The sequence below is a fragment of the Amblyraja radiata genome, chromosome 33, assembly GCF_010909765.2.
Source record: "Amblyraja radiata isolate CabotCenter1 chromosome 33, sAmbRad1.1.pri, whole genome shotgun sequence".
Lineage (NCBI taxonomy): Eukaryota > Metazoa > Chordata > Chondrichthyes > Rajiformes > Rajidae > Amblyraja > Amblyraja radiata.
The window spans coordinates 15,300,549-15,444,727 of record NC_045988.1 but is presented as its reverse complement, the minus strand read 5'-3'; the positions used below and the strand labels follow the sequence as shown (position 1 = coordinate 15,444,727).

General features: G+C 40.7%; 4 protein-coding genes across 5 annotated transcripts in view; 3 read left to right on the top strand and 1 right to left on the bottom strand.

The window, feature by feature from the left end:
- LOC116991291 (lens fiber membrane intrinsic protein-like) overlaps positions 1-1,511 on the top strand; it is an 8,985-nt gene extending 7,474 nt beyond the window's left edge. Inside the window, exon 5 of the mRNA XM_033049804.1 lies at positions 61-1,511. Coding sequence (XP_032905695.1) covers positions 61-122 — 62 coding nt within the window. The 3' untranslated portion in view covers positions 123-1,511. The remainder of the gene's footprint in view (positions 1-60) is intronic.
- A 14,642-nt stretch (positions 1,512-16,153) lies between these two features.
- On the top strand, positions 16,154-22,307 carry bsx (brain specific homeobox). Its single transcript, XM_033049809.1, has 3 exons — positions 16,154-16,522; positions 19,878-20,071; positions 21,915-22,307. Exons 1-3 carry the CDS (start codon positions 16,261-16,263, stop codon positions 22,170-22,172), a joined length of 714 nt encoding a protein of 237 aa, XP_032905700.1. The 5' UTR covers positions 16,154-16,260; the 3' UTR covers positions 22,173-22,307.
- Positions 22,308-33,929: 11,622 nt separating this feature from the next.
- On the bottom strand, positions 33,930-78,947 carry jhy (junctional cadherin complex regulator). Of its 2 annotated transcripts, none has more exons than XM_033050018.1 (10): positions 78,863-78,947; positions 76,783-77,042; positions 74,636-75,179; positions 64,497-65,565; positions 49,755-49,874; positions 46,820-47,613; positions 42,962-43,253; positions 38,917-39,003; positions 38,102-38,242; positions 33,930-37,198 (listed from the first exon to the last, which is right to left on the bottom strand). In XM_033050018.1, the coding sequence occupies exons 3-10, from the start codon at positions 74,998-75,000 to the stop codon at positions 36,989-36,991; spliced, it is 3,078 nt and encodes a 1,025-aa protein (XP_032905909.1). In that variant the 5' UTR covers positions 75,001-75,179; positions 76,783-77,042; positions 78,863-78,947; the 3' UTR covers positions 33,930-36,988. The 2 variants fall into 2 exon arrangements, with proteins under 2 accessions (XP_032905909.1, XP_032905908.1); XM_033050017.1 differs by having other exon boundaries at positions 38,917-39,007; positions 42,963-43,253.
- A 9,910-nt stretch (positions 78,948-88,857) lies between these two features.
- glb1l2 (galactosidase beta 1 like 2) lies at positions 88,858-134,552 on the top strand. The gene is made up of 19 exons (XM_033049988.1): positions 88,858-89,088; positions 108,595-108,792; positions 109,609-109,677; positions 111,549-111,644; positions 113,295-113,403; positions 115,282-115,374; positions 116,928-117,009; positions 117,701-117,762; positions 118,889-118,970; positions 120,663-120,800; positions 121,440-121,520; positions 122,968-123,074; positions 125,741-125,887; positions 126,799-126,870; positions 128,458-128,536; positions 129,682-129,769; positions 131,487-131,598; positions 132,144-132,260; positions 133,864-134,552. The coding sequence occupies exons 1-19, from the start codon at positions 88,964-88,966 to the stop codon at positions 133,945-133,947; spliced, it is 1,941 nt and encodes a 646-aa protein (XP_032905879.1). The 5' UTR covers positions 88,858-88,963; the 3' UTR covers positions 133,948-134,552.
- Positions 134,553-144,179: the final 9,627 nt, after the last annotated feature.

The window sequence follows — 144,179 nt, the reverse complement described above, 5'->3', positions numbered from 1 at the left end:
TCCTTCAGTCATGCTGCGATGATTTGATAATACAGATATAACATTTAATTTCTTTCTTAGGTATCTTCTACATGTGTGCCCATCGTTTGCATGAAAGCCCACAAAATTCAAACCCACGCTAGCATCCGACACCACGCCTTAAGAAATGGAATAACATACAGGACCATCACTTTGCGTCAACTTGCATGTTATGAAGTGGCATTTTCTTTTGATCTCTTTAGAAAACAAGTTAGTGAAATGTAGGTAGAAATTGAAACAAATTACAGCTGTACTTTCAAGGCTTGGCTGCAGGGTTTTTTTTTTAATCACTTCATTCGTGAAATAGAGTTATAAATAAGACAAAATACTGTTTTCAAGAACTTTCATTAATGTTGCATGCGTTTTCCACAAGCTAGTAAAATAATGGAACAATGGTAGTATTATATACAAGCTTACTTTAATATATGGAAAATGATAAAACTGAAACTAAATTGAACTCAGTGCATCCACCTTATTTTATCTAATAAAGTTTCCTTGAACATCGACTGACATTAAGCAAACCCAAACTTTGACTGCTTTGTTATTCATTAATGTTTGGTAAGGGAATTATTTTCATATTAATTGCAGTTTGTTCAAAGTTGGTAGTTCATTGTGAAGCCTGACATTTATTGTACATTCCTAGTTGCCCTGAAAGTTTGTGTCAAAATGCTTTGATACAAATGAGTGGCTTGCAAGATCACTTCAGACCTAAATAGTGTCTGTTGAACTGGAGTCACATAAAGATCTAACCAGGTAAGGAAAGCAAGTTTAATTCCCTGAACAACATAGATAAACTAGTAAGATTTCAACTAGTTCAATGTCACTTTTAAAGAGCTTGTTTAAAACATAATTTGAATTCTCAGACACCCATGATGATGTGTTGTGTATTCATGTCAACTGGATTACTCCTCCAGGTTCTTGATTTACAACATATCTCTTTCTGCAATACACACACAAATTAATTTTTACACACATGAGATAGAGTAATGCTTCAAAATTATTTCAAAATACAGGGTTTAATTTCAATTTTTAGCTGGGCACATTTATTAAGGGAAAAAGCACAATGCTCAAACTTATTTTTCATTAGTTTGCATAATTTAGATTTCAAATGAATCCACCTATTGTCCTTTGATTCCAGTTGCACAGTCCCAATTGTGCAGACCAAACTACTTTCCACCACACTGAATTCCAACCATCCACAGTTAATTGAATTTTGATGATCCCAACTGCTTACAATCCATCCCCATTATAATGATACCCATGGAGACTAAAGCTCTCGCTATTCTCTCCTAACGTTAAAGCATTGCATTGGCCTAAACCATTCACAGTGAATAGTATCCAAATCTAAGCACAACATTTTCTATGATCATCACAAAGTTAGTACTCAGCATATTCATCGCCACACTGTTTTGTAAAACCCAAGAGTTCGTGTGAACCAGTTTTTATAAAGGCTGAACAAATGACTGAGTTGTTATTAAAATAAAATCACCAAAGAAAGCTAGCCTGTTTCTTAAATATGTTAGGTTCTACAGGCTGGCTGCAGAAAATGCTTTCAGAAATCCTTCCAGTATTGTGCCAGAGTAAGTTTCTAAAAACATGAGGATCAATACTCTGAAATACCCATTAGGGAACAAAAATAGCTCATCAAAGAGCAAAGGGTAACCAAATCTAACCAGCTCCCCAGGGACAACTTTAATATACTTCTCTACAATGCTATCACTGAAAGGTTATCAGTGTCTCAATATAAACTGTGAAGTTATTTGTATATTGGACACTGAAAATTCTTATGTTGTTCACTGGAACCCTCTGATGCTAACATATTATTATTATTATTATTCACAACTACATTTATCAATGTCCCTTATATTGATTTAGATTGTGCTGATTCCTCGAAGTTTCAGTTAACATCAGCATGCTCACTAACAACCTGATGATGGAGCTCACTTTCTCTTGCTCGGTGAAGATTACAAGGGGCAAGTTCAAGTCATGATGTCGTTGCCACATTCCAGGTTTCTTGAATTAGCCAGTATTATATGGTAGTACCAATTTCAAATGACATCATTACACTTAATCAGGCTGGTTTAGATGATGAAATAGAAACAGAAATAGGTAGCCACTATTTATACACCTCTGGGCACAGATTAAAACAAACAATACACTTGTTCTGTAGATTAGTGAAATATGGATTAATATGTCACCAAAAAGAATTGCAGATGGGTTTTTTTTACACACACAGTGGTTATCATTTGGGGGTACACAAAATTGCTGGGGAAACTCAGCGGGTGCAGCAGCATCTATGGAGCGAAGGAAATAGGCGACGTTTCGGGCCGAAACCCTTCTTTTGGGATTTGTTTTCAACTCACACTAGTTCTGCAACTCATTACTTTGTCATGAAGAAAACTCGGATGTTATAACAAAAGATTTTGAAAAAAACTAAAACAATTGTACATTCTCTGAGTTTTTGCAATAGATAACTGACTGATAATATGATTATCCAAAACTTAGTGTAAAAATACATCAAATAGATTTTGCGCCTTTATAGCAAAGTGTTATTTCTTGCTTGCAAAATACTCAAATGCTATTCAAACTTATGAAGTTGATTTATGGCTGCATGGTAACTCAAATATCACTGTACCTTAATTGGTGCATGTGACAATAAATGCGAATCTGAATCTGAAATGATTCTTTTTAAATAGGTGATAGCGCCCTCAAGCATAATCAATGTGACATTACAACACTGGCCATTGTTATAGAAACATTTCTTCACTTTTTTTTAAATATGGCTACATGGCATTGAAGAAAGTGATAGCAAAGTCAGATGTTCTAAATAACTGGCCCAATATTTCCCAAATGTGAAGAAAAATTAGGAGTGATTTTTTTTTTCTGGCATTACATTATACAGCATATGAAATTTCGAATTAATCCTTTGAAAAATACATACGAGGAAATATTGGAATAGTTATGGTGCCAAAATTATGAATGTTTTTTTGCAAAATGTATCCTTTAAAAATAGTTCTCATAAAAATAAGATCTGAAATTAAAAGATCACCATTCGACAACTGGTCAATAAATATATTGATGGTGAAATTTGCTTGTGTATATTTTGTTTAATTAATGAGGAATATTTTGTATAAGTATAAGGCAAACACTTGACACGTAATTCTTCCAAAGCTACAACAGAAGACATTGTAAGTGAAGGATGCAAAAGGTAACAAGCATGACAATACAGCCTTGTGACACCCAGGAGATCGTGGAGAATCCCCTCGGCTCCGACTGTTAATCTGATCAATGCAATTCCTCAACAAGACTATTGTCTTCAACAGGCTTCCTTGCTGGCAACATGTCTAAGGATTGAACTTCCTCAATGAGTTTTCTAGCAAGAAGTTGAGACAAAGAAAATGAAAACAATGAGGCAAATGAGGGCTTGGATTTGCATCACAACTATCATGCGTTTGCCTGGATGAATCCAAGTAGTTTACAGCCAATTATGCATATTATGAAGTATAGAAACATAGGCACTAGATTTACATAGCACGCTTCCACCTTCTGCAACATTACAAGTACTAGAAGGTCTGTTATTGACTGATACTTGTTGAAGGATAATGCTGTGGGTATTTTATGTTCAGCTGAAAATGTAAATGAGGTTTGGGTTTTAAACTTCATCTCAGGGGCTGTTTCCCTGACGTGTATCATGTCCCCAATACTGCACTAAAAAGCTAGCCTAGGTGTGTGTATATACAGTATGATTTGAATCCAATTAACAAGTGGCAATTCAAAGACTAAAAGGATTCTAACTGATCCAGAGCTGGAACAAATACATTAGGAGTGTCGGAAGGGGGTGAGTGAGATATAGGGAGAGAAGTTGGGGTTGGGCTGGAGGGAGGTTGAGTAATGGGTAGGGAAGGAAGTCAGGGCTGCATAGGGGAGTCGGGGGAGGAAGAGTGGTGAGTAAGGGAGAGGCATTGGGTTTGGGGAGGAGAAAGGTGATGGAGACTGCCTTTGGAAATAGGTGTCAAAAAGCAGGAAAGGGAAAGTGGATAAAGGACCAATTCAAAACAGGACATAAATATAGTGTAGGAATGAACTGCAGATGCTGGTTTAAATCAAAGGTAAGACACAAAATGCTGGAGTAACTCAGCAGGACAGGCAGCATCGCTGGAGAGAAGGAATGGGTAACGTTTCGGGTCGAGACCCTTCTTCAGTCTGAAGGATCCCATTTGTTTTCATAGTGTCAATGGATCAGAGCATAAAACTGTAAATAATATAATCACGGGTACCACAATGTGAGACAGATTTGGAAATGTTATACAGATTTAGTCATGGCTGCCTCGCCTAGGCTAAACTATGTTGATAGTTCATTTTAATTACCTAGTCAAAGATATCCCACAAATGGTGAAAGGATCTACACTGCTACTGTCATTGAATATTAAAGGGAAATAATTGGGTTGTCAACTGATGGAAATGGTCATTCTCAGGTACTATGTGAACTTGGTCTAGACCATCACGAAAAACAGCTTCCCTTCCATTTACCATCTACACTTCACACTGCCTGGATAAGGCCACCAGCATAATCAGGGATGGGTCTGACCCCAGTCACTCCATCTTTTCCCTTCTCCCATCAGGCAAGAGTTACAAAAGTTTGAAAATGCATACAGGGACATTTTCTTCCCAGCTGTTATCAGGCAACTGAAACATCCTATCACCAACTAGAGAGTGGTCCTGACCCAACATCTACCGCATTGGAGACCCTCAGACTATCTCTAATCGAGAGCACATTAACCTACGGCATCACTTCCTGGTTCGGGAGCTGCAAGGCGTACGAACGGCACCAACTAGACAGGATTGTGAAGACCGCCAGCAGGATTATTGGTGCTCCACTCCCTTTCCTGCTGGACATATACAGGAAGAGATGTATCAGCAGAGCCATCTCCATCATCAAAGACCCCTACCACCCATCGCATCACATATTCTCCATCCTGCCATCTGGGAAGAGGTACAGGAGCATTAGCTGCAAAACCAGCAGGATGCTCCTCAGCTTCTTCCCGCAGGCTATAAGACTGATAAACGGACTTTGCCCCCTGCCAAAGTATCGCGCACCAACCACCAACCACCAACCTGGACACACTGCAGCAGAGCCACTGTCGTGCTGCTGCCGATCGGAGCGCCTGTTGATGTTTAGTAGAGAGTAGAGTGTTTAATTTGTTCATGATATATTTATTTCTATTTATTTTTTACTGCACACTGAATGGACACTGGTTGAGCAACGTTTTTTTGTTTCCTCTGGGTATGCGAGTACTCAGGAAAATGACAATAAAGATATACTATACTATACTATACTATCAGACTTTACCGAACTTTATCTTGCACTAAACGTTGTTCCCTTTAACCTGTATTAGTACACTATGGACGGCTTGATTGTAATCATGTATAATCTTTTTGCTGACTGGATAGCACACAAACAAAACCTTTCACTGTACCTCGGTGCACATGACATTGACAAGCTGAACTAAAACTATGTGGTGTGAACATTATGCTGATTACCAAAGCATACCCGAGTGCAAACCAGGTGTTCCTATATGCTGACAGAACTACTTGGATATCAGAGTTCCACTGGTGGGAAAGTCTAGCACCAGAGGTCATAGCCTCAGAATTGAAGGGCGCTCTTTTAGAAAGGAGGTGAGGAGGAACTTCTTTAGTCAGAGGGTAGATAATCTGTGGACTCATTGCCACAGAGGGCTGTGGAGGCCAAGTCAGTGGATATTCTCAAGTCAAGTCAACTTTATTTGTCACATACACATACAAAATGTGCAGTGAAATGGAAGTGGCAATGCCTGCGGATTATGCAAACACTACAGAACAGAATAGAACAAAATCAGTATTTACATGTTAGATAATATATAGATTTTTTTTAAAGACACAACACAACAGTAAATTAGTCCCTGGTGAGATAAGAGTTTACAGTCCTGATGGCCTGTGGGAAGAAACTCCGTCTCATCCTCTCTGTTTTCACAGCATGACAGCGGAGGTGTTTGTCTGACCGTAGCAGCTGGAACAGTCCGCTGCTGGGGTGGTAGGGGTCCCCCATAATGTTGCTGGCTCTGGATCTGCACCTCCTGGTGTATAGGTCCTGCAGGGGGGGCAAGTGTAGTTCCCATGGTGCGTTCGGCCGAAGGCACTACTCTCTGCAGAGCCTTCCTGTCCTGGGCAGAGCAGTTCCCAAACCAGATTGTGATGTTGCCGGACAAGATGCTTTCTACAGCCCCAGAGTAGAAGCACTGAAGGATCCTCAGAGAGACTCTGAATTTCCTCAGCTGCCTGAGGTGGTAAAGGCGCTGCCTTGCCTTACTCACCAGTGTGGCAGTATGTGTTGTCCATGTCAGATCCTCTGTGATGTGGACTCCCAGGTATTTAAAGCAGCTCACCCTATCCATAGTAGTCCCATTTATCTCCAGTGGCGTGTACGTCCTTGGATGTTGTGCCCTTCTAAAGTCCACAATCAGCTCCTTAGTTTTTGTGACATTCAGAGGAGGCTGTTGTCCTGACACCAGAGTGCCAGATCAGCCACCTCTTCCCGGTAGGCCTTCTCATCGTTATCGGAGATCAGGCCCACCACCACAGTGTCATCAGCAAACTTGATGATGGAGTTGGAGCTGAACCTAGCCACACAGTCATGTGTGTACAGTGAGTACAGTAGGGGGCTAAGGACACAACTCTGGGGGGATCCTGTGTTCAGGGTGAGGGGCTTGGATGTATGTCTCCCCATCTTGACTACCTGGGGCCTGGCGGTGAGAAAGTCCAGGACCCAGGCACACAGGGGAGTGTTAAGCCCCATTTTCAGCAGCTTCTCAGCATGTCTGGTGGGAACTATCGTATTGAAAACTGAACTGATGTCAATGAACAGCATTCTCACACAGCCCCCCCTTCTGGCTGTCAAGGTGAGAGAGAGCGGTGTCCAGAACCTGGGAGACCGCTTCATCCGTGGATCTGTTCGGACGGTATGCGAACTGCAGCGGGTCCATATTGTGAGGGAGGAAGGCGCAGATAATAATAATAATAATGGATGGGATTTATATAGCGCCTTTCTAATACTCAAGGCGCTTTACATCGCATTATTCATTCACTCCTCAGCCACACTCGGTGGTGGTGAGCTACTTCTGTAGCCACAGCTGCCCTGGGGCAGACTGACGGAAGCGTGGCTGCCATTCTGCGCCTACGGCCCCTCCGACCACCACCAACCACCACCAATCACTCACACACATTCACACACAGGCAAAGGTGGGTGAAGTGACTTGCCCAAGGACACAACGACAGTATGCACTCCAAGCTGGATCCGAACCGGCTACCTTCCGGCTGCCAGCCGAACACTTAGCCCATTGTGCCATCTGTCGAAATGTGGTTCTTGATCAGCCTCTCGAAGTATTTCATGACCACCGAGGTGAGGGCCACCGGTCGGTAGTCATTCAAACAAGCTGGAGAGGCATTCTTTGGCACTGGTACAATGGTGGATCTTTTGAAGCAGGCACGGACCACGGACTTGGCCAGGGAGAGGTTGAATATTGTGGCGAGCACTGGAGCACGCTGAGTAGCACAAAACTTTAGTACTTGCCCAGATATACCATCTGGGCCTACAACTTTCCTCATGTTCACACACGTCAGAGCCCTCCTCACGTCGTGCTCAGATACCGAGAATGTGTGCACATCCCCAGCGGTGGACCTCCCTCCAGTCTCGCTAGCCAGCGCGCTGGCGATGTTATTTTTAGACTGCGAGCTAGGGGTGATGTTGCCCGTCTCAAATCGTGCGTACAAAGAGTTCAGGTCATCAGCTAGGGAGGTGCCGGCACTTCCGGTTGAAGGGGGGGGGGGGGGGGCTGCTCCGGTAGTTAGTTATAGTCCGTAGCCCTTGCCAAAGGCATCTGGTGTCCTGCTGCTCCATCTGCGACTCCATCCTGTCCCTGTACCTCCTTTTTGCATCCTTCACCGCCCTTCGCAGTCGGTAGGACTCTACCTTGTAATCATCCATGTTGCCAGGCTGGAGTTGTAAGCAGCGGTGCGAGCATTCAAGGCAACGTGAATGGACCTGTCCACCCAGGGTTTTTGATTAGGAAAGATGCTAACCGTAACCGTAGGGACGATGTTATCGGCTATTGTTGCAATGAAGTACGTGACCGCTTCATGCAAACTCACTGACGTCTCTGGAACTTGCTTGGAACATATTCCAGTCGACATCGCCAAGTGCATCTTGCAGCCTGGCCTTTGAATGGTCAGACCACCGCTTTACGTCCCTCGTCATTGCCGCTTCCCGTACTATCCGTTGTTTATACTCCGGCAGCAGGAAAATGGCAGCTTGGTCAGATTTTCCAAAAGGAGAGAGAAAATTCATGATTAGAACGGGGGTCAAGGGTTATGAGGAGAAGGCAGGAAAATGGGAGTAGAAGGCCGAGATCAGTCATGATTGAATGGCGGAGTAGACTCGATGGCCTAAGTCTACTCCTATAACTTGTGAACTTGTGAGTTGCGAATGGAATTGGATACTCTGACCACTTCTCATGCTATGGTGGATAGAACGTCATTGATGACAAGCTGAAAATGATTGAATCTTGGTTACTGTCCTAAGTAATTCCTGCTGCAGTGCCTTGAAGCTGAAATAATTGCGCTCCAGCAACCATAAACAGCTTTCTTTGGGTAAATAAATGGTATCGACCAACAATCCAAAAATGCTGAAAAACAGAACTAAAAACATCCCTTGTAAATGCACGGAGAACAAATCATATCCTGCAGTCAGACAGTAGCTTTGTATGTCCACAAGATTGTTGAAGATATTTAAATACTGAATCAATCTGTCAATAGGTAAACCAATATAATCTCATGGATAGAATGTATTGGAAAATTAATTGGAATTCAGATGATTTATATTGGATTACTTTGACAATAGATTGGCAATCGGGTTCGATTTCTACTGAGAGTAGATTTAAAATTTAATTGGGAGTCATGTAATGAGTAAATGTTGAAACAAATGACAAATGGGCAATTTATGAATCAATCTTCTCAAAGAAAGAAAATAAGCTTTGTTACCAATAAGAATCACTTATGTTCTGGAAAAGTGGATTTAAACAGAGGACCGTGTAATAAACCTGTATTGTCTGGATTCGGCAGTCAGAAGTAGTGAAGGCATTTAACATAACAATGATACAAGGTACAGATATTTAAAGCAACAAAGATGACATTTAAAAGAATATAGGTGAAGGTATTTGAAGGGAAAAATATTCAGTTGTTTAATCTGAATCTTCAAGGTTGTACTGTAACCCTCAGAGCCACATTGGGAGCACAGACACAAAAACACTGAAACCCTTTCGCTAATCTGTGTCAAATGATTTGTTTGTAGTGTTGGTGATGAGAAATTCTGATAACAATTTTACAACAGCAACAGTGAATAATTTTGGTCAAGATATTTTCATGTGTTTCTGATTGAGAAGTGTGGTCATGGATTTGCTTAGTTAATGTATATCTGCATTTCTTTGTTGGTCATCTGATCAATAAATGTCACTGCTCTACAATAAATGCTTGATTTTTTTTTAAATTTTCCTTATCATTTTCATCCTTCCTCTTGTGTTCTTGCAGATGTTGAGTAGTCTACCCGAAATCCCCAAGAGCTTCATTTGCCACTTGATTCAACCTGAAAACCCCTGTACTTGGAGTAAAGTGTAATGACACAAAACCCCTCGGCACACATCTTGGTTGTGGATGTGGTCTTGGTGTGCTTTGCACTGCCGTCTGATTTGTAGCAGAGTCACAACAGGGAACATTAGGCCAGCTTTGTTTCTTCCTTAATCCAATACTTGGTAACTCTGCTTTTCTATTCATTAATGGAGAACAGCTCCGAGCGCCTGTCCCGCTGAGTTACTCCAGCATTTTGTGTCTATCTTCACACACACAGTCTTGTAAACTAGCCTTCACTGCAGATGTTATGTTGGTAGTAGCCCTTTCATAGCCTGTGCTTGTCTTATTGCCAGTAGACCACGCCATTGCTTCGAAACAATGGAGAATACCTGTGATATCTCCAGAAATATATTTAATTTTGGCTGCACCAATGTGTGAGTTTTTCACAACCTCGGCTGGTGCCAAAGCTTAAGTCAGCCAAATTCTTCTCTAATACAGTCATCGTTGTAATATAGGAAATAATTAGTTTAGTTTAGAGACACAACGCGGACCACCCCGACCAGCGATCCCCGCACATCAACACGGGACAATTTCTACATTTATATAATTATACCAAGCCAATTAACCGACAAACCTGTACGTCTCTGAAGTACGGGAGGAAATCGAAGGAAATTTCGGGAAGACCGTACAAACTCCGTACAGACAGCACCCTTAGTCGGGATCGAACCAGGGTCTCTGGCGCTGTAGGCGGTAGCTCTGCCGCTATGACACCGCGCCGCCCTCGTCTATACTTTCCAATTGTATTTAACATGATACGAACATTACATAAAAATCAAGTGTTATGAAGGCATAGATAGTTCATTTAGCAGGTAGTTAGTGCGGGAACAACATCATTTACGTTTGAACAAATAACCTTGCAATTTTAAATACGGAATTTATTAGCAAATCAATTTACATTTCAGAGGATGACAAGAAAAGTGCGCATTTTTTTCAAGATTGTAATTGCTTAGATACAATATGCCTGTTCTGGGATAATGAATGGCAGTATTCAGAGTTGTAGCCGAATAGGTTTTAAACAAAACAAGATACTAAAATATTTTGCTCTCGGGGTTCACAGATCAAGGAAGAGGTGCACGTTAAGTACAAGAGCAGAGGCCGGGGGAATATGTCCCCCTTTATTGAATCCATGCTGTTCTTTCTCTCTAACAAGACATCACACGTTGCGTTGACTGTGTAAAGCACTCAGCAAGCCTGACAAAGGCAAGTCTCCAGGTCTGTCTCTGACAACCCGCTTCAAATGTCAGAAAGCCATGGGAGTGTATACAAGTCGCAGAAGTATTATTGAGAAACATTATCGGGTTTTCGGACCGTTTACATTCTGACAAGTGTCTGGTCTTTCTGGTCTTTCGATAATGACGGAGCTTTTCTTGCCCCAAGTGACAAATTTCGCTTTCACTGTGAAATAAAGCAATTAGAGGCTAAGGGGATCTCTTCAAATTCAATGTATAAATGTCATTCGGTTAGTGCCTTTTACCCAAAACATAATCATGTTTTTAGTCCTTCCAGATGGAGTCGCGACCTCTTGTATTGTTGCCTTTAAGCGCGTTTGCTCCGATTGTGTGGAGATATTTTGTCCACCAAATCCGCTGCAATTAGTATCAGTGTATAATGTGTGGATCGTGAACAGCTGCGAGTCTTGAAGTGCCTTCTCTCGTGAGTCAAATGGCTAACTAGAATATTTAGACTTCAGATAGAAGCGTGGACCTCCAGTAAACCAACCACTCATCAATTCCAGTGTAACATGTAGCAGAGACCTTAAATCAACACGTAATCGGCAGACTATACAACAACTATTAGCGCTAGGTTTACTTGGACAACGGAACGAAATATGTGGAAAAGTGTGTCTGATTATTTCATACAAGTTACTGTCATCGATTTGGAGTAATTTTGCCGCACAGCTCTGCTCTCCAGATTGAGAAATACCTTGCAATAATAGGGCTGTGGCGGTTTCACAATATCACGTTATAGCATTTTAAATCTGGACGGGAAAGTGGATTTCCACATGGAAGGATGGAGCAAGCAGTTCTGACCAGGTCTGTGTTACTGAAGTGGAAGAATGGGCAGCTTAATCCTAGAAGCTTCTTAGAAGCTTGTGGCGCTTCTGAGAACAGGAGCTGTACTGTGAAAGCCTTGCAGCAGACGTTTCACTTGATGAGATGGACAGAAAAGCAGCTTACCTCTTCTTGTCCGCTCTGACGACATCGACAAGCTGTGTATTAGGACCATTTCATCGTCATTAATTCATTTACGTTCCCATTTGCCCCCTAACAACCACTAGTTACCGTGTTGTGCGTTTTAATGAGCCCGGGTCGTGCCCAATTCAACGTCAGCACAGCCTGTGCACTCAACAGCCTAGAAGGGCGACATGAATAATCCTACAGAAAACATTATAGGGTGTGATATGATGAGACCAAAGATGATTTTCAGATTCAGACTCCTAAAGTTCGTCCTACATTTAACATTCAAAAGTTGCCCGCAGAGTGCTTTGCAGGCATCTTGTTATATACTTAATTAACGCGTCTTGTTTACTAGCACGATGGCCTCTTAGATCTCCATTCGACGCCTCATTCATATGGAACTCGCGACTCGCACTTGGCGAAGTAATGTTCTTTTAACGCTAATTGATTCCAGAAATTAATTTCTTCTACCTGCCTGATCGGATGGAAAGTCTGTCCTCGTGCTGAAGGATTAGCTCTTCCCTCTCTAACACCCCCTCTAATTATCTAATAGCATGGGCTGCGAGACTTCGGTCCCTGCTCAACCACTTTCCGCATTAATATAAAAAGATTGAAACTGTGATGGCAACTCGATTTCAACAAATTAGCGCGGGCACCGGGAGAGGGACCAGGAGTGCCTTCTTGTAAATTTCCCGAGCTTAATGTCAATAATTACGGCAATTTGATGGGAAATGAGTCGAAATTATCTGCCGCTCTCTTCAGCGCAAAGGAGGGCGGAATTAAAAAAAAAAAAAATACGAGTAAAAGAGAGAAGAGCAAATAAAGGGAGGATCTGGCAGAGGAAGGTGCAATTAATCAATGCGGTTCAGGGTTAAGCTTTTGATGAAAAAAGTAATTTATGATTTTCTCATCGCTGCGATCGGTGTGGTTCCGTGGAAAGGATTAAAGGAAGTAGACACATAGATTCAATGAAATTAAACTGCGCGATTCCTAGAATAGGCTAGGAAAACAAATCGTATATTGAAACAAAATATGTCCCTTTAGGTTAAGTGTAGGAGTGTCTCAATTACGCGTTGGAGGTTTAGAAGAACCTAGATTGATTGGTGCATTGATCGGTGCACCTGGGTAGAGGCGGGACGAGGCGTAATTAAAGGAACCACAATAATCAGTTTAAAAAAAATAATTAGAGAATTAGAACAGTTCGAATGAAATGGCTTTATGGAAAAATAACAGTATTTTACTTCAAATGCATTTGCAGTTGAATAAATGTGTATAAAGAAACTGCCATCTAGTTCCAACGAGGTTAATGTCTTTAAGGTGATCAAAGATAGTGGCCCTGAATCTTCTAACGATAAATTTGAAAGCATCTATTGAGATGTTTCCTGTAAGGTGGTGTTCGAAGAGGCATTATCGGATTGTACAGTGCACTTACCGACTCTTCTGTGTGGATGTAGCTAACACACAGCCCGAGCCAAGAAATAAAGAGGTCAGGCTGATGATGTGATGGGTTGCCTCGCTCCCACCTCCCGCCCCGAAGGAGGAGGATAGTTCATCCTCTTATATAACGTACCCTTTTGGATGTTATTTCGATCGCTATATTTTCACTCGTGGTGACAAAGGGATATCCCTTAGATTTTCTTTCTGTCGATATCATTATCGTTAATATAATTCGAGTGCAAATTTAAAGTATGCAGTTGTTCCCATGCGCCATCACTGCACACCCAGGCCTGGCGCCGCAATAAATAGTAGATTTCACGCGACGGGAATACAGTGTGAAACCCTGCTACAACGGAATAGCATTACACCCTTTCATTGGACTCAGATTTTGATCATTCACCTGGTACCTGTCAACTTGTCATTTCATGGTGTAAAATGAATACAAGAGTTGAGGTGACGGGGTCCATTTAGTGTAGCCTTGGCGAGATCTGTGTAGAGTTAAAGTCTAAAGCGAAGATAGACACAAAAAGCTGGAGTAACTCAGCGGGTCAGGCAACATCTCTGGAGAAAAGGAATAGGTGACGTTTCGGGTCGCGAGTAAAAGTCTGATCCTTTCTCAAAATACAGAGGAATACCCCAATGCCCTCAAAATACACCAGGGAGCAAAAATAGTTCAAAATAATAGTTTAAAATGTCCTCTCCGCACCAGTCAATCAATCGAAATCGATGAGAAATCAATCGAAATCGATTCAGTCTGAAGAAGGCTCTCGACCCGAAACATCACCCATTCCTTCTCTCCAGAGATGCTGCCTGTCCCGCTGAGTTACTCCAGCATTTTGTGTCTATCTTCACACACACACAGTCTTGTAAACTAGCCTTCACTGCAGATGTTGTGTTGGTAGTAGCCCTTTCATAGCCTGTGCTTGTCTTATTGCCAGTAGACCACGCCATTGCTTCGAAACAATGGAGAATACCTGTGATATCTCCAGAAATATATTTAATTTTGGCTGCACCAATGTGTGAGTTTTTCACAACCTCGGCTGGTGCCAAAGCTTAAGTCAGCCAAATTCTTCTCTAATACAGTCATCGTTGTAATATAGGAAATAATTAGTTTAGTTTAGAGACACAACGCGGACCACCCCGACCAGCGATCCCCGCACATCAACACGGGACAATTTCTACATTTATATAATTATACCAAGCCAATTAACCAACAAACCTGTACGTCTCTGCAGTACGGGAGGAAATCGAAGGAAATTTCGGGAAGACCGTACAAACTCCGTACAGACAGCACCCTTAGTCGGGATCGAACCAGGGTCTCTGGCGCTGGGGGGGGGGGGGGGGGGGAGGGGGAAAAATTTTCTTTGGGGAAAATATTTTTCTTTACAATGTGTGGATTGGGATCTGGAGTGCACTGTCTACAGATATAATGGGAATGGGTTACCTTGTAGTTGTCAAGAGCCATTTGGAAAATAGGAGGCGAGGAAAACGCTGTAAATGATGTTGGATTGCGGAAAACATTATTTTCATAATTGTTAAAGAAGGAACTGCAGATATTGGTTTAAACCGAAGATAGACACAAAAAGCTGGAGTAATTCAGTGGGACAGGCAGCATCTATGGAGAGAAGGAACGGGTGACGTTTCGTGTTAATTCGATCAGTGGTGCGGATTTTTTAATCCAATTTTGTGGGGGTATTGTGAATGGCTAGGTCAAGATATGTCCTCCATCCATGAATGGCCTTGATGATCAACTGCTGCCTTAAAACACACCGGTCTTCCTGGTGAAGGTGGTCTCGTAATACTAGTGGGTAGAAGTTTCTGGGATATGGACCCAGTGATGGTGAAGAAATGGTGACATATATCCACGCGTGAGTCTTTGGGGAGTCTTTGGGGAGTCTTTGGGGGTTGCGGGGGGGGGGGGGGGGGTGGCTGCAGCAGCTATTTAACCCCTGTCCTTGTTTGACTTCTGGCCCTTGAGTTTGTCGAAGGTGCCCAGGTGAGTAACCACTTCTAGTGGATGGTCTTTGATCATAGATAGGGAAATCAAACCTGTAACACAAGTGAAGAAGAGTTGAACACAGGCTCTGTAATCGTTACTGGCATCAATACGTAGGTAGAAGAAAACAAATGAGCGAAAAAAGTGCTGAATCTGTAGGATACAAAACACGGCAGTTGGTGGGAATATAAAATAGAGCCGAATGCTGGAAATGCCCAGCATGTTATGTGCATTAGTGGGCTGAGAAAAACTGGAAAGGCTGGTTATCTGAAATGACTGGATTCCCTGTTGTATTTCGATTTTAGATGCTGGGAAACGGACACAAACGTAAATGGTCAGCATTTGTCCAGAGAACGGAAAAGTTGATATGGCGCCACTTCTAAACGAATGCTGCCCAGCTTGTTGAGAATATAAAAACTGATCCCTCGTACACTACACTTGCTTTGAATGTTGAAACAAAAATAAAACTAAGCAAGTAAAATCCATGCTGTAATTTATAAGTTAATAAGAGACATTATTTTGTTCTGGAACACCATTTTTTTTTTCAAAAGAGACGCGAAGCGCTTGCAGTAATTATTGTTAATTGACGTGTTTCATGACCCGCTTGGTTCAGTACCTGGGCCAGCTCCCGATGACCAACGCTACCTGCGCCAATATGCCCAGCAAGCTTAGTGATTGCTTCCTATCCTCCGCCCAGAGCTTCCCCATTGGCTAATCGCGGTCGTATTCCCTGGCGAAGTACAAATCTTTCACTTCAGTAAATAGTCTCTCAACCTCCTGCAAACCTGTTACATCCAAAAATAAGACTTTCGGCTGAGTCTCGCTAATAAAAGACCAGTCAGTGGAGTTTCCGCTCATAAACACACAAAAAATAAAGTAAACCTCTTTTGGACTGGCAGCCGGAGACGCGGAGCGATGAACCTGAATTTCACGTCCCCGTTACACCAGGTTTCTGCCCAGCGACCGACCTCTTTCTTCATCGAAGATATTTTACTGCATAAACCCAAGCCCGTAAGAGAAGCCCCTCCCGTGTCCTATGCCAGTTCCTTGGCATCCCGCGTCCCGTTGCTGGAGTATGGATACCCTCTCATGCCAACTCCGACCATCCTGGCACCTCATCCTCATCACCCACTCCACAAGCCGGAGCACCATCACCCTTATTTTCTAACGTCACCTGGTAAGTCTATCTGTTAATGATTAAGTTGGAGTAAACGGTTAGAGGGAGTGTTTATCAGTACAAGAAATGCAGGGGCGAATTTAAACTTTAAAGTGCATTTCTCAATAATTGCAAGCATCGGTTGGCGGTCTGCGCTGAATATATGAAGCCGACACAAAGTGTGAAAAAGTCACACTTGTCTTTTTGTTTCGTTACCTGTTTTCCCAAGATTTAATCGAGCGAATTGTATATATATTGTTTGCAGCATACAACTCTTCTGACATGTATTCCAGGCAACAGGAGTCAGGTGCCAAATGCTCAGATTGTGGGAATCTATATGAAACCGCGTTGGAATATAAAGCAGTGAAAGTTTAAAACGACTGCGCTAGGCTCAATGTGATAAGAAAATAAGCGATTTCAAGCCAAAAACCAGTCAAACGTTGATCGTTTGCTGTACTGATTTTGCGAATGCAATTGCTTTAAATAAATTAAGCACATGGAGCCTGTCTCTCATATTATAAAGTGGGACTTGACGACTTAAGTTTTAAACTTTTATTTAAAATTGAATGCCAGTATTAAAATTCTTTCGACCATGTTTCAAAGTGGAATTGTTGCTAAAGTCGTTGCAAGCTCGTGTGATTCAAGGGAAACACAACTGACACCGACTTTAGCAATTTTATTTTGAGCATGAGTTATCAAACTATCGCTTGTTTCATACAAACCCGTAAAATAAATACTAATTTTAAACGAGTATGTCGCCTTATCAAAATCTTTTAAAGAAATTTGATTTCATCGAGCTCTTGAATGTTTAAGGATTTGTTTTAAAAAGTATCATTCAAATGAATAAGATTCACTTACAGTAATTTTTAACCGATCACATTGATCAAACTCTTAGTTATGTCTTTTTAATCATCAGCTTCAAGTGAGAATTTGCCACCGCACAGCCTTCTTGGTTTAGTCTGCAATTTATTTTGAGGGTTTAAGTACCTATTAGTACCACGCCCTTTCCCCCCACTCGGCCCAAAGGTGCACTCTTTTCCTGACACATAAAACACCTAACACGGGCTTGAAGTAACATAAGCACCTACAGCAGGTAAACGGCATTTTCTCCCCAGATTGAAACATAAAACAAAACTTAACGCTGAATCAAAACTGTGCCTTGATTCTATTCGGCATGAATATCGAAAAGTTCATTAAATAAATTGAGATAATTCAGGGCAAAACATGTAACATATTAGAAGATAGACACAAAATGTTGGAGTGGCTCAGCGAGACAGGCAGCATCGCAGTCCTGAAGTAGGGTCTCGACCCGAAATCTCACCCATTCCATCTATCCAGAGATGCTGCTTGTCCCGCTGAGTTACTCCAGCATCTTCTGTCTATCTTCGGTGTAAGCCAGCATCTGCAATTCCTTCCTACACATTTAACATATTGATACATGTTCTGCATTAAATGTGTATATGGAATGGCTCTCCCAATAACTGTGGTTATATCGTGTAAATGTCAGACTAGTACCAATATTAGGTACTTTCGTGAAGTTATTAAGAGACATTTAGATAGACACATAATTTGACATAGGACTGAAGAGTGCGTCCTAATGCCGGCATATAGAACCAGTATAGACGAACAGAAAGGTCGACAATGACGTGGTGGACCGAAGGGCATGTTTCTGTGCTGAATGGCTATAATTCCATGACTCTACCGCTTATTAATCGGGACAATTCGGCAACCTTAGTTTATTTAGCACATTTAAAGTAGAATATAATGGTTCGCGAGCGCTATAAAACAATAACAAGACCCGTGACTAAAGAATGTGTGAGGATAAATGGACAGACGCATGTTCAAACCGGTACGTTTAAAGCTAACGTTCATCACACACATGGTACATCATGTTAATGCAGAAACAAAGAACTGCAGATGCTGGTTTATACCAAAGATGTTTATACCAAAGATAGACATAAAGTGCTCGAGTAACTCAGCGAGTCAGACTACATCTCTAGAGGAAAAAGATAGGTGACATTTTGGGCTTTGAAATCGATATTTAGTAAAGCGCAGAATAAGCGTAGACCTGTTCAGCTGACGAGAACAAGTTTGTTCATAAACACATCATGAAGGGTATATTAACGGACCATCTTTGAACCGAAGTACAATGAATACTGGTGTACATTCGGGAGTTAGTAAATATAAATATCTATAGACACGAGAAACTGCAAATGCTGGAATCTTGAGCAAAACACAACGTACTGGAGTAACAGCCGAACAGGCAGTATCTGGGGAGGAAATGGAAATTCCACATTTCGTGACGGAACCCTTCTTCAGACTAAATATCTGTATGCCGATTCTTGCCCTAAACTATTCTTGCCAACCATTAAGGTAGAAAGTGCGAACTGCAACGTGTCTTTCAGCCTTTATCCTATTCTAACATTTCAGAATAATTCGTAATCTCTTTCGTGTCTTCGCAGTAAACTTTGCAAAACACATGGTGTTTTAAACCATCAAATAGTCAATTGCCGTTACTGTCAGATGTGGTCGCTCATAATATATTTGATTACCTGCTGGTCCGAAGTAAAACCAGCGTTTGAAAAATAAACATATAAACTTTTCTAAACTTCAAAATGGATCTTTGCAGGGGACTAGATATGTTCTCACCAAAGTCACTGTTGTTCATTTCAGTGTGTCCATATGGTGTTTCATTTCGTTAAAAAGACACGAAATGGCATAAACTAATCAGGTATATTCAGCAATGGCCGACATGGTAGCTACTCCTTAAAGTGTCAACTACATTAAGTCGAACTGATGCAAGAAGCTTCACATACAAATAACCACCTTATATTACAAGGTATCAGATGCCAAATCTCAGTGGAATCGAAAATGAATAGGAAGCTTTTGACCGGCAACGAACTGGTAATTCTTTGAACAGATAACCCAAAGTCGAGTGTTAACCTGTTAATAGAAATCGCATCAAAGGACAGCTCTCATTTGAAACGAGAAGGCATTTTAGCAGAAACAATCGTTTAACGAATAAATGACCAAATATTGTTAGATGTACATTGCCAGCCGTGTGTTGTTATTTTCGTATGTTCTTAAAGCCTAGTTAGACAATCACAGATTTTCATTCGACCAACACGCGGAACATTTCAATGGGTTGTAACATTTGTTGAGCCGCTGTTTGAGCGGTTAAACGGGGCAATTCAGAACATCTTCCTTTGGTTGGCCTCCAGAATTCTTGGACAAATAGTGACGAAGGAGGACAAAACTCTTGTCATCGGGAGATCCAGCGAACAGGGGATATTTTGTCGCACAAATAATCTTTTACAGGGATGAATGCTGATTTTGAGAAGAAAATTGATATTGAACATTGTGTTCTTGTTATCAGTAGGGATGCACATGCCGGCTCTCTTCCAACACCCCCCTGAGCTTCCAGGTAAACACTGCAGGCGGCGGAAAGCCCGGACCGTCTTCTCCGACTCACAGCTCTCGGGGCTGGAGAAACGATTCGAGATCCAGCGCTATCTGTCAACCCCAGAGAGAGTGGAACTGGCGTCCGCACTGAGTCTCTCGGAGACCCAGGTACAACCGGGAGGGCGGTTGCAGAATAAAACTATGTTGATTGAATTGCAGTTTGGTAGATATAATTTGTTCTTTAGACAGTTTTTCAAAATAATCTCATTGCACAACACCAACCCAAATAATGCATATATCAAATAATATACAATATATATATACATATATTTGTATCCTCCTTCAATTCCAATATCCTTCAGTTAATTGTGTTTTCATTGCTGCTATATGTGTATGATATATATATATATATATATATATATATATATATATATATATATATATATATATATATATATATATATATATATATATATATATATATATATATATATATATATATATATATATGAGGTTTTCAAATCAAAATCAACTGATATAAAAATTTGACAAGAAATTATAATGAATATTCCGAGAGAATGTGACCTCTCTACAAAGAAGTGAGTTACGGGCGAGCAACTGGTTATTGGTTCATAGTTACGGTTTGTGTTACTAACTGTTGACAGCAATTATCAGCTCCGTCACTTCCACTGAACTGGGTCGGCGCACCTCCCGGTGACCTTGAAGGCGAGTTAATAGTAAACCTGTGAAGCCGCGAATGAAATTTAATTCACAATTTCTGCTTCCACTCATTACGCTATTTACATCCCTACGGCACCTGGTTGTATTTGGCTCCAGCCCTTTATATATTAAAAAAAAAACAGCACTGAAACTTCACATTCCCCAACCACACTACCACCACCGCACCAGCTACTCACGCTCCCCACCTCCAAGCGCGCACGCACAACGGGTCACCATAATAGAAACTTTAAACCATGTTTAACTTCGTCATCTAAATGTCCGGGACCAGAGAGGAGAATTACTTCTCAAACTAATATACCGTCGAAATCAGTAAGCAGACTCCACAGTGAGCATCCATTGTAATAGTAACGGCATGTTATCCAACAAGTGAAAATGATGCAGTGCGTGAAATGAGTGAAATAAATCCTTGATCAAACGATTTTGAAACTTGGTCAAAAATGTCTACTCGCTTATTAAACCTGGTCCAATACCAAGTCACCTGTAGAAATATAAGTCCCCTTTGGAATATTGAACTTGGCAATCTTTCACCGATGCCTGTTTTAATGTTGAGAATTGTGATCGCATTTTTTTTTCAAATTCGAAGTGAAAGGAAGCGCATCATGAAATATGTAAGAAGGAACTGCAGATGCCGGTTTAAACTGAAGATGGAGACACAATCTTCACATCATGAAATACTTCTGCTAGCTTTTTAAACCATCATATTGCTTCGATTGTGATTTAAGACGCAGAATCCAATACATTATTTAAACGTGATTATATATTACTTCTCAGTTTTAAGGAATTATTACATTTATGTGATAATTTCTATGTTTCTATTGGATTTAAGAGAGTGAGATAGAGCTCTAGGGGCTAGTGGAGTCAATGGATATGGGGAGAAGGCAGGCACGGGTTATTGATAGGGGACGATCAGCCATGATCACAATGAATGGCGGTGCTGGCTCGAAGGGCCGAATGGCCTCCTCCTGCACCTATTTTCTATGTTTCTATGTTATGTTTCTACAAAAAAATAAAATGATTGACAACATATTTTTTATAAATTCTGTGGAAATACATTGGATTTTGGGTTAGGAAATTGTAGTTGGGAATTAGTCCTTTGATTTGAAAACGAATTTCCTTCGATTTCTAAAAGACTTTAAAAAAATGATCAACAGCAGCTAATTTCACCCCTCGCCCGCTATCGTATGCTGGGGCTTTATCACTAAACTCGTTGGGTCAAAAGTGCTCTTCCTGTCAAATTCTTAGTTTTTTTTCTGGTTGATGTGTTATCCAGGTGAAAACGTGGTTCCAGAATCGAAGAATGAAACATAAAAAGCAGTTAAGAAAGTCTCGAGATGATCACGGTCAGAAAAACTCACCCACCGAGGAGCAGCGCCTCGACTCTAGCGTCAGCGAGACAGAAATAGCCCCGGCAAATTCCATGGAGATAAAGTCTTTAGGCAGCCAGAACACCTTTCTGATAGAGGGTCACGAAGATGATGTGGATATTATTGAAGACGATGATATTTGCTCTACTGAGCATATAGCGTAAAATAAGATTAAAAACTTAAGATCCCGAAATACACCAGAACGAGCTACTGATCACACGGGAAATACTTTGAGACTGTTGGATTTGTCAGGCTGCCGGGCGGAAGATTTCAGTAACCCCGCCGACCTGACACGCCAATCCCGGACCGTATCTTCCGATAGTCTATACAACGGACGATCTTTCCTGTACATAGTTAACTAAGGAAATTTTAATATTTATGTCAAATGCTCTCTGTACAATGACAACTGTTCGTGACGCTGACACTTCGATAGCACTTGTAGAATTCACCTCGTTAACCACTTAAGTTATATAAATATTAATAAACATAATTGACAACAAAATAGTATTTGTACCATGGACTCCTACAGTAAAGTACAGAAAAATACGAATTAAACTTTATTGCTCCGTCTGTCTGAATTAGTATAAACGATCTGCCGATTTCCCTTCAATGTTATGTAACCATAACCTTAAAACGCAATGATGCGGCTTTAAGCGGAACCCTATACAAATAAACACTACGTCGGATTTGTGTGTAAAGCGTGTACTTATTAATTACACACTCATTGCATTTTGTTAAAGACAGAAACAAATGTATACAATATTGCAAAGTATTTGCAGTGATTACTGCATCAGTAGTGTTCATAGAAAGTTTGAATACTTCACTAACTAGAATTTCAAACATGAAGAAAATTTAGATTGTGTTATTCTCTTTATAGTTTATATTGCATATGATATTTTCTATATAATATATGGTAAATGTAATCTTAATTATATAGTGTATGACTTTTAATTATACTGAATGCGTTATCCTATGTATAATATATACTATGAAACATTCTCTACATAACATATACAATGTGTTGTACTGAACCATACATATTGTGTCCGTGTGTTATTTGCCACAAAGCTAAAGAATATGGAACTGTATTTTCATATTTATTTATTGCTTGCAAACTTTTTCAACACAATCAACCCTTCGTATCTCCTCTACCTGCATAATATCTCCCTGCAGTCAGTCCATTAATAATATCAGTAAATGTATTCTAATCACAAAATTCAAAATATGACAGAACATAGACAGTCATTTATAGAGCATATCTATGTTATAGAGTATAACATAGAACAGGCTATAGAACTTGTTTTAAAATTCATCCAGTTGATTGATATCAATAGAGAATCAAGTGGGATTTCATTCCTGACTTTCAATGTAATTGCTTGAAATTTATCATATCCTCTTACACTACATTGCACATGAAGCACCTAGGGCCAGGAAACATGCAATAACAGGGCCTAGGGCCAGGAAACATTCTATAACAGCGGTAACAATAATCATAACACGGCATCAATGTATACAAACCATATTACACTAGTTAAAACTTAAAAGTTCTAACTTTCAATTTCAAAATAAATTGTACATCATTTCAGCAGGCCTATAAACTGAAAGTATCTTGACAAAGTATGTCAGCCTGAAAAAGTGACTGATTTTACAAATATCAAATTAAGTAATCACCATTCTTTTAAGTTCACAAGTGATACTCAATAGTCTTCCAAACTAAAATAGATCACTACATGTTGACAGCACTTTCATCAGGACTCACTCAAAGCACATTGGTTTGGTACATTGAAATTCCATACTGCAATGAGATATACTTGTATTAGTCTTCTATATATTTAGAACAATGATGATATGATTATTAGTGAAGATACCCAATAAACTATTTATTTAGTCCACAGCAGTAAGTAAGCCTTAGACTTGCTTCTTAGCTAACCGACCATACATGTCACACTTAGCAATTCACAACAGATAATCAAGTTATATTCCAGCTATTTGTAGATTTAGTACAGAAATTCTGCCACATTATTTAGTTTCATAAAGATCCGTCTCTACAACCACAAGTCTGTATCCATGGATTTAAAGTCATTTATTGAAGTCAGGAAGCCATACTGAGTTCATTTTAATCACCAATGGTTACACAAACCAATCACTGCACATTCTCTCTGCTAATCTCACACATACAGGCAGACATTTTCCCCTCATAATTTGAAAATTAAAAAGACCTGATAACACAGGTCGTATCTGGACCTTGTAGACCTCTGCATCTCCAGACCTGAATGCCCGGGATCTGGACTTCAGAAGAGTGCAGATCTCATAGTTCATCCAAGGCTTCTGGTTAGGAAACACTCGGGGGCGCGGGGGGGGGGGGGGGCTGATCGTCCCCTATCAATAACCAGTGCCCGCCTTCTCCCCATATCCCATGACTCCACTAGCCCCTAGAGCTCTATCTAACTCTCTCTTAAATCCATCCAGTGATTTGGCCTCCACTGCCCTCTGTGGCAGGGAATTCCATAAATTCACAACTCTCTGGTGAAAAAGTTTTTTTCTCACCTCAGTCTTAAATGACCTCCCCTTTATTCTAAGACTGTGGCCCCTGGTTTTGGACTCGCCCGACATTGGGGACATTTTTCCTGCATCTAGCTTGTCCACGCCTTTTATAATTGTATACGTTTCTATAAGATCCCCCTCATCCTTCTAAACTCCAGTGAATACAAGCCTAGTCTTTTCAATCTTTCCTCATATGACAGTCCTGCCATCTCAGGGATCAATCTCGTGAACCTACGCTGCACTGCCTCAATCACAAGGATGTCCCTCCTCTAATTAGGAGACCAAAACTGTACACAATACTCCAGATGTGGTCTCACCAGAGCCCTATACAACTGCAGAAGAACCTCTTTACTCCTATACTGAAATCCTCTTGTTAAAAAGGCCAACATTCCATTAGCTTTTTTCACTGCCTGCTGTACCTGTAAGCCAACTTTCAGTGACCGGTGTACAAGGACGCCCAGGTCTCGCTGCACCTCCCCTTACCTAACCTAACCCCATTGAGATAATAATCTGCCCCCTTGTTTTTGCCTCCAAAGTGGATAACCTCACATTTATCTATATTATACTGCATCTGCCACGCATCTGCCCACTCACTCAACCTGTCCAGATCACCCTGCAACCTCCTAACATCATCTTCACAGTTCACACTGCCACACAGCTTTGTGTCATCCGCAAACTTGCTAGTGTTGCTCCTAATTCCCTCTTCCAAATCATTAATATATATGGTAAACAGTTGCGGCCCCAACACCGAGCCTTGCGGCACTCCACTCGCCACTGCCTGCCATTCTGAAAAGGACCCGTTCACTCCTACTCTTCGCCTCTGGTCTGCCAACCAATTTTCTATCTATGTCAACACCCTACCCCCAATACCATGTGCTCTAATTTTAGTCACCACTCTCCCGTACGGGACCTTACAGGTAATGTAATTCCCTGGGTGTTCTCAAAATTAATTTTGAACCCCATAACCATAGAGAGTAGTAGTGGTTGGAGATCATGCATATCTTATGGGATAGCAAGCTTAAGGGGCTGAGTGGCCTACTTTTCCAATTTCTTATATTCTGTCTCTTCATAAATATTTTTCTGTCATGTTGTAATATTACTGTTATATAAAACTGATTAAACAATCAATATTAAAGCATCTTGAAAGTTCCAAAATAAAATTATTTGCTTGAACTCACTTGCAATACATATTTGTTATTAATGGCTTTACTTAAAGCTTGAATCGTTCACCATTTTTTTTAACTAACAATGAACACCTGATGGTAAATTGATGGCTTTCTACACTCCTGTAATAAAGACAGGACCAGGAGTTGTCAGTGCTGTTTACTAGAGAAACACAAAGATAACCGTTGAGTCCGAAAAAGCCTTTCACAATTAAAGATCAGTTCTTGACCATATTTATCCCTACCATCTGTATGGGGAGAAAATAACTGTAAATTATCCATGTGAATTCAAAGGATAAAAAGGACAGCATCTGAACCTTCAATAAATTGCTGTTACGATAATTATCATAGAGCAAAAAGACAAGAAAATGGTCATTTATATGATTTACGGCTTTTAGTGATATGTTTTCAAAATCAGCAAATGGACTTTTGGCATTGGGGATCTATTTTACTCTCTAACCTCTGGTCTGGAGTTGCATTATCTAATTTTGTATCTGGAATCTCAGAACTATAAAACCCAAATTTTGCATTGAATTGTTAAAATCATAATGGAAACAAAGTATTACAGGTTGAACTTTATGCCTATGGGGAAATCCAAAGTATTCCTCCATACTCCCCACACCACTATTCTCCAGTGTACTGAAGATAGACACAAAATGCTGGAGTAACTCAGCGGAGCACGCATCTCTGGATATCACTATTCACTACATTCACTATTAATAAGACGTTCACATTGAAGATCCAGTTGCTGATAACTGCATTCATATTTACATTCTGGTTTAAACTTAAATTTAGCAATCTTCTTACCTCTCTAGTTAGCTACCTATATTTTTAATGCACTTTGTTGAAACCACAACATGACAGTGTAGCCCTTAAATTCAAATCACACCATGGTCTTTCTATACCTGTTGGACATTTGAAAACTTCATCAGGAGAAAGAAAACGAGGAAGAACATATGTTGTAGGAAGGAACTGCAGATGCTGGTTTAAACTGAAGATAGACACAAAATGCTGGAGTAACTCAGGCAGCATCTCTGGATAGAAGAAATGGGTGACGTTTCGGGTCGAGACCCTTCTTCAGATTGAACCAGGGAAGAGGGAGATATGGAAATGTAAGGTGTGAAAACAAGACAAAGGTGATGGAGATCAAGGAAAATGTAGAATAGATCATTGTTAGCTCGGAGAAAGTAACAACAAAGCAGAGATAAAATGTAAATGAGGAGAGTCAGACCAGTTGGAGAACTGGGAAGGGGGAAGGGATGGAGAGGGAAGGCAAAGGTTACTTGAAGTTAAAGAAGTCAATATGCAAATATATCTCCTATATACCGGCGAGACCAACCGCTGGCTCGGCGATCGTTTCGCTGAACACCGCTCTGTCCGCCCAAACCTAACTGATCTCCCGGTTTCTAAACACTTTAAATCTCCCTCCCATTCCTACACTGACCTACAGTGGCTTGCAAAAGTTTTCATACCCCTTGAACTTTTCCACATTTTGTCACGTTACAACCACAAACGTAAATGTATTTTATTGGGATTTTATGTGATAGACCAACACAAAGTGGCGCATAATTGTGAAGTAGAAGGAAAATGATACATGGTTTTCAAATGTTTTTACAAATGAAAAACTGAAAAGTGTGGCGTGCAAAAGTATTCAGCCCCCTTTACTCTGATACCCCTAAATAAAATCCAGTGCAACCAATTGCCTTCAGAAGTCACCTAATTAGTAAATAGAGTCCACTTGTGTGTAATCTAATCTCAGTATAAATACAGCTGTTCTGTGAAGGCCTCAGAGGTTTGTTAGAGAACATTAGTGAACAAACAGCATCATGAAGCCCAAGGAACACACCAGACAGGTCAGGGATAAAGTTGTGGAGAAGTTTAAAGCAGGGTTAGGTTATTAAAAAAATCCCAAGCTTTGAACATCTCACGGAGCACTGTTCAATCCATCATCCGAAAATGGAAAGAGTATGGCACAACTGCAAACCTACCAAGACATGGCCGTCCACATAAACTGACAGGCCGGGCAAGGAGAGCATTGATCAGAGAAGCAGCCAAGAGGCCCATGGTACCTCTGGAGGAGCTGCAGACATCCACAGCTCAGGTGGGAGAATCTGTCCACAGGACAACTATTAGTCGTGAACTCCACAAATCGGGCCTTTATGGAAGAGTGGCAAGAAGAAAGCCATTGTTGAAAAAAAGCCATAAGAAGTCCCGTTTGCAGTTTGCCACAAGCCATGTGGGGGACACAGCAAACATGTGGAGGAAGGTGCTCTGGTCAGATGAGACCAAAATTGAAGTTTTTGGCCTAAATGCAAAACGCTATGTGTGGCAGAAAACTAACACTGCACATCACCCTGAACACACCACCCCCACTGTGAAACATGGTGGTGGCAGCATCATGCTGTGGGGATGCTTTTCTTCAGCAGGGACATGTAAGCTGGTCAGAGTTGATGGGAAGATGGATGGAGCCAAATACAGGGCAATCTTGGAAGAAAACCTGTTAAGAGTCTGCAAAATACTTGAGACTGGGGTGGAGGTTCACCTTTCAGCAGGACAACGACCCTAAACATACAGCCAGAGCTACAATGGAATGGTTTAGATCAAAGCATATTCATGTGTTAGAATGGTCCAGTCAAAGTCCAGACTTAAATCCAAATGAGAATCTCTGGCAAGACTTGAAAATTGCTGTTCACAGACGCTCTCCATCCAATCTGACTGAGCTTGAGCTATTTTGCAAAGAAGAATGGGCAAAAATTTCAGTCTCTAGATGTGCAAAGCTGGTAGAGACATACCCCAAAAGACTTGCAGCTGTAACTGCAGCGAAAGGTGGTTCTACAAAGTATTGACTCGGGGGGGCTGAATACTTTTACATGCCACACTTTTCAATTTTTTATTTGTAAAAAAATTTGAAAACCATGTATCATTTTCCTTCCACTTCACAATTATGCACCACTTTGTGTTGGTCTATCACATAAAATCCCAATAAAATACATTTACGTTTGTGGTTGTAACGTGACAAAATGTGGAATAGTTCAAGGGGTATGAAAACTTTTGCAAGCCACTGTATCTGTCCTGGGCCTCCTCCATTATCAGAGTGAGGCCCACTGCAAATTGGAACAACACCTCATATTTTGCTTGGGCAGCTTGCACCCCAGCAGTATGAATATTGACTTCTCTAGCTTCAAGTAACAGCCTACGCTCTCTTTCCATCCCTCCCACCTTCCCAATTCTCTGACTAGTCTGTCTGTCCTCGTTTACTTTTTATCTCTGTTAGCTTTGTTGTTACCTTCTCCCTGTTAACAATGACTGGAACTCGAAAGAGGGAGCACATTACGCCAATTTTGGCCTCCCTACACTGGCTCCCAGTGCACTTTCGAGTTCATTTCAAAATTATTTTATTTGTTTTTAAATCGTTGAATGGGCTCGCCCCGCCTTACCTCTCTGAGCTGCTCCACCTATATGCTCCTGCCCGGTGCCTCAGGTCAGCTGATCAGCTGCTCCTTGAGGTACCAAGGTCTAAGCGGAAGCTCAGAGGGGATAGAGCCTTTTCTGTTGCTGCTCCGGCACTCTGGAACACCTTGCCGCTGCACATCAGACAGGCCCCCTCACTGTCCATCTTCAAATCCTCCCTAAAAACACATTTTTATTCTTTGGCTTTCGACACTGGCTGAGGCATTGCTCCTGTTTTTAGTGCTTTTAATGTCTTTTAATTTTTAGTGTGTTTTTTATAGTCCTTCGTTTTACGGTTTTTAATGGTTTTTAATTGTTTGTAATAGCTTTTTGTTCATCAGTTCTCATGTACAGCACTTTGTGGCAACTGTAGTTGTTTAAAGTGCTTGATAAATAAAGTTATTATTATTATCTACTTTTGGGGAACTTCATCCCCTTTGCCTCATCTTCACACCTTATATTTCCTTAACTCCATATCTCCCTCTCCCCTGATTCAGTCTGAAGAAGGGTCTCGACCCGAAACATCACCCATTCCTTCTACCCAGAGATGCTGCCTGAGAAGCTGAGTCACTCCAGCATTTTGTGTCTACCTTCAGGAAGAACATATGATTGCCGAGACAGAACAGGGAGAGAGGAAAATTAAAGGGTGATAATTATTACTTTTTAATGTCCAAAATAATATCAAATAGTTCTTACATTTTAAATAAAAAAACATATTTTTCTGCAATTTAGTTGGTAGTTATCTTCCAAATACAGAAACAACAAACTATCCAATCCTATTTATTGACAGAAAAGATGTAGAAATTTAGTTTTGTAAAGTTAGCTCCTCAAGTCAAACTGCAAATTTTGGATAATGGCATTTAAATTCTCTACACTTGATGGTATGTCTTTGCCAGATAAATATGGCCACTATTAATATAAATCTTACCTTTTGAGCAAAGTGTGGCCTATACACACCTTAATTACCAGGTTGAGATTGTGTTTCTTCATGCGTATAAAGTGGCAAAAAATATCTAATTTCATTTCAAAGCATTTCTTTATTAGAACATACATTTCTTTGCAATGTAAATTGTTATTATGGTTGTTTGCTATTTGGTATCTTTTCATTATAGTACTAAATTTCAACATTATATTTGGATTCACTTTTTTTTTTAGCCAGAATCACATTATACTTCTGAATGCCGTTCAAATGTATTGAATTTTTGGTTACTTTGTTGATAACACACGAGTGCAAATTGCTATTGACTGCAATTTTGTTACAACTGTCACCAGTAATTTAATGATTTTTGTAATTTAACTGCTTGCAAATTAGTCATGAATAATGATAATTAATGTGTTCACTATTATGATAAGGATATGACAAAGAGGTTTGTATGAAAATCAGAAAATTGTAAATTTGGTAAAACTGAAAGAGAAGTCGGAAATGACAGAAACTCTCATCAGATTACACAGTATTACATAGTATTAGTGGAGACCAGAAAAATAGTTCATGTTTCAGGTCGAAGACATTGACAAAATGAGGATAGAAAAATAAATTAGTTTTAAATTCCAGTTCCCCTAAATATTGTAATTGTCAATAAATTACACATGCAGACCTCAGGACGTTCAAAGTTCAGAGTTCTTCACCTATCCTGGAAGATGTCTATTAGTTTTTTTTACTTTTCTTACATGTTAGTCATTTCCCACAATAGTTTTATCTGTGCAATTTACACATATTGAATCATGAAAAGCATTTGCATTATTATTTATCAGTAAAATATGAAAAGAACCCCTTTCACTGTCAAATACTAATAGCGTATAGAGCAGCATTTTTTTAAATACCATTGATTGTGCAAAATGGCTAACATTACTGGTCCAAATTTAAAAATGATTGCCCTGGCAAGCCAATTATTTAAAGCAAACATTATACATAAAACAAAAGAATGGAGCGCATTGGAGATCTTATAAGCTAAACCAGTTCATTTTCCGAAAATGTGACTTTGATATGCTGACAATTTAAAAGAAAAGCGTTGGTGTACGGATAGTGCGGAAGGTGATCAATTAAGAGATTAAGCATTTTGCAGCACATGGGGCGCATCTGCATTTTCTCCTAATAACAAGGCCATCAGCTCATTTTCAGAACATGGCTGTCTACTTCAGTTCAGGCTTCACTTCAAAGACCCAATGTCTGCCTGTGCTATTTAATCAGAGAAGGGATGCTAATTTGAGCCCCTTAATGTGTGGTGGTAAGAGACTCCTTCAATTAACTGAATTCTATAGTAAGAGAATAAAGGGATGCAAACAGTCGAACTGGAAAGGCAGATTTCTCATTAAATCAAAAGGTCCGGCTTTCATTACCTCTCGCATCTGAGGCTAAACACTAAATACACACAGGATATCAAAGGGTCTGTGATAGGTTAAATAGGGAATGCAATCTAATTAAAATATTACATATGGGTAAATAGCTCTTTGATATTCATCTAAAGGTTCCATTAAAGAAATAGGTGCTTCAGATTTGTATTATGGGGGGGATTATCACTTTTAAGTATGGACAACAAGTTTGTGCCTAATCAGAACTGCTTCAAAGTGTCATCATTTTTGTGACCCATTTGCAGAACCAGCCGAGAATGGGGAAATATGCTGATATTTGGGCTAAGAAAGACCATTTGAAATGATGCAATCTAGCGGCAGGTGCACACATCATGGAAGGTTGAGGGAGGTAACTATGGGAGACAGGGCAGATCAAGGGAAGACAGCATCATTCAACAGTTGGAAAGGGCAAGATGAATTTGATACACAAATGGATAAATATGTATATAGTTATGTACGTATACATCGCAATTCCACTCATTCATATAGTGAAGCCATTGGTTGATCCTACAAGCTTGCTCTTTTCATCATTTTATTAATTGTTCTGGACCTCTGCCCACTTCTGATTCATTTTGTCATCTCTCAATTTTATTTGTCCATATTATTTGACACTGGGTTCAGAATGGGATGATCCGATAAGGTCTCAATCTGATTTTGTCATTTGTTCATTTTAACAGACTTCAAATTAAGATTATATGTATTTAGGTTGTCTGCCAATCAACATCAACACTGAACAAAAATAATTCTGCTCAGGAACAAGGATGCCTTCCCTCAAAACGTTTGGACGAGCTTGCATGGACAATTCAAAGCATTCAGTTTACAAACCTCAGAACAATATTAAAGCATTAAAGAAAACCATCATATTAACAACCAACCTACATTCCCTTTATGTAATTATAAAACAATATCGATGCAGAAATGGGAAGATAACAGGTTGGTTTCCGTTTGTGATGTGCCAGCTGTTGTTCAGTAACTGATTGCACATTGGAACAAAAGGAGAAAATTAGCTTGGGTCCTTGCACAAAAGGTATCTTGCAGATTCATAAAGCATTGTCTATTTTTAAGCCATCACAATGCTCTCTCAGGATTGGCCACCACCCCTCCTTTCTCGTACAAAATATTTTAAGAACAAAGTATCAGAAAGGTGGATCATTTCATGTTACTGTACGGCCTTGATCTGTGTTTTTCATTTGTTTAGTGGTATGTGTGCACGCACAATTAAAAAAAGATGTAGGATGTAATGTATAAAAAGTGCTGTATGCGAACATCTTCAAAGAGGAATCCTGCAAAATTAAACACAATAGTCTCCAGATGACAGAAAGATACAAAGAGTGTAATCCATTATAGTTTCTTTATTTACTAATTAGGTTTTTATTAGGCCTTTTCAACATATTATGACCTTTTCAACTATATAATTAAGTGACAAAATAATCAAGAAATTCCATGCTTATAACTTTTCCAATAATTGTTGCCACTTCTGGGTTGGATTTTAACTCTTTATTTTTAGTTTTTAGTTTTAGAGATACAGCACGGAAACAGGCCCTTCGGCACACCGGGTCCGCGCCGACCAGCGATCCCTGCACATTAACACTATCCAACACCCACTTGGGAACATTTTTTGTTACATTTTACCAAGCCAATTAACCTACAAAACTGTACGACTTTGGAATATGGAAGGAAACCGAAGATCTCGGAGAAAACCCATGCAGGTCACGGGGAGAACATACAAACTCCGTACAGACAGCACCCGTAATCGGGATCGAACCTGGGTCTCCCCCACTACATTCGCTATAAGGCAGCAACACTACCACTGCGCCACCGTGACTGCCCTTATATTGAAGAATACTAAACATTTTTTCTTTACTATGTGTCTATAACTGCAAGAAAAACATCCAAGAAAGAGTTTTACTTGAGATTAGGATTTATAATTTATGCCCTCAGTTCTATATTCATATCTGAAATAGTTTTTGTGACCATGAATCTACGATTGTTATAATAAAAAATTAAAAAATCTCTACACAGTTTCTTCCTGGTAAAATAACCAGGTTAAGTTTTTCAGCATATCTCTTTGGTTTAGGTGAGCTCTCTTTTCATTGAGCATGACATTCCTGATATACGTACCTGACTTCTCTGACTTACCATTTTATTCACTACTTTGAAATATGAGCACAAATGTGGTTTAAGCCATATATGTTTCAATATGTGTTGAAATATATGTGATTGCTCTTTGGATGAGAAGAACAAAAATATAGAAATTTCTGAAAATACTAATCGATCCAGAGGGGACGAAGATAAGGGGACGAAGGAACTGTAATTCTCCACAGTTCCTGACTTATCTGACTCCACCGAGCTACATCCGAAGCCTCACAGAAGTACGTTAAAATACTATGGTCAATATCAATGATGTTCATATAGTAAGAAAAAAGATATAATTTGAATCAGTTTTGAAAACTGAGTACATTTCATTTAATTGAAATCCAGGCAGGTAACCAAGAAAGGTTTCACAATCTGAGCACAGTTGGATTAATTACAATTAGCAAGGTATTTAAAAAACCCCATATATAATGACGAATAATTCATAAAAATATATTTCTAAACATTAGCACTGCTCATCATATTTACTCAGCTCTGTGCAAGAAATCATGTATAAAACTAAGAATTTAATCATTCCAGTCAATTTAAAGTTTTATGATTTTACTTTAAACAGACTTATCAGAAAGAAGCTTTGGCATATTGAGATTGCTTTAATCGTTTAAATTACATTTGCTCTTGAGAGACCACTAACAATAGTTGGAAATATAATGGATATGTCTTGGTCTCAGAATTTGTTATTTTCTCCAAATATATTATTTTTAGTCTCAACAAGCCATAGTAAGCATTAACCTTGTGGTGGTTCAGTAATTCCATGAATTTGTGGTCTTGTATGGGTAATGGGTCATTGGTCTGAATCAATGAGGTTGATGTGCTTTCAATTCATACATTCCAAAAAATGTTTTAAATCAAATGTTAATTTTCACAAATTCAGTAAAATGCTTAAGGACTGCATCCATATTGGGTCTTTCAAAACCTAAAACAAATTAGAGCAATGAAATACTTTTTAAAGTGTATCCACCATTATAACACAGGAATGGGATAACACACAGAAAGCTCCCAAAAGAGCAATGTAATGGTAACCATACCAAATGCTTTATTATTGATAGAGAATTAAGTATTGGCCAGGGGACTGGCTGTGCCTCTCCTTCTCATCGTCAACATAAAGCTATTGGATCTTTCACACATATAAGTGTGCAGAAAAGCTTTTGCCCTAATGCCCCACCCTAGGACAGAATTGCACTCTCTCTAAGCTGAATCACAACCCTGTGATTCAGAGGTTACAACATGACATGGATCTTTTTATTCCCCATTGAAAATAACGATTGATGTTTGCAAAGATCAAAACTGGTCATAGTTAATTGAAAGATATATATATATATATATATAATTCCATGTAGTTAAAGATTATGATATTGGTCAGGATTTTAAAAGTAACTTAAAACTATGAATCAAAATTACAATAGTGCACACGCACACACAAGTTTTTTTAAAGTGCTCATAGTTCTAAACAATCAATAATGGGGCAGTGATATTTTTTGTGATTTTTCATATTATTTGGTCAGCAGATGAAAAATAACTTATGTATACTCTGACCACATGCATTGTACTCACTTTGTGAACATATTCAATGTTTTTCCTGGGTGGCCACAGGTGTAAGTATCAGCTCTCCGACCTATGCACATTTGATATTTGAGTTATTGAGTGGGAAGAGCTGTCTTAAGGATTAATAGGATTGAAAGCAACAATGTTAAATGTAAAATTGATCCAATCTGATCATTTTCTTTTTCCTTATTAAGTGAAATTATTACATTTTAAAAATTATTACAATGAAATAATCATAAGAGAAGTAACAAAGGAACACATTATGTATTCTAACCTAGTTTTTCTTTCAGATGAACAATGGAAAACATACATCCACATGGGCCTGGAAAAAGTGTAGAACTACCTACCAGTTTGTTTTTAAATGTAATTGAATTATACAATGAACTTTGCTGTATAGTAGGTTCTCTCATCAATCCACTATTTAATTTAATGTTGCTTGCGCTCAGGTATAAATAAGTTCCAAGTATTCCTGTGCCTTCACCATTATTTCTGTGCATGTTCTCTTTGACAGGCTTTATCTCTATTAACAGTGATATCAATGATAATGAAGATTATTACTTTTTTAACCATTTGGCAAATTTAATGTGACTATTGTTTGTAAAAAAAAAATCAAAGTAATTTATTCAATATAAGATCTTCCTCATTCGTTTCATGTTTTGGTTTTGTACCCTATTATAGAATCATAGGATCATGTGGCACAGAAGCCAGTCGGCCCATTATACCTGATCCTTCTTCAAAGAAGTTAACTAATTAGATCCTCTCCCTGCTCTTCTTCCATATCCTAGAGTTTATTAATTTTCAATAATTTTAAAGCATGAATTAGTCATTGCTTATGAGGAGGCGACACAAAAATACACTGTATCTATTTTACAGACTATTCATTGCAAGGGGCATCAGAAGTAAATATGCAATATATTTGAAAGTTCCTCTGCAGGATTTGGTAAACATTTGCTTTGTGACTGGAGATAATGTTTGGCTATGATATTGAGTTGTGAATGATGCACTTCAAAGTTTTCCATTAGTATGTTAAAATGAGCTCGGTCATCAAAATAACCCCTATGCTATAATTATATGCACTGTAGAAAATAGATGAATTTCAGAATGCATCATTTTAATTCAAAATGGTTAGGCCAATCCTCATTATTCAGAATTTCCAAATATTTCTGAATTGGTTAGATGGTTGCAGATTCTCCACTGAGGTCATATATGTACACTACTTTCATTTTGTTACGATATTAGAACTAACCTTTTTTTTAAAACTTCTGGCAGGTTGAAATTATCACCTCTTAGAACTTTGAACCAAGATGACATAACTGGGAGTGGCAGGGTTGAAACCACTAACATATGTTGGTTCCCAAACAAATTTCTCACTCACAAGAAATTACCAGCTCAAAGGTTGCAAACATCAGTTTAATCCTGGTGAAAACAAAATTGAGGAGGATTATAAAATGTGAACACCCACCAAGATTAAGTTTGGACAAATTTAAATGGAAATTTTGAATCTGATTTAACTGTGTTTAGATATTCAGATATTTCATACACATTTAAAATTTCAAAGAAATGCACTTAAAAATATTTTTAGAAATAATTTAAATATAGTTTCACTTTCACCATCTTCATGCAGTCTGCAGAGACTCCATCATTTGTCATAGATTGCTCTATGACATGACAAATACAATTGCAATATTTAAAAAAAAAACTTAGATTGTAATTAGCATGACATTATAAGTCTTTCAGTATTTATCCATAAATATATAATGTTTCAATATTTCTTGTCATCAGGTCACATGCATTGCTTTAAAGGCTGCCACAATTTGCTTCTCCTTTTCATGTCGTTCCTGCAGCATCTCAAGCATTGTATTTTCAGGTGGGCACAATTGTACACAGTGATCAAGTTTTGTTAATTTATTCTGATCTTCCAACTCACTGGCCATCTTGGAATTAGCTGGAACTGTTGGTTTTTGAATCGTTTTAGCATATTCTATTGCCTAGGATTGTGTGAGGGAAACAAAGAAAAGGTTCATTTTAATGTACAAAATAACTCATTGTATTCTGATATCAATTCAACGTATATTTTTATCTGCTTTGTTAATCTTAAAATTCATTTCTCTGGAATGAAACACAATGATTACCATTCTCAGGTCATTTAGCATAATTCAGAAAAATTAGCAGTGTTTCTAATGTGATCGGTCACTCTTGCACCCTTGATGAGATTTCCAAATCAGCATCTGATGATGTTATTCACCAGTCCTGTTAGAACAACACATGAAAGTTTGGCCAATTTATTCTCTGGATACCTATTAATGAACACTCCTGTAACAAAAGTTTCTCCAAACTGCAAAGTTGAACTGGAAGCATTATTCATTCACAGTCCCTACAATGCCCCTTCTCCAATCCCTACGAAGACTGTACATTCCTAAAACTGCCAATTTCCAGGTAGATCCTTGAAATATTGAGCTTAGAATTTCTATCAACCATTCTCAGATCTTGTGAACACCACTCTCCTTATCTTTACTGTTAATCCCAACACCATCCATACAAATAAACTGAAGAAATCTGTCATGCTCTGCATCCCTATCTTTGCCCCACCAACCCAATCTAACCCCAACACCATCTGTTGGCCTCTGATTGCCAATGAACATAACAATCAGTCGGCTTCTGATCAATGTTATTCTACACATTCCAATTACCTGCACTAGGATTTCCAAAGAGAATATATTTAATGCAACAAATCAGTCTGACAGTATTTGACATCTGCCTGAACATATCACTATCCACTAATGTTTGAAATGTTACCTGAAATCCCTCAAATTACTGGTTGATTGTAAAATATTCCTTCAATTTTGCATCATTACCTATACAACATGAACTAAATTTAATTTTTAACACACCACTTTCCGGCTTGAAGTAATATTTTTGTTTTCAGTGCTTGGTGATTGGTTCGGCAGGGAGGTAGATGATTTGCATCCGCCTTTCAGGTTCTGTTCGTTAACTTGCTTTGCATATTCCTTTTGTCGTTTCATTTTCTCTGCCTGAACAGATAAACACACAAATAAATATTAGGCATAGGAAAGAAAGGAAAATAAAAACAGTTTTGAATTTAAGTAATGAAAGTAAAATGGAAGGAATTTGTTTGTCTATTCCGTTCTCACCGCAGGCAGTCCCATAATGTTGGATGTATTGTACCAAGTTTTCAGCACTGCCGGGTACAGAATACTATGCAATGAATCAAGTCCATAACTACAGTTTGCAACATCAGACTCTAGTCAGAAGTTGTAGGAATCAACAACCGATCACTGGGTGAGGGAGAAAATTTGGATGTTGATTTGGCTGTAGGGATGGTTGCCAGCATAGGGGCGGGTGTTGGCTTGATTCGTGGAAGGCAATCAGGTGGAATGAAGGGGGATTCTGGTTGGAAATTAATGCTGATGGAAGTGGGCCAAGAAACACACCAAAGTCAAAAGAAATCCAAAAAACATACTGGGCTCTATCTGTTTTTTTCTAGGAAGTCCGACCTGGCAGAAAAATATTATTGTTGCTTTCCTACTCATGTAGTTTGGAGTCCAATTAAATCAACCAACCTCCAAATTTCAAGATTATTTCACCAATGTGGGTTATTCTTGAGTTTAACAAGTGGCTTAACTCTTGTTCCATTTTAACAAACCCCCTGCCATTGTCATATGGAGAAAATCTAAAAAACACTTGCCTTGTCCTGAGAAGATGTATAGTCAGGTCCCAAGCCTCCAAGTTTCACGTCCTGTTTTAGGTCCTTGTTGTCGTGGATTGTATAAGGCTGCGGGGGAAAACAAATAGAAGAAAGATTAACATATTTTGACCTGTAATGGAGAAAACACTCCAATCCATAAAGTGAAGAAAAAAACATAGTTTAGGAAAAGAATCAGAATCATCATCAAAGGGATGTAAAGAGAGGATTTGAGGGAAGGGGATGGCGAATTGAGGCAAAGGTGAATTGCTTAAAGAATTGGGGTTAGTAACCAAGATGTGCTGCAAATGTTCAACAAGTTGTGCTATATCTGGGAGAGAGAAAAAAGGTTAACGTTTCACATAAATTACTCTTCATTGGTTTCTTTCGCACTCTGGAGATACTGGGTGACTTACTAAGTACTGCAAGCACTTTTATTTTATTGCAGATTTGTAGTATCTGCATTTTTTTTTTGCCTTATCAATTAGTAACCAAGAAACTGGGAAGGATGTGAGGCTGGAGGAAGGGATAAATAAAGCTGCTGTCGGGTAAGGCTGTGTAAGGAGCTGAGTATAAGGGCATTGATTTTAACTTTTGAGTTTTACCTAAAGTTTTGTTTGCAAATTGAGCAAAAATGTAACAAAATTTGTGAACAGTTTGTTAAAAGACAAAGGGGAGGTATGGCGATGTAGTGGTAGAGCTACTGCATCACAGTGCCAGATATCCAGGTTCGATCCTGACCATGGGTGCTTGTCTATATGGAGTTTGTACATTCTCCTCGTGACCTGCGTGGGTTTTCTCCGAGATCTTCGGTTTCCTCCCACACTCCAAGGAGATAAAGTTTTGGAGGTTAATTGACTTGGTATTAAAATTTTAATTGTCCTTAGTGTGTGTGGGATGGTGTTATTGTGAGGGGATCGCTGATCAGTGCATCAAATGGGCTTTTTCCGCGCTGTATCTCTAAACTACACTAAACTAAAGATTTTGTCAAGGTATTTTCTTTGCAGGTTGCTCTGGGGCACAACATATAACTTTTAAAAAACTACTCGGTTATAATAGAAATAGGAAAGTTTTTTTTCTTGTTACCGGTCTCTCAAATACAATCTATGTTATATATAGCATTATCGTCACTTTATATCTAGAACTAGTTAAAGATCATATTGATCATCTCATAAGGCATTAGGAAAACCACAATACATTTTAAAAGGATTTAAGAGGTTTAGAACCAACCTAAATTCTCAGAAAAGTGATGTTTTGAGCTACTGTTCAGCTAGGTGACTAAATTACATTCCATGATAAAGGAATTCCTAATTTGACCTGAAGGGGAAAAGAGCACAAGAATCAAGCACTATGCTCACCAGCCTTTTCTGCTGGATGGTGTCATTTATTTTAAGTTCTTGCAATTTGGGATTGAGAATATCAGCCAATCATTTTCAACATTTGGTGGCCAGCAAAGTGGGATAAGCAAGAAAATGTTAAATGTTAACTTGATGGGGGTGTGATGCTACATTTGCTTCTGCTTTTAAATTTTGAGCTGGTGGAGCAGGTTCCTGGACAGACATCAGCTTCTGGTATAAGTATCAGAGCAAGAGTCAGTTCTGTGAAATGTCTGCCCTTTACTTGCATTGCACCATTTAATAACAAGATTACACCATTTTCTTGAGTAAAGAAATACCTAAGGGGCATGGGACTGACAGAATTAGTAGATACAAAGAGAAACAATTATTACAGCACAGGGGGAATGAATGAATCAGACAGATCTGTGCTTTGGTCAGTGCTTAATCCTCAAAGCCAGTCGACAGGGCAAGCAGCCGAAAACAACCAGATCAAAAATGAAAGCCGTTTTACCCAAGTTTATCATGTCTGTTTCTGAGCTTTCCGCTAACGTTTTAAGAGTCTGTTTGGTCATGGTTTTGTTAATCACGTTAACTATTTGTTGCTTTGGTGTTCACTGGTGTATTTCAATCCTTAATCAACATTACGAATATCCTTTTTGAATAAGAAAGTGACGAGGTAAAATTGAACACGAATTAGCATCCAAGAGCAAAAATGTATAGACTCACATAAGTCACAGTAATTGGGAATTTGAGAGATACACACAAAGCATGGTGGACTTGATTTTGTCTAACATTTCTTAAACATTGGTGTAATGATAATATTTTTTGTTAACATTGTGCATTGACAGATAAAAAATTTTTAACATAAATTTCACAGTGGTCAATGCAAATTATTTTTTAACAAAGCTATAAATAATGAGCACTGCAGCTTAGAAAATGACTATCTACAGGTAAGGTGTTCAGTTTTATAAGTGTTAAATGTTTGGTGTTACCTTATACTTTTTACTGTTATGGACTCCCATCAGTGCCCAATTGAAATGCTGAATTGGTTTAAATTTTACTTTCTCATCCACTCCCTACACACTAGGGGAAAATTTGAGTCCAATTAGCCTACAAGCCCACACGTTTTAGGGATGTGGGAGGAAACTGGAGCTCCTGGAGGAAACCCATGCGGTCAAAGGGTGCATGTGCAAATTCCACACAGACAGCACCCAAGGTCAGGATCGAACCTGGGTCCCTGATACTCTGAGGCAGCAGCTATATCAGCTGTACCACCCGTTGCTGATAGTTCATTGTGCTTTTTGGTATATTTCTTGATTTTTGCGCATTTACTGTATGATACCTGAATGACGTTTTTAAATCTTAAGGAGAGTTCAAGATCAAGAAATCTTAAATTAAGCAAGTTGCTCAAAATGGGGAAGCATAGCACAGCACAGCAATAGGCCCTTCAGCCCACAATATCTGTACTGAACATGATGCCAAGACCAACTCTTATCTGCCTGCAGATATGAAATGCAGATATGAAAGTGGCATTTAAGAAAATCTCTTAAATGCCACTTTCATATCTGCATTTCTAACATTTTTATATCTAGCTAAAAGCAGAAGACTAATGAGGAAATGTGGTAGCACACCTGGATCACACATGGCAGTAAGATCAGCTGGAATGAAGTAAGCTTACAGGAATCTTTACATCCCAAGCAGAATTTACAGACTTAGGATAACATAGCTAAGTTTCTCTGAGGACCAATACATAAGGAGCTACACAAAGTTACAAGGCATTCAATCCACGGTCAATGCACTGTTGCTCACAGGCAAAATCAATATTGTCCTCATCTTTGACTCCAGCATCTTCTTGGATGCAAAGAGAACCTATCTGATATCTATTAGTCTGCAATTCACTGCTTTATTGAACAGTTTGTTGCTGCTTTGCTCTTTTAAACCGAACATCTCCATCATATTTCCTCACGGGCAACTGAAAGAAGCAAGCTAAGATTTGGGGCATGCACATTCTGCTGGAGTGTAATGATGATTTCAACCAAAGATTATAGAGCAGAGCAAGATGCGCCACTCTGCGAAAAAAGCGTAGTATGACATGGGTATGACATGACGCCTTTTTATTGAGCTGCAATTTACAATAATATTAATAAAATTTACAATAATATTAACTAAATATGTGAAGTGATCGATTATATATAACACACTTTTCCCTACAACACTGATTACACCAAAGATGATAGAGCGGATCAATCTTTGGAACGGATTACACCAAAGATACTAGAGGTGCATTGCAAGCTGCCTCGGCAGCGCCGCTTGAGGCTCTCCCGCCGGCCACCTTCATCTGGTATCGGGGGGACCGAGAATCAGTCCTGGATCAACTCAGGAGTGCAGGAAACGTCCTCTTCCCCCAGATACTAGAGGAGCCTCTAGTATCTTTGCTTTTCCCTGCGACCTGATGTAAGAGCAGATTTGATAACTGTGGAGTCCGTCCCCGCTACCAAAGATGTTGCGTTTGGCATAAACAAATGGCGGCCGTGACGTTACGTTACGTACTACACGTCACCCCATTGGATTTCGGAGGAGTGGTCTATCTTGCTCTGCTCTATAATCTTTGATTTCAACTACAATTATTTTTTCCATGTTTAATAAAACTCTCAAGAGGTCTCAAGATTATTATATAAAATGCATAAGAATGTGTTCATTTCCATTTTTACCTTGATATCTTTATTTTCCTTGAGCTTATTAACTTTCTCCATTTGTGCCAAGTAGCCATCTGAGTTACAGCGTGTCATAGTTGTCGGTATTTTATTGTTTCTTCCAGTGTCCAGTTCGGAGTCACTCTCCGCCATGGGATAAATGGATGGTAGCACCAGGCAGGAATTGGGATGTGTGTGAGCCAGACGTGGCGTGTCTTTATAAATGTTTTCCATTTGCTGAATGAGCCGTGTGCTTGGAGATTGAACCAAATACTGTTGTTGCGAAGTTAGAAAGGGTAGTGTAGTGATCCTTGGAAAATAACACATAGGAAATTAAACTACTTTAATTTAACCGACTGTTATTAGCCTGCATCATTATTATAAAAATGGGAATCATTTTGGTGATGATACAAAATCTCTCTTTAATGTAAATGCCAGTCTTCAATCCATGCTAAAATACTTCTCCTTATGTCCTCTACACCAGCCCTTTTATGCAGAATGCCTTTATCCAAATGCCTTTTGGAAATCCAAATACACTGTGTGAGTTCCCATCTATTAATTCTGCTTGCAACATGGATAAACAAGGGTCAGTAAGTCCAATTGGCACAATGGTATTCATAACAAACTTCCTGATGTATTTGGAGACTGTTTTCTCTGTTATAATAGTGGAAACTTGGTCTTATTTAGATGTTACGTGGCTGAGGAGGCAATACGTATAGAAACAGCAGACTCTACCGTTGGTTTAGATTCATTCGAATTTAACACTCAACACTCAAATGCACCGGGTAGCGCCAGCAATGGCTGCCTTGCCAACAGTCTGTTTGTCCCTTCCTTCTCTGTTGTTTTATAGTATGTGTTAAATGTATGTTTTAGTGTTCTTTAGCTAGATTTGTGTGGGGGGTGGGGTTGGGGGAAACATTTATTTAACCTCTTACCTCAACTTTTTTTCCGTATCGTATCTCTACCTGCACTTCGGTCTAACATCGAGGAGCTGGCAGCCTTTGATGGAGACCGACTTCGGGAGCTCCAACCGTGGAAGCCTGCGGACTTACCATCGTGGAGCTCGCAGTCCTGGTTAGAGACCGACTTCAGGAGCTCCAGGCCGCGCAAGCTTCGATCGCCCTGACATGGGGGCTTCGATTGCCCTGACAATGGTTCGACTGCCCCGACCGCGGGAGAAAAATGAGGGAAGAAGATTAGACTTTATTGCCTTACATCACAGTGAGGAATGTGGGGAATCCACTGTGATGTATGTTTGTGTTAACCTTTATGTAGATGCGTGTCTTGTTGCTTTTATGGCTGTATGCTAATTTGAATATCACTGTACCTTAATTGGTACACGTGACAATAAAAGACCTTTGAAACCTTTGAAATTTCTTCAATTGACATCTATGCCAGTTGAGCACAAACACTGGAAAATACAAGCTTTCTTCCATTGCATTGTTTAATAAATAAATATGAATTTGTAAAAGCACTTGATTTGTGCTTACTGCTCCATAATTTTACTGCATATCTTAAAACGTTATTACATATAGGAAATTGATTACTTGAAGTCTGACATTTTTATTTCTCACAGTACCCATCTCAAACTATTTATATCCTGTGCAGAGTCAAAAATATCAAGGTTCAAGGTTTCAAGGTAAGTTTATTGTCACATGTACCAATTAAGGTACAGTAAAATTCGAATTTAACATACAGCCATACTAAAAACAAAGCAACAAGACGCACAACTACATAAAGGTTAACATAAACATCCACCACAGCGGATTCCCCATGTTTCTCACTGTGATGGAAGGCAATAAAGTCCAATCTACTTCCTCTTTATTCTCCTGCAGTCGGGGCAGTTGAACCTCATTGTAACAGGTCATTCCACCTGAATGAATAGGTATTATTTGACTCCTGGGCCATGAAGGACAACATCAGATGTTGACAAGCAATGAAATTGTGACCAATACCCCCCTTTAGATAGCAAAATGTCGAATTTCTCCACTACTGTGGACAAAGCGACTATTTTAGTAAAAGGAAATTTACACTGTAAATTACTGTCAAATAACAGATTGTTGTATCAAAATTACTCATTTAAACTCATTACCCATGGGATTCACTTTAAGTCTGAAAGCCAGAGATGAATTTCCTAATCAGAATCACTGGCTGACCTATCAATGAATAGCCCCTATGATAAGGCATTACAACATATTTTTCAGTCATTGTTACTGAATAGGAACCATCTGGCAGATGTAAACTGAGTGCTAGCAAGTTAATAGCAATAGTTGTTAAGTACACTCACACCTGTTCGAACAGCTCGCAATGTAGCCATGAAAAAACTTTCATCTCATTTTGTTGTTTCTTCAAAATATTATAGTAATCATTCTACTAAGTACTTACAAAACTGGATCTTTAAAATATTAGTTATAATTACAAAAATGAATAAATGAATACGTGATGTACTTAACCTATATAATTAATTAAAAAATAAATGGAATTTAAGTACGTCATTCATGTCTTTGAGCTTAATGTGATGTCTTTGCTTAAAGAAGCCACACAATTTTGTGGTAACTGAACAAAACAATCAGCTACTAGGTAATAATTAGAGACACAAATTCTCTGTATCAAAAAAGTTGAAAAAGCATATTAGCACTTATCAATTCTTCATTTTGCAAGGATTTCTCCCTCAACAAGGAAAAGTAAGCTCACATAAGCCATTGACATTGCTACAATGCAAAAATCAACAACGAATCTGCAGTGCTGACCAATGGTACCATGGTTTTTGCTGGATAAATCACAAATCCTATCCAATGGCACCTATCAATGACTGATCTGAGCCGTGGTCTGAGTCAGATAGCACAAGCCTGAAAAAAGGATCTCAACCAACCCGAAAACTCACATGTTCACATCCTCAAGATATGCTGCCTGATTCGCTAAGTTACTCCAGCACTTTGTGTTTTAAGCAAGATAGCAGCATCTGCAGTTTCTTGTGTCAGCACTTGTCTGCCTTAAATGCCTCAACAATAACTTGAGCAAATATCTATCAGATCCCTTGAGATTTAGTTGGCAAATACGAGGAGCTGCACAGTGATATGATGCCAATTTATACTCTGGGGAAACCAGGAAGGATGAAATTAATTAATCGTTATCTTGAAAAATTGTAGATCTCAAGGCCACCAGACAGTGCTTGGAGAGCAGTGACATTATTGTTAGTGAAACCCATAACCCTTCGTAATTCTGAAGTCCTATTGTTTGCCAGGAGAAATATACTAAACATACTTGATATTTCCAGTGCCTGCGTTCTGCGATTATCAAATATGAGCAGAATCCCTTGACTTTACTTCTATATTTCTTCTATATTTACCAACTGGTTGCATACAGTTGCACAATAACTTTGTTCTTACCAAAACTGCCACCCAATAATAACCTGGATTTGGATTTTTGTGGTGACACAACACAAAATATTTTATCAACCAAACTTTGATGCCATCATATGGCATCAAATGTTAGGAGATAGCACGACAACGTAGGGAAATGACTAGGTTTAAAGGAGACTCTTCAAAGACCAAAATGTACTAATAGTTGCATATGATGATCAATCTTCAGCAACACTGAGAAAATGTTCTGGGTGTGTACATCCAAAGCATTTGTTCTCCTTTGACAATATACTTCATTAACCTTAAGGGGTCATATTTACTCAAAACAAGTGAGTTAATATTCTGCATTAGATATCAAAGTGCCCTTTGAGTAAATACACCTTTTATGAACAATTTCTCACCATAATCAACTTTCTAATATGTTGATTTAATTAACTCCAATATGATTTTCTATCAATACTGATTCTATCAATATTTGGGAAAACTTTATTCGACGGTGTTATTTTCTGCTTACCCCGAATTTCCATGTTCCTTTCCAAGATGGTCATCTTCTCTTATCACTTTTTCCTGGTTCACTGAATAAGGTATTGGATTTGACCTGGTATGATTGTAAGGAACTGCTGCTAATGCTCTAGGATATGCAGCCTGATGATAGTTAGGATTGACCATTAGATCATGATGAGCCTGTGTATAGAGTGCTTGAAAAGGGTCTTGTGCATTACACATGAGTTGATACTGTGCCTTTTCTTGTGCATTGAAAGCTGTTGAAAATTTTGATGGGTCATTGCTGTGCTGGTTTGGATTGCGAATGATCCTTTGATAGTCTTGAAGATATGGAACAGGATTTTGGGGCTGCAGAGCATTATAAATATTGTGGGTTTTGTAATATGAAGAGCCATGGTTCATTGGGTGACGTGATGGGACCAGCGTAACAGTTGTTTGTGCATTATCACCAGATATACTTGGGACAAAATTTGAAGACGTATTTAAATTAATGTTGAGATTCACTGTTGGCTGACAATTGGGAATAACAGCTGGACTAACATGACTGAGGGATACTGACGAAAATGTATTATCACTGCCGGGAGTCAATGGAACACTGTTATCATCTCTGTGAATTATTAGCAACTCAGATGTATTTTTATTCTGATGAACCTCCACATCTTCAATATGTTGCCGCTTCTCGTCATGATGAGTTTTCTGCACTTGCTGTATAGTCAAAGGCTTATTAGGCGGTCGTGGAGGTTTTTCTCTCACTATTTTCGTTAATCCTTTTTTCTTAGTGGATAATTGTTTTGTCTTGCAGTTCTGCAAAAACAAAACATAAGTAGTATAAAAACACAACACATAAATACAAAAATATTGCGGATAATTATCACCTGTCCTTCTTCCCCTGATATACGAGCAGTTGGCAATTAAAAATTAAAGGGACTGGGTACCTTAGTTGCACCAATCATTTCTAGGGTCACCTGATGTGATTTCTTGTCAGGCCTGCAAATGGGGAACGAGTTCATGTTAAACAAGAAAATGGGGGATGCTAGTTCTCGATCTTCATGTGGCTTAAGAGTGGGAGTCAGAGGGGGGATGTGACTGGGTGGTTTTCAGATTGGAAGTCTAAGACCAGCTGTGTGCTGCAGGGATCGGTGCTGAGTCCACCGTTGTTCATCATCTGTATTAACAATTTGGATGAGAATGTAGGTGGCATGATTAGTAAATTTGCAGATGATACCAAAATGTGTGGTGTAGTGGACAGTGAAGAAGGTTATGTACAATTACAACAAGTTGCAAATCAATTGGAACAGTGGGACAAGGAATGTCAAATGGAATTGAACACTGATAAGTTTGAAGTGTTGCATTTTTAGTTTAGTTCAGATACGGTGTGGAACCAGGTCCTTCGGCCCACCGAGTCTGCGCCGACCAGCAATCCACAAGATACTAATACTGGGTATTAGTAATACTACACACACTAGGGACAATTTACAATTTTATTGAAGTAAATTAACCTAAAAACCTATACATCTTTGGATTGTGAGTGGAAACCGGAGCACCTGGAAAAACCCCACGCAGCTCACGTGTGGACGTACAAACTCCGTACATGTCTTATAATGCCTTATAATGCCTCTAATGCCTTGCTGAAATCAATATAGACCACAGCTACAGCTCTGTCCTCATCAACCTTTTTGGTTACATCTTCAAATAACTCATTCGGATTCGTGAGACAAGAACTTTCTTGTTATCTAATAACTGAACAGTCAGATTTGTTGGTAGACACAAAATGCTGGAGTAACTCAGCGGATCAGGCAGCATCTCTTGAGAGAAGGAACCAGTTACTCCAGCATTTTATGTCTACCTTTGATTTAAAGCAGCATCTGCAGTTCTTCCCTACACAGAGTTGATGCTCTGCCTAATTTATGGCTTTTTCAGCACTACTTGAAAATCAAAATCTTGAAATACATTCAAAGACAAAAATAAATTCAAAGATAGAAGCAAATCCTTAATACTGAAAAGAGTAAAGGTGCATCATAGAGAATACGGAAAGGTTGTTTTGTTAATGGCCATCATATAGGACTCAGGACATGGTATTTTAAATTACATATTTTTCTTCAAAGCTATGTTTGTGGTTTGCTTCTGTCCTAGCAATATCCTGCTCAAAGTTTAGTTTAGTTTAGTTTAATTTATTATCACAGGTACATGCTTTTGTTGCATGCGAACCAACCAGTGGAAAGACAATACATGATTATAATCAAGCCATTCACAGTGCACAGATACACGATAAGGGAATAGCGTTTAGTGCAAGGTAAAGCCAGTAAAGCCCGCTCAAAGATAGTCCGAGGGTCCCTGAAGAAGTCCCTGATGTAATTCAGGACTACTCTGTGGTCCACTATAACAAAGAGGTGAATGTGCTCTTGTGTGCTATGATGTTATATTGTGTGTGCACTGATGAGTATGTACCTGGGATTCAGAATCTGTTACGGTTCTAGTATGCAAGAACATATGAAACAGCAGGAGTAGAGCATCCTTCGCACCTGTTCTTCCCTTCAATAAGATAACGGCAGTTCTTTTACTATTGTGTCACTTTCAAACGCCTTGATTATATTATTCAAATATCTATTGATATAATTAGTGACCGAGTCTTAAAGCCAGTTTGGTAGAAATTTCCAAAAGTTCACTATATTTTTAGTGAAGATTTTTTTTATCATCTCAATAGACCTTTATTTTGACATTGAGATCGGGTTCTGAATACCCCAGCCAGGAAAAACACATCACCCATGCCTCTCACTTGTCAAGCCCTATTAGAACCTTTTAATAAATTCAATAATTTAATCCCTCATTTTTTATAACTCAAGAGAGTATTTTGATGTCAATAACCTGTTTAATCATCATGTAATATTGACATTTGTCTAAACAAAAGTGAAATAAATTATAAGAATGTAAACAATCCACCTAACCTGTAACTTCTGTGCTCTTTGCTTCCATTTCATCTCAATACTGTTGTTCTCCTGATCCTCGACAGTATTTTGCTTGGACTCCTCAATGGTCATGGTCTTGGAACTTTTGGCAGTGGATACCTATGGATGTAAACAACATTTGAAGATGGAAAACAAATATCTACATATTATTAAAATAGGATTATTTAATCCTTGAAACATGTTCTTTTCATTGTAAATTACAATAACACCAGTATTAAATTTGAGGACCATCATAGCTAGACATATTTCTCATAAGATTCCTCCTTAAGACTATGTCAACAGAAAACTGACACCCTTTTCTATCCAGCTACATTTAATGAAGGTACACAAAAATGCTGGAGAAGCTCAGCGGGTGCAGCAGCATCTATGCAGCGAAGGAAATAGGCAACGTTTCGGGCCGAAACCCTTCTTCAGACCGAAACGTTGCCTATTTCCTTCGCTCCATAGATGCTGCTGCACCCGCTGAGTTTCTCCAGAAATTTTGTGTACCTTCGATTTTCCAGCATCTGCAGTTCCTTCTTAAATACATTTAATGAAGTGTGGGTCAGTGGCTTGCACTGTGATCTATGACTTTTGAGTACAGCTAGCTGAAGTCATGGAAATGAGGCGCAAGATTCAAGTTGCTTATAGAGTTTAAAAATATATAAATTATCCATTTCTGCCCCTTAACTCATTCCATTTCGATGAACTCTTCCTTTCACCACCTGTATGTGATTTTCTGCTAATGCCATTTGAATTACCGTTTCAAGGCTTTTTTCTCAATTGTTAAATTGTATTGATTGAGGAAGCAGACAAATAATCCCATGATCCACTAACCTTGTTGAATCATTATCAACTCATTTCCAGCAGCTCTCAACACAGAATCTTTAATTTAAAGGGCTCGGGCAAAAGTTCAGTATGGTGTTCCAGAAGATGCTCCATTCGTGCAAACCGTGGGCTATTTTTGTACTACATTTAGCAATGGTCTAATGTCATGTAGTTAATTTTGACCTGTAGTCAGCAAGCTGAGAAAAGTCATGGTAATTTTCTTCAGCCATTTGATATGCGTGCTAAAATAAAATTAATTCATATTACATCTGCTTCTACTCACTACTGTAACCTACCTTTGTAAACCGTATTCAGTCTCCTCCCCCATACCTCCAGCAAATTAAAAAAACTATATATTTCTTTCTAAGACTGAGATCATTCATTCTTTGCCCCTGCAGTAATAAACTGAAACATTATCAATCTTAAATGTTAATTTGGTACTTCTTCACAGATGCTGGCAGACTAGCTATATACTTCCTCCATTTCCTGTTTTTATTTCAGATTCCCAGAATCGGTAGTTCTTTGCTTCTCGTTTTTAGCGTTATTAATTATTTTTCTTTCTTACAGACGATGAAGCACTGCAGCTATGCTATACAACACCTACTATCAAGGTCATAGACTTACCAAAGAATTAACGTGCTTTAAACAAGAACTTAGATAGGAATGGATGAATGGCCAATCCCTAATTATCTACTGCAGGTTCAATCAGTTTCCATAATGTCAGCACAGGATCTCTCTTTTGAACAGAGAGCCAGGTGATAAGGTGATGTTTTCATGAAACTGATGCGAGTGCAGAGCCTCATGAACAACAGCTGGATTTTCACATCAACTATGCATGCATGTTTGCTAGATGCTGTTGTTCCATTTGTGCTCAAAGAATGGTGAGCCTCGCAGCAAAATACAGCTTATTGTGAGTTAATTATATCAGTATAAAGACCTAAAAATTGTACGACCAAATTACATACACAACATGCAACAATCAAGAAAGCAAATTAATTATGTGAATGGTCACAGGGTCATTCAATTTGGAGGATAAAAAAAGTGCAGAGGTGAAGCACTTCAGGCATGAAGCAACAATGATGTACTCTTAATCAGCCCACTCATTCACAGAGATGAATAATGCACATCACAATGATGTATAATTGAAGCAAAGATATTGGTTTATAATGAAGATACAAATACAAAAGTCACGCCAATATGATCTTGTGACACTTTTTATTTCAATTTATTCTATAATATGCATAATGCAATATATAAATTTCAGAAAAAGAATAGGAGAAAATGTCACTACCACCACCCATCCACCCACTTGCCTCAAGTTCAATGCCAATAACTCGGTCAATTTTCATCGGATCGGTGGGTTAAAATTTTCCCTGACGAAGAAATGACAACAAAATATTCTGTTGTCCACAGTGTACATGTCAGGACTCGCGTTCAGAGGACCTGAATTAGATTTCAACTATAGCTTGCATACAAAAGCTCCCTGTATATTTAGTGATTTCGGGAGAGGGCCATGAAATGAAGTTCTTTCTTCGAAGGGTAGAGTGTTTGGAAATATATTACAGAGAAAATGACGAGGAATATGATTCTCATTCCTCATCATAAAAATTGCCTGCACACTGTAAAAGAATGGAATTAATACAGCATGTAGCAAAATCACACAATTATAAAACAGGGAAGGAAACATTAAAAATATCCCTTAAACGTTAAGTATAAATAGACAATAATACATATTACACTATTTAACAGTATTTTCTAAATTATCCATTGCTACACTTTGGACTTTAGAGGTACAGCGTTAAAACAGGCCTTTCGGCCCATCGACCGGCAGTCACCCCCACCCCCTATACTAGCACACTATCCTAAGCTTGGGGACAATTAACAATTTTACTGAATCCAATTAACCTACAAGCCTGTACATCTTTGGAATGTGGGAGAAAACCAGAGCACCCGGAGAAAACCCACGCGGTCACAGGGAGAATGTACAAACTCCGTACATCCAGCACCCTTAATCAGGATCGAATCTGGGTCTCTGGTGCAGTCAGCTTTACCACTGTGCCCCAAAGCTATTTAAAATTAAATATGTAGTTTATATATCAAAATCTAAATATCTTTTGGGGGTATTTAGCGAAAAGAAAACCAATGTCCTTTCGGAAAAAGAACGCACACTGGATTAATTGACATTGTTTCTATTCTGATGAAATGCCATTAACATGAAACATTAACTACTTCTGTCATTTCCAGCATTTTCTGCCGTTATTTACTGGATTAATTTCATTATTTAAAAGAAACTGTTTAGGTATTGTAAGGGCCACACAGCACTCAGTCCAGTGGACAACTAATACTACTTTCTGCCAAAGTAATCTGTAATATGTTATTCATTCACATAATCTGCTGCTAACCAACTGAAATGGGATTTTTTGGAATCAAATCCTGCTTAGCTGCTTGAACTAAGTGTCTTAATTTTCTCCTTTGATTTACTGCTAAAACTTGAAAGTTTGTCTGGAAAGTTAATTAAAATTGACAACATTTCTCAAATTTTCACTCTTATTTAATCCTTTTAATTTGATTGATGCAAGAGTCAAGAGACGCTTAGCTAAGAAGTGACTGGTTTGAGTCAGTGGACTGGTTTATATTCAAGGTCTCTGCGGCAAATGAGAATGCCACTTCTGTCACAGACTTCATCACTCAGTGTATTAAGGTCTATGTCAAAGAAGATAATACGAGTATTCCCCAACCGGTTAACATGGATCAACCGGAGGTCCACTCTCAGGTGAAGTTCAAGTCTGTAGCATTCAAGTCTGGCAATCCTGAGTGGCACAAGAAATCTATGTGAGACGTTTGCAAACCCATGAAGGATGCAAAGAGGGATTTCTGGATAAAGCTAGACTCCGGGCATAATCACACAGACACCCAAAAGTCAAGTGTCAAGAGTGTTTTATTGTCATACGTCTCAGATAGCACAATGAAATTCTTATGTGCAGCAGCACAACAGAATATGTAAACATATACGCACACATTAGTGCAATAACAATAATAGTCTATGAAGTTCAGAGCTTAATGGAGGTTGTTGTGTTCAATAGCCTGATGGCTGTAGGGAAGAAGCTATACTGAACCTGGACGTTACAGTTTTCTTGCTCCTGTACCTTCTTCCTGATGGCAGGGATGAAATGAGTGTGTGGCCAGGGTGGTGTGGGTCTCTGATGATACTGTCTGCCTTTTAGAGACAGCGATTCCGGTAAATCCCATCGATGGTAGGGACATCGGAACCCGTGATGGATTGGGCAGTGTTCACAACTTTTTGCTGTCTTCTTCGCTCCTGCACACTCAAGTTGCTGAACCAGGCCGTGATGCAACCAGTCAAACCTCTCGACTGTACATCTGTTGAAGTTCAAGAGAATCCTCTCTGACATACCTAATCTCGGCAATCTTCTCAGAAAGTAGAGGCATTGATGGGCTTTCTTTATAATCGCATTAGTGCGCTGGGTCTAGGAAAGATTTTCAGAAATATGCACTCCCAGGAATTTGAAGCTTGACTCTCTCCACCATTGTCCCGTCGATATAGATAGGTTTGTGGGTCCTCATCCTTCCTCATCCAAAGCCCACAATCAGTTCCTTGGTCTTACTGACACAGAGAGCCAGGATTTTGTGCTGGCACCATTTGGTCAGTTGATCGTTCTCATGTCTATACTTTGACTCATCATCATCTATAATTCGTCCAACAATGGTGGTGTCGTCGGCGAACTTGATGATGGAGTTTGCACCGTGTCCAGCTATACAGTCATGAATATAGAGTGAGTAGAGCAGGGGGCTGAGCACACAGCCTGTAACCAGGGAGTAGGTACGACCACTCAAGGATAAGTTTAGTTTAGTTTATTGTCACAGTACTGAGGTACAGCGAAAAGCTTTTTTGTTGCGTGCTATCCATGCAAAGGAGGGAATTGTGTGCTTTGAGTCTGGGGATGTAGGTGAGGCACTAAACGAGTACCTTGTATGTTTTCACCAAGGAGAAGGACTTGGAGGTTAGTGAGATCAGTGTGGAGAATGCTAATATGCAAGGGCAGTTTGAGATTAAGGAGGCATTGGGGCTCTTGACGAGCATTAAGTTGGATAAAGCCCACCCTCTGTTGAGATCTATCCCATGTTATTGAGAGAGGCTTGTGGGAGTCTTGACAAAGATCTTTACGTCTTCTCTAGCTACAGGCAAGATCCCAGAGGACTAGAAAATAGCTAATGGTGTTCCTTCATTTAAGAAGGGAAGTAGACAGAATCCAGGGGATAATAGGCCAGTGAGCCTCATATCACTGGTAGGGAAGCTATTGGAGAGGAATCTTCGCAATAGGATTTTCTCCCATTTGGAAGAGAATGGGTTAATTAGGGACAGTCAGCTTGTCTCTGTACAAGGCGGATCGTCTCTGTACAAGGCGGATCGTCTCTTACAAACTTAATAAAGATTTTTTTAAAGACGTGACAAAGGCCAGAAGATTAATATGCACAGGATTAACAGTTATTCGGTCATATGGATTCCGAACTGACTTAGAGGGTCGTGGTATATTTAGACTTGAAGTTTGTGACCAGCAGAGCTCTGCAGCGATCTGTGCTGGGACCTCTGGTGTATATATATATTATGTGCAGGCAAGTCAGAGTTGGTCGGCATTATGTTCAACACAGACATTATCTGAAGGGCAAAGTGCACATTAGGAACAACAAAATATGTATTTTGCATGTCCTGTCCAATTGACCTCCAGTCAGCAAACAGCACCACCATGTTTTGACTGGTGCCTATCCATTCCTTCTACAAATACTGACTGACCAGCTGAGTTACTCCAGCACTTTGTGTTTTACTCAAGATTCCAGCATCTGCACTTCATTGCATCACCATTCTGTTTGATTTCTTCTCCATTATCTCTGCAGGAAATTATAGATTTAAAAAATCCATCAAAATGGAAAACGTAAAAATACTGGCGTTAAGAAAGTTTTGCAGAGTTAATAAATCGCAAGTTGTAGTGTTATTATTATTATATACATTTTTTGGCACTTGATAACAAATATGAAAGCATGATTGCAAGTATTTTTGTAATTATATCATTGTTGAACATTAATTTGCACTCAGTGAGTTTTTTCAATGACAAAAATGAAGCTGAATGACTGAACTATTCAATATGTTCTATTGAATGAAAGATGCACTTTGTTCAGATTTCAAAATGCAGTGCAGTTACAATACTGCGATAAGTACATTGCAGGAAAGTACTGCAGAGGTGTTGATTGCTCAGACACGATCTCCACACAGTCCTCATTATCTCTTTCACTGTGATGCAAGCCTCAACCTCTGCCCATGTTTCTCACAACATCTTTTATGAACTATTCTAATAATACCAATCAAATTGAGAAAATGATCAAATGAAATCACATTTTAAGCATCATAAGCTGTGTTAGGTTCTCTCTGTTAAATCAAGCCTGTAATTACTTCTCTATAGAGAACATACAACAAAGGTAGCAATCATGGAATGTTATTATCCTGGTCTAGGGTACAAAGTCTGCAATAGGACTTCAAAGACTCTGGCTTGTTGAATTGCATTTGGTTGTTATTGTGGGAGCTTGGGCCATCTTGATTAGATGTTCATACTAAGGCGAAGCATGCTGCACAGAGTGCCCAAGCCCTTTGGTCTCGAGCCAATGAACTATTAATAAATTGTACATTATGTCTTCCTACTTTGAAGTGAGGGTTATCAGGAAGGAAAGGAAGTAGTTTAAGTGCAGCTGAGGTAGATAGTGCAGCTACTACAACTATCAAAATAAGTCAACAGGTTCTTACCGAATCATTTTTGAAAAAGCAGCAAATTTTGCCAAACACAAATTATTTTTTATAGACTGAATGTCTTTTTTATGAAAGTAGCTCACATTATTTGAAGCAATATGAGCAATCTCATACCAAAGTTAGAATAGATAACTTCAAAGAAAAATTTGAAAGGCCAGAAAACTCTTTTTTAATAACTTTTGTTAGTTCGACAGCAGTTGACAATTACTGTTGATTTTGTCTGGGAGAGCTCATTAAAGCAAGCTCTAAAATAATGGCTCTATGTGGTAATACAATCAGTGGCTAAATTCATCAGCTCAAGAAATGGCAGTTTTGATCTATGTAGGTTGACTGAAATGTAGGCAGTACACAAACATAGCAGTTAAAATATTTCTTCATATTTGCTAACACCCATGAACAAAATGGTATTGCCATTTGTTTGAAATGGTTGTTGCATAGACATTGACCGTGGTGAGGATAAAACCATTAAAAAGATGACTGTGGTCACATACTAATCCTGCTCCTCATGGGCCACCATACCTTTCCCCCATACGTTCTTAGTTTTACACAATTAAGGTGGTGTAACTTATAGAATTGAAAGGGAAATAGGGTAGCCCTGATTTTTTTTTATTGAGATAAAGGCAGTAGAGAGGAACAATTTTAGTTAAAAATATCAAGAACAAAAATTGGTTTGGTTTATGTAAGAAATAGAAAGCGGGTTTGGGAGTTGTATATCAGCCCCCTAATGTGAAATGCAGGGGCACAGCATAATTAGGCTCGTTTAGGTACATTTAGCAAAGACAATTCAATAACCACGGAAGACTTTGATCCATGTATAGACTGGATAACCCAACTTTGAGTAACAATGCAGAAGATGAAATTGTGAAGTGTATAAGAGATGGTGTTCCAAATCAATATATTGGGGAACCAAGGGAACAGACTATTTCTAGTTTAAGAAGGAACTGCAGATGCTGTAAAATCGAAGGTAGACAAAAATGCTGGAGAAACTCAGCAGGTGAGGCAGCATCTATGGAGCGAAGGAAATAGACGACGTTTCAGATCGAGAAATAGAGAAATAGAAATAGACTATTTCTAGTACTTTGTTATGCAAAAATAATCAATTGGTCATCTGGTACTAATGGAGCATTCAGGAAATAATAATCAAAACGTAATAACATTTTAAGTAAAAATTAAATGATTCAGTGCAGTCTGAAACCAGGGATCTAAAGACAACTGCCAATGCAATATTTTCAGAGCAGTGCAGTTATACTGGAGGTGATGCTGTCAGTTTATCATCTGATATACTTTAAACTTTTCTCGAGTATTGGTCTTTGATGGGCGGACTGGCTTCGAGGGGGTCAAATGGTATCTGCCAGCAACTTCAAGTAACCATCTGCCCAAATTTACAAACACATGTCTGTTGTCCTGAAGCATACAATAATACTTATTGGACTAGTAACACGACAGACTAATAACAGACTTATTGAAACATGTTTTGCTGATTTAGCCTTTCCTGGATATAAAACCAAGAAATTGAAGAAATTGAATAAATTTTATCCAAACGTCTCTCCCAGATGCGATAAATGTTTGTCTCAAAACGCTAATATAACACATTCATTTGTAGGATGTACAAAGTTGAATAAATTATGGAGTGATATATTTGATATATTTACAAAGCTCTTCAAGTCAAGAATAGAACCCAAAATGGAATGGATTATATTTGGAATAATAGGAGAAGATACCAATTTAAATAAAGACCAAAATGTTTTTTTTAATTATGGGTTAATAATTGGAAAGAAATTGATACTTAAATTTTGGAAAAATACAGCTATACCAACTGTTAAAATGTGGATTAGGAATATGATGGACATAGCACGCCTTGAAGAAATGAGACTCCGACTAATAGATAAATATGACCAATTCTTAAGGAGTTGGTCTCCTTTCATCGACTTTTTGGAATCATGTGATGCAGCGGTACCATAAGGATTGCTGATTTCAGTTCATGACGTGGATAGATCTACATCTCCGAATATAGATTTGAAAAATTCTCTGTTAAGGGGCCTTCTCTTCTATTTCTACTTTCCACCTTTTCTTTTTTATTTTATTTTTTTATTTTTTATTTTTTTTATATATATACACACTTCACATTTTTCTACTTTCTACCATCTATTTTTCCACTCTTTCCCCATTCTATTGTTTTCTTTTTCTTGTCTTGCTTACTTCCTTCTCATAACATAAAACCAGAGGTTGTACATGGAATGGATTACGGTATGACATAGTTGGCACCTAAAATTAGGTGCCACTGTATTGTTTTGTATTGTATTAACTTCTAATAAAATAAACAAAAAAACAAAAAACAAAAAATAAAACCAAGAAATACAAAGCATTATTATAATAGTGTGCATGAACCTTGCATGAATTTAATAAATTTCTTGTTTATTAAAGAACAGTGCATTATTTACATGTAAGGTTAGGTAAAAAATAAGCTTAGTGGGCATAATTAATACAAAATCAATGATTAATCAACGTTAATAACATAGGAGCTCCAGCATAATCTTCTTTAAAAAATCAAAAAACATATTCTATTGATATATATTGAAGTTAAATGTAGCTGTCTAACTATATTATTGTATTTCTCGATGCTGTCCTCTGGCTTTGTAACTTACAAAGCAAGCAACCATTTTTGTCTTTCTTTTAAAAAATCAAGAGGCCGGGTAATTAAAGTAGAGATTCAAGAAGTATTTTTCAAAACCAGCTGCAAAGTAGCAATACTGAATTAGTATTTTGGACCATTCTGCCATAAAAAAAAAGAATTTATGAACTGAGTGTGTGATCTGAAAGAGCACAATCGTCTGTGTGTGCATTTTATCATGAAGATTCCAATCAGCACCATATATACATCTACTGAAATCAATGTGATGTTTTCTTTTGTGCAGTTCACTGAGCTAGCAATTAGCAATTAGTTATTACAACATTGCAGTGTAATTAATGTGCAAAATGATTTGTCCATGACAATGTGAAGTAGCTTTCACTGCCACAAATACTGCAGCTTTGATAATGCTTAGTCTTTGCTAAATAGCATGAATTGTAGCAGTTTGGTAGGAAACTGAGGATTGATTACCAATTAATATGTGCAAAACCACAGGCACACTGCAATGTTTTCTTACAACATTAGCCATAATTGGTACTTGAATATGCAAATATTGGTGACAGGGGACATTATCACACTGCTGGGAACAGATGGAGGCCTGAAACAATAATGTTAGCTCTTTCACAACACAAATAACTGAAAATTCACGTATTCTTTTATATTCTATAATGATTTCAACACTGATAACAAAAAGATAGAGAAACAAGACCTAAAAATTACATTTTTACATCAATGAAGTCATCTCTTCAACAAATGTGTGGAGGAAATGACAGGAAGTTAAAATTAGATAAACTAGATTACAGAGGGGATGACCACTGAAGGTAAACATTATCCATAGAGTACAGCGATACAGCACAGAAAAGGCCTTTTGGCCATCATGTCTTACCTGTATTAGATCCATAGCGATCTATGCCTTGGCGTTTCAAATACTTATCTAGATACTTCTCAAAGGTCATGAGAGTATCTGCCTCCACAGCTTTTCAGGTAATGCATTTCAGATTTAATATTATGTGTGAAAATATTGCCCCTCCGATCCTCTATAACTCTACCTCTCGCCTTAAGCTTACGCTTTCTAGTCTTAGAAATCTCCACCATGGGAAATAGATTTTACTATCTATCCTATTTATCTCCCTCATAATTTTAATTATCTCTATCAGATCACCTCTTGGCCTCCTCCACTTCAGGGAAAACAAACCCAACCTATCAAATGCTATACTGATTCCACTTTATTCTGTCCTCATCCCCATCATGCCCAGTTTCATCGAAGTTGGCTAGTTTTCAGACAAACGAGAAAAGCTGGTTATTTATCAAATTGTTGAATTTATTGTTGAGTCCTGAGGGATGTAGTCGAACTAAATAGAAAAGAAGATACTATTCCTCAAGTTCATATTGAGCTTCTTAGAAAAATGTATCAGAGACCAGTCAGGGTGAGAGTAAATTGAGGATTCAAGTATTAGCCACAAGTTAGAATTACTAGTTAGCCTCATATGTAGTTAGCTTCGGTGGGAGGTCCAGAAGATAAATGTGATTTAGTTAATCTCTTTCTTAATTGAGCACCTATAAAGTTAAAATGCATTGACAGACAGACAGCAATGGTAGAGGGAGAAAGAAAAAATGTTTAACATTTAAAAAAAGTAAATTAAAAAAAGTTTCCTTTTTGTAATTTTTATCGTAAATTTTACTTGCAGTCCCTTCAATTTAGATAGACGCATAAAGCTGGAGCAGTTCCTTCCTACACATCTTTACAATTGAGATATTTAGAAGTCTCTTCTGCCCTCTAGTGTCTGAAAGTTGCCACTGTGCTTGTAACTTTCAATATTGCTTGTAAACAAACAATATGAGATAACAGCAACATTAGCAGTTTAAAAAATCATTTCAATGTTCAACATTAGGAATGTAGGAACAATTAGTCTTTTGAGCTTGTTACATCAAAAATGAAATGTTGCCTAACTTACAATCCATCTTTAGTCAAAATCCCATAATGCTTCTATTAACAAAAAAAATAGATTGATTTCAGATAGCATAATTTACCTAGTTCCAATATTTATTCTATCTTCAGTAAAGTGATCTCTCAAGAATGTATCTTCTACCATCTACCCTTTCAGTTCTTCTTAATATCTTCAAAGTTAGTGTCTTAATATAATAATAATAAATTTTATATTTGGGCGCCTTTCAGAAATCTCAAGGACACCTTACAGAGATTAACAAGAATAATAAAACATATAATCGGAATAAAATAGATAATAATGACATCACAGAAACACGAATTAAGAACAGAATTCAGTCCAAAAACAAAAAATCAAAAACACAATGTGAAGAGAGAGCAGCGGCAGCTAAAGCGCGCCAGCGTCCACTCTCCCTTCCGACAGCCATCTTGGACACAGACTAACAGGTTTACTTACAGACAGAAAAAAATCATCTAATATTCTAAATTCTAGGAAACACAAACTGAGTAGGGCAGCTGGTGGAACTGCTGCCTGACAGTGCCAGAGACCCAGGTTCGATTCTGAACTCTGCTGCTGCCTGGGTGGAGTTAGCACATTCTCCCTGCGACTGCGTTGATTTTCTCCGGGTGCTCCGGTTTCACCCCACATCCCAAAGACATGCAGGTTTGTAGGCTAATTGTCCTCTGTAAATTGTCCCTAGCATGCAGGGATTGGATGAGAAAGTGGGATAACAGAACTAGTTTGAATGGGTGATCAATGGTCAGCATGACTCGATGACCCTGTTATTATGCTGTATCTCTAAACTAAACTAAACTAAACAAACATCATTTAAAATGTCAGTTCTCACATTTTAATATTTGGAATCCTAGCTTTAATCTATGCTGCACAGCCCCCAAAGCAAACACTTGCCATCCCATGGAGTTGCCATCCTATGAATCAAAATATAAAATGACGTGTCTACCTTCTATAAAATGATGGAAATACTCAGAATGTCAGACAGTATCTGTGGAAAAAGAAACAGTTAACATTTCAGTTCCAAGACTGTTTGTCATCCTGTTCTGACAAAGGAACTCAGACCTTCTTCTTCTTGTGTAAGGCGTGCACAGCCTAAAGTTGGAGGACAACTTGTTCTATTTGATCTTATTTGATTGTGCACGCCGGGTTGATTGCATTCGTCGAAACAGGGCAGACCATGTGAAGGTTGCAATCTCCCACCCCACCTCAGACCTGATATATTAACTGTTTCTCCTTCTGCAGATGCAGCCTGACCTGCTGAATATTTCCAGCATCTGCTTGTTTTCTTTAATTTGCATCCCAGGAATCCGTTTGTAGAAACAAAGAACTGTGGATGCTGGTTTATACCAAAGATAGACACAGTGCTGGAGTAACTCAGCAGGTCAAGCAGCATCTAAGGAGAAAAGGGAGTGATATTTAGGGTCGGGACCCTTCTTCAGACTGAAAACTTATCAGAGAAATAAAGAGCCAAAACGTCACCCATGCTTTTTCTCCAGAGATGCTGCCTGACCCGCTGCGTTACTCCAGCACTTTGTGTCTTTGACTATCTCGGCCCCTCTAATCCTGATCAGTTATACACAAATTGAACAGCTTCCCAATGAGCAGCTTTGGCTTCATCCCCCCAGTCCGCTTGTGCTGTTTGTTATTGTTCAGGAGCACAGAGACCAAAAGTCCCACACAGGGATTGTCCTGTGGAGGAGCAGGACCCATCTTCAGATCTAGGCCTCAACCATTTGTAATCTATGTTGATGGTTGGGATGAAGGGACTGGGTGTACCACAGCCAAATTTGCTCATAATACAAAAATAAATAGGTTGGCACATTATGAGGAGCATATTGCCAAGAACTAAAAAGATAGGTTAAGTGAGTAATCAAGAAGTTGCCAGATGGGGTATACCGCAGCAAATTGTGAGGTCATCCACTTTGGAAGGAAGAATGAAAAAGAAAATTATTATTTAAGTGGAGTGAAACTGTAAATGTTGCAGTGCAAAAGGATCTAAGATAATAGAAATATAAAGATATTAGTGTATGGATGCAGAAAGTAACTACAAAAGTTAATGGATTGATTGTCCTTACTGCAAGGGCATGGAATATAAAAGTAGTGAAGTTTTGATGCGACTTTACTGGGTGCTGGTGAGTCCACACCTGGAGTACTGTATTGATCTCCATGCTTAAGGAAGGAAGCATATACGGGCAAAATGACTCCCATTTGGTGATCAGACTCTGACAAATCGGATGCAAGCAATCAAATGTATGCAGAATTATATTGATAGAATATCGTTGCTCATTATTTTCATGAATGCTGTAACCTTGGGTAAGTGCCAACCAGGGGCAAATGAAAACAGCAAATTATTCTGTGTATTTGCATGAAATCTCTTTGACTGGACTGAAGGGCTGTTCCTTCTGCTGGGCTTTTTCTCCCAGAGAAAACACTTAATGAAAATGTTTGTCAGATATATTATTTGATACAGATATGGATTAAAAACGAAGAAAATTAATAGCACTCTCTGCACTTTAAGGCTGCCATATATATATTTAAATAGCATTCCTTTGAATGCATCCTGTGATAACAAGTACCAGTTTCACAAATCCTTGAATAAAGTGCTTTTTTAAAATATTTCTTATTAGATTTCTGGATGACTCTAAAACATTGTGTCCATTTTCTTCCTTCGCATGAAAATTATGCCTATCAAAATCTTCTTAGCCTTCAAGACCTCCTGTAAACTTAATCTTCAACTTTCTCTTTTCAAAGAAACAGAGATCCAGGAAGCTTATTTTTTCTAATTTCATAAAAATATATTATTTTTCATGATATTTACACTTACATAACATTGCACATTCAGTTGTTACCATTCTCTGTACAAATCATATCATTCTATTTAAATTATGTCAACTTGCCATCATTATCCTTAACATATTCTTAGAGCAAAGAGTTTGTGGATTTTTTAAAAACGTACATTCCAACTGCTCTATGTCTTCGTTTCACCTCCAGCCTTTGTCACTTACTCCTAGCATCGCTGCTTTGACAGGAAGGTACACCTTTGCCTCATGTCAGTGGTCGTCAGGTCATTACATGGATGAGGTCCCAGCTACTGTATATTGCCCAAGGATACAGTATCTCCCTGGTTTGCCCTAATGAACACCTCCCAGTTCTCGAGGATCAGCCCATTCTGCTGTCCACGATAAGGCCAAATCCAGTTTGGATTGACTGTGTGTAATGGGATAATGAAAGCTAAATTCTACAGATGAAATAATCGGAAATGATGAAAATACACAATAGGATCAGACAGTATTTGAGGACAGACAAACACAATTAACATTTCAGACTAATGCCCTTTTATTATATCAAGTCACACATAACAAATTCCAATTATGCAATGTTTTTGTCAGTTAAATTACTACATGTTAACTAATTTTCATATACAAACACCTCAACACTGTAACATGAGATGGCTTCTGCCCTCGTCAAGGACATGGTTAACAACATAAAATTACCATCGCACCTACCTCCTGAGTACTTTTGGTCTTCTTTTCATTGTATAATTGTTGATATGAGGATAATTTGCGTGCTCCCAGAGTTTGCTTATTACGTTCCACAATATCATTCTGTGATGTTTCTTTCATTTGTAATTTTCTGTCATAAGAGACTGCAGGGATCTTTCTGTTTTTAACCCTATTCACGTTTCCATCACCATGCATTGATTCATGCTCCCGGTACCGTGTGTACTCTTTCTCATAGTGATCGTTCAAATTTTCAACGTTGTCTTCGTGGCGAGATTTATTTTTCCCATGGTTTTCCTGAGATTCTGTTTCTGTAATTCTATCTGGTGCTAATTTTCTATCCTTTTGTGAATCACTCTTATTGGTCTCATAAGATCCAAGTGAATCAGGGGAGTCACATTCTTCTTGACTGCTTTCAGTATTTTTACAATAAGGAGAAGGTGGTCTTTTCCTTTTAGTCGGTTTCTCTTCATTGTTATCATTCTCTTTCAAATGAAATCTAACTCCTTGAGATCTACCTATTTGCTTCTTCTGTTCCAATAAGTCAAGGCGTTTATATTTATGATCCTTCAACATTTCATTGTCACTTGTTCGATTGCGACATTTATTTTTCCCGTATTTATTCCACAGCGCTGTTTTTGTGATATATTCTGATCCACTTTTTCTGTGGTCATGCAAATCAGTTGTATTATTTTCATCATAAGAGGCAGAAGAATCTAAAGAGTCACATTCTTCTTGACTGCTGCCACCAAATTTACAAGGAGAAGGAGGTCTTTTTCTTTTAGGTTGTTTCTCTACATTATTAACATTTCCTTTGAAACCAAATCTACTTCCTTGAGATTTATATGATAGCCTTTTATGTTCTGATAAATCTAGTTGCTCAAATTCATGGGACCTTGCAACATTATTCTCCAAAAGGTCATTTGACTCCTGGAGCAAATTCATCAGCGAATCATTAAGATGTGGGCTTTGTTGTTGAATCACCTCCTTAGACAATAGAATTTCTTCTCCCTCTCTGGTATTCCTCCAATTAGGATTATACCTTAGGCTGGCATATCTGTCGCTCAGGTGATTTCTGAAAAAAAAGTTAAATAAAAATCAATTGAAGCCCAACAAATTGTGACTTAACATCAATCGAACAGAAAAAATCCAATGGGTTTAAAAGAAGCATTATCACGTAGTAGGGTATGAAAAATGGATCTAAGGATAGAGTGGGAAAGCGACTGAATTGCGGCTCTCATTTTTGTGGGTTAAAACTGTCACATTATTAGATTCATGCATTAACAATACAGCAAATTCTCTGACTGCTAACATTGCAGTGGTGTCAAAAGTGAAAAATCCTTCTTGTAACTGTTCCATAAGGCCAATTAAGGATGCACTTAGTGCTGGAGATGCTGAATACAAAAATTAAAATTTTAACACATTCTTCAGGCAAAGCAATGCCCCATGCCATATTACACCAATTAAAAGTATAAAAAGATAAGAACACGAGGAACATAGTATTTATAAATTGAGATGACATAAATGCCCAATTTTTATTTCAATTGATTTTGAACTCTGGCACAATGGCACAAAAGTAATGGCCTTTAGAATGCAACCACTAAATTTAGAGGTGGATTAAAGAAGGCACGCACATGGGCTTGGAACCAAGCTATTGGAAGATGTGGAAATTGTATGGATTTTCTTTAAAGATTGTATACTTCTCTACTCCAAGAATCTGCACCCAAACCATAGCTTTTCTCTATATAGTTTAAAAATAAAAGAATAAAAATGGTAAGTTAAATAATTGACAAGCATCTGGTATTAATTTCACCATTCCACTTTCTGGTAGAACTTGGAATTTTATTTGTGTATGAACAATCCAAACAGTGGAAATGCATCCTGAGGAACTACAAGATCCCACAAAGCTCCTCCTAGTTTTGAATTTACTGATAACGTTACACTCATCACCATGACCAGAGTGAACAGTCAAGAATAGATCCCAGGTTGTCCCACATACAGGCTAAAATTTATGGTGGGCGCATTGCAAACATGTCATGCATATTCCTCAGATGCATCGCTGTGACAATGATTTTTCTTTTTCTGGCCATACGTAATCTGGTCATTTATAAAGTATTCCAAGTTCATATATGAATCCTGGCATATTAAGTAGGTACAGTTTTATCACCCGTAGAAATCTGCAACCGAGGAAATTTTGAATGACTCATATGCCTGTGGCTTGTTTTGAATTTGAACTTATTTTCCTTCAATGCAGTTATAACCCCCTGAACTCAGCTTGGAGAGATATACATGGTCACACCATGTTTCCCACTGCAAACTGGGAAACATGAAAAGTGTCCTTATATATTATGCTCAAGGTGAATGTGATCTTCACTCTTTGAGCAACAGAAAACATGTGCATGACTGGAGTTCCAGACGATGACACCATCTACTGGCTCTGAAAATGCCAACTTAATGAAGCATTGTTACTTGGACTGGTGATCATTTGAGTCAGGCTTCTAAAAGTTTCTTGAGGGATGGATGTTCCTGGCAGTTCTTCCGGAGGAGATTCAGCAAGAGCACTGCTCTTTCAATCTTCCAATTCACAATAGACAACTTTCGCCTTAAGATTCATAAAAATAATTTCAAGTCACCCTGTAAAATCTTCAGGAACCCTCAACACAATGGGTTCTTCTTCATCGAACTCTCCCAAATTCTCAAAGGATGACATATTTAAATGAAAGGGAGACACAAAATGTTGGAGTAACTCAGTGGGACATGGAGCAGCTTTGGAGAGAAGGAATGGGTGACATTTTGGGTCGAGACCCTTCTTCAGACTCATGTCGCCCATGAGTCACCATCACGTCACCCATTCCTTCTCTCCAGAGATGCTGCCTGTGGGGCCGAGTTACTCCAGCATTTTGTGTCTATCTTCGGTTTAAACCTGCATCTGCAGTTCCTTCCTACTAGTCTTTAAATAATGCAGGCATACTTTGCCATTTAGATCTGACTTCTTTTGCATTAATGCAAATTGTGTTTGAATAAATCAGTTACTTGGGGAAATGTCATTGCAACACTCATTGGCTTAGATTTGACGGCCACTGCTATACACACTTCAGTCATGAGTGTGCTGCATCCATGAACACATAGAAAAGAAACCAATGTTAATCACCATCACTTCTCAAGATCAATTTTAAGCTATAAAGCAATCATGCAGCACGTTAAAAATGTGTGCTACACAAATTAATTTCTAGGTCCAAGTTTTCTTAAAGTTTGTCTATGTTAAATCACAGCAAAGTATATCCCTGTAAACAAATCATGAATTGATTGAATTAAAAGAAATAGAAATGGAATGCTATGTTAATAAAACATTGTATATCCCTATTGAATGGCAGAGTCCCAGTTATTGAAAGCGTTGCCTAGGTGCATCAAGTGTAATTATCAGGAAATACAGTGCCCTCCATAATGTTGTAATGTTGTTAATGGTGTAATTTCTACATGGTGAAACCAAAATGTATAAAAATGGTCTTTATCAAAATCTGACAGTGTGCACTTTAACCACATGTTATTTTTTCTATTACATATCTCAAATTGTGGAGTATAGAGGCAAATAAATAAATGATGGGTCTTTGTCCCAAACATTATGGAGGGAACTGTATTCCTATTCAGCCTCTCAGCCTGATTGATACAGTATTTGTGAAGCTGTAATATATTAAATGGATACTTTGTTTTATTTGATGTGACCAATATGAGGACTAATAAGGCAGTGTTTTATTTGATGTGACCAATATGAGGACTAATAAGGCAGTCCATTAGGCTACGCAAATATCATTGCATAGATTTGAGGCCCTTGCAGTAACCCAGTTAACCAGGAATTTGAAACACTTGTGTGGCATCTCTTATGCATCCATAAAGAAATGTTTTTTTTTTAATCAATTGTTTGAATAACCTTTTCATTCAATTGGGAACAAAAGATCCAAGTGTGTTTCATTGTAGACTGTGAAGGAGCACTCATTAACACTCTTTTAGTTTCAACACAGCTACTTTTGTTGCATAATATGGCCCTTTGGACAAATCTTCTGAAGATGATGCATCTACACAGCACTTCTGTGTTAAAGTGTTTGTGAATACTTCAGCCTTATCTCCTGCATGCACACACTGGACCTCACCATTTTGAGAATATAAATATTCCTAGAACCACCCATTAGCTGTTTAATTGGCCATTCCCATTCTGGGATTGCAGTACTTCAATTGCATGGTTGGTTGTGAGATCACTTAAGACTGTCAATTGCATGTCATTTTTCAGCCCAGTTTGCATGCAGTTGCACCAGGCTGGCACTTCATCATTTTTAGGTATGCCTGATGCTCACGAGAGACCCTCTGCACTCACTGAGCTATGATTGATACCGTAGCAAGATAGTAATAGTAGATAAGGGATATGCTGAGCCATAACATCACAGGTTGTGGTGATGTAACTTTCTACTGTTGCTAATGGTGTGTGGCACCGCATGAAAACTCATGTTAAGCTGCCAGATCTTTTCTGTTTCAATTCCATTTACCACAATATAAAGTGACTTCTAAGTGGAAAACAGGACTTTGCTGTGGTCATATCTGCCACTGCTATCGAGGACAGGTGCAACTGCCATAGGTACAACAGCAGGACGAGATCAAATAAAGTTTATCCCTCGCGTTGGTTCACTCACCACTTGCCACAATCCCAGTCTCATAGCTATGACCTTCAAGCCTCAGCCAGTACTGAAATTTCTGATGTTACCAATTCACTCCTGGAGATGCACATCGATATTCCCCACTCACAGTACAATCCCTGTCTCTGTGCTGCTTTCAGCGCTTTCCCTATGTGTTTTGACCTATTTCACAACTGAGATAGGACAGTAGCTGGTAATCAGGAGGGTGTTTTCTTGCTCATATTTGACTGATCTATGAGACTTCAAGTTATTTGGGTTCCAAAACTATCCATCCCACCTGCATTCCACTGTGTCTCAGCTTTGGTGGGTTTGGATGTATCTCAGGATTGGGAAGGAGGAACTAATCACATTGCTTATAAGGTATGATTTGTGAACATGACCGTGTCAGGCTACGGTTTGACAAAGTTTAGTTTCTAATTATCGTACAATTAACGATGCAGTGCTGGAATAACTCAACAAATCTCTGGAGAGCATGTGCAACTTAACCTATTTGGGGAGGTGCAAGGAAATAAAGTCAGTTAAAGCAAGGTCAAATCACAGTTTTGAATGTCAATGTAACTTTCCCAAGCATACCCTCTCAACACATAAATTATTAGTGTTATATCATTAATAAACGACAAAGCTGTGCTATGCTGCCATGAAGAAAATGTCCCAAAAATATTCCTCATGGCAAACCTTGTGGAGAAATGCAGCATTTTTTCAAGATGCCTAAAATGTGACATCAGAAAGCTCAGATCTGCTGATGCCATATCATTTTTGTTTTGTTTTCTCTTTTTTCAGTCATTTACACACGTTGATGTTTGAGAAACATCACATCCAATATATTGTGATTGTAAAAGTGTTAACAGGTTGAAACAATGCTAGTGGAATTGAGCAACTTTGCTCTGCTGCAATTGTTGGTCAGTGCAATAAAAGACATGTTATTAGTTCTCTCAAATAAATCACTAATCATCTCTTTATTATCACCATGGACAAAATATTGTCTGATATATTAGTCCAGAAGGAACTGAAGGCATAATAATTAATGGCTATGGTGACTTGATGAATATTGGCAGTTAGATTCCACTCACGTAGTTATTTGGATGTTTTTTTGTGGAACTTGGCTCAATTAAAAATGAAAGCTAAATCAGATTATTTTTGCTAAAAACTGAGATTGCAGTTGCTGCATAAACTAATCTGTAAAACAGTTCAGCTTGCAAAATTCTATAATATTCACTTAATCTGTATTATTCTCATTTTCAAAGTTTACGAAACCTTTAATATTTTTATGGTTCGGAACACTTTGTACAGTTAGAAATAAAGACTTGCACAATGTGTTTTTCGTCATTCAATTATGTCCTGAAACAGTGTTATTGGCTTTCAAATATAATTACTGACCTTGCATAGCAAATGTCTATTTGCAGGAAAAATATTAGTTTGCCATATTTGATAATAAGATATTAAACTGAATTAGGATTATCTTACCATTATTTCAGCAAGAAAATACTGATCTGGAAATTAAAATGGTGTTTTAATGAGTTCCTAGTTTGCAAATTCTGTTGCTAACTACTTATTTGCTCTCCTGTGAAGAACAGATTGCCTCTGCCACTTTCTGGGAGGAAGAGGTACTGCATCCTCTCCTTACAAGATCTCTGCCTTAAATGTTTGGCTTAGAATTAATTGCTGTACATATATATTTCATCCAAAATCACAAGTGAAACAATATGAAATTAATACACTAAAGATGAAGAAGGGGTTGAAGCTAGTAAAAAAACATAGAAAAAAGTACTATTCCATTTTGTATGCAATCATACTTACATCCCACCTTATGAAATGCTTCCATTTTTAGTACATTCTTCCTTGTAATCTTGATGATGAGTGAAAAACGTGCCTGAGACATTTATCTTTTGGTCTACTGGACTAACTGATTATCAGATCAACTATGGAACAATTATTCTAAATTGGTAAAAGTGAATAAAATTATCATTGAATAACAGATGAAGATAAGAAATGGCTGAGGCCACCCAAATATGTCTGGATAGTAATACAATGAAATGTTAAAAGATGTGGACATACTATAGGTTGAGCAAGAACTTGGAAATTTAAATAATTTAGGTGGTGGTGAGGAATGTACAGGAATTAAGCTTAAAATCAGTTTTCCCAAACCAGTTTTACATTCAGGTAATCATTAGCTAGAGTGGTGAAAAGAAACATTGACAATAATAGGGTGAAAGCTGTGGAATTGTGCCCAGAACTAAGAAGATGTATGCCAAGCCAAGAGCAGAGAAATTAAATGATCCATTGTTCTAGACGAAATATGTTGACATATTGGCATAATGTTGAGATCATGCGTCACATGACTCAGAACCAGTGGCCAGAAACACAAAGAACATGTTCTACGAAAGGTTTTGAATACAAGCCAAGATGCCGTGAGCACATAAATAATGATAAAGGGAGGTACAGTTCATGTAATAGCAAAAGGAGAGTTTTGGGTGGGGTAGTTAAATGCTATGCAACTGACTGTACCTAGGCAATGTGACATCTTGTTAAATGGTTACTTGGATTAAGTAGTGAAGTCCCTACCATGCCACAAGCACCAAAGCTCAGCAAGAATCAGAAGCATAAAAGGAACGCATTAAAATCCATCAGATCCATGCTGGTTTGCTGCAAGTAATCATGGGGAACAAGGATATGGCGGACCAATTGAATAACTACTTTGGTTCCGTCTTCACTAAGGAAGACATAAATAATCTGCCGGAAATAGCAGGGGACCGCGGGTCAAAGGAGATGGAGGAACTGAGTGAAATCCAGGTTAGTCGGGAAGTGGTGTTGGGTAAATTGAATGGATTAAAGGCCGATAAATCCCCAGGGCCATATAGGCTGCATCCCAGAGTACTTAAGGAAGTAGCTCCAGAAATAGTGGATGCGTTAGTGATAATTTTTCAAAACTCTTTAGATTCTGGAGTAGTTCCTGAGGATTGGAGGGTAGCTAATGTAACCCCACTTTTTAAAAAGGGAGGGAGAGAGAAAACAGGGAATTACAGACCAGTTAGTCTAACATCGGTAGTGGGGAAACTGCTAGAGTCAGTTATTAAAGATGGGATAGCAGCACATTTGGAAAGTGGCGAAATCATTGGACAAAGTCAGCATGGATTTACGAAAGGTAAATCATGTCTGACGAATCTTATAGAATTTTTCGAGGATGTAACTAGTAGAGTAGAAAGGGGAGAACCAGTGGATGTGTTATATCTGGACTTTCAGAAGGCTTTCGACAAGGTCCCACATAAGAGATTAGTATACAAACTTAAAGCACACGGTATTGGGGGTTCAGTATTGATGTGGATAGAGAACTGGCTGGCAAACAGGAAGCAAAGAGTAGGAGTAAACGGGTCCTTTTCACAATGGCAGGCAGTGACTAGTGGGGTACCGCAAGGCTCAGTGCTGGGACCCCAGCTATTTACAATATATATTAATGATTTGGATGAGGGAATTGAATGCAACATCTCCAAGTTTGCGGATGACACTAAGCTGGGGGGCAGTGTTAGCTGTGAGGAGGATGCTAGGAGGCTGCAAGGTGACTTGGATAGGCTGGGTGAGTGGGCAAATGTATGGCAGATGCAGTATAATGTGGATAAATGCGAGGTTATCCACTTTGGTGGCAAAAACAGGAAAGCAGACTATTATCTAAATGGTGGCCGATTAGGAAAAGGGGAGATGCAACGAGACCTGGGTGTCATGGTACACCAGTCATTGAAAGTAGGCATGCAGGTGCAGCAGGCAGTGAAGAAAGCGAATGGTATGTTAGCATTCATAGCAAAAGGATTTGAGTATAGGAGCAGGGAGGTTCTACTGCAGTTGTACAGGGTCTTGGTGAGACCACACCTGGAGTATTGCGTACAGTTTTGATCTCCAAATCTGAGGAAGGACATTATTGCCATAGAGGGAGTGCAGAGAAGGTTCACCAGACTGATTCCTGGGATGTCAGGACTTTCATATGAAAGAAAGACTGGATAGACTCGGCTTATACTCGCTAGAATTTAGGAGATTGAGGGGGGGGATCTTATAGAAACTTACAAATTTCTTAAGGGGTTGAACAGGCTAGATGCAGGAAGATTGTTCCCGATGTTGGGGAAGTCCAGGGGAAGTCCAGGACAAAGGGGCACAGCATCTTGTTAAGGATAAGGGGGAAATCCTTTAAGACCGAGATGAGAAAAACATTTTTCACACGGAGAGTAGTGACTCTCTGGAACTCTCTGCCACAGAGGGTAGTTGAGGCCAGTTCATTGGCTATATTTAAGAGGGAGTTAGATGTGGCCCTTTTGGCTAAAGGGATCAGGGGGTATGGAGAGAAGGCAGGTACGGGATACTGAGTTGGATGATCAGCCATGATCATATTGAATGGCGGTGCAGGCTCGAACGGCCGAATGGCCTACTCCTGCACCTATTTTCTATGTATCTATGTATCTATGTAAGTAAAATGTAATAGAGGTCTAATCAACCCATTGGTTTAGTTTAGTTTAATATCACGTGTACCAATTATAGCTCTGAGAATAATTATCCCTCAAGTGCCTGTCCACTTCCCTTTTCAAATCCCTGATTGATTGTTTTTACTACACTTAGAGGTAGCTTTCCAGATCAAAAACTTCCTACATGACAGAGAATTCCCTACTTTCATATAGTCATGCAGCATGGAAACCGGCCCGCTGAACCGTCCATGCCGACGAAGTTACCCATTTGAGCTAGTTCCATTTGGCTGTGCTGGTCCATATCCCTCTAAACCTTTCTAATCTATGTAACTGTCCAAATGTTTCTGAAATGCCATATTGTACTTTCCCCAACCACTTTCCTATCATTTTATATCTTTTATCATCGCTCAAGCTGTGCTTCATTTACTTTATCTAAATCCTAAGTGACCAAGTGCATCTCTATTAAATTTAGTTCATGCTTGGAATCGCACAGATGTATAGACTGAGACCATTTGATGCATCACTTCTTCATTAGATGTTTTCAGATAAAATACACATTTAGTTCCATTCTTTTGTTTTGATTTTAATGCAGCAAATTAATCATCTTCACCTAGTTGCTAAATTTCCGGTTAAAATTAAGAATATTTAAGGTATTACTTTTTCCGGTAGAATATTTTAGATCCCAAAAATAAAATTCTCTAGATATCCTTCCAATTAATTTCAATGTATGACCTTTGATTATTCGCTCATTCAGCGGAAACTTTTTCTATATATTTAACCAAAACATGAAAGTTTCTCGATTATGCCTTCTTCTAATTTTCAACGAGAACTTTTCCCCATAACTCATAATCGGTTTCACTTTCTTGTTGACATAGTGGCGAACAAGCTATATAAGGACATTACATTTCCCCTACAGTTTAGTATGAATTGCCCACAATGCCAGAACGAGCAATGAAATCTGAGGCAACTAATAAAAGAAACATTGTTCAAATGCATTTTCAAAAATAACAATTACCTTGTTTTTTTACTATGCTTGTGTTCAGCTTCAAATTTGTTTCCGTCAAACTCATTTTCGTCTTCTTTTTCTTCAAGACTATCGTAGAAATCCTGGCCTCCATCATCTCCATTCTGCATATCAGTGTCTAAAGTTTGAAATACCATTTCTTCATTATCCTGAATGCGATGTTTCAGCTCTAGTTGGTATTGTTTCTCTTGAGTTAAACTGTCAGAATCAGACTCCAATGAGTCATATAAATTTAAGTGAAAATGTTCTCCTTGCTCCTGTGGAAATGGTCTCTTTGACACTTCTTTCAGTTGGTTGCAATCTCCTGAGTTAAACTGTATTCCTCTTCTCTGTGTTGGATCCTTATTTTCATCCATTGTTATCGTATTTTAGACTGCTAAGAGGTTTAATTGATTGATCCTTGTAAAGATACAGTACTAATTCACAGAAATGGATCAGAAATGTCTGCATCAAAAGGATTTTCTTGATTTCATCACATGTATAGGAAAATCATATCTTGTTTAATGTTGCAGCCAAATTAGTTAACTGTTTTCAACTGTTGAACAGAGCAAAATCCAAAGAAATTTAAACTATGAAAAATCAAAACAAAAAATACAGATTCTATAAATATGAAATAAAAAACTGCTGGAAACACTTAACAGGACAAGCAGCATCTGTGGAAAGACCTTCTGTCAGACCCTTCATTCAATAAAGGGACTTCAACCAGAAACATTAAATCTATTTATTCCCATAGATGCCACCTGAACTGTTGAGTGTTTCCTTGATTAAATTGCTAATGTATTCAAACTAGGATAAAAAATGACTGACTTAGCGTGGTAAAAATGTCAGTAATTCATCCCAGTCAGTTGTGACTAGTTGTTACGACTATGCCTCCAAATTTCCTGAATTGACTTCTAGCCCTTTTAGCATTACCAATCAAGGATTATTTTCAAGGTATAACTTTTAAAAAAAATGGAGTCACATATGATGCTTACAAAAAAGTCAGGCAGAGGAGATACCGATAGATTTTAGAGTGCTCCTCATATCAGAGCACATGTACCTGGAATAGAAAACCATTAACCAGAATATATTTGAATAATTTACATCTATTTCAGCTGTTTATAAATATTTCTGATTATTCAACAAAAGTGAAAGGTCATAGGCAACCTTGAGCTACTAAAAATGTTATCAGGAATTTCTGGAGATGGGTCTCAGGATCTGTCCGTACTTCCGACCCACTGTGATTCAGGACATGATTGCAGCACCTTGTCCTGTGGTTCAATCACTCCCATGGAGACAACAGGTAAATGCCACTGCAAAAAAAAATGCAGTGTATCAAGGCAGATCTGCCTACAGTTGTGGGGCTGGAGATAAAATGCATCTGCTCAGTCAGCCCAAGAAATTGCATTTCACTTTCCCATCTGCCCTGCACACTAATGATAATTTACAGAGACCTAATAACCAACAAACCAGCAAGTCTTTGGGATGTGGGATTGGAATGGAGCACCCGCAGGAAAATTGAGCACCCGGAGGAAACCCACACAGTTACTAAGTGTGTAAACTCCACACATACAGCACCCATGGTCAGGATCAAACCTGGGTCTCAAGCGATGAGGCAGTAGCTCTACCAGCTATGCCACTATGCTGCTAAATAGTTTAATTCAGTAAAGTTCCAATCATCGGCACAAACAGCTGGTAATTCTATCAAAGATTATACAAGATGTAAGCTAGTCTGCCCTCTTCATTGATTCCAATTGACCTGTTGTTTCCTTCTTATTTGGCTTTTCTTTCCATTAAAACAAATCAGTTTAATTTCCTTGAATTTCACAATAATTTTAAGATTAAGAATAGGTTCTGAAGTTCTGTTACCGGTACAGAATTTAACGTAACTTTTTACAATACCAAAATCAGAGTAAAAACTCTGTTATCAAACTTGACATTTGTTGATGTGATGTGATGACATATTTTGGGAAGTGAAACAACTTATGTATGTCCTTAGTATGTTTTACATATGTATGATGAACATACATGCGTAATTGTACAAGTATGATATTGATGGGTTCCCTCTAGTCAAGTCTCATAATGTACTTTAACAACCATCATAAAAGGAATCTCCTTCACCACTGTATTCGTCTTCAGTTTAGACTAGAAATGTGTACCTTGCAGTTGATTAAATTTGCCCTGAGAGCAATGACGTCATGCTCCAAAAACGTTGATGACATCCCGCAAGAGTACTCAGTTTTGACAAGAGTAGCATACTTGTGCCCATTGAGTTAAATGCTGATCACCCACCAATCTCGGTACATTCTCTCGGTCAGACCAATGACCTATTCAAAGTAAACAAGGTCGCTGCTGTAGAAATATCCAGTGCATGATATGTTGGATGTACCGTTGTAGAAGAAATGGGATATCTCACGTGCTGTTAGGCATAAAAAAGAGAAGCTGGTTTAATGTAAATTTGGTTTAATGTAAATTCAGGTCAATAGTTAAAAAGCAAAAACAACACCGCATGCAAAAGAGCCACAAAACTAAAATCAAAAATGGAATACTCCAGGAAGGAAATTTTACACTTTGTCAGGAGAGACAAGAGTCAAGAATGTTTTATTGTCATATGTCCCAAAACAAAACAATAACATTCTTACTTGTAGCAGGTTTGTTCACCAGATAGAAACACAATGCTGAGGAAACTCAGCGGGTCAGGCAGCATATCTGGTGAAAAGGAGTAGGTGATGTTTCGGTTCGTGGTCCGCAGTTATTCCAGCTTTTTGTGTCTATCTTCGGTGTAAACCATCTGCAGCTCCTTCCACACAGGTTTGTTCACCATTTCACGAGGGATAACTTTATTCTCTGGAATTCTCTGGATATCTCTGGAATTCTCTGCCACAGAATGTAGTTGAGGCCAGTTCATTGGCTATATTTAAGAGGGAGTTAGATGGCTAAAGGGATCAGGGCGTATGGAGAGAAGGCAGGTACAGGATACTGAGTTGGATGATCAGCCATGATCATATTGAATGGCGGTGCAAGATCAAAGGGCCGAATGGCCTACTCCTGCACCTATTTTCTATGCTTCTATGTTTATTAACTTTTTAACATTGAACCAATTTTGCATTAGTTTTCTGCGCAGGCTTTTTTTGACTTTTAACTGTAATATGACATAGTGCCAATACTTAACCTGTTCTTGAAAAGCTGCGACGGAAATCAATCGGAATTCTTTGGAACTTCTATCCCAACAACCCAACCATGGTCCTCTGGTTGTTCAGGTCCAGCAGCTGGTGCACAGGTGCGTCAGCCCAGACGACAGGTGGCTTACCTGTTGTTTTTGCCTCTTTCGCTTGGGCAGCTTACAACCCAGCGGTATCAATCATGATTTCTCCAACTTCAAGTAACCCTTGCATTCCCTCTATTTCTATCCCTCCCCCACCCTAGTTCTCCGACTAGTCTCACTGTCAATTTGATTAATTTTACTGATTGTATGTCTCCTTGTCACCTTCTCCTCAGCTAACAATGAACCATTCTACATTTTCTTCTGTGTAGGAAGGAACTGCAGATGCTGGTTTAAACCCAAGATACCTACACAAAAAGCTGGAGTAACTCAGCGGGACAGGCAGCATCTCTGAAGAGAAGGAATAGACAGCATTTCGGGTCGAGACCCTTCTTCAGACTGAGAGGGGTCAATGAAGAGGGGTTAGGAGTAGCAAGAGCAAGAGGAAAAGCATCAACGCAACTAGGGAGTCTGAAGAAGGGACTTGACTTGAAAAATTCACTTATTCCTATTCTCCAGAGATACTGTCTGACCCGCTGAATTCAGCATTTTGTGTCTCTCTCCACTCTCCCTTGTCCAGTCCAGTTCACTCCACTCCCCAAAATGTAACCATCTGGGCAAGGCAACCTCTGGCAGCCAATGAAGGAATTACCCCGACAATGTTGAACTTTCGGGACTCCAATGGGAATATGGATTTTAATTTTTTTGTTGGCGTAGGTGGTGGACCATTTCTGTAATTCTGCCCCCACCTCTCTTTCAGCTTTGCCCTCCCCTCCACTACAATCAGACTGAGGAAGGGTCTCGACATGAACGACCACCCCCATTGCTTCTCTCCAGGGAAGCTGCCGGGCCCGCTAAGTTACTCCAGCGTTTTGTGTCTGTCATCGATGGCGGATCGTTTCTGGGATTCTCCAGGCTTGAGGTCGGGTTTAACCGCCGCAGGCGATCTGAATACGTTCCCGGCATTAATTACTCACTCATATCGCGGTCAACCCTTCCCCAACCGCAGCTCACCCTCCTCGCCGCCGCCGAGGCGCCGCCATGACACTCACCAACAGGCCCGGGCCCACACACAACGTCGTCGCCATGGCAATTGCGTCGTCGACCGCGTCAGGACGCACCATTGGCGTCTGACGATCCAGCTAGAGAGCTCGGATGGTCAGGCAGCCTCTGTGGAGGCAATGCACACACACTTCTCTGCAGACAGATAGCAATGCAAACTACCCCCCCCCCCCCCCCCCCCGCACCCATGCAGACACATGGCCCTTCAGACAGGGAGCAATGCACGCACGCCTATGCAGACAGGCAGCACACTCATTTGCAGACAGGTAGCAATGCACACACCTCTGCAGACACATGACAATGCAACCCCCCTCCCTTCTTTCAAACAGGCAGCAATGCACACACTCTGCAGACAGCCTTTTGTGTCTATTGTAGCGGCGCACGCAGGTATCGAACTCGGCGTACGGAAGCTGCGGTCACGTGACTCGGGAGGGGCTGCTGTTTTCGCGCCGTTTCGCTTTCGCGCCACAGTTGTGTTGCTGACCACCGTTGTGGTCAGACGTGTTTGTGAAGACCTGTAAGCCAAAGAGCTATTTCCTGAATAAATAAGTCCACAAAACTTGGTTGCCGTCTTTACATCCGCCAAATTTGTGACCCTGACCTGTCTAGCCGTCGTTAGACAGGAAGATCATGCAGGTGGACTCGTTCCGCAGAATTGGACGGCTCACCGGGCTTCAAGCTACCTTCCTTTTGGCCAGACCAACCTCAGGTGTGGTTCGCCCACATTGAGGCACAGTTCCATCTGCATCGGATAATTGCAGACGACACGATGTACTTTCATGTGGTAGGAGCTCTGCCACAGGACTGTGCCTCGAGGCTGTTGCTGTACATTAGAGACCTGCCGACGATCGCCAAATACGAAGGTTTGAAGGCCCTGCTGTTACATACCTTCAGTCTCAGTCGTAGAGGCAGGGCGACGAAGATCCTGCACATGGACAGTGTCGGCGATTGGCGTCCATCCACCATCATGGCAAAGATGCTGGCCCTGATGGACGGGCACCGCCCGTGTCTGCTTTTCGAACAGGCGTTCTTGGAGCAGATGCCAGACGAAGTCCGTCTGATGCTCGCCGGGGCTGATTTCAGCGATCCCCAGCACCTTGCGGAGAGAGCCGATGAGTTGTGGACCCACAGACGGCGGTATGTTTGCTCTTTCACCCGCCCCACTGCCACGGTGCAACTGAGACGACATCGGGAGGACGGTCAGGATCCGCCCAGCGCCGAAGAAGCATCGCCACTGCCGGAGGTGTACAGCCGACGACGTTGTTGCTACCGCCATCTCCGTTATGGTGTGGAAGCCTCCGGAATATTGTCGCTGATGACACAAAATATTTTCACATCGCCGCCGCTCTCACTCAGGAGATGGCCTTGCGGTTGCTACCCTTCCTGCAGGACCCACGAGGGCCTCAGCTGCAGAGACCGCGCCGCCCGCCTCTTAACATGGACGGTTTGGGCGACCGCAAGCTGTCCATGCTAATGGCTGAGATGCTAGGCCTGATGGACGGCCACCGCCCATGTCTGCTCTTTGAGCAAGCGTTCCTGGAGCAGATGCCTGATGACATCTGCCTCATGCTCGCCGGCACCGATTTCACCGAACCCATGCAGCTCCATCTCGGCCGCAGACCACGGGGTGGACCACAAGGAGCTGGCTGCGGTGCAGCGTGCGGATACTGGGATGGCGGACTACCATACTGCTGTTTCTGGCCTCCGGTTAGCCAACGTCCCGTGCGGGCCCTCGGACACGATGGTCCTCTGCGATGTCTCCACAGGTCGACCTCACCCCATCGTCCCCGTACGTTGGCGCCGCCGGAATTTCAACGCCATACACGGCCTGGCCCACCCATCCATCCGGGCAACCTCCACGCTGTTAGCGGACACATTTGTCTGGCACGGGCTCCGCATGCAGGTGGTGGCTTGGGCCCGTGCCTGCCTCCCCTGTCAGACCTCCAAGTTCCAGCGGCACGCGCTGCCCCAGTGCAGGATTTCGCCGTCCCTTCGGCCTGCTTCCTGACCCGTTCTGCTCCCCTGGCCTTGTTCTGCCAGCCCCCGTTGTTACTCCCTCCCTTTTCCAGTTACCACGCATTCCAGTCGCCGTGTCCGGTCCCTGCTCGGTTCCGTACCTCGGGTTCTGGGGGGGGGGGGGGGGGGGGTTCCTGCACGGATCATGTGGGCGCAGGGGGTGAGATTCGCGGGCTTTTTACGGTGTTGTAGCATTGTAGCACCACACTTGTGGAAGTAGCATCGTGCTTTTGGCTGTCTTACCGATCCGAGTAAATTCGTTGTTTTCACGTTCCAAAATAAAACAATTCAATTCTCTCACTGTCTCGACTCGCCAAATAGTGGCTATTGTCTATGGTACTGTAAGTAAAGCTGTTTTTGAGGTCATATGTTGCACATTTAGAAAGATTACGTACAATATCTGTAATGTGATTTATTGACTACGGTGGAATGATTCGTAGTACCCCCCCAGCTGGACCAAAAACTAGACCTGTCAAAGGGTGGATGAGCTTCTAGCGAGCCAACGGCCATTCACACTTGAGTAGAAGTTGCGATCACAGTCATACATAGCATTGTAAGGAATGACGATAACGCACACACGCCAAAATCCTATACTTCCAGCAGCCTCAAGAACTGGAAAACAGAGATGGAGTGCATTGCGTCCATCACAGTTCCCGTCGGAAACCAGCTAATGTTTTCAATTATGATAAATGAATTGAAATTGCATCTGTTAAGTGTGCCGATAGTCTTCTATCGGTTGGTTTCTATGAACATAACTGTTTCCTGTTAATAGCAATAAATACAAGGGTGTAATCTTAAGAAATGGCTCGTTTATTATCCAGTAATATCATTAAATATTTATATATTCCAGGTAAGATACTTTAAACATGTTGTGTCCCTTCTAAGAATATTGTAGTTTTGCTAAAATACAAACAAAAAATGCCTGAAATTCAGTAAGTCAGGTAGCATCAATGAAAAGAGAAAAAAAAATTGATTTCAGATTGTAGAGCTTTCATCAGAACTAGAAGAATGAAAAACTAGTTAGATCGTTTATTATTTCAAAAATAAACTTTATTCGTAATAAAAATTGTATACAAAACTAAAACTGGGCAAAACTGTAAATCCATTCTTAGTGCCTATATTTAGTTTAGTTTATTGTCATTCAGATTCAGATTCAGATTCAGATTCAATTTTAATTGTCATTGTCAGTGTACAGTACAGAGACAACGAAATGCATTTAGCATCTCCCTGGAAGAGCGACATAGCAAATGATTTGAATAAATAATAATAAGTGATAATAAGTGTCCGGGGGGTGGGGGGGGGGTGATTGGCAGTCACCGAGGTACGTTGTTGAGTAGAGTGACAGCCGCTGGGAAGAAACTGTTCCTGGACCTGCTGGTTCGGCAACGGAGAGACCTGTAGCGCCTCCCGGATGGTAGGAGGGTAAACAGTCCATGGTTGGGGTGAGAGCAGTCCTTGGCGATGCTGAGCGCCCTCCGCAGACAACGCTTGCTTTGGACAGACTCAATGGAGGGGAGCGAGGAACCGGTGATGCGTTGGGCAATTTTCACCACCCTCTGCAATGCCTTCCGGTCGGAGACAGAGCAGTTGCCATACCATACTGTGATGCAGTTGGTAAGGATGTTCTCGATGGTGCAGCGGTAGAAGTTCACCAGGATCTGAGGAGACAGATGGACCTTCTTCAGTCTCCTCAGGAAGAAGAGACGCTGGTGAGCCTTCTTGATCAGAGTTGAGGTATTGTGGGTCCAAGAGAGGTCATCGGAGATGTTGACTCCCAGGAACCTGAAGCTAGAAACACGTTCCACCTCCGTCCCGTTAATGTGGATGGGGGTGTGCGTGCCGCCCCTGGACTTCCTGAAGTCTACAATGAGCTCCTTGGTCTTCTTGGAGTTAAGGGCCAGGTTGTTGTCAGCGCACCATGCTGCTAAGTGCTGGACCTCCTCCCTGTAGGCCGACTCATCGTTGTTGCTGATGAGGCCAATCACCGTTGTATCACCTGCATACTTGATGATGGTGTTAGTACCATGTACAGGTGTGCAGTCGTAGGTGAAGAGGGAGTAGAGGAGGGGGCTCAGCACACAGCCCTGTGGAACGCCGTTGTTCAGGGTGAGGGTTGAAGAGGTGTGCTTGTCTAACCTAACAGACTGGGGTCTGTTGGTTAGAAAGTCCAGTATCCAGTTGCAGAGGGAGGGGTCGATGCCCAGGTTACCGAGTTTGGTGATCAGTTTTGATGGTATAATGGTGTTGAATGCTGAGCTGTAATCGAAGAACAGCATTCTTACGTAAGTGTCTCTGTTGTCGAGGTGGGAGAGGGCGGAGTGAAGTGCCGTTGAGATGGCATCCTCCGTACTCATGTGTACCGAGGTACAGTGAAAAGCTTTTGTTGCGTGCTAACCAGTCAGCGGAAAGACGGTACATGATTACAATCAAGCCATCCAAAATGTACAGATACATGATAAGGGAATAATGTTTAGTGCAAAATAAAGTCCAGTAAAGTCCGATTAATGATTTTGGATATTAATAGAAAGATTAGTAGAAAGGTTTTGGATATTAGACTTTCAATATGAGTAGTGTTATACCCAGTAGTGTTAGCACATTCCTTTTTCTTTACACATAACATCATTGCCACTTATGTTGCAGAGAAGGTGGTGAAGGGATAATGTGGAGTGCAAGACATTGGAGCAGCCAGCTTTCTTTTACATACAATGAAGACACAAGGAATCGCATATGTTGAGATCTTGAGCAAAAGCAGAATGCTGGACGAACTCAATTCTTCTCTGTGATTCCTGCTACTCTCCTGCTATCCCACTATCACTTCGTAGGCTTTTGTCCCGCTCCCACTTCTCCTCCACCCCCCATTACTATCAGTCTGAAGAAGGGTCCCAACCCGAAACATCTTTGTTCATTTAGTTTAGTTTTTTTAGTTTAGAGATACAGTGAGGAAACAGGCCGTTTGGCCCACCGGGTCCACGCCGACCAGCGATCCCTACACATTGACACTATTGTACACCCACTAGGGACAATTTTTACATTTACCAAGCCAATTAACCTACAAACCTGTACGTCTTTGGAGTGTGGGAGGAAACCAAAGATCTCGAAGCGGTCACATGGAGAACGTGCAAACTCCGTACAGACAGCATCAGTAGTCTGGATCGAACCCGGGTCGTCAGTGCTGCATTCGCAGTAAGGCAGCAACTCTGCCGCCCTAGGATTTCCCCACACAGATAACAGTTTTAAAGTATCTGATGCAGGGATGTCGTAACACCAGAGTGTTCAGAATTAAACACAGATTAAAAATCGAATTAACCACAAGAAGATGAAATTATTTTGCAGAACTAAATATATATAAAAAATAATGGATAAGCGCAAATCGTAATGAAAGGTTAAGCTCAGCATTGGCCATGGTTGCCATGGGGATAATTTGTAGTTTGGTTAGCCATGCCAGTTAGAGAATCATCATGCAGACAAAGGAACCACTCACTATTGAGTGGTGCAAAATGTAAAGATGTCAAGGCTGTGCTAATGGACCGAGAAAAACTCAGCCATTGTGACAGACAGATCTCTTAGAACGGAAATGAACAGTTCTGATACAGACAGAGAAAATGAGTTGCTGGTTTTGTAGAATTCTCTATTGAGTCTTGAAGGGTTCAACATGCACAAATTAATGCTTGTGAAGGGCCTATTACAACAGTGCAGGTAAGATTTACACAGGAGTTACTGAAACAGTCAAATCATGTTAAACCCAATCTAATTTACATTGCAATGAGCAAGAAAGCAAGTTTCTAGCGGAACCCGACAGGTCAGGCAGGCAGCATCGATGGAGGGTAATGGACAGGTGACATTTTGGGTTGGAACCTTTCTCCAATATTGGAGTAGCGTTCTTCCAGCAGCTAACTTTTTGATCAAGGATCCAATGCCTGGAGTATCTTGTATTTACACTGAAAAATGTTTCAGTTTTCAGGACTGTTATTGAGATAAATTAAAAGATCTTGTTGTGACATTATTTGCATGGAAGCATTTGGCGACCTCCTGTGAATTTTGGTCAACTACTCGATGTCCTCGGAGATCAGTTTGTCTGTGTCCTCCAAAGGTAAGCTTATCGCAAACAGCTAGCACATGAAGATTGAACTTTTAAGTCAGCTGTATCTACACTGCACCCGGAAGTGTGTACAACAATATGCTGCAATACCATTTCTTATTAATTGTATTTTCAGTTTTTGAGTATTGTTTAAAATGATAAGATGATAAGTCTGAGACACCGATGCTGTCCCCAGGAAAGACAAAGTCTATGCTAGGTCTGCCTAAGCGGAAGGGTTGTGGACAAACAGCTCCTTAGAATGGGGATCTTGGATTCATTGGAAAGTTGGCCAAGCTGACCTTAGACAAGAAGAATATCCAGTTCGACAAAACTAGCAGGGCCATACATTCAGTTTGAGCTAAAAGAAAGACATAAAGTGCTGGAAAACTTGTGTCCTTTCGTTTGCCTTGAAAGTATAAAACATCTGGAAAAACACACATAAATGGACATTGGTCGAAGTACTCATATAGAGTAGAAGCAACATTTGTTAAAGCTTGTTTAAAACAAAGTGGATGAGTTGTGGTATATTGAGTTGTGAATTAGTTTTTTGCTGCATACACAATGTATACAAATAGCGGCCACCTCCGATGCTGACAAAGTTACAAAACTCGCCGGCTCCTCCTCTTGTTCTCCCCCCTCACGGTGGTCCTCCACGCTCTCATCAACCGTCGATCGTTGGTCGACCAGCGAGGTATTGCCGCCGCTGCGAGGCATCACCACCGCTGACCCCACTTCACGCCTCTATGGTGCGGACCCGGGCCCCAGCCAAAGGCTCCATCTGCAGCTTCGCCCAACCCAGGCGAGGCCCCAGCCAGGCCCCGACTCGGGCTGCTACACAGCGATCCAGGAGGCAAGGAGACTGCGGCGCATCAATAAAGGCCTCTGGCTGCATTCCCAGTCCACAGCCGCCGCCCCACCGTCAGGAAGCCTTCTGGCCACGCGGCCCGTTTTTGGCTACAACCTGATAAATAGCACATTGCCTTATCCCCTCTATCTATTATTCGTTGAAGGGTTGTTGCACTCTTTCATCACCAATTTCTTTCATTTGCCCAAAATATTCCCCTGCTCTGCTTCACTTCCCTTCAGGAACAGCAGCTGTAGAGTCTAGCTATCCCGAGTGAGTCTCTAGGGTGGGGTACATAAACTGATTTAAAAGTGTGGTATCGATTAGGGTTGGGCCATACCGTGTGTGCACTGTTGCCCAGCAGCTTATCCAGGTCAGGACAATTTGCTTAGTATTACCACATGTGTTCTTTATTCTTGATCAAACAAATCAATAACATGTTTGAAATAGTTATATTTGGAGCAGTGGTCAGGTCACTTTGGATTTGGAATCACTTATAAGTACTTGGACTCTACTGCGGCTTGTACTGACCATAATCAGGTTATGTTTTAATCTTGCATCAGATTCTTGGACGACTCTGCAAATCCCCGCACACACACAACTCCCCCCCACAAGCTTGTGGGGGGGGGGGGGGGGGGGGGTTGTGTGTGGGGGGGTGTGGGTGGGGGGGGTTGGGGGGTGGGGGGGGGGGGGGTTGGGTGGGGGGGGGGGGGGGGTTGGGTGGGGGGGGGGGTTGGGTGGGGGGAGAGGGGTGGGGGGAGAGGGGTGAGAGTGAGCTCGGAGAAAAGGTGGGGGAAGAGAGGGGGGCATCATGGGGAAGGGGGGGAGGAGTCAGCGAGGGAGACCAGAGGGGTAGTGGCTGGAATTGGCGGCATGATGGGGACTCACAGCTGGTCGTTCTCCTCCATGGGATCAGAGTCTCCGCTTTCCGTTTGACGACATCTCTGACTCCGGGTTGGGCTGGGTCTCTGTCTGAGCTGGGCTGGGTCTCTGTCTGAGCTGGGCTGGGTTGGGACTCTGACGTTGGGCTGCTGCTTGGGGCTGGGCTGCTGCTTGGGGCTGGGCTGCTGCTTGGGGCTGGGCTGCTGCTTGGGGCTGGGCTGCTGCTTGGGGCTGGGCTGCTGCTTGGGGCTGGGCTGCTGGCCCTCCGAAAGTCCGGTTGTAAACCTCCGTCAGTCATGCTCAGCTCCACTAAAAATGCGATGGTGCAGGAAGGGGCAGACCGTCCTGGAGAGTGACATGGGAAGAGACTAATCTGGAAGGCAGGAGAAGAGTTCGATCTGCGCACGCGCGGTTTTTAAGATTTTTAAACCTTGCTAACTTTTACGACATTCAAACGATCGGAACAAAACTTGAGAGTGAACTGACTATCGCGAACCACTTTTGTACAAATAGAATGACCGCCAAACCGGAAGATAACATGACCAAAGTTTTAGTTAATAGATAGATAGATATTTGTTGTATCTAATGTGTCTGTAAAGATACAGCAAATAATTGTTCTGGTTCATGTGACAAATAAAGTCTTGACCTCTCCTCGGCTCCACTTCCCTTGCTTCCAACATTACACTTCCCTTTTCTCATCTTCCACCACATTCCACCTCCTTGCTTCACATCCCACTAACAACCCACTTTCCATCCTGTCTTGCCTTTACTCACCCACCTCCTCTCATCTCCTCCCACTCTCTCGTGCTTAAACTGTTCCCAGTTTTATGCCCACATTTGACCTTTCTCTCTCTACTTCACCCTCGCTCATTTTCCTTGTTTCTTAGTAACGTGATAGAAGTAGAATTAGACCATTCGGCCCATCAAATCTACTCCACCATTCAATCATGGCTGATCTATCTCTCCCTCCTAACCCCATTCTCCTGCCTTCTCCCCTCTGACACCTGGACTAATCAAGAATCTATCTATCTCTGCCTTAAAAATATCCACTGACTTAGACTGCAGAGCCTTCTGTTGCAAAGAATTCCACAGATTCACCACTCTCTGATTAAAGAAATTCCTCATCTTCCTACATACTGTTTCCCACGTATAGACATCCGAATTACGTCATAGGCAACTTACATATACTCACACTTACATAAACAATTCTGTAAACGGCGCCTAGTGTAATCAAGGTAGTTTGTTATTGCTGCAACACTGTAAGATCACTGCGAGACACAAAATACTGTAGTAACTCAGCGGGACCGGCAGCATCTCTGGAAAGAAGGAATGGGTGATGTTTTGGCTCAATTTCTTTCTCCACATCTGTCCTTCTCTCCCACTTACTGCACAATTTGAACTACATACCAGGGGCAATTTACAAATGCCACTTAACTTACAACCTGCACATCTTTGGGATGTGGGAGGAAACCGCAGCAGCCGGTGCAAAACCCACGCGGCCACAAGGAGAACGTGCAAACTCCACACAGACAGCAGCCGAGGTCAGGATCGAACCCTGGTCCCTGGCGCGGTGAGGCAGCAGCTCCACCAACTGCGCCACTGTGTTAATGTTCCCTTCCCCCCCCCCCAAGTATCTATTCTACATTTTCCTTGACCCGCATCCCCTTTGATGTCTCGTTCTCACGCCTTACACTTCCTTATCTCCCTCTCCCCTGACTCTCAGTCTGAAGAAGGGTCTCCACCCGAAACGTCGCCCATTCCTTCCCTCCAGAGATGCTGCCTGTTCTGATCAGTTAGTGCAGCATTTCGTGCCTATCCTCGGTGTAAACCAGCATCTCTGCAGTTCCACACAATTCCCACCAAAGGATCTTTGACAAAAACTTTCCTCTTTTGTCCAACTTTTCATTGGGGCAACAACAAAAAACCCATCAGAACTTTTCCGCGCCAATCAGAACACGGCCCCGCTGTTACCTGGCCAATGAGGGGGCGAGCGCGCTGATTGGCGGACTTGACTCGCTACATGACTGGGCCATTGTATGCGGCAGCCAATGAGCGGCGGCCAGGGGGGGGGAGGGGCGGCTGAGCCCGGGAGCCGGAAGCGCCGCTCGCGCACTGGGCTGGTGTGTTGTTGCAAACAACACTGTTGCTGCATAGAGCTAGTGCTCCTGCTGCTCACCAACAACGCCGCTGGTCTTCATGTTCAAGGTGTTCAAACAGAAGGGATCGGCGTCCATGCAGATCATTGCAGTGAGAAGGGAGCATGTGCGGAGGATTGGACTCCTGCTTCTGATTGCAGTGGCTCTGTTGTTGTACAGACTCAGGTACTGAGTGTGCAGGGCTGTCTAATGGTGGTGTCAGCCTCTGTTTATTTAACACACACACGGACAAACAGGTACACACACACACACTTTTTGCAAATCTTTTGTGGAGCACTCTCTAGAGGCTGCATGCACTCTTTTTTGTAAAGGTGCTTAGCCAGTAACATGCTCGTCTCAAGCTGCTTTGGAGTTGCAATGTACATAGGACGGCACCTTTCAGAACTCAGTGACCACCATGATATAATCTGGATACTTGGTTATAATTTATCGTTTGTGTTTGAAATGGCTGTCGTGAATGAAATATGTCCGCGCTGGGCCGATTAATAATACTTGGCAACAGCATTAAATAAATCCAGACTTGTCATTTTGCAACTTGCTGTGGTAAGGAGAGGCTGGGATCCAGTAGGTTGAAATTAGAGAACGGAGGGAGTCGCAATCGCACTTGATTGTACAGTGAAACTTACATGATTTGGAAAACTCAGCGGTTTGGTGTTGGATTGGCAATTTTCAGGATCATTGGACGTTATTTCTATTAATGCTCCCAAAAGACACTTAAGACGCTGCACAGTGTTGTAATCAACTTTTCAGTGAGTGTTGGAACTGGGCCCCTGGTGAGTTGAAAGAAGGTGCAACAAGCATCAATTAGTAATCCAAACGTTGACTCGTACGATAGCGGATTATTAGAGTTTTGCAGTATGTATAGATTGTGTGCAGCTGTAATTTACAGTGCCCTCCATAATGTTTGGGACAAAGATCCTTCATTTATTTACCTATGTACTAGACAATTTGAGATTTGTAATAGAAAAAAAATCACTTGTGGTTAAAGTGCACATTGGCAGATTTTATTAAAAGGTATTTTAATACATTTTCGTTTCACCATGTAGAAATTACAGCTGTGTTTATACGTTGCCCCCATATTTCAGGGCACCACAATGTGTGGCACACAGGGCTTTACATGTGTTTGTAATTGCTCAGGTGTGTAAATGCCTCCTTAATGTAGGTATAAGACGGCTCGCAGTCCAAGTCTTTCCTCCAGCCTTTGCATCATCTTTGGAAACTTTTATTGCTGTTTATCAACATGAGGACCAAAGATATGCCAATGAAAGTCAAATAAGCCGTTATGAGTGAGAACAAGAATAAAACTGTTAGAGGCATCAGCCAAACCTTAGGCTTACCAAAATTAACTGTTTGGAACATCATTAAGAAGAAAGAGAACATTGGTGAGCTTACTAATCGCAAAGGGACTGGCAGACCAAGAAAGACCTCCACAGCTGATGACAGAAGAATTCTCTCTATAATAAAGAAAAATCCCCAAACACCTGTCCGACAGATCAGAAACACTCTTCAGGAGTCGGCTGTCGATTTGTCAATGACCACTCTCCGCACAAGACTTCATGAACGGAAATACTGAGGCTACACTGCAAAATGCAAACCACTGGTTAGCTGCATAAATAGGATGGCCAGGTTACAGTTTGCCAAGAAGTACTTAAAAGAGCAACCACAGTTCTGGAAAAAGGTCTTGTGGACAGATGAGATGAAGAGTGATGGCAAGAGCAAAGTATGGAGGAGAGAAGGAACTGCCCAAGATCCAAAGCATACCACCTCATCTGTGAAAAACGGTGGTGGGGAGTTATGGCCTTGGCATGTTTGGCTGCTGAAGGAACTGGCTCACTTATGTTCATTGATGATACAACTGCTGATGGTAGTAGCATAATGAATTCTGAAGTGTATAGACACATCCTATCTGCTCAAGTTCAAGCAAATGCCTTAAAACTCATTGGCCGGCAGTTCATTCTACAGCAAGACGATGATCCCAAACATATTGCTAAAGCTTTTTCAAAGCTAATAAATGGTAAATTCTTAAGTGGCCAAGTCAATCACCTGAACTGAACCCAATTGAGCATGCCTTTTATATGCGGAAAAGAAAACTGAAGGGGACTAGTCCCCAAAACAAGCATAAGCTAAAGATGGCTGCAATACTGGCCTGGCAGAGCATCACCAGAGAAGACACCCGCAACTGGTGATGTCCATGAATCGCAGGCTTCAAGCAGTGATTGCATGCAAAGGATATGCAACAAAATACTAAACATAACTTCTTTCATTTACATGACATGCTGTGTCCCAAACATGATGGTGCCCTGAAATGGGGGGGGGGGGGGGGACTATGTATAAACACTGCTGTCATTTCTACATGGTGAAACCAAAATGTATAAAAATACCCTTTATTAAAATCTGACAACGTGTGATTTTTTTTTTCTATTGCAAATCTCAAATTGTGGAGTACAAAGGCAATTAAATAAATGATGGGTCTTTGTCCCAAACGTTATGAAGGGAACTGTAATATGCACAATTAAATTCAACAATACATAAGGGGAAGGAGGTGATATTGGTGAGGGTGGGAGGCACATTAGTGGCTCAACATATTTTGTTACTACTGGGATATCAAATGACAGTACAATGCAGACCTTGAAGAGACTATTCAATGTGCCGTCATTGGGAGTTAGAACATAGAACAGTACAACACAAGAACAGTCCCTTTGGCACATAATGTCTGTGCCAACCATGATGTTAAGACCATCTCTTATCTGCTCACATATTCTTCCATTCCTGGCATACCCAGAGCCTATACAAAATTCTCCTAAATATCACTGTCATATCTGCCTCAAACACCACCCCCTGCAGTGCATTCCAGCCATTTGCCAGCCTCTGTTCAACAAAAAAACTGGCCATGAATATCTCCTTTAAACTTTGCCTTACTCACCTTTAATCTAAGCCTTGTAGTATTTGATTTTTCAATCTTAGGGGGGGGGGAAGGTTCTGATTCATTACCCTATCTATGCCTCTCATAATTTAAAAAAAATCTGTCAGGTGTCCTCACCACCATCGGTGTCCCAGAGAAAACAATCCAAGTCTGTCCAACCTCTCCCTGCGGTTATTAAAATAATTCAAGCTGAAAGGGTTAATGTTCAAGGGAGCATATAAGATTGCAACTAGCTGGCTGAGTGTCCAGCAGTTTCACGTGGATCGTTCTGAGATCCAAGCAACAAACACCAGCAGGATGTGGATTCTGATGTCTGTAGAGTTATAGATCATGTGGGTGGAAATAGGTGAATCCGTTGACAGTCGGGCTCAGATGAACTCTTCACCAAGGCCTTATATTGTGTTTGCATACAGCCACAGAAGGCAGTGGAGGCCAATTCACTGGATGTTTTCAAGAGAGAGTTAGATTTAGCTCTTTGGGCTAACGGAATCAAGGGATGTGCAGAAAAAGCAGGAACGGGGTACTGATTCAGGATGATCAGCCATGAAGACCTGGCTCGAAGAGCCGAATCACCTACTCCTGCACCTATTTTCTATGTTTCTCTGTCATGTTTCTTAAAAACGCAAGCACTTCAAGACCAATAATGAAGCTTGCCTGAGCATTTCCTGAACCGGGTGGAATCGAGAGACCCCCCCCTGGCAGTCAATTCTATGCAAAAATTGATTAGAAGCTGTGGCTTGTGTTGAGTTATAGAAGTTTAAAAATCAACGGCTATAGTAAAGGTGTGTGTGATGAAAGAAGAATTTGCACAATGGCATGATAGCAAGTGACAAGCATATTGCAAAAACTGGAAATATGGTTATCTTCATTCTTTAGATGAATCAAAGCGGTATTTTTTTACTGAACTGAAACTAGATTAAGTATTCTCATGAAGCAGGATAGGTCATAAAGTCAAAATGCTAATCTTTGGAAAATGCTGGTTGTTTTCGGGGTAAGAGTGGCCCGTGATGTGAGGATAGCAGGGAAAGTCAGTGTTTGGGTGAGGCATTGAGAAAGTTTACTCCTTGTGCCCTGGCTGGGGGGGGGGGGTCACAGTTTGCTTCGTTGCATATAGAACTGGAACAGAAGCAAACAATTGGAGGTCAGCCAAAAATTGTGTTAATACCGAAGATAGGCACAAAAAGCTGTAGTATTTCAGCGGGACAGGCAGCATCTCTGGAGAGAAGGAATGGGTGATGTTTCGTGTCCAGGCCCTTCTGACTGATGTCAGGGGAGTGAGTAGGACAGTGATAGACTGTGATCGGAGACAGTAAGACTGGTGGGAGAACTGGGAAGGGGGAGGGGATGGAGAGAGAGAGAGGGAAAATAAGGGCTACTTAGAGAGGTCATTGTTCATACAGCTGGGGTGTAAGCTACCCAATTGAAATATGAGGAGCTGTTCCGCCAATTTGTGCTAGGCCTTGCTCTGACAATGGAGGAGGCCCAGGACAGAAAGGTCAGATTGAGAATGGAAGGGAGAAGTTAAAGTGCTGAGCAACCGGGAGATCAGGTAGGTTAAGGCAGACTGAGCGGAGATGTTCAGCGAAACGATCACTGAGCCTGCGCTTGGTCTCGCCAATGAACAGAAGTGAACACCTTGAACAGTGGATACAGTAGATGAGATTGGAGGAGGTGCAAGTGAACCTCTGCCACACCTGAGAAGACTGTCGGTGTCCTTGGATGGAGCCGAGGGGGGAGGTAATGGGACAGGTGTTGCATCTCCTGCGATTACAGGGGAAAGTACCTGGGAGGGGGTGGTTTGGATGGGAAGGGACGAGTGGACCGGGGAGTTGCGGAGGGAACGGTCTCTGCGGAAAGCAGAATGGGGTAGAGATAGGAAGATGTGACCAGTAGTGGGATCCCGTTAGAGGTGGTGAAAGTATTGGAGGATTATATGCTGTATGCGACGGCTGATGGGGTGGAAGGTGAGGACAAGGGGGACTCTGTCCTGGTTGCGAATGGGGGGAGGGGGAAACATGAGCGGTGCTGCGGTATATCAAGGAGACCCTAGTGAGAGCCTCATCGATAATGGAAGAGGGGAACCCCTATTTCCTAAAGTATGAGGACATCTCCGATCTATTATGGAAAACCTCATCCTGGGCGCAGATGTTGCGTAGGATTTGGGAATAGGAGATAGAGTCTTTACAGGAAGCAGGGTGGGAAGAAGTGTAGTCTGGATAGCTATGGGAGTCAGTAGGATTGTAGTAGATGTCAATCAATAGTATGTCTCCTGTGATGGAGATGGTGCGATCCAGAAACGGTAGGGAGATGCCAGATGGTCCAAGTGAATTTGAGTGCTGGATGGAAATTAGTTGTGAAGTTGATGACGTCAGTGAGTTCTGCATGGGTGCAGGAGTCAGTTGTTAATGTAGTGGAGGTAGAGTTCGGGGATAGGGCTAGTGTACACCTGGAACAGTGCTTGTTCGACGAACCCTATAAGGAGGCAGGCATTGATGGGGCCCATGCAAATGTCCATAGCTACGCCTTGGATTTGGAGGAAGTTGGAGAAGTCGAAGGAGAAGTTGCTGAGGGTAAGGACCTGCTAGGTGGAGGAGAGTATTAGTTGACGGAAATTGGCTCGTTTTGCGGTTGAGGAAGAACGGAGGGCTTTAAGGCCTTCCTGGTGATGGATGTGCAGAGTGACTGGACGTCCATGGTAAAGATGAGGGAGTAGGGGCCTGGAAAACGGAAGTCATTGAAGAGATGAAGAGCGCGTGAGGCGTCTTGCACATAGGGAGGGATTGGACCAGGGGGGATAGGATGGAGTCGAGGTATGTGGAAATTACTTTGGTGGGACATGAACAAGCAGAAACAATGGGTCTGCCAGGATAGTTCTGTTTGTGGATTTTGGGGAGAAGATAAAATCGGGCTGGGGAACGGTAAGGTTACAGGCCTTCAAGGGCAGAGAGCTGGAAGTAATAAAATCAGAAATGGTGTGATATTAAGGTCTGGTGCATATCTGTGGGGTCATGGTCCAAGGATAAGTAGGAGGAGGTGTCTGAGAGTTGTGATCATCTGACCGGTGGAGGTCAGCGCGCCAGACTACAACGGCACCTCCCTTGTCAGCAGGTTTGATTATCAAGTCGGGGTTGCTGCAGAGTGAGCGGAGGCCTGTGGTGGGGGGGGGGGGGGGGGGTGTTGTGAGAGTAAGTAAGGAGAGTGGAGAAGTTGAGGCAGTTAATGTTCCGTCGGCAGTTGGAAATGAAAAGTTCTAAAGAAGGTAGAGGGCCACCTGGAGGAGTCCAAGAGGAGGGGGTCCGGTGTAGATGGGAGAAGGGGCCATCACTGGGTGGTGAGGACTCCTTCCCATAGAAAAGGTGCGGAGGCGACGGAAGAAGAGCTCTAAATCGTGGCGGACCCAGAACTCGTTGAGGTGGGGACGGAGGGGATAAAAGGTGAGGTCTCTGCTGAGGACAGACCGTTCCGTATCAGAAAGGGGGATGTCCCAGATGCAGAGGGAACTGGGTGACCTAATGTGTGATTCAGAGAAGACTTGTGTGCAGATAGTGTAAGTATTTAAGATAGCTAACAGAATTTATTTATTACTCCCAGGGGGAAGGTGAACACAAATGCCTGGAGGTAATGCTGTAGTTGTGATGAACTGTGGTCACATTAACATCTGGGGCATTGTACACAGTACTTGTCTCATTGAGCATGACTGGATATAGAACATATAAAGTACACACAAAAAGCTGGAGTAACTCAGCGGGACAGGCAGCATCTGTGGAGAGAAGGAATGGGTAACGTTTGGGTCGAGACTCTTTAGAGATGCTATCTGCCCCGTTGAGTTACTCCTGCTTTGTATGCGTATCTTCGGTTTAAACCAGCATCTGCAGATCCTTCCTACGTATAAAAGCACATCACAGGAATAGGCCCTTCAGCCCACAATGTCCATGCTGAATATAATGCCAAGATATATTAATCTCATCTGCTCGCAGGTGATCCATATACAATGCCCTCCATAATGTTTGGGACAAAGACCCATCATCTTTTGGCCTTTGGTGTATCCATTGCTTTCAACTGGCACTTGATACCTTTTGGAAATTGGCTTAAGACTGGCTTCTATGATGATAAGGATTTTGCGAAATGGGAGATGGATCGGCTGCTTGGCACTTCAAGTGCTTTAACTTTGTCTTCTGCGCTCTCCTCTGACCTGGCTGCTGATCTTAAAGCTGTCTACTGTAGTCTGGTTAATTGTCCACCACCAGTGTGGCAAGTGTGCGGAGCTTTGATCTGACCCCTGACTGTGGGATCACTTGGCTTTGGCAATTGCATGCTTGTTACTAAGCAGTCTTCCATTGCAGTTTCACCAGATTGAAACCACATTTTTAGCTTTGTCTGGTGATGTACCTGCCATACTCTTCTGCATTCCTCTTTCAAACCAGGGTTCATCTCCAGGTGTGAAAGTAATGATAGAATGAGAGATATTGCCAGGACGTGTGTTACATGTATTCTGGTGTCCTGCTGCTCATGGTCCACAGCGCCTCACTGATGCCCAGTTTTATACTTTGGATGCAACAAATTGCAGATGCTGGTTTACAAAAAAAGACACAATGCTGAAATATCTGAGTTGATCAGGTAGCATCTCTGGAGAATATGAGTGGGTGGCGTTTTCGATCGGAACCCTTCTTCAGTACTAAGTCATTCAATACTGCTTTCTTCCTAGACATTGATTAAACCAGTTCAAGAGTCTGAAGAAAGAGACTGATCAGCAAGGTCACCTATTCATATTCTCCTGAGATGTTTTCCCATTCCGATGAATTACTCCAGCAGTTTGTCTTTATTTTTCCCATTTTTATACTACGTGATTTGACTTTTCTCGCAGTTAACCGTTTACAATGAGGCTCTGATAATTGTACACACTTGGAACTTTGATGCTGGACAGGCAGTCAGGCAGATTTGTTCATTTGTTTAGATTAGAGATACAACGGTGGAAACAGGCCCTTCAGCCCACTGAGCCTCAACCAACCAACGATCACCCGTTCTATGTTATCCCAGTTTTGTATCCTACACACGAGGGGCAATTTATAGAAGTCAGTTAACCTTTCAACCTGAACGTCTTTGGGATGTGGGAGGAAATCGGAGCAGCTGGAGAAAACCCAGACGGTTGCAGAGAGAATGTACAAACTTTGTACAGACAGCAACCTAAGTCAAGATTGGACCCAGGTCTCTTGTGCTGCAAGGCAGCAACTCTACCGCTGCGCCACAGTGTCACCCCGCCCGTCACTGCCATCCCGCTAAACCAGATTAATCAGGGCTGGACCAGTTTATTCAGAGTTTTACTGTGTTGCCATAGAACATCACGGATGATGTGTGAACACTGGACACTCTTCACTAGAGTTATGCTATGGTCGCCTCTACTAAAGTAGCTGAATGAGGACTCGTCCAATAGGTTTATTCATCATGTTGGTTCCTACCCTTCCTTTTACAGATCTAATCTAGCTGATTTATCCTTCGTAACCTCACCAACATGTTCCGTGGTGGTACAGTCAAATCACTGTAGATGAGTCAAAACACAGAGTATAAAACTGGGAACAATAACGACCAAGTGCTGCAGTAATTCATCGGATCAGGCAATATCTCAGGAGGATATGAATAAGTGACGTTGCAGATCAGGACCCTTCTTCAGACTTTTGAACTGGTTTAATCAATGTCTAGGAAGAAAGCAGCATTGGATGACTTGGTACTGAAAAAGGGTGCCGATCCGAAACGTCACCTAGTCATGTTGAAGAGTCTCACTCAAAGTATATTTGGTGCTCTTGCTATTTTCATTGTTGCTCTCTGCTCTCTCTCGGTCTCTGTGGAATGCTTCAATGTGGTGGAGCATTGGCTTATCATATAAGGCTGATAGTAATGAGGAGGCTTCTATACTATATTTGATCTGGTGGCATGTGACTTCACAGGGTCCAGCTTGGGTGTCAAAGACTCTCAGGTCAATTCATGGGGAGAAGGCAGGAGAATAGGGTTAGGAGGGAGAGATAGATTGGTAATGATTGAATGGCGGAGTAGACTTGATGGGCCGAATGGCCTATTTCTACTCCTATTCCTTATGACCTTTTCACTCTTTCCTTCCTGGTTGCTGTTGTTCGCTCTGGTTTGTCTGTTCTACTGATGAGTCTCGATGCAATTGGGAATTATGATGGCGAGTCTGGTAACTTGCTTATAGAATCGTATCACACCATTTGAACAGGTACAGGATAGGAAAGATTTAGTTTAGTTTATTATTATTATTATTATTATTGTCACGTTTACCGAGGTAAGATAAAGTTTTTTTCTGTGGCATGCTATTCTGTCAGCGAAAAGACTATGCATGATAACAATGTACACAGATACAGAATAATAGGTTAGGGTAGATGAAATGTTGAAGAAAGAACTACAGATGCTGGAAAAATCGAAGGTAGATAAAAATGCTGGAGAAACTCAGCGGGTGAAGCAGCATCTATGGAGCGAAGGAATAGGCGACGTTTCGGGTCGAGACCCTTCTTCAGACTATTCCTTCGCTCCATAGAAGCTGCCTCACCTGCTGAGTTTTCCAGCATTTTTGTCGACCCAGAATAATATGTATAATGCTTAGTGCAAGGTAAAGCATGATTAAAGATGCTTTGAAGGTCTCCAATGAGGTAGATGGGAGGTCAGGAATACTCTATAGTTGGTGATATGGTGGTTCATTTCTCTGGTAACATCTGGGGAGAAATTGGTGGTGAATCTGGAGGTATGCATTTTCAAACTTTTGTACCTCTTGCCTGATGGGAGAGGGGAGAAGAGGGAGTGACTGTGGTGAGACTGGTTCTTGATTATGCTAGTGGCCTTGCCTAGGTAGCGTGAAGATCTGGTCTGAAGAATGGTCTCGATCCGAAACCATTCCTTTTCCTCAGAGATGCTGCCTCGTCCCGTTGAGTTACTCCAGCATTTTGGGTCTATCTTCGGTTTAAACCGGCATCTGCAGTTCCTTCTTACACAGAACTAAGAGAGAATTCCGATGGCCTTTGGCCTTCACCCATCGGCCTCTGCATCCAACATATTATCGGCCACCAGTCGCATCTTCCCTTCCTGTCACCCCTTGTGTTTTCTGCTTTCCACAGGGACCACTGTCTTTGCAACTTGCTGGTCTGCTACACTTTCCAAGCAATTACAATATAAGTTAGACCTATCTTTTCACAGTTTCTCTGAATATTTAGCTGTGCTGCTGTTCCTGTAACAGTCTTGGTCAAATGTGTATCCTGTTTTTAACAAGGTCTGAAGAAGGGTTTCGGCCCGAAACGTCGCCTATATCCTTCGCTCCATAGATGCTGCTGCACCCGCTGAGTTTCTCCAGCAATTTTGTGTACCTTCTGTTTTTAACAAGATGTGTGTTGTTAAGTGTATGAAATGGGTGGCCCATTGGACCTATCTTGTTTGCACTTTGCTCAGTGCTAACTATATTCTAAGCCACAGTTTCGTTATTTCAAGTCGTATCTTGGGTTTCTCCATGCACAGAAACAAATACTTTTTTTTTAGACCACTGAAATAAAGTGTAGCTTTAAATAGGGTGGCACATTGGTGTAGCTGGTAGAGTTGTTGCCTCACAGCCAGAGACCTGAGTTTGATCCTGACCGTAGTGCTATCTGTGTGAACTTGCTCGTTCTCCCTGTGGCTGCGTGAGTTCCCCCCTATACCAAAAATGTACGGGTTTGTAGGTTAATTGGCTTCTTTAAATTGCCCCAAGCGTGTAGGGTACAGAAGCAAAAATAGGATAACAAGAGAACTGGTGATTGATGGTCGGTGCAGACTCGATGGGCTGAAGGGCCTGTTTCCATGCTGTATCTCTAAAGCTAAAAAAAACTAAAAGCTAAGTGTTGTGATTATTTTTAACTAAAATAATTTTGGGGGGCAAGTTTCATTCCCAATTAAATGCTTATTTTCTAAAGTCATTATGCTAATTTTCAGAGGGGCAGATTGATACTCCGTGTTATTGCCGCAGAGTGTACTCCCCACATCCCAGTCACATTAGAAATTAAAAACTCAGTTAAATATTTGCACTGTCTGGCAGCAGCTTTGAGTCATGGGGTCATAAAGCAAATCTTTTGACCCAACTCTCCTTGCCAAACAAGATGCTTAAAACAAGTCCCATTTCCCTGCGTTAGGCCCATATCCCTGTAAACCCTTTCCTATCCATGTACCTATCTAAATGTCTTCTTAAACGTCACTATTATTCTGGCCTCCAACATTTCCCCTGACAGCTGCTGTGCTTTATTAGATTCTGGTTTCACTTTCTGGTCTTGCCTATTTTTAATCGTGCAGCATCGACTTTGCCCTGCGTTCCGGTTCTTTTGATACTGCCTGTGTTTGATCAGTGGCTAGACACAAAATGCTGGAGTAACTCAGCGGGACAGGCAGCATCTCTGGAGAGAAGGAATGGTGACCTTTTGGGTCGAGACCCTTCCTCAGTCTGATGTCGGAGTGGGCGGTACAGAGATAAAATGTAGTCCGAGACAGTAGGACTGGTCAGAGAACTGGGAAGGGGGAGGGGATGGAGCGAGAGAGAGAGGGGGAAAGCAAGGGCTACTTGAAGTTAGAGAAGTCAATGTTCATACCACTGGGATGTTATCTACCCAAGCGAGATATGAGGTGCTGTTCCTCTAATTTGCGCTTGGTCTCACTCTGACAACGGAGGAGACCCAGGACAGATAGGTCAGTGTGGGAATGGGAGTTAAAGTGTTTGACCAGTGGCTGCTGGCTTAGGATCCTTTGCCGGGACTACCTGTGATTTTGCACTGAGTTGGGTCCCCAGCCACCAGTGACTGCAAAAGCATTTAATTGGTTTTGCATTCATCAATTGCAACCATTTATTACCCAAAGTCCTGGAATGGTATAGTAGCTGACGTCGACTAATAATCCTGAGAATAATGAATAATGTTTGAGTTTGCTAATGGACTAAAGCGTGAAGCCTGCTCCCATGTCAGGGACTGGATGTGTGGCAAGCCTGACATTCTGGGAGAGTCATCTGGAGCACAATAAACATCCTTGATCCTGTACAAGTGGAGATTGATGTGATTCCCTCCAGCAGTTTATTTTTATAATGCTAGGGAAACATGCTTATGAGTTAGTATTTCAATTGACAATAGACAATAGGTGCAGGAGTAGGCCATTCGGCCCTTCGAGCCAGCACCGCCATTCAATGTGATTAGGGCTCATCAACCCCAATCAGTACCCCGTTCCTGCCTTCTCCCTATATCCCCTGACTGCTATTTTTAAGAGCCCTATCTTGCTCTCTTGAAAGCATCCAGAGAAACTGCCTCCACCGGGCAGAGAATTCCACAGGCACACCACTCTCTGTGAGAAAAAGTGTTTCCTCGTCTCCGTTCTAAATGGCTTACTCCTTATTCTTAAACTGTGGCCCCTGTTTCTGGTCTCCCCCAACATCAGGAACGTGTTTCCTGCCTCTAGCATGTCCAAGCCCTTAACAATCTTACATGTTTCAATGAGATACCTTCTCATCCTTCTAAAATTTCATATGGAGCAGCATAGGAGGAGGTGATCAGCCCCATTAGTCCAGGTCAGGACATCCTGGAGCAAGCTGATCAGTCCTACACCCTTCAAGGCCTCTAATTACTTTTGTTTAAGAACTTCTAATTTAAATGGTGCATTTCCTGAAGGCTTAGAACTTTCCAAAGTGAGCATTGAAATGAAATTCAGAATTGAACAAGCAGTTGAATATGCAGAGTGCCTCCCCAAGGTGACATTGAGCAGGAGATCTGCTTGAGGTTGTTGGTGGAGGGAAAATGTTGGCCACGTCGCTCTTTAACACGCCATGAGCTTATCACCCAGTGAGCAATTGGTGTGTCACCCGACTGTCTCTATTCATAAGTTCTAGGAGCAGAATTAGGCCATTCGGCCCATCAAGTCTACTCCGCCATTCAATCATGGATGATCTATCATTTCCCTCTCAACTCCATTCTCCTGCCTTCTCCCCATAACCCCTGACACCCTTGCGTATCAAGAATCTGTCAATCTCCACCATTCAAATATCTATTGACTTGACGTCCGTAGCCGTCCGTGGCAATGAATTCCACAGATTCATCACTCTCTGACTAAAGAAATCCATCTATACTCATGGACATTATACACCAGATGTTTAGTCCTGCAAATTCCAGTGTGCCCGAAGGATAGCAAGATGTCGCAGTGGAGCACCAGTGCTCTTTTTGGACGGATGTGACAGAGAAGCAAAAATGTGCTGCCAGTAGAGTTGGTGTTAAGACTGGGTACAGGAGGTTAGGAACTGCGCTGGGGCTGGAGTGAGGTACCTTTTGTTGTAGTTGGGAGAGATAGTGGTGCTTGGGTGGTGGTTGGTTGAGCTAGAATGTAGAGACGGTCGAGTTAGGACTATGTTATGAAAGTGTGTGTAGGGGGAGAAGTGGCTGAAACATGGGAAGCTGGTCTGTGTTTGGAGTGGTGAGGCAGAGCCATTGGGGGTCTGCCGTGCCATCAACATTTATTTTAGAATTTAGAGATACAGCGTGGAAACAGGCCCTCGGCCCACCGAGTCCGCACCTACCAGCGATCACTCCGTATACGAGCACTATCTTACACACTATGGACAATTTGCAATTTCCAGAAGCCAATTAACCTACAAACCTGTAGTCTTTGGAGTGCGGAAGGAAACTGGAGCACCCGGAGAAAACACAAGTGGTCACTGGGAGAATGTGCAAACTATGTACAGACAGCACCCAGTGTCAGGATTGAACCCGGGACTCTAGCTGTTAGGCTGCAACTCTACAGCTGACCCACTGACCCACCCAGGAAGCAGAGTGGATTATATGCCCCAGTCTGCATTAGATGGTTGCAAGCTTCAAGTTCCTAGGTGTAAATATCACCACCAATTTGTCCTGGTTTAAATACGGTCACTCTATGGCCAAGAAAGCACACCAAGATCTCAGAATATTAAGATAATTTGGTACATTTCCAATGACACCTACCAATTTCTACAGATGGGCAATAGAAAGCATCCTGGCAGGATGGGCAACTGCTCTGCCCAAAACCATAAGAACCTGCTCAGAGTTGTGGATGTGTCCAGTCCATCGTGCAAACCAGCTTCCTTCCATCCACATCCCTCTCTCTCCAACAACTCCATCTATATCTTGCATTGTCTCGGGGAAAGCAACCAAAATAATCAAGGACCACTTGCATCCCAGTCATTTTCTTTTCACCTCTTCTATCCAGAAAAGATCGAAAGCATGTACCACCAGATTCAAGAATGGCTTCCTCTCTGCTGTTCTCAGATTATTTAAAGGGCCTCTAATGCTAAAGCTAAATTCTCCATCTACCTCAAGGTAGATTTTTCTTTTGCCTGCACTTTCTCTGCAGCTGCAATACGATATTCTGCACTGTTTACTTTCTCTTTTGCGCTACCTGTTGTACTCGTGTATGGTTTTTGATTGTACTCGTCATGTATGGTATGATTTGCCTGGATGGCATGTAAACCAACATGTTTCATTATATCTGAGTATATGTGGTTATAATAACCCAAACTAGGAGAAGAGTTGGGTGGAGTTGGAAATGAGGGAGGTTGGTACGTTGGCCATCCAGGGTTCTTGGGGAAACAACAGATTGGTAGTTCAGGGGGTTGGGAAATGGACATTTGAGGTCTGGACTTGGGTTGATTGAGGTTGTGGGGGTGGGATGGGATGGTGAAGTGTATCTATGGTTGAGATTGGACGGCCTGGGGTGTTGCACCCTCTCTGTGTAGATGTGAATGATGAAAGTTATATAAGTGTAACTCACTTTTGGAAGACCAAGTTGCCCTGGGAGTTCCCACGGCTAATACCATCCAGGGGAGCTTGTCCAAGTTCCACTGCCGTATTTCAAATGGATTATTTCATGATGATTGATGCCATCCTTTGAACCCCAAACAAAACAAAGTTAATCATTCAGGAGAATATGCCCATTATGCCAACATCATCTTGTATCACCTCATGAAGTGGAAAACATCAAACTTCCATTCCCTGTATGCAGTTTGCCATTTGGTGTGATTTATTTATAGGTTAAATATATACTGGTGAAATTTATAGGTGGAGGGAGAACAATAGTTCAATAGCTCAAGACTAAATAGAAAAACATTTTCAAAAGAATTGAATTGAATTGAATACCTTTATTGTCATTCAGACCTTACGGTCTGAACGAAATTTCGTGCCTGCAGTCATACATACATCATACAATAATAAACAACCAATAATAAACAACAATAAACACAAATTAACACCACCACAGTGTATCCTCCAAGCACCTCCTCACTGTGGTGGAGGCAAAAATCTTAGGGTTACTGTCCCTTCCCTCCTCTTCTCCCTCTGCGCTGAGGCGATTCCCCACCGGGCGATGGCACAACAGTCCCGCGGCTCACCGAACCCCGCAAACGGGCCGGTTCAAACACCGCGGCCCGGGGGTGGTCGAAGCTGCCGCCCTCCAGTCCAGCACACGCAGCCGCTGGCCCGCGGCTGAACCCCGGACTCAGGTCACCGCCTCAGAACGCCGTCCCAGCCACCGGAGCACCGTTCCAGCCCCGAGCCGGATCGCCCTCACGTGAGTACCGTTCCACCCTCGGGCTGGGCCACTCCGACGGGAGTGCCGCTCCTCCCTCGGGCTGGGCCACTCCGACGGGAGTGCCGTTCCTTTCTCGGGCTGGGCCACTCCGACGGGAGTGCCGTTCCTCCCTCGGGCTGGGCCACTCCGACGGGAGTGCCGTTCCTCCCTCGGGCTGGGCCACTCCGACGGGAGTGCCGTTCCACCCTCTGGCTGGGCCACTCCGACGGGAGTGCCGTTCCATCCTCGGGCTGGGCCACTCCGACGGGAGTGCCGTTCCACCCTCGGGATGGGCCACTCCGACGGGAGTGCCGTTCCACCCTCGGGCTGGGCCACTCCGACGGGAGTGCCGTTCCACCCTCGGGCTGGGCCACTCCGACGGGAGTGCCGTTCCACCCTCGGGCTGGGCCACTCCGACGGGAGTGCCGTTCCACCCTCGGGCTGGGCCACTCCGACGGGAGTGCCGTTCCACCCTCGGGCTGGGCCACTCCGACGGGAGTGCCACAGCCCCTCACGGGAAAGTCTCTCAGCCCCTCGCCAGGCCGCTCTCACGAGAGCGCAGTTCCAGCCCCGGGCTGGGCCGCCCTCACGGGAGCTCAGGGCGAGTCCTGTCAGCTGCCTCCAGAGTCCCGAGGTCGCCAGCTCCGCCATTAGGCCTCAGTGTAGACGGAGGCAGAGAAGGGGGATACGACAAAAAGGTCGTATTCCCCCGAAGGGAGAGACAGCAAGCCCCGTTTCACCCCCCACCCCCCCACCCCACATCAACACGACCTAAAAACCAAAAACGTAACTAGACAAAACGAAAAAATACAACACAAAAAAGTAAAAGACAAACGGACTGCAGGCGAGCCGCAGCCGTTCCCGGCGCCGCCACTTCCGAACAGACATAGTCTTGAGCCGCGCACATATTGAACTTTTTTTTTCTCAAGAAAATTGTGTCTTATGGTCTAATCATGTCTTTAAATCTTAATTTTCCATAGACTGCTCTAACAACCTGGAGTTTAAGGGCTTTATAGTGATCTGAGCTGCCTCTTTGAGGAGGGATAATTGCTTGGGATACCAATTAACTTGTTCTGTTTTAAATGTCTTTTAAACCCGTGACAGTTTACAGCGAGCGCATGTTTTTTTATAGTTAATTTCTGATGAGTGCATTGCTTCATTTATGGCCACTCTTTAATTGCAAAATGAAAATTGAGTGCTGTTCCCTTTTGATGGAGACAAACACATAATTCATATTCACAACCACAACAAAGATAGACACACAATTCTGGAGTAACTCAGCGGGACAGTTTTTAGACTGAAGAAGTATTCCGACTCGAGACGTCACCCATTCCTTTTCTCCAGAGATGCTGCCTGTCCCGTTGAGCTACTCTGACATTTTGTGTCTATCTTCGGTGTAAACCAGCATCTGCAGTTCCTTCGCAACAGCAACCTGTATTATGCTGTACTGTATCATGAAACTGTCAGGTCATTTGTGTAGGCAATGTGTTATCAAGCAGATAGAATAATCTAAAAGGTAAAATACTGGCAATTAGAAGTAAAACGAAAACAAGAAATACTAATGATACTCGGCAGAGAGCAACATCTCTTGCTTTTGGCTGTAACTTGCTTGACAACATCAAGTCCAGATTACTTTCTCAAATCCATGTCCCGAGCCTTAAGGCCAAAAGTACAGCCTGACGTTGCAGTCGACACTGCCGCTCTGCTGGCTGCCGCTCTGCTGGAGGCGCTGTTGCTGCCACGTGATAGTTGATGTAATATTGTGATATGAACCCCTATAGAAATGTATCATGTGACAACTGATATATGTACGCATTGTTAGTGATGTTGAATAGGCCCGAAGGCATGGGCTCATCCATGCCGATCAAATTTCTGAACTGAGTTAATCCCGTTTGCTTTAATTTAGCCCATAACCCTCTAGATCCTTCCTATCCATATCTGTTCAAATGTATTTTAAACATTGTTATTGCATCTGCCTATGCCACTTCCTCTGGCAGCATGTTCCACATACCTACCACCCTCTGTGTGAAAAGCCTGACCCTCAGATCCCCTTAGGTTTTTCCCTCTAATCTTAAATTTGTGCCCTTTAGTTATAAATTCCTCTATCATGGGAACAAGACTGTGACTATTCACCTTGTGTATATTCCTTGTGATTTTATATAATTCTATTAGGTCACCCCCTCAGCCTCCCACCCTCAGTGGGGAAAATCCACCCAGTCTCTGCTAATCCGAAGCAGATATACCAAGATAGTTACCTGGGTGTCACCTGAAAACTGACTCTTGTTTGGTTGCAAATTAATTTAAAGAAGAACGGTGTTTTAGGGAAATAAACCGATTTAGGAAATACTAAGAACATTCAACTGATCAACCATAATATGTCAAGAGAGAAACTGTTAATGTACATGACAACTTATCTTGTCCCCAGGCAATATTTATCCCTCAGCCGTGTGTGATAAAGGGTTGTCATTCTAAAACGAAGTCACTCTCACAACAGATGCTGTACTTTCACAGCTTTTTTTGATTGTTATTTTCAGCATCAACAATTATTTAGACTTTAGGCAAACGGCACGAAAACAGGCCCTTCGGCCCACTGAGTCCGTGTCAACCAGCGATCACCCCATATACTAGCACTATCCTACACACAATTTACAATTTTACTGAAGCCAATTAATCAACGTCTTTGAAGTGTGGGAGGAAACCGGAGCACCTGAAGAAAATCCACCCAGTCACAGGGAGAACGTACAAATTCCGTACAGACAGCACCCGTAGTCGAGATCGAACACTGGTCTCTAGCGCTGTAAGGCAGCAACTGTACCGCTGCGCCACTGTGTTGTTTGCTTACAAATCAGAAAATATTAATCATTTTGCTATTAATGTCTTCTGCATTTTGCAATGAGCTGGAATCCGAAACTCTGGAGAGTAGCAAACATAATGCGCCTTTTCTTGATCGTCAAAGAGTGGGACGAGACAAATCAAGCTTAATCTATTGTAATCAGTAGGCAATGTAAAATGATGCACATTGGAATAGATTGTAAAACATTTCAGAATTCAGAAACTTTGTTCAATTCATGTTATAGTCATTCAGCATGAAAAGGGGCCCTTCATCCTACTTGTCTGCAAGGATCATGATGTTCCATCTAATCTCGTCTCAATTGGCGCTTATTCTTCTAGCCCTTTCCTATCCATGTCCCAGTCCAAGTATCTATTAAATGTTATTGCACCTGCCTCAACTGCCTCCTTTGGCAATTCCAGGCGTTCTCTGCACAGTAGCGTGTTTGGAGAATGAAAGTGGAATTGGTACAATGTTATTATTGGGATTCCTATCATTGGGGTAATCTGGTCCTGCCAGTAAAGAGCTGGTCTGGCGTTCCTGTGTGTAGGTTTATTGTCTTGCCCGCCCCATCTATTCAAGTCCCAGACCCACCAATCTTCAGCCAACCCTGTGTCTTATTCAGCATTACCAATTCCAGTTAACCTTCCCCACTCCTGATCCAAGAGTCAACATTCAAGTCGTACCTCAAAATCCACCACCATGCTCCTCTCCCTGGCCACATGTTGGGTTGATCCTTCCCACTCCTCAGGAATTGCTACTATCCGTTGCTAAATTGAATGGATAGATTCCAACATAAATAGAGCTCATCGGGCGATCTGAAAATGATGTGAACTTCTGGTCACGGCAAAGATGTAACAAAGCCCTTTTGAAGCTTATTGAATTCATCAGATGTACAAGTGATTGTATTTGAGAACAATACAGAGTGTAGTTTATTATGCAGTGAAAAGACAGAAAGCTCGATGCTCATTTAGTTTGAAGTGCTAATGCTGAGCTATGTACAAATAGCAGTATACACGCAATCATTTTTAACAATTCCTTTTGGAAAGGTGTGTGTGTAGTAAAAAGGAATCTGTTTTTGTTTTGTGAGCAATTGTCATTCCCATCGTACCAATCACCAGGCCAATGATTTGGTCATATGATATCTAAACACCATTAAGTCACAGCGTTGCAGACAATGAAAGCATTTTGATCCGCCAACTTGTCTGCTGTTGATCTATCTGCCACTTAGTCTTTGGGACAAGCACACCATGTGTCTTCTCTCTAAATGGTTTGCTTGGCTATGTATGTACCTGAAACTAAGATGTTTTCCATCTGATTTTAGGTTCCATTGGATATCCCTCACTCCAAAAAGAATGCAGAGCAGAAATTTAGGATTGCAGGCCAACAAAGAATATTTTCAATTGGAGGGAAATAAGTTTTTAATTCTGGGCGGATCAATGCACTATTTTCGTATTCCACGGGCGTATTGGTCTGACCGCATGTTGAAGATGAAAGCCTTGGGTTTGAATACTTTAACAACGTAAGTGATATTCATTGTGTGCAAAGATATATTACAATGAGCCTTTTAAAAAAAAATTCCTTTTATGATTTTATTCCCTGAAGTTGTCATGCTGGCTTTTCTAGTTTTGTATAAATTTATAGCAGGTATTCTCCTGATGTTTCAAAGGCAGGTTATGAACAGGGCCTCAGCAGCTTTTACACGAAACATGCAGGAACAGGCCCTTCAGACCACAACGTTCGTACCAAACATAGTGCCAAGTTAAACTTATCTCCTGCCTGCACGTCATTCATGTCCCTCCATTCTCTGCATATGTATGTGCTTATTTAAATGCCGCTTAAATGCCACTATCGTATCTTCTTCCATCACCACCAATGTGTTCCAGGCACCCTCCACTCACTTTGTGTCTGAGGAAAAAAACTTGCCCTGCGCATCTCTTTTCAACTTGCCCCTCTCACCTTAAAGCTATGCCCTCTTTTTGATATTTCTACCCTGGGGGAAAAAGGTTCTGACTCTCTATCCTATCTATGCCTCTCATAATTTTAAATACTTTTATTGGGTCTCCCCTTAACCTCCCAATGTTCCAGAGAAAACAATACAAGTTTGTCCAACCTGTCCTTGTGGCTAATACCTCCTTTTCCAGTGAGCAGTCTTGTAAACCTCTTCCTCACCTCTCCAAAGCCTCCACACCCATCATGTAATGGGGCGACCAGAACTGCATTGAATGCTTCCAATGTGGCTTAACATGCTTAAAAGTTTGACTTCAGAGTGAGGAGTGAGTCTAAGTGAACTTTTGATATTTTGTATAATGCATTAGTGTTCATTTTCTTATTACAGGTATGTTCCATGGAACCTTCATGAGCCAGAGAGGGGGACGTTTAATTTTAAAGATGATATTGATCTTGAGTGAGTAGATAACATTTGTGTTTCCTGGTGGTTTTTATTTTTTGCAATGTTTCTTAAAAGCTTTTCTTTACAGACAGAGTTGCTGAGCATCAATCACCCACTAGGGAAAGCACATCTAGGACCCGCTGGCCTTCAGCATAGGAGCACCGCAAGACTGCGTACTCTCCCCTCTCCTTTACTCTCTCTACACCAACGACTGCACCTCCACATACTCCTCTGTCAAGCTTCTCAAATTTGAGGACGACATAAACTGATTTGTCTGATCCAGGATGGGGAGGAATCTGCCTACAGACATGAAGTGACACAGCTGGCGTCCTGGTGCCATCGCAAAAACCTGAAGATAAATGCACTTAAGACAGTGAAATTGATTGTAGACTTTTGGAGAGCTTTCCCCCCCCCTCTACTCACCATCACCACCACAGTCATATCTGTGGATTCATTTAAGTTCCTTAAATGAGAGGCCACCATTGACTCCACAGTCAAAATGGCCCAACAGAGGATGTACTTCCTGCGGCAGCTGAGAAAACACAATCTGCCACAGGCAATGATGGTCTCGTTTTATACTGCCATCATAGAGTCTGTCCTCACCTTCTCCATCATGGTTAGGCTCAGCCACCAAGCATGTTTTATTCTTAATTGTTTACTGTATTTCGTGTTGTTAATTGCGAGCAAAGCACCAAGGCCAAGCAACTTGTATGTACACATGGCTGATAAAATGTATTCAATATTCCTCTTGATTGCTCAAAGAATATAATGTTCCTTGCAGAATCCTGTCCATTGTAGCTTGTAAGATTTTTGTTGCTGACTTCACACCATAGGGTAGTTTTGTGTTGGCACAGTGGTTAATACTGCTACCTCAAAGCTCTGGAGACCTGGATTTGATCCTGGCTTTGTGCAGTGTTTACACGATCTCCCCTTGATATATGTGTTTTCTCTGTGTCCCATAGTCATGTTCATTGATAGGTTAATTGGCCACTGTAATTTGCCCCCATCGTGTAGGAGATTCGGAGAACCAGAGTGTAATTAATGGGAATGGGGGAGAATAAAATATGATTAGTGCAAATAGGTGTCTGATGGTCCTGGAGGACAGAGGGGTCTGTTTCCATTGCTGTAATCCTCCAAGCATCACAGCTTTTTCAAGAGGACTAGAATACAAACCAGGGATGTAATGCTGTGGGTCTATAAGGTGCTGGCCAGGCCACATTTGGAGTATTGTAAGCAATTTTGGGCACCATATGTGAGGATGTGCTGGCTCTGGAGAGGGTCCAGAGGAGGTTTACAAGAATGATCCGAGTAATGTGTAGGTTAACCTATGATGAGCGCTTGTCGGCACTGCGTCTGTACTCGCTGGAGTTTAGAAGAATGATGGGGGACCTCATTGAAACATACAGAATAATGAAAGGCTTGGAAAGAGTGGATGTGGAGCGGATGTTTCCATTAGTGGGAGAGTCCAGGACAAGAGGTCATAATCAGAATTAAAGGACGTTCCTTTAAGGAGGAGATGAGAAGGAATTTATTTAGTCAGATGGTGGTGAATCTGTGGAATTCTTTGCCACCGAAGGCTGTGGAGGCCAAGTCAATGGGTATTTCTAGGGCAGAGATAGATTCTTGATTATTATGGGTGTCGGGGATAATGGGGAGAAGGCGGAGAATAGAGTTAGGAAGGAGAGGTAGATCAACCATGATTGAATGGCGGAATTGACTTGATGAGCAGAATGGCTTCATTCTACTATCACTTATGACCTTATCTACCTGAGCTTGGAGAACAACAACCAATGATCAGAAGCCATCAGTGAGTGCAAGGATGTGGATATCACTTGGAAAGGCAACATTTTGTTAATTTGCTCCAAGTATAATACTTTCTTTTCTAGGGCCTATCTCAAACTAGCCAATGACTTGGATTTATGGGTCATATTGCGCCCAGGACCATATATCTGCTCGGAGTGGGACCTTGGAGGTTTACCCAGGTAAATTTGAGAATCTTCTGCGGGACAAAGTAAAATAGTTTTCATTTAATAAAGACACATAGTGCCTGAATAGCTCAGCAGGTCAGGCAACATCTCTGAATAACATGGAGCTGGTGACGTTTCGGGACGGAACCCTCTTTCAGATTTAATTTACTAGTTGCGCAAATTGAGGGTAAATCTTTCTGAGCAATGCCCATGGGAGCAATGTTTCCTTTGCTAATAATAGATCTGTTGCCTTGCCATCAATGTTAGTGTAAATAGTCGAATCTAAATATAGGCTGCAGTATGTCCTCGAATAAGAATCTAAGTATTTTTCTCAGATGACCTTGTAAAGCTAGAATAGAAACCTTAATTAAATTTAATTCAAATGTATCACTAATGTAGTAATACTTTAGAATGGAATTTCCAAACATTCCTTTTTATGGTTTATTGTTCCTTACATAAATTCATTTGTGTAAGGAATGCTTAAAAGCAGACAAACTATAAAAGGTTACATTTTGTTCTGCAAATGATGAATGGAAATTCTGCATCTATAATGATTTATTATGGTGTCCTATGCCAGTACTGTAATTTCCGTATGTAGTCCCATGTCTCTCAATGCTTTGAGAGTATTGTTCTCCATACAGAAACAATATGCAAGGAACTGCATATGCTGGTTTACAAACAAATGACACCAAGTGCTGGAATAACTCAGTGAGTCAGTCATCCATGACCTCCATCGTGATACCTGACGTGCTGAGTTACTCTAGCACTTTTGTGTTTCACCAAATTAGTATGTAGATTTGCAAGTCATTGATGTGTATATTATATGCACAAGGGCTATGCGTGCTTATCATCTCACCTTGGTTGACAACAAACAGATCTTGAGAGACGAGGCACTGCAGATACCTGATTTCCAAAGCATCAGTGCAGGTGTAACTCAGCAGGTCAGGCAGCATCCCTGGAGAACATGGATAGGTGATGCTTCAAATTGGGACCCTTCTTCAGACTCATGAACTAGTTTAATCAATGTCTAGGACGAGACCAGTATTAGATGACTTAGTACTGGAATGATAGATTTGGATGCGTGGTAAATGAATATGTTGACACTCATAGAAGATAGACACAAAATGCTGGAGTAACTCAACGGGACAGGCAGCATCTCCGGATAGAAGGAATAGATGACGTTCGGGTTGAGACCCTTCTTCAGACTGAGGCGCGATCCGAAACATCATCCATTCTTTCTATCTAGAGATGCTGCCTGTCCCGCTGAGTTACAACAGCATTTTGTGTCTATCTTCAGTGAAAACCAGAATCTGCAATTCCTTCCTACACATGTTGACACTAACATGGCACTTTGTAAAATACAAATAAATGTGTCAGTCATAGCTCTTAAAACCTGCTTTTTGGGGGGGGTTTTGTAAAATTATTATTGTAGACCTTTCTTTAACATATTAGCATTTTCCCGATGGTGGAATCTTACAGAAGAGTGTGGTGTACTGCTGTCTCTATTTTGATTGGTATAACTATATTTGGTTTAATTCTGTTAATTGATAGAGCGGAAACTATAGATTTCAGGAATAAATAGCATGGGTTATCAGAAATTATAATCTTTACGTGAAGTATTATTTAATTTTGCTGTACTTATTATCTGATCCGTTCCCTTTTTAGTTGGCTGTTGAGAGACAGAAACATGAAACTGCGCACAACGTATGCTGGGTTTACTGATGCAGTCAATGCCTTTTTCAATGTGCTAATTCCTAAGGTTATCAAATTTCAGGTGAGTTAGGCCAATTCACGAGATCTTGCTGCACGATGGATGTTCGGTGTCTCTAATAAGCACGGTTTATATTGCATTAGTTGGAAAGCTTCTTTTGTCATGGCTTGATTTTTATCAAATAAATTTCATCTTGGCAAGTTAACCCTCTGGTAAACTATTTGATATGATCCAGAAAGTTGCAATGTCAAACTTGCAGGTCAGAAGACATCAGAAAAGAACATTTAATGCAGATGGCGAACGTCGCTGAACTGATTTCCTGCCTCTTGGATCTATACAGAACGTTACCTTTTAAAGTTAATTCTGCTGAGGCAGAAGTCCGGCAACAATATTTTTAAGTCACTTATAAATTGCAAGGGTTGTTCTTTTATGTGAAATATTGTGGCATTTAAATAGATTATGAACTCCTCTCCCCATGAATCCACAGCTCCTTTATGAATCCATATTTCAAACTGAGACTAGTTTGGATTGATTGCTTTGATTTCTGGTTTCCTAGTATTGTAGGTATTATCAATATTGGTGCTAGTGGGTGGTTCTGGATAGAGCAGTCGACACTAGGTGCCATGCCTGTATGGTTGTGTTCTGCATCAGAAACACTGAGTCTGCAGTAGAGCTCAGTCACGCTGACTTACTACCTCCTGTAGAATGTCCCCATTCATTTAATAATCAGAAGCAATCAAATACAGTTTTTTTTAAAGTGATCAGTCAACCAGGACAGTAGGGGTTGGCACCAGCTGAGGACCAATTAGTACGCGTGGACCACTCTGTCTCATGTGTTCACTGCAGAGTTCCCCAAAAGACTGCAAATGTATATTGCTGTTGTATGGAGTAGACTTGAGGCAGGGGTTGGGTCAAGCATGGATCATTCCAATATGCTCTTGGAAGCATGCACAGAAAGATGAGAAATAAGCCAGAATGGGCTGCTGAATATATCAAGGAACAGGCTATCAAAGAGGAAATTAACTGCCAATTTGCCAATTATTTTTGGATGCACAGCAACACTTACTAGCAGTATGTGCATTTGAAAGTTTCCTCACCTTGTAATCTCACTCCTTCATCCTCCCCATAAAGCAAGACCATCTTGGAACCCACATGGAACAGTACAGCACAGGCGCAGGCCCTTAAGCCCACAATGTCTGTGTCGAACATGATGCCAAGACAATCTCTCATCTACCTGTGCTTACTGGTCACTGTTAATCCCATGCATCCGAATGTTTCTAGATCAGCCTAACATTGAGGACTTTATCAAATGCCTTACTAAAATCCATACAAGTCAACATCCAACACCCTACCCACATCCATCACCAACATCACCGCGTTTGAACATACTGTTTATAGCTACCATCCCAATATCTTCATCTTCAGTTAATGCCCATTTATTTAATTTTTATTGATGTACTTTGAGGAATACAATAGATGCAGAGTTGATTTACAAATGTTCTCCAAGGACAAGATCATAACATTAAACTCCTTGTCTGTTGACTTGTGTCCAATTGACTCCAGGTGCCATATATAGCTCTGTGAACCACTCGATTGTATCCAATGACTAATGGTGGTGCTCCACAATTTCTCAGTGCAACTTTGACGGGCAACAAATGTCAAACTTCATTCCGTGAAAGGTTTAAAAAGGATGAAGACATTTAAGTTGCTGTTTACCTAGTTGAAGACTAAATCACACTTGACTATGATGGTGACAACAAAGCAATAGATTTTACTGATGCAATTGAAGGACAGTCAGTTGAATGCACAAGTGTCCCCAGTGAGAGGTCAAGTCCTCCAGGAATAGAGAAAATTGGGAAAAACAAATGAAATAAAGTGGTAATATTATATGTGAAATGTAAACAGTAGATCATATTTTAACCTTGTGTTCTTCATTTGTAGTACAAAAATGGAGGTCCAATTATTGCTGTGCAAGTGGAAAACGAATATGGTGGCTATGCCAAAGATGACAACTACATGGCTTACGTAAAAGAGGTAATATGGTTTTGTTTTCAATGTTTTGGAAAGAAAATAATCAGGTGTCGTTTTTAAGTGGGCCTTTTTTCCTCACTCCATTACAATCCACTGTTTTGATAATTAGGCAGGCAAAGTGACCTGGCACTAAGCTTGTGATAGCATATCTCTCCTTTAGCAAATCTTTCTGGGACAGATGCGAAGCGATATTTAGTATTCTTTTACCTGTTCTCTTTTTCAGTTTAGTTTACAGATACAGCGCGGAAACAGGCCCTTCAGCCCAACGATTCCACACCGACCAGTGATCCACACACACTAACACTATCCTACACACACTAGGGACAATTTACACTTATACCAAGCCAATTAGCCTACAAACCTGTATGTCATTGGAGTGTGGGAGGAAATGAAGATCTCTGAGAAAACCCACATGGTCATGGGTAGAGCGCGTATAAACTCCGCATAGACAGCATCCGTAGTCAGAATCGAACCCGGGACTCTGGTGCTGTAAGGCAGCAACTGTACCATTGGTCCACCGTGCTGCCTTATGTACTGTAATTACTGGGGAAAAATGAGGTCAGAGGCCAAATGTTATTGTAGCTGCAAGCTTCTAGTTGGCATTGTGGATTTTGCTACATTTGAAACGTTGCACAAATCTTGATCTTGCCTCTGTAAATGATCAAACTCTGGTTACCTGTTCATGGATACTTGGAAATAATGCACTTTACATTTTATGGGAACAACAATTTTTTCGGCATAAAGAATTGATTCATTAATTGTAATGTTTCCCAGACAATGTCAAGTGGATGAAGGCTTCTCTTGAAATTGTGAGCAAAGTGATGTCACAGATTTGCAATGCATGATTGTATTACTATTGCATGCAGTTACTGTTGATTTGAATTTATTACGGACCTAAAAAATTTCAAGGTTAAATGACTAGATGTGAATTCTCCGCTTATGGAGGAGATCTGTGGTTAAGGAGTGTGTTGGTGAGAGGAGAAAGTGGAAGCACATTTTTTTGGGTGCTGATATTCCTGGACCTGGACAGTTGGTTAACTTTACCAATCTCAAGGATATCTGACCAAAATTAAAGCATCTCCCTACTTGCTTCTTTATATGTGCAAACCAGCTAGTTCCAAATGTTCACAGAAATGTGATGTTACTGGTGGAATAATGGCAGAGTCAGTGAATGATAATGATGCTTGGTTCAAAGTGGTATTTAAATATTTCTGTCCTGGATATATTGTTCATGTTATTCCCGAGCAATCAGAAGTGTTGATGTATCTTTCCTGAAATTGTTTTAGGTTACTTCACCTGTCTGTTCTTCATCCACCTTGTGCTAATGTAACATATAATATAAGAAAACATACAATATTCCACATATTTCTCAAGGACAAAATGTTAGTCCTAGTCATACAGTGTGGAGTTGTGAGCCAGAGTCAATATCTGGACCAATTAGAATTGAAACAAGTGATTATTTTATTTTGCACATAAACTGAGGGCCATTCATTTCAGGACAATGTCAGCAGTACGATGATTCAGACTAAAAATTGTTTCTGTTTTAATCCTGAAAGGCCTTGTTAAGCAGAGGGATAGTGGAGTTATTAATGACTTCCGATAACAAAGACGGATTAACTAAAGGATCCATTGCAGGAGGTAAGTACTGACTTGGGGATTAGCGTAATGAATGATTTCATTAAAAAAAAATAATAATTATTGTGCAGGATTTACAAGCTGTAAAATAAATCATACCTCCACTGTTATACATAAAATGTAATTGGCTAATTTTTCTTACACACGCACAATAGAAAGCTAGAAAATATGTTACTTGTAGAATAGGTTAATATAGTTTAGAGATACCATGCGGAAACAGGCCCTTTGGCACACCGAATCTACGCCGACCAGCGATCTCCATTACACGAGCACACACTACACACTAGGGACAATTTACAATTTTTTTTTATTTTTTTAAATATTTTATTTTATTAGATGTTTACAATTTACAATTCTTAACGAAGAAAATTAACTTACAAACCTGCACGTATTTGGAATGTGGGTGGAAACAAGAGTACGCGGGGAAATTTCATGTGGTCACGGAGAGAACGTACAAACTACGTACAGAGAGCACCCATAGTCAGGATCGAACCCCTGCTGTAAGGCAGCAACTTAAGTGCTGCTCTACTGTGCCGATCCACAATGGACTACAAATGATAGGTTTATCTCCCTTTGCCGTAATATGCTTAGAATGAATTTATAGCATTCAGTATTGTTTCCCTGCAAAGTTATTTGAAAACATGACTTCCTCTTTGTGTGACTGCTTTTCTATTGCATTTTGACATGTTTACAGTTTTACCGACTTTCAACTTTCAGAAGCTGGAATCTGGACTAATGTTAATGAAAGATCTAGAAGTAAGAAATTTTCTTATCTTTGGACATGTAACATCATAGTTTGCAGAGCAGTGATCTCATGGTTAGTTATAGACATTGGTATGATATATGAAGATCAAAAAAAAAAATCAGCAAGTGGAAATTTGAAATGCAAACAAAAAGGTGGAAATACTCAGTAGGTCAGGCAGCATCTGTGGATGATGAAATAAAGTTGATGTTTTACAGTAAAGATTCTTTGTCAAAACTGGGAAGGAAAGAAAATGGAGCGGCACAATGGACTACAAAGTGCTGGAGTAACTCGGCAGTAAATATAGCATTTCTGGAGGGTTTGGGTAGCTGCTGTGTGTTTTTTTTAAGTTGGGCCCCTTCAGACTCAAATAAACTAGTTTCAAACTGCATGGAGGGTGGAGCGGGGTGAACTGGATAAAGGGACTATCACTGAGAAGGTGAGGCCAAGGTTGTGTCGGGATATGCTGTAAACAATGTCATCTGATGGATAAATAAATAGGGGCTTGGGTGGTAGAAGGGGAACATAATGCTTTGTTTACAATATGTTGGGTTGTCTGAAGTGCCTTTCTCTCAGCAAGGGATGTCGAACTTCAGACTCCATTCTTCCCAATGAACAAGGAGACAGCAGGAGCTTAGGTTTTACATTATTATTCCTCTGGGTTTGGATAATCCTGACTGAAGTCTGTTTGTTCTCACTTGTGAAAGAGGAGAGAAATTGGCATCAGTACCTTGGGCTAATATGAATTTTAGCGAAAACTCAAGTAGTCAAAAAATGTAGTGTTATTCGTTTATCTGTGTGTCCATGATGAACAGAGTTTGGAGTTTGTCTCGACTTCGGAGGTCGAATAGCTGACAAGTTAGAAAAGAAGAATGGGAGACAAATTGCCACAAAGATTCGGAATAGTGGAAAAGTACCTTAGCAGGAAATTGGTGCCTTCAAGAATGAAGGGAAAGAGAAGTAGATTTGATATGAATAATTACCATGGTAATAGAAGGTGGTCTGACCAGTTGACCGTCAGCATTAATGCTTGTTCTTTACGGAACAACTCTGTATTATAGTTTGCAAATTTTACACAATTTGCTAATTGACGATATTCCTCTGCAATCTTGTATCTGTTCTTTTTTCCTCAATGTTTAGCCTGACAAACCTAAGTTGGTAATGGAATACTGGAGTGGCTGGTTTGACCACTGGGGTAGCGGTCACCATGTCTATCGGGAAGGTACGTGATATTGTTGGAGTCCATCTTTTCATGCGCTTCATTTTCTTTCACTGGCCAAGTGATTTATTCTTGCCTCCTCTCTCTGGAATTCTCTTCCTGAGGGATTGTGGAGGATAGATCACTGGAGATATTTAAAGGATGTAAATAAATATTTGACATCTCTAAATTGTGAGCCTTGTTGTACTGACAAAGACGAATAGTTGATGCCACGAGCTTATCAGCCACTGAATAGCGAGGCTGTCTTGAATGGTCAGGCAAACTACTTGCGGTCCTATTCTGCAATAAAAGGTTGGAGTTGCTGATTGTTCATTGTTCGATTCGTTTGGAATTTTCTACAATCTATGTGTCAAAAGAATGAGGTCCATGCATATCTCGGCCCTGAACAAAAAGTTACAGGCAGATTTTAAGACCAATCGTGGAATTGCTCTTGGCTCACTGGTGATTTTTTTTCTCTCTTCTTTTCCAATCTATTATTCACTCGGCACAAATCAAATTCATAACAAGATTTTTGCCCCAACCTGCACAAGAATGACGATTTATGGTATCCTAATGGAATGCTCAGTCACCAGAGCAAATCTGACAGCCTAGGGCTATTCCAGATAAGAACAGCTATCTACAATAGTCATTGGTTCTATATGATTGCAGGAAGCATTTTTAGATTTTCTGATGATGTGGTCACAAATGATAAGCAGGAAATAATTTTTATTTACGCAATATCTTTCACAAAGACGAGACATTTCAATTCACTTTACATCCAGACTTTAATGTAATGTAAAAAGTCAGAGCCATAGAGGAAAGTAGCGCAGAAACAGGGCATTTGTCCCAAGTCCACACTAACCATCAACCACCGATTCACACTAATATGTTATTATTCCCATTTGTAATTCTCTCCACATTCTCATCATCTCTTCTTCCCACATCCCGTCCTTCCCTGATTCTGCCACTCACATGTACATTTGGGGCAATTTACAGTGGCTAATGTGTGTGGTAACCAGATAAACCAGATGAGCCCATGTGATCATGGGGAGGAAATGCAAACCCCATAAGACAGCGCCCAAGGTCGGCATTGAACCCAGGTCTCTGGTGCTGTATGAATTCTTCCATGACTTTTTTTTTTTTAACAAATGTTAACTTTAAACTAGGTTGCAAACAAGTGGATATGCTTTCACAATGTTGTTGTTATGTGAGTATTAAAAGGCTATTCTTTGAAGGGACAATAAGAGTTAAAAGACAGCTGGAAATGGAAGAAATGGATGAAATCAAACAATTGCATGGGTTTAATACAGAGGAAAGACTGATTTGTGTGCACAGATCTCCATTGAATCTTGGAAGTTGCCATGTCCACATAGCTTTGGGGGAATAAAGAAGAAAGTTAAGAGAGGCATCAATCATGATGGTATAGATAAAATGGGTAAAGTCAGGCATTATTCTAACTGGACCACACAACATTGGAAGGTTGCTGTGGATAAACCTTGTCACAAACAACCATTTATCCTCCTCCAGAAACTTCCTCTTTTCAAATGTACACTCTATAATTCAGTAGCTGAGTGTAAGTTTTTCTGTTAATCTTCCTATGCACGTTATATGTACCAAACACCTCTCGACATTAACAGCATATTATATTTGAGCCTTAAGATACGTTTCTGTTCTATATTGTTTGCTGAGATTTTAGACTTTTTTTTCCTACTGCAGGATTGCTGAATACTCTTTCGGCTCTTTTAAGCAAAGGAATTTCCATCAATCTCTACATGTTCCATGGAGGGACCAACTTTGGCTTTATGAATGGGGCACAAGACTTTGGCACCTATATTGCTGATGTCACCAGCTATGGTGAGTGTACTGAAGATGCTGCCAGGTTTCGTAACGGAGTGGTAATTGTTCATTTTGGTGATCAAAATCTCCATCAAATCGAATTTTTAAATTCCAGATATTAATTCAGTCATAACTTCATTAGTTAAAGTGATAAAGACGGTGGCGCAGTGGTAGAGTTGCTGTCTTACAGCACTTGCAGTGCCTGGGACCGAGTTCGATCCCGACCACGGGTGCTGACTGTACGGAGTTTGCACATTCTCCCCGTAACTTTGTGGGTTTTCTCCGAATTCTTCGATTTCCTCCCACACTCCAAAGACGAACAGGTTTGTAGGTAAATTGGCTTGACATAAGTGTCAATTGTCCCTAATGTGTTAATGTGCGGGCATCATTGGTCGGTGTGGACTCTGTTGACTGAAGGGCCTGTTTCTGCGCTGTATCTCTAAACTAAACTATTGTGTTCAGACATGTAGAGGTTCTAGCTATATTTAGCAAATTTTACATGTAGAGGTTCTAGCTATAGCAAATTTTACTTGTGCGCTATGCGGCACAATAGAACATTAATTGTTATTAATATAGAACCATTGACTGGTAAATATCAGTGGTTAATAACCTTGTCATTGACAATTATTAATTTAGCATAATTTTGTTCTATATTAGATTATGATGCACCCTTGTCGGAAGCAGGAGATTACACTGAGAAATACATGCAAATTCGGAATCTCTACAGCCACTACTTGGGTAAATACTCAACTGTCTGAATTTTGCGCCATTTTGGTAGAGAAAACTAAGTTCACATTTGTTTGTCCAGGACACTGAATTGAAAGACTAAAGCTATCCTTCAGACCCCCTCCTACAATAACATCTCCATTCAATGTTGGGTGAAAATAACTCAAAATGAACAAACAGTTTGAGGTGACAATGTTTTACCAAGAAGAACCTTCCTGATAGCATGACAATTCCCGTAAACATTTGTTATTTTGCCAGTGTTCATTAACTTAAGAGTACAATTTGTTCCTTGCAATATGAATTGCAAAGTGATTGGGGGACTGCACCTAAATTATGCTCAAACTTGTAGGGGGTTACATGCCAATAAATTATAATATTTGTGAATGCTGTTTGACTTCCAGTGGGACATGTATGAGGGGTTTTCTTTGGGAGGGAAAATTTGGATTTGAGAAATAATTGCACTGCAATTATTTTGCGCTGCAGCTGTCTTTGGCAAAATTGATGACCCCCCCCCCCAACTTCATCCACCCATATCTTGCTCGTATCACTGATCAGGTTTATTGGGAATGCTGCATCATCCTCATGGAAGATTTTACATCCTTTTACGAAGTTACTTTGTAGGTGGTTTGTGTTTGTAATTGCTGGGTGTTAATGCATGTTTACTTTCTACACATCATGACCCAGCTCGCTCGAATGTTTTTGTGCACCAGCATTTGCTAATTTCTCATTGTCTAAAATATATTCTGTCACTTGTTTTCCTACAATACACTTCATTTGCTGCTTTGGTGCTGGTCGGCCCATGTCCTTTGCACACTGTTTCTACACACTTCACTTCAAATTATTTGCAAAGTTGTGCATATAACATTTTGTTTTCTCTTCTAAATATTATTCATGGATGTAAATGTGAAAAGCTGAGTTCCTGTGGTGCCATTCTTTTATTTCAGCTTTGCGTCCTTTAACTAAGCCTGAATCCATGCTTTTGTATTACTCCAGACCTTGTGGACCTGAAGAAGGGTCTCGACCCGAATCATCACCTATTCCTTCTCTCCAGAAATGCTGCCCGTCTCGCTGAGTTACTCCAGCTTTTTGTGTCTATCTTTGTGGGCCTTTGTTCATATGATATTATATCAAGTGCTGTTTGAAATTTCTACTACAGGCACTAGTCTCTTGACTCTGCTCAATACATCCCCAGTATTAATTAGTGACAGGATGGCGATAGGCCATTCAATCCATCAAGTCTACTCCATCATTCAATCATGGGTGATATCTTTCCCCCTTAACCCCATTAACACACAATTGTCTTTCACACAATAATGTTTTACTGAATAGAATCAAGCCATGTTATCACATCCTTGATGAAGTCAAGCATTTTCCGGAATGTCTTTTGATTGATGCTGTTAGATCCCAAGTTGCGTTATATTAAAAAAAAAACTAAAAATTATTCTCACTCTTGTTGCAGATGAGGAATTACCTGAAAAACCACAGCATTTGTATAAATCACGATATGCTACCATTCATCCAAAGGAATACATTCCATTATGGGATGCACTCAGTTTGTTAGAAAAGGTACATTTAATGAATTACTGTTTAGTACACATCCATCCAGGATAATTAGATTTGGAAGGTGAGTGAAGCTAATCTATCTTAGTTGGAGATCCGGATTGGCAAAGCCAAACCTGATCAGAAGTTTAGAAAAAGTATATTCCCAGCTGATGTGACCATTATTTTTAACTTGTGTAGGAAGGAACTGCAGATGTTTGTTTAAACTGAGGATAGACACAAAAAGCTGGAGTAGCTCAGCGGGTCAGGAAGCATCTCTGGAGAAAAGGAATGGATGACATTTCGGATTGAGACCCTTCTTCAGACTGAGAGTTAGGTGAAAGGGAAACCTGAGAGTCGGGGAACTCTCACTAAAGAAGGGTCTCGACTGGAAATGTCACCTATTCCTTTTCTCCTGAGATGCTGCCTGACCTGTTGAGCTACTCCAGCTTTTTGCGTATATCATTTTCAACTTGTTTGCTTCTGACCTGTTTCTCGGGTAATGAAGTAGCACGTTCAATATGAGAATTTCTACTTCAACATGTATTACACCTGCATTGGGTTCCTGTTAATGTTGTTACACATACTTTGCCAGATTTAAAATGAATGCCTACATTAAGCAATCAGTTCTGCCTAAACAAGATCCGGATATCAGGATGATGGTGTGCCCAGCTGAATCGTGACTTTCTGAGGAGTGTCCCAATGTATGAAAGCTTGTAATTTTGATGCACTCACCTATATTGCAGAAGCTGGTAAAATAAAACAATGTAAATCAACATGACTAGTTGTGGAGGAAGGAACTACAGATACTGGCTTAAACCGAAGATAGGCACAAAACGCTGGAGTAATTCAGCGGGTCAGACAGCATCTCTGGAGAAAAGGAATAGGTGATGTTTCGGGTCGAGACCCTTCTTCTGACAGAGTCGGAAAAGGGAAATGAGAGATATCGACGGTGAAATAGAAATATATAAAACAAATGAATGAAAAATATGCAAAAATGTAACAATGAAAGAGGACAAAGGATTAATGAATGCTTTGAGCAGAATATACCAAAATTGAGAGAAAGGTTAATTGAATGAGAGAACCAAGGTAACTACCAGCTCACATAGATCATGCTTTAGAAAGTCTGACCATCTGATCAACGTTGCAGGCTTCTACTGCCCACGGTTTCTAATGTAAAACAAATGCTTTATAAAGCTTGGGACATGTTCACAGCTTTGCAGCAAAGTAGTTGATTTCTCCAGTTTGAGGTTGGTTATTCTCAGTTCCAGTCAGTGGCATGTAACTACAAAGAGTTAATTGACAACATTGGTTTACATTTTTAGGAAATTAAGATTTAAGTGAGTGAATATGTGGGTATAACTGAGATTGTGGTAATGTTGTGGTTTGTTTCCCCAACTGAAAGTCCTTGATTTGTGAATGTTTCGCTTGATGTATCAGAACACAATACATATGCCAGCAATAGATTTATTAGCTCCTCCATTGTAATGTCTCAAGGAGTGGTCCTGCAATCCATCCAGACTTGCCAACTCCCGAAAGCTAGGTGGGAAAGTAAGGAGGTCACATAGGCTACAAAGGGATGTCAATATTTACTATGATTTGCAAGGGGTTGCAGATGGAAGTGTGATATCCATTTTAATAATAAGAAATAGAAGCAGATTTGGATCATGAAGGCCTTTTTGACCCATTTGTTCAGTACTCACGGATCATCATCATCTACCGCACATTCCCAGCCAATTGCCATTTCCCCAGTCCTAAGAATTTAACAATTTGTTGTATATTCTGTGTTTGAGCTTTGGCAGCTTGCTGAGGTTGCAACCCTTAGGTTATTTCTGTTTGCTTCCCGACTGTATGTGTTCTATTCTGCCCACCTTGTTCCTATAAAGCATGAAGGACCTTGATGTACAAGACCACCAAGTTAAAAATACTGAACGTTAATTTTTGGCATGAAATTCCCATATCTAGAAGTTACTGATCATCTGTGGTGAGATAATCGAATGGCAGATGCGAAGAAGGTTTGAAACGAGGGCAAATGTTCAGATCTTCGCAAGTTGAAGCTTCTTCGTTGCTGCAATGTCTCCCTGTGGTTGTGTCACCTCATTGTTTCTTCCCCCCCACACCTCACTCCACCTCAATCTTGACTATCCCTGTAACCTCTTACACTCCCATATGCTCTCATGATCGTGTATCTCCAATGATGCTTCTTCCCTGCACAACTCCTCCCCTTTCTGTGGTGGGGTAGACTAATTCCCCTCCCCCCTCCCCCCCCCCCCCCCATCCCAAATCTTTGCACATCCCTAATCCTTTCTGCTCGTCACTTTAATTTCATGTTTCGTGTATCTTGTGTTTTATGACCGTTGGCAGATCAATTTTCCCTCCTGGGATCAATAAAGTTCTATCGTATCGTACGCCAGCCGTTTACACTTCGAATTTGGAGTTTATAGATCAATATGAGCCTGAGCTTTGGAATCACTTTCCTTAAGTTTAAAAAAATGTATTTACAATATTCTCTGCCATATTTTACATTGCCTTTGATTATATGCCTCTTTTCTGTATATTGGATATCATATTTTTGTTTGATAATATATCAGTTACAATCCTTGGGAGAATTCATTTTGTTGTAGTGATTGTTTTAAATACAGAGCTGTTATTAAACCAATTGCAAGAGTAACATGTTCACTTGTCTGTTCCAGATAATTGAGAGTGAAAGACCTATCAATATGGAGAACCTGCCAATCAACAATAACAATGGACAATCTTATGGCTACACGTTATACAACACAATAATAAATAGTGGTGGAGTACTTAGTTCTGAGCAGAATGTCCGTGACAGGGCACAGGTAAACAAGAGGTCTTTTGTTATATGAATTTGTTCCCTTGGGTGCTCCAAATTCCTCTCGCATTCCAAAGATGTGCAGGTAGGGAGATTAATAGGTCAGTGAAAGTTACATGTAGTGTTGGTGGGTGGCAGGAGAATCGGGTAGCAGGAGTTGTGCATGCGCGAGGGGACAATAGGTTACTGGGGGAAATAACTGGAGGAATGGAGAGATGAAATCGCACTGTCAGAACTGTGATTTTGTGCTAAATGACCGAAGGAAATATGAAAACTGTGTGCAAAGAAGTAGCCTGAAAGTAAACATAGAAACATAGAAAATAGATGCAGGAGTAGGCCATTCGGCCCTTCGTGCCTGCACCGCCATTCAATATGATCATGGCTGATCATCCAACTCAGTATCTTGTACCTGCCTTCTCTCCATACCCCCTGATCCCTTTAGCCACAAGGGCCACATGTAAAAACATGAGCAGTAAAATGTAATTCTGGGTTTGCAGCTTTAGAATGCTCTTTTAGAAATTGAATATGTTCAGCTTGCTCCTATAATTGCGGGCTGAGCCAGCATTTAATCGTCCATCCCTAGCTGCCCTTGAGAAGGAGCTGGTGAGCTGCTGTCTTGTACGGCAACAGTCTGAGGCGTGAGTATTCCCACTGTGCTGTTCGACAGAGGGCTCCAGGAATTTGACCCAGCAACAGTGAAGGAACAGTGATATATTTCCAAATCGGGACTGTGCGAGACTTGGAAGGATAATTTCCAAGTGGTGGTGTTCCCTGTGCTTTTGCGGCCCCAATCCTTCTAGCTGTTTGAGGTCATGGATTTGGAAGTTTGCTGGCTTGTGGCTCCTGTTGGGAGCGTCTCATTCATGCCCAGCTTCCTGTTTTTTACATTTGCATAATTGAGTCTCTCTTGTATTTCAGGTGTTTGTTGGCGGTCAGTCCATTGGATTTCTGGACTATAAAAATATAGAATTGACTATTCCAGATATTAAGGTGAATGTCATTAAAATATCAAATGTGTAGATAATCGTGCAAACATTTATTATTGGTGCTTTTAAAGGTTGCAACCATGTTTTTATTGCCATCAGTTGCCTGACCCATAGAGCTCCTGCAGCATTTTGTTTTTTGCCCGAGATTCCTGCCTTTGCAGTCTTGTCTCCATGTTTTTTCACGATGCTTTTATGAAAATAATGACTATGATAGAATGTAATATCAGTTTGTACATTGTGCTTTTCATCCCTTGTGGGCATGCAAAACTGTTTGATAGCTTTACTTGTTTTACAAGCAAATCCACTGAAACATTTATACAAACTAAATGACGTTTCTCTGTCTTTGCTGCACTTTACCGTTAGCCCAGTATTTGCTCTGGCATGAGAAAGGTTTGGACCACAATTTATTATTTAGAAGGAATCATATTGATTTATTCAGGAGCAAAACTGAAAAAAAATCTAAAACTTAGTTTATGGAGTATTTGATATCTGAAAGAAGTGAATTTAAAACTGAATTTTTGTGTAAATTATAGCTTGATAATTGGAAATGAAAGAATGGGCGCAGTGAGGTTTTTAGTGGTACCCTCAGCAACCTTTGAGTTTTAAACTATAATAACCTAATATACCGCGATTGCCCAATACTTCATGTAATGAACAAAATGGAAGGCCGACAAGGAGAAGAATGGAATTGTCGAATCTGAACCTGAAGATTCTGATGTAACTAAACGCATCTTCCAATTTTACAAGAGTGGTGCTAGTGCATTGCCTTAATTTGACCACCTTAGTAGAAGTTAAATGTCTTGCAGTCGACCCAGTTGGGATGTGTACATTACTTAATAGCTTTCAGAATTTCTTTTCAAGCCTCCAAAATCTAATAAGCCTTGTACACTATCAGCGGCCTTTGGGAAACTCTTCAATTTTTTTTGCACCATTGTGAAATTGTGGACATTATAACTACTGTTTAGTGATTCGTCCATCCCTTTGTGAAGCTCCAGCAACATGAGATCTTAAAAAATGTCTCCAGTAGAGTTTCTCCAGTGTCTCCACTCCTAAATGTCTCCAGCAGGGTGGCACGGTGGTGTAGTGGTAGAGTTGCTGCCTTGCAGCACTTTCAGCACCAGAGACCCGGGTTCGATCCCAACTACGGAAGTTGTCTGTACGGAGTTTGTACGTTCTCCCCATGACCGTGCTGGTTTCCTCCCTCACTCCAAAGACGTACAGGTGTGTAGGTTAATTGGCTTGGTACAAGTGTAAATTGTCCCAAGTGTGTGTAGGATAGTGTTAATGTGCGGGGATCGCTGGTTGGTATGGACTTGGTGGGTCAAAGGACCTGTTTCTGTGCTGTATCTCTAAACGAGAGCCACTGAGAGTTTGTGTTACAGACACGTGCACCATTTCTATTCACTGGTTTACAATTGCTGATGTGCCTGCCTTATCTTGCCACTTTTTAAATTGTTCTTTTTCATTGTGTATCTACAATATTCTTAAAGTTACCCAGTTTCTTTACATCAGAATTTTTCTGAGTTATTTTATTACAGAGTTCTCTGGCACTGTTTCCCCTTTATTGAAACTGGAATATTTATTTTTGTAGAGTAAACAAAATTTAAGCCTTTTGGTGGAGAATCGTGGTCGAGTGAACTATGGCACTAAACTCGATGAACAGCGCAAAGGTAATTTGATACGATAGTGACTGACAACATAGTGTTGTGCAATGTATGGTTACTTAGTACATGCAAACAATTAAATTGCTTAAGCTATTCGATTATTAAATTACTAGATAATACTCCAGTTGTTAGAAGAATGTTCCTGTGATTATAAATGTCTTACCCAGGATGGTATTAAACTGATAAATAATTATCTTCCACCTTCAGTCAAATTTAGAGAATATTTCACATGATCATTTGCAAAATCTGGTAATACAGATTATACACCATTTTGCCCCCATTTATTTTCTTTTTCATTTTATTCCTCCCCCCCCCCCTCTCCTTACTTACCTCCTTCCTTCCAGAGCCTTTCTGGATTATCCGTTTTTCTGGACCAACCAAGGCCAAGTGATAATGTAATGACAATACACCCCTGGCCCGCTAAAGACCCCACCCCTTGTTTCCCCCCCCCGTGTCTCGAAAGCACCATGGAGTGCCACAAACATAAATAAACCAAATTATTTAGTCAGAGGGTTGTGAATCTGTGGAATTATTTGCCACAGAAGGCAGTCGAGGCAAAGTCGGGGGATATATTTAAGGCAGAGATAGATTTTTGATTGTCAGAATCAATGGGGAGAAGGCAGTAGAATGAGGTTAGGAATGAGAGATAGATCAGCCATGATTGAATGGCGGAATAGACATTATGGACCGAATGACCTAATTCTACCCCTATCTCTTATGACCTTATGATAAAATGTAAACTGAATATGAATGAAATGACCTGCCGACCCATCACCGGCTCCCACGTTTCCCTGGCCGTTTAGAGCCCCGGCTTCCAACCCCGCTCCCGACTCGCAAAGTACACCAGCAAGCCCTTCTTCACTCCCTGCAAATTCTGGTGGCACAGCTGTTGTTGCGGCTCACGTTGTGGCCCCTTGGGGGCAGTGCTTTCTTCGAATCGCAGCTCCCTCCTTTTACTAAACTTTTAGTTATGCTATTAAAATCACCGTTAGATTGGCAACCAGTTTTTGATGTCTTGAATATTGTGGTGTTGTTTCTGTGTTAAAGATGCTATATAAATGCCACTTTTTTATAGTTTGCAACAAAAACAATTGATTGCAGTGGAGGATGTTCTGTTCCCTTGGAGTCACTTGTGAGTTTTGGTTCTGCAGGTCTCCTGGGAGATATCTTTCTGAATAAACAGTCTTTGAAGGGGTTTACAATTTACCCATTAGAGATGAAACCAAGTTTCATTGAGAGGTGAGGATCTATATGTGCATCTTGCTTATAAACTGTCCTGCCTCTGATTGCTTGATTTACTTTCGATACACTAAAGTCGGTTTATATTTTTGGAGGAGTTTGTGTTACATCATGAAATATTAGTATACGGTCAAATGAGGCCAGTTGTTATCTCAGGGAAGGTTAACATTTTCAGTGGGAGGTTTCTCCCCTTATTCCAACAAATATAATGAACATTTAGGGCGGCACGGTGGTGCAGTGGTAGAGATACTGCCTAAAGAGCCAAGAGACCAAGGTTCGATCATGAATTAGGGTGCGTGTCTGTACGGAGTATGTACATTCTTCCCGTGACCAGCGTGGGTTTACTCCGAGATCTTCAGTTTCCTCCCACAGTACAAAGACGTACTGTTTTGTAGGTTAATTGGCTTGATATAAATGTAAAAAAATAAAAATTATAGTGCGTGGATCACTGGTCGGGCTGGACTCGGAGGGCTGAAAGGACTACTTCCGTGCAGTATCTCTAAACAAAACTAAACAAAACATTAGTTGTCCCCCGTTAGGGTTATCATGGGCCAACAGTTAATGCAACCAATATTTAAAATATCAATGTCTGGCCAAATGAATTGGATATTAATATTGCCATGGCTTTTGACATTTATTGCATTTGAAACAAAGTTCACAAACCTCAAAATTCAATACATTTTAAATAGATATCTGAGTTATTGTAATTGTAGTTCAGATAGTAACTGGAATTTTTCAAACAAAGCTACAGTCTTTACAATGGAGTTGCATCAGAGTTCATTCAGTCTGTTACTTGTGCCACTGATCTATTTTGGATTAACTTTGTATTCAACAGTGGGAATCTCTTTCTACCTTGGTTACACACTGTAAACATAAAACACTCAGCGTCCTTCGAAATGCACAGCCTCATAAATACCAACCATTGTTCCCGTACACTGGCTCTGTGAATATTTGTTTAAATCTTCTCATGCCAGTGGTCCTCGCATTAGTTAAATTGATTACCAGTTTTCTAACTAGCCTCTCTAGTTTCAAGCCAATATGTTGATTTGCGAGTTAAATTCTGGAGGATCTGAGCTACAGGGAGAGGTTGAGTAGGTTGGGTCTCTATTTCTTCGAGTGCAGGAGGATGAGGGGTGATGTTATAGAGGTGTATAAAATTATGAGAGGAATAATTCAGGCAGATGCACAGAATCTCTTCCCCAGAGTAGGGGAATCGAGGACCAGAGGATGTCGGCTCAAGGTGAAGGGGAAAAGATTTAACAGGAATCTGAAGGGTAACTTTTTCCACACAAAGGGAGGTGGGTGTACGGAACAAGCTGCCAGAGGAGGTAGTTAAAGCTGGGACTATCTGGGACTGGTAACTGATTATCCCAACGTTTAAGAAACAGTTAGACAGGTACATGGATAGGACGAGTTTGGCGGGATATGGACCAAACGCAGGCAGGTGGGACTAGTATAGCTGGGACATGTTGGCCGGTGTGGGCAAGTTGGGCCGAAGGCACTGTTTCCACACTGTATCACTCTAATGAATTCGAATGCAAAGAAAATAAGAGGAATTTGCGGGTCCATTTTCATTCATATATTTTCTTCGATAGGCATTAACCACTGTAACTCTGCACAGGATAATCACTGCCAGAGAATTAAAGATTATGACATTTGTTTAATGGTATTTAATCACCAGCATTGGTTATTTTTTTTTGTTTACCTGTGACTGAAGTTTCTCAGCTGTCAAACTGAATTCTACTCGGGAAAACCCCGTTCTTCCTGCCTTCTTCTACGGCTCACTCTATGTGGATTCAATGCCCTACGATACTTTTATAAGTCTTAAGGTGAGGAAAACTTGTTTTATTCATTGTCGCCTGCTGCTTGGGACAGTACATTTTACATTGACGGTATAATTTGTATCCAGAGATGTGGGACTGAATGAGACTGTTGAAAAAGCACCCATCCATAAACCTCAAACTGTAATGAGTGGGGAAATTGAACAACGTTGAACTTTTTATGTTGATGTTTCTCCTTTTAGAATAGCTGTCAGAGATGAACACAAGAAGTAATAATGGACACAAAGTGCTTGTGCAACTCGGCGGTTTAAACCACCATCTGCAGTTCATTCCTGGAAACACAGTTAGTTATGTAGTGCTAGCCTTCAGTAGTGGAGCCATGATGATTTCTGGTTCTAGAGTATTTTCTGTGTCCAGTTCTCTTGTCCGTTTCTATAAATGGCATGGAGTAAATTGAATTGGCTCAAGATTTTGCTGAGTTGCGGGAGTTTGGTAGGGATCCAAGATGCACCTTCCACTTGGCGCTTTGTTCTGAGTATGTTTGCAAATGCAAATGCAAAACAAATGTAACTATGTTTTTATGCAATTTTTAGGGCTGGGAGAAAGGTGTGGTGTTTATCAATGGATTGAATTTGGGCCGTTACTGGAATATAGGACCACAAAAGAGACTTTACTTACCCGCTCCGTGGATACAACATGGCAACAATGAGGTAAGAGAGACCGATGTTAACAGTCTCCACAGATTGCATTGATAATCTGCGTCTGTCACAAAACAATTCTAACTTCATTATTTTAGGCAACCATTAAATAAATATAGAAACATAGAAAATAGGTGCAGAAGTAGGCCACTCGGCCCTTCGAGCCAGCACCGCCATTCAATATGATCATGGCTGAGTATCCTAAATCAGTACCCCTTTCCTGCTTTCCCCATATCCCTTGATTAAGCTGGTAGAGCTGAATAATATGGAGTTTAAAAGTAGGCCAGGATTCAGTGATTAAGAAGGAACTGCAGATGCTCGAAAATCGAAGGTACACAAAAATGCTGGAGAAACTCGGCGGGTGCAGGAGATAGGCAACGTTTTGGGCCGAAACCCTTCTCCAGCATTTTTGTGCACCCAGGATTCAGTGAACAGGTTAATCTTTCTCTGAGAGATTAGCTGTCCCTGTGTCATATTAACCAAAACTAAAGCAGTAACATTTAATTAAAAAGCTTCCAAATATTTTATTTTGCCAATTTATCATTTTCTAACCCCATTCCCTAACTCCTCAGATAATTTCAGACCACCTCCTTATATTTTGTTTTCTATGGAACTTTTTTTTTTAGGCAATAAAAAGGCTTTGTGGTTAATTATTAATTACTATTATGGATCATAAATTCATGGTGCAGTTTACTTTGCCTTTTTTTACCTAATGCAGAGAATACTGCATGCCAGAAGCATTAGCTCAGTCGTAGCATGCTCATTTTTGAGTTGGAAGGTTATTATTTAGTTTTGCAGCCAAGTCTTAAAGAACACAATTTAAACTAATCTTCCTGTATACCCTTGCTCTGCTTTTCATGTTCATTGTTAAACCACATCTTTTCAGGTAACAGACACTAGCTGAGCAAGTGAATTTGATGGTCTCTTGGTGACTTGACATACATTGTCTTCAGCCAATCCCACCAAGGACTGATCATTTATTGGCCTCTTGTGGGACTTCTTGTGCACATAGTAATGTTGACACAGAATAGCACTTTGTGGCTATGGTGTAGTTTAGTTTAGAGATAGTTTAGGAAACAGGCCCTTCTACCCACCGAGTCCGCACCAACCAACCATCCCCACACATTAACACACACTCGGGACAATTTACACTTACACCAAGCCAATTAACATACAAACCTGTACATCTTTGGAATGTGGGAGGAAACCGAAGATCTCGGCGAAAACCCACGCAGGTCACAGGGGGAACGTTCAAATTCCTGTAGTGTTCAGAAGGTTGCAGCATCCAAACAAAGACAAGTAGGAAGGAAGGAGCAGTTTAAAAGTGCAAATTCTCCTAGGCCTTTGCTCAATTGTCAGAACTCAAGTTTGCCATCAGTCATAGCCAGTTGCTGTTGAAAATAGACTGCTCCTCCTTGTCTTTGGCATTCCTAAGGCTTGTCAGAGGGAAGGAAGCCAGATGCACAGGATCTGTTGGACAGAAAATCTAATGTGCTTTTTCACTAAGAAGTGATGTGCTTTAATTATTTTCTATTTTTAAAATTGCCATCGCAGCCTATGCTTTCCCCCTCATTTGTATGGCTTTCTTACACATTTCCTTTTCTTGTCAAATTAGATTGTAATATTTGAAGAGAGCAAAGCTGGAAAAACAATTGAGTTTGCGAATCAGCCTGACCTTGGACAAGCTGAACATGTGTGAAGATAAGAGCAAAGACTTTTTTTAAACTTTCCTATTAACTTTTTACATTCTGGTGAAGGAAAAGCAGCCAGTCGTACTGTGACTAACCAACACTTCCTTTTGAATACTGAAATTAAATCATCTTTGAAATGTTTTGGAACAATTGATTTGAAATATAGAATTGTCTATATTTAAAGTTTAAACGTGTTACACTATGGGTAAGTATGTAGATGGCCATTATACATTTTGAAATGTCTCTGCCCACATTTAATTAAGGCATCAACTTGTTTGAAATTAATAAATATTTCATTCACTGAATGAAAGGGTGAAACACTAAGAACAATAGTGTGAGATTTATTCATTTGTGTACAGTATTTAAGAAAATAAATCTATTTAGTATGTTGGGCCTTTTAATTCTCCCAGATGTAATAATTTTACATTTAACTCAATTTTTCATTCACTGGACATGAATTTGTAAACTGGGAAGATTGCACTAAAGATGTGAAGGTGTGACATTTATAACTGCAAATTCCATAATGTTCTTAAAATATTGTAACTAATGGAAGATTGTACAATTGAACAAAACCTGGATGTCAAAGAAAATTAAACCTCGCTCTTCCTTTGTTCCTGCTTGTTTGTGTTGTCAATGTTTTGCTGCATTGAGAGGCTGGATATTAACTAATCTTCCAGGACCTCTAAGAGACATGATGCTAAAATAAATGATTTGGGATTCCTAATAAGACACAAGGAACTGCAGATGCTGGTTTACAAAAATGACACAAGGCACTGGGGTAACTCAGTGGGTCAGGCAGCATTTCAGGGCCCATATCTGAGGTAGAATATGCTGGTGCTGGAGAGGGTTCAGAGAATGATAACCCCCAGGATGATTGGGTTAATATATTGAAATGTTTGAAGGCTCTAGACTTGTACTCGCTGGAGTTTGCGAGGGTGGAGGAGATCTCATTGAAAATTACCGAATAATGGTAAGCCTAGGTAGAGTGGATAGGGAGAGGATTTTTCCAGTAGTGGTAAAGTCTAGAACTAGAGTGTACAGCCTCAGACGAAAAGGATGCACCTTTACAATGGAGAAAACAATGAATTTCTTTAGCCGGAGTGTGGTGAATCTCTGGAATTCATGGCCACAGATGACGGTGGAGGCCATGTCATTGGGTCTTCTTAAGGCAGAGGTTGATAGGTTCTTGGTTAGTAAAGGGCGTCAATGGTTATGGGAAGAAGGCAGGAAAATTGAATTGAGAGAGAAACATAAATCAGCCACGATTGAATGATGGAGCAGACTCGATGGGCCAAATGGCCTAGTTCTGCTCCTGTATTTTATGGAGATCATGGATAGGCAATGTTAAGGGTCCGGTCCAGACTGTTAGCTGTGTAAATGAATAAGTTGTCTCTGTAGATCAGCATTCTTCATAAATTCTGCAGGTAGAACCAAATTAGTTATTAACTTACTTCCTTTGGCAGAAAGGTCCAGATCTTCTTCTCATGGGATGTGTTGGCGGGTTTTGGTTATAAAATGATGTGGGAGGAAACCAGAGCACCTGAGGGAACCCTTGCGATCACAGGGAGAACCTCCAAATTCCACACAGACAGCATTCGACGTCAAGATCATATCGTGGTGTCTGGAACTGTGAGACAGCATCTCTACCAGCTGCACCACTGTACTGCCCTTAACTTCCAAAGGTGAAAAGTAAAACCATTGACTAGAATGCAAGTTTATATAATTTAATTTAAAAAATACCTACAGTCAATTCAAGTCAGTTAAAATATTCTGATAACTCAACCCCATATTTTGTTCTTGTGTTTAATCCAAGTTGTGTACTTCAAAGAGAAGATCCTAAAATCTAGTTTGTCCAACAACTATGAAGATAACGTACATTTTCTTCAGTTTTCTTTTTATTTAGGGTTCTCCTTTGAACTAAAATGACATGATGAGGAATTGTGTGCAATCAACGGTACATTAACATGCAAAACAAAAAGTGCAATCCCCACAGAGACGGATAATGTTGCAATCTATGGAGAAAGGAAATCAAATACATTTATTACATAGCAAGAAAGAAAACACATTCTGATGTTCGGACAGCCTTCTCACCATTGAATTTTTAACAAAATGTTTGGGAACTAGCGGTTTTGGCAGCCTGGGTGTGAGGAATGTGTGGGGAAACATTTAGCAGACAACTGTGTGATTGGGACACGTCAAAATGAAGTTACCATTCAGTGTCTATGTGAGCATTTTGAAACTTAAAAAAAAAATCTCAATACACTCACTTGATTAGATGAAGTCTAGGGTTATGCCGTTTGGTAATAGAGTTTTTGTGTACAACTAAAACAATTGCTGCACGGATCAAATCTCATCATTTGCAGTTCTCGACACCACAGAATGCCGATGTTCACGAAATCTGCAGCTTTTACGCAGTATTTCAAAAGAAAATTTACAGCTCTAATTTAGCCTCGTCTCCAAAGCCGCATTCTTGCTCTGCCACCTGCTGGTGTTGAAGCCAATGGCAGGATAAGCCTCTGTTTAATTTAGAAAGTTTTCAGCCCTTGCAGAAACATAGAATTATCACAGTAGCAAAAGTCATTTGGCCCATCAAGTCTAAAAATTCCAATGAGGTACTCTCATTAGTCCCATTTTCCCTATAGACCTGCAAATCTTTTTCATATTTCATTATTGTAATGAAGTCCATTTAGCCTATCAAGTCTATACTGGTACTCTGTAAATCCCATTAATTACTTTCCTCTATTTATTCCTTGCATTCCCATTAACTCCTCTTATTCTCCTGGTAGTGGAGACAATTTACAATAGCCATTTAACTAGGCCAAGTAGTGCATCTTTTCTAAGAGTTCAGAGCAGCTAAAGGGAACATAGACCCAGGGAGAATGCACAAACTCAACACAGACAGACCGGGTGGGTGGGGGGGGGGGGGGGTCAAGAGTCTGGTGTTTGTGGCTCTGAGTTCCCTTGGCTGTCATAACCTGTAAACTGCAATGAAGTGTGTGTCTACATAATGTAAATGTGAGCATGTTCTGTACAGATTGTGAATGTGGTATATAAATTAAGTGTCATCGTTTAAGATAGCTAGGATATAACCTATATTTTGAGAGTCTGGAAAGGGAAACAAATCTGGAAAAAAAAAACTAGAGAAAGCGTGTTATAAATGCCCTTCCCCCTTCTCACCTCCTTGAAATCTATTTATCTTTAATTTCTCCCAGGTGTGATGGAAGTTATTCAATTGCAATTGATGATTTGTTTCTCTGCACAGTTGCTGTCTAACCTGCTGAGGAATTCCAGCATTGTCTGTCTCGAGTTCAGATTTTGAGCATCTGCAGTATTTTGTTTCAGAATGAGTGTTTGAATTGATTTGTGATGAGGGAGCACAGTAGAGGTTAAGGCTATATTCACTCGCATTTAGATGGATGAGAGGGGATCTTATAGAAACACATAAAATTCTTAAGGGATTGAATAGGCTAGGTGCAGGAAAAATGTTCCCCATGTTGTGGTCACAGTTTAAGAATAAGGGGTAGGCCATTTAGGACTGAGATGAAGAAAATCTCTTTCACTCAGAGAGTTGTGAATCTGGAATTCTCTGCCACAGAGGCAGTGGAGGCCAATTCACTGGATGTATTCAAGTGAGAGTTAGATATAGTTCTTGGGGGCTAATGGAATCAAGGGATATGGGGGGAAAAGCAGGAAATGGGTACTGATTCTAGATGATCAGCCATGATCATATTGAATGGCGGTGCCGGCTCGAAGGGCCAAATGGCCTACTCCTGCACCTACTTTCTATGTTTCCATGGTTGGACTAATTCATGAGACCCATAATATTATGGCCATGCTCGAGGGGGTAAATCTGAAGAGTCACACAGTCAATTTGTATAGCAGATCCCCAAATTACAACATGGCATTGATAAGGGACCGGGAGGCTGCAAATTAAACGGTCTGGGTTCTAGTAATCTGAAAGTAAAATACAAAATACTGCAGATGCTGTTAATGGGGGAATAAAACTCGAACATTTGGGGGGTGTTCAGTAAATCAACAGCACCCGTGAAGGGAGAAACTAGATTTAAAGTTTCAGGTCAATGATTTTCCATCAGAGGTTTTCATCTCTCTCCACAGATACCACGTGGTGAGCTTGATCCTGTATTTTTGTGTTCTTACTTCCTGACTACAGTCATCTATTATCTAATTTGATGAAAGGCACAAAGCTGGAGTAACTCAGCGGGACAGGCAGCATCTCTGAAGAGAATGAATGGGTAACGTTTCAGGACGAGACCCGTCTTCAGACAAAGTCATGGGAAACGGAAACGAGAGATGATGTATAGAGATATAGAACAAATGAATGAAAGATATGCAATAAAGTTACATTTCATTCATTTGTTCTATATGTCTCTACATCATCATTTGTATCTTTTCCCTTTTCCGTGACTTTCAGTCTTAAGAAGGGTCTCAGCCTGAAACGTCACTCATTCCTTCTCTCCAGGGATGCTGCCTGTCCTGCTGTTACTCCAGTATTTTGTCTATCTTTGGTTTAAACCAGCATCTGCAGTTCCTTCCTACACATCAAATTTGATGAGGTGGGTGAGTGTGCATAATATGGAGAACTGCAGTCAAGGTGGGCTATCTGGCAAGGACAATGACAGTGCAAGGTTGTATTGGTCCAATTTAGCTCCGTGTAGTTGTAAATTGAGGTTAATTAAATATAAGTATGGTTTCAGGCTAGGCTCTGCTAATGTCAGACCCATGCTTGATAAGGTTAATCACCCAAAACCGAATCGGCAACGGGTAAAATATGTATTCCCTGCACCTTTACTTTCTGAGGAGGCTCAAGAAAGCTCACCTGTCCCCCCAGATCCTGTCCAACTTTTACCGCTGTACCATCGAAAGCATCCTGACCACCTGCTTCACGGTATGGTACAGCAGCTGCACCGCAGCTGACAGGAAGGCACTGCAACGGGTGGTGAAAACCGCTCAGCACATCATCAGTGCCCCGCTCCCTGCCATGGATGCCCTCCACCGAAAACAGTGTCTGAGACGAGCCGGGAAAATCATCAAGGACCCCTCTCACCCTAACAATGGACTGTTTGCCCTCCTCCCATCAGGGAGGTGGTACAGGAGCCTCAGGTCTCGCACAAGCAGGCTGAGGAACAGCTTTTTCAACAACACCATTACACTGCTGAACTCGGAGTCCCGACGCTAGCCATCCTTAGACTCTCCCACTTGTATACAGTTATCTGCCTATGTATCAGTTTTAATTCATCCACAATCCACACATTGTTAACCAGTATTTTTTTTTAAACTTTTATTGTATGCCAACTTTGTATTTTTATTTTTACTTCTACTATCTTGCACTATGACTATGACCAGACGCTAAACTGCATTTCGTTGTACCTATACTTGTATTTGTGCAATGACAATAAAGTTGAATTGAATTGAATTTAATTTAATGCGGTTGTATCTGTGTAAATATGACTTTACTTTAAGTGGCCCTGGGTAAGCAGATAATGGTGGGTGGAGTGGCATGTACATGTTGTTTAACTGCAGAGCACTTTACAGTTTTGTATCATGTACCAGATCTCTTGCAGGCTGATAAAGACTGGTGTGAAGCATTGAAACACCGTGAATGGATCTGACTTGGAGACTCAAGAGGCTGTGGATGCTGGAATCTTCAGCAAAACAACAAAGTGCTGGAGGAACTTGAGCAGTATCTGTGGAGCGAAATGGGCTAATTACTTTTCTGTTTGGGACCCTTCTGAAGCATCCCAACCCAAAACCACCATCGTCTGACCCACTGAGTTTCTAAGCATGGATCAAACCTTCAGATCATTTTGAAATAATCTTCCAGGCAAATAATCCAGTCTCACAGGCCACATTTCGATCTGATGAGATCAACCCCATAATAACCCACTCTGTGTCACAAACATCAGAATCACCAGATCTAATTGACCTTTACCTGTGGAGCAAGGCATTGGGGAAATGTGAATGGGTCAGAATGGTCCGGGTCAAAAAGCCAGCACTAGCAGGTGTGATGTGCACCTCGACGCATGTGGCATAATTTTTTAGGTTGTCTGCCGTACATATTCTTTATTTCCAAGCTCATCGGCAACAATATTGCGATGAATACATTCCAGCAGGAATCTCCCTTTTTGTCATTCACTGGGAGCCTATTGCTCACACCCACCACTGTGCAGAGACAAGTCCTGTTTAGTTTGGAACAGAATTGTTTTCCGCTCATTTATGACCTTCCCCCCCCCCACTCACACCTGATCTGCACTAATGGCAGCTCGAAATGCTTTAGCCAGAAGTCCCTTCATTCCAATGGAGCTCCCAGTTTTGTGAGCCTCTCTTCGTTAGCTGGGGCTCTACGTTTCTGGATTCAGCTTTATTTGCCAATGCCTTTGTACTTGTTATATCAGGTGCCTTCAATCTATATCTAGAAATTTGATTGATAACATAGACTGTACACTACTGCTGAATGTAGTCAATAGTTGCTGTTCCTCTCACACTTCCTGATGCACAATGTACCGTGTAGTAATAATTCATATTTTCTTGTATCTCGTTTTAATCTGCTTTTGTCTGTGCCTTAAATGTCTGATCATGGCTGTAAAAAGAGCAAGGAAAACATGTTGGATAACGTCACTCTAGGGTAATGAACAAATTAGCAAACATTGGGTAAAGGTGCTGATAAATTGGCTCCTATACTTTTCAAATAGTAGCTAGCCCCATCACACTGTCACTTTACAGTAAAGTACCCACTGTTCCAGTTAGCTCTGTCCCTGCTCTAGTGAACATGATCTTTGTGCTTAAACATACTGCAAAGGCAAATCCAATACATTAGAAATGATGTAGGAATCTTGTTACCACGAAAACAACTGTAAACTGGAAGGCTACTTTTAAACATTCAGCTGATTCCATTAATATAAATACATTTCAAATCAATTGGAAAGAAAGATCTTAGTAGAAGCTATAAATGATGCTATGAGTTCTCCCTTCTGTTTTCTTCAATTGTTTGGATGAAGCACTGAAAGCTTGTTGATTTCCATTATCCTTTGTTAGGTTGTTTTCCAGTGATGTCTCTTTGAAAGTTGCAGGATACGTCAAGTCATGTTTTACCCAGAGTGATGAAGCGATGAAGCAGAAAGGTGAAAAGTTGGCATTTGATTTTGGCTGAGTTACTGTTGCCTCGATCTCTGATTTCTCTATATGACAGTGCAACAGTCAATAACAAAATCATCTCGACCAATGTATTTTCAAGCACAGATTAGAATCACAAGGTAAAATAGTGTCATACTCCGATTTGCCCTTTTTTAAAAAAAAATCATTAATCAATTTTCTTAAATTATAAATAGAAATAAATTAAACTGGGTAGCAAACAGCACATGTTAGATAATTCTACAGAAAGTATAAAAAGAGAGAATTATTCTCTGTACTAACAGTTCAAAGAGAATAGAAAAGAAAGTGTCATTTGTCAAGTGCTGAGGATTATGTCCAGTAAAATTGTGCTTCACATTTTTGATTTGATACCACAGCACTAACTGTAACAGGTTCTGCTGCTCTAGCTCCTCGGGAGGTGTGTAAACTTCAGTCACTGTAATGTCAAACTCTACCCATGGACACATTCCACTTATGGTACAAGATGTCTTCATTATTAGCAGAATTCATCCGTAGAGCTGGGAGGTCAATGTAATTAATTTCCTGTCATCCACAGCCCCTTCAATCAATGTAAAGTATTTCCAAGATTGTCCTTCAATTGGGATGTTAGAATGCTTCTTCAGGAAGGGGCACCCTGCTGCGCAAAACTGATGACAACAGAGGCTGCTGGCAGCTTTGGGACCATCTCTTCTGTTGGTAATGAGGTATCAACTAAGGATGGAAATAAGTAGTTTACATATTTATGCTAAATGTTCATAAAATTGTTTCCTATCAGAAGATGAGGGGAGGAATTTGTGATGAATTTTCTTCAGATTGAGCAACATGTTCTGGTCGAACTCAAAATATTCTCTTTGAAGGTGAATGCTGCAGCTAAAGCCAGCATTTATTGATCATCGCTTGTTGCCCTTAGTGACATCAGTCAGAGTCAGCCTTACTCTAAGACTGGGGTCTCGCACAATTCAGGTCTCGTACAGACAGAAGGTTCCCTGTCCATTCTGCAGGATATTTTACAATTAATGTCCTTTGAGGTTTTAATTCTATAATTTCCCACCACTACTCATGGATTTCTGCCCCACACCTATTTCCTTTTGGATTTTCTTAGTAGGATATGACTAAGCAAGAATGTACAGACATTTAAATTGATCAGCTTTAGGAGGGACAAAATTATGTGGAAAATTAACACTCGCTCATCTGTCACCATATGAATTCCTGGTCTTCCAATCTACTATGTTGAGGCCCTTTCACTTTTTTTAATATCTGCACATCTTGTAGATGTAACACTATTCTGCACTCTTCTCTTTTGCATTACCTGATGATCTCATGTGTGGTATGATCTGCCTGGGTAACATGCAAGACAGTTTGGATTGTATCTCAATACACATTTATAGTAATAAACCAGTGCCAATACTAATATCATTTTAGATGATTATTGCTGATGGATGGGTATGATTACAAGAGTTGTAGTTGTTTGTCCCCTTAATTAGTAAACTTAGTGTTTAAATCTTCATCCTTCCAATTTAATTCAGTTTGATGCTTTACTGTCTACTGGTGACCTTGAGGAAGAGGGCGGTAGGGGAATGGATTTTTACAGTTGCCATTTTTACAGACAACTTCGTGGAGATCGGAATTCTATTTAAAAAAAAAAAATAATAACAATAATTCTAAACTTTGTTTTCACTTTTACTTCTCGAAAGTCTAATGGAAAATGTGGCGTGGGAGGACACCAGAACACTGGAGAGCAACCTATGCAGTCACAGGGAGAAAGTGCAAACCCCACAGAGAGCAGCAGAGGTCAGGTTTGAACTTTAGTTATGAGATACTGTGTGGAAACGGGCCGCTGACTAGTGATCCCCGCACATTAACACTATCCCACACATACCTGGGACAATTTATTTACACATACGCCAAGCCAATTAACCTGCATACCTGTGTGGGAGGAAACCAAAGATCTCGGGGAAAACCCATGCGGTCACGGGAAGAAGAATGTGCAATGGTTCTACCAGCAGCACCGTTGAGAAATGTCTGAGATTTCGGCAATTGGCTAAAAGATTTTGTTAAAACTATCTTAATTTTATAACATATTATTTGTTATATTGACTGAAGAGCTGAGATGTCTTGATCCTCAGTTATGTGTACTGAAGATTTGTCAGTACTAAAATATCCATACTTTTGATTTTGTGTGCTGTTGAGTTCATGCAGCTGATTATTCTGATCATCTTTACTATAACAGCAGAGCTCAGCAAGTTAGTTTAAATGACTTTGCCTTAATACGAGGATACCCTTATATAGAAGAATATCTTTCAGTTATTGAATTCTGCCAACTGGACATTGGAAGGTTTAGTTCCCACAGGAATTGTGCACTAATATGAATTGTAAATATTTTATCAAAGTCCAGAGATATCGTACAATGGCTTTTTTAAGGGAAATCAGTTTTGCTCTGACGGCCAAAGGCAAAACTAAGACATGTTCATTTCTCTCTGTATTATTGCATGTTTTCTTTCAATGTAACCGGCAGCTGGTTTCTAACTACATTCTAAGAGATCCATACTCTATACTCCTAGTGAGGGTTCTGGAATGCCAGAAATACAGCTTGCAAATACAGTGCCAATTGCTATAATCGGTGGTGGAAATGATGTGTAATGTGTAGCATTCTGACAGACCCTGTTGGAGGCTCTAGAACGACAATATTGGAATGGAATCCAATCATCCTCTGTGGTCTCAATAGAAGGAAGAACTCAACATAACTTGCTTTGTCGAACAAATGCTTGACATTTTCCTTGGGAACATATCCAACCACGTTAGCTTGGATGGCCTATTTCCACTAATGATACGACTTGCCACAATTCTCCACAGAAGCACTGGTACCTAGAGATGGTGTGGACTTAAGTCAGCACTGGTATTTCTCCAGCTGCTGCATAGCAGTTGTGAAATCCATATGGAGTTAAAATGGAACAGCTTCACAGTATAATAAAAAGGAACTGCAGATGTTGGTTAATACCAAAGATAGACACGGAATGGTGGAGTGACTCAGCAGGTCTGGCAGCCTCTCTGGAGAAAATGGACAGATGCTATAGCATGTCGGGACCTTTCT

Coding starts and splice junctions, on each gene's coding strand:
- bsx (XM_033049809.1), top strand. CDS start 16,261: ATGAACCTGAATTTCACGTCCCCGTTACACCAGGTTTCTGCCCAGCGA. Junction 16,523..19,877: donor TTATTTTCTAACGTCACCTG/GTAAGTCTATCT, acceptor TCTTGTTATCAG/TAGGGATGCACATGCCGGCT. Junction 20,072..21,914: donor TGAGTCTCTCGGAGACCCAG/GTACAACCGGGA, acceptor TGTGTTATCCAG/GTGAAAACGTGGTTCCAGAA.
- jhy (XM_033050017.1), bottom strand. CDS start 75,000: ATGGATGAAAATAAGGATCCAACACAGAGAAGAGGAATACAGTTTAAC. Junction 39,008..42,962: donor AAGGAAAATAAAGATATCAA/GGTAAAAATGGA, acceptor TTGTTTTCCCCC/GCAGCCTTATACAATCCACG. Junction 38,243..38,916: donor ATACATCTTCTCAGGACAAG/GCAAGTGTTTTT, acceptor TTATCTGTTCAG/GCAGAGAAAATGAAACGACA.
- glb1l2 (XM_033049988.1), top strand. CDS start 88,964: ATGTTCAAGGTGTTCAAACAGAAGGGATCGGCGTCCATGCAGATCATT. Junction 113,404..115,281: donor CTAAGGTTATCAAATTTCAG/GTGAGTTAGGCC, acceptor CTTCATTTGTAG/TACAAAAATGGAGGTCCAAT. Junction 121,521..122,967: donor TCTCTACAGCCACTACTTGG/GTAAATACTCAA, acceptor CTCTTGTTGCAG/ATGAGGAATTACCTGAAAAA.